The 140,143-nt window shown below is 37.8% G+C and overlaps 15 protein-coding genes, 2 long non-coding RNA genes and 1 pseudogene across 20 annotated transcripts; 8 read left to right on the plus strand and 10 right to left on the minus strand.

The window, feature by feature from the left end:
- The first annotated feature begins 3,182 nt into the window (after positions 1–3,182).
- On the plus strand, positions 3,183–12,441 carry LOC137713007 (THO complex subunit 1). The gene is made up of 22 exons (XM_068452235.1): positions 3,183–3,331; positions 3,785–3,900; positions 3,993–4,076; positions 4,459–4,533; positions 5,410–5,503; positions 6,033–6,178; positions 6,297–6,368; positions 6,922–6,994; positions 7,103–7,168; positions 7,320–7,366; positions 7,597–7,668; positions 7,775–7,900; positions 8,002–8,067; positions 8,224–8,265; positions 8,948–9,064; positions 9,153–9,235; positions 10,272–10,338; positions 10,804–10,875; positions 11,014–11,064; positions 11,315–11,374; positions 11,460–11,609; positions 12,021–12,441. Exons 2-22 carry the CDS (start codon positions 3,898–3,900, stop codon positions 12,264–12,266), a joined length of 1,812 nt encoding a protein of 603 aa, XP_068308336.1. The 5' UTR covers positions 3,183–3,331; positions 3,785–3,897; the 3' UTR covers positions 12,267–12,441.
- A 1,146-nt stretch (positions 12,442–13,587) lies between these two features.
- LOC137713609 (protein EMBRYO SAC DEVELOPMENT ARREST 30-like) lies at positions 13,588–19,639 on the plus strand. The gene is made up of 11 exons (XM_068452930.1): positions 13,588–13,857; positions 14,043–14,295; positions 14,394–14,478; positions 14,781–14,851; positions 14,930–15,018; positions 15,112–15,355; positions 15,707–15,819; positions 16,661–16,751; positions 17,229–17,357; positions 18,255–18,808; positions 18,896–19,639. The coding sequence occupies exons 2-11, from the start codon at positions 14,128–14,130 to the stop codon at positions 19,338–19,340; spliced, it is 1,989 nt and encodes a 662-aa protein (XP_068309031.1). The 5' UTR covers positions 13,588–13,857; positions 14,043–14,127; the 3' UTR covers positions 19,341–19,639.
- Positions 19,640–19,947: 308 nt separating this feature from the next.
- On the minus strand, positions 19,948–23,285 carry LOC137713610 (uncharacterized). Its single transcript, XM_068452931.1, has 2 exons — positions 21,394–23,285; positions 19,948–21,291 (listed from the first exon to the last, which is right to left on the minus strand). The coding sequence occupies exons 1-2, from the start codon at positions 22,090–22,092 to the stop codon at positions 20,338–20,340; spliced, it is 1,653 nt and encodes a 550-aa protein (XP_068309032.1). The 5' UTR covers positions 22,093–23,285; the 3' UTR covers positions 19,948–20,337.
- A 1,824-nt stretch (positions 23,286–25,109) lies between these two features.
- On the plus strand, positions 25,110–29,779 carry LOC137712550 (syntaxin-132-like). The gene is made up of 13 exons (XM_068451631.1): positions 25,110–25,346; positions 26,214–26,324; positions 26,496–26,552; positions 27,226–27,274; positions 27,599–27,687; positions 27,777–27,850; positions 28,045–28,087; positions 28,180–28,240; positions 28,352–28,377; positions 28,456–28,533; positions 28,750–28,830; positions 29,216–29,281; positions 29,440–29,779. The coding sequence occupies exons 1-13, from the start codon at positions 25,329–25,331 to the stop codon at positions 29,611–29,613; spliced, it is 927 nt and encodes a 308-aa protein (XP_068307732.1). The 5' UTR covers positions 25,110–25,328; the 3' UTR covers positions 29,614–29,779.
- Positions 29,780–30,104: 325 nt separating this feature from the next.
- LOC137712549 (uncharacterized) lies at positions 30,105–34,890 on the minus strand. Of its 4 annotated transcripts, XM_068451629.1 has the most exons (12): positions 34,843–34,890; positions 34,378–34,442; positions 34,086–34,175; positions 33,235–33,457; positions 32,890–33,094; positions 32,613–32,703; positions 32,380–32,525; positions 31,588–31,831; positions 31,385–31,489; positions 31,110–31,292; positions 30,826–31,030; positions 30,105–30,684 (listed from the first exon to the last, which is right to left on the minus strand). In XM_068451629.1, the coding sequence occupies exons 4-12, from the start codon at positions 33,452–33,454 to the stop codon at positions 30,197–30,199; spliced, it is 1,887 nt and encodes a 628-aa protein (XP_068307730.1). In that variant the 5' UTR covers positions 33,455–33,457; positions 34,086–34,175; positions 34,378–34,442; positions 34,843–34,890; the 3' UTR covers positions 30,105–30,196. The 4 variants fall into 4 exon arrangements, with proteins under 4 accessions (XP_068307730.1, XP_068307729.1, XP_068307728.1 ...); XM_068451628.1 differs by lacking the exon at positions 34,843–34,890 and having other exon boundaries at positions 34,086–34,249; positions 34,347–34,494; XM_068451627.1 differs by lacking the exon at positions 34,843–34,890 and having other exon boundaries at positions 34,086–34,498.
- A 9,110-nt stretch (positions 34,891–44,000) lies between these two features.
- On the minus strand, positions 44,001–44,680 carry LOC137713270 (uncharacterized). Its single transcript, XM_068452558.1, has 2 exons — positions 44,641–44,680; positions 44,001–44,365 (listed from the first exon to the last, which is right to left on the minus strand). The coding sequence occupies exons 1-2, from the start codon at positions 44,678–44,680 to the stop codon at positions 44,001–44,003; spliced, it is 405 nt and encodes a 134-aa protein (XP_068308659.1).
- Positions 44,681–45,498: 818 nt separating this feature from the next.
- Positions 45,499–48,899, minus strand: LOC137713561 (uncharacterized). Its single transcript, XM_068452872.1, has 9 exons — positions 48,680–48,899; positions 48,320–48,538; positions 47,851–47,957; positions 47,618–47,763; positions 46,930–47,173; positions 46,726–46,830; positions 46,451–46,633; positions 46,167–46,371; positions 45,499–46,025 (listed from the first exon to the last, which is right to left on the minus strand). Exons 1-9 carry the CDS (start codon positions 48,897–48,899, stop codon positions 45,538–45,540), a joined length of 1,917 nt encoding a protein of 638 aa, XP_068308973.1. The 3' UTR covers positions 45,499–45,537.
- Positions 48,900–53,400: 4,501 nt separating this feature from the next.
- LOC137713272 (uncharacterized) lies at positions 53,401–53,736 on the minus strand. Its single transcript, XM_068452560.1, has one exon. It carries the CDS (start codon positions 53,734–53,736, stop codon positions 53,401–53,403), a length of 336 nt encoding a protein of 111 aa, XP_068308661.1.
- Positions 53,737–57,160: 3,424 nt separating this feature from the next.
- LOC137713775 (uncharacterized) lies at positions 57,161–68,001 on the minus strand (annotated as a pseudogene).
- Positions 61,921–65,574, minus strand: LOC137713134 (multiple C2 domain and transmembrane region protein 16). Its single transcript, XM_068452393.1, has one exon. The coding sequence runs from the start codon at positions 65,295–65,297 to the stop codon at positions 62,127–62,129; it is 3,171 nt and encodes a 1,056-aa protein (XP_068308494.1). The 5' UTR covers positions 65,298–65,574; the 3' UTR covers positions 61,921–62,126.
- A 1,170-nt stretch (positions 68,002–69,171) lies between the features above and the next one.
- LOC137713194 (uncharacterized) lies at positions 69,172–77,008 on the minus strand. Its single transcript, XM_068452466.1, has 11 exons — positions 76,720–77,008; positions 75,340–75,892; positions 74,135–74,312; positions 73,803–74,031; positions 73,209–73,348; positions 72,675–72,964; positions 72,297–72,509; positions 71,712–72,194; positions 70,749–71,414; positions 69,728–70,252; positions 69,172–69,641 (listed from the first exon to the last, which is right to left on the minus strand). The coding sequence occupies exons 2-11, from the start codon at positions 75,592–75,594 to the stop codon at positions 69,408–69,410; spliced, it is 3,213 nt and encodes a 1,070-aa protein (XP_068308567.1). The 5' UTR covers positions 75,595–75,892; positions 76,720–77,008; the 3' UTR covers positions 69,172–69,407.
- A 524-nt stretch (positions 77,009–77,532) lies between these two features.
- Positions 77,533–80,458, plus strand: LOC137713210 (GPN-loop GTPase QQT2-like). Its single transcript, XM_068452487.1, has 6 exons — positions 77,533–77,825; positions 77,974–78,115; positions 78,235–78,461; positions 78,843–79,133; positions 79,674–79,879; positions 80,017–80,458. Exons 1-6 carry the CDS (start codon positions 77,796–77,798, stop codon positions 80,285–80,287), a joined length of 1,167 nt encoding a protein of 388 aa, XP_068308588.1. The 5' UTR covers positions 77,533–77,795; the 3' UTR covers positions 80,288–80,458.
- Positions 80,459–81,392: 934 nt separating this feature from the next.
- On the plus strand, positions 81,393–82,211 carry LOC137713273 (15.7 kDa heat shock protein, peroxisomal-like). Its single transcript, XM_068452561.1, has 2 exons — positions 81,393–81,501; positions 81,829–82,211. Exons 1-2 carry the CDS (start codon positions 81,393–81,395, stop codon positions 82,209–82,211), a joined length of 492 nt encoding a protein of 163 aa, XP_068308662.1.
- A 3,618-nt stretch (positions 82,212–85,829) lies between these two features.
- On the plus strand, positions 85,830–87,103 carry LOC137711948 (uncharacterized). Its single transcript, XM_068451100.1, has 2 exons — positions 85,830–86,091; positions 86,175–87,103. Exons 1-2 carry the CDS (start codon positions 85,924–85,926, stop codon positions 87,018–87,020), a joined length of 1,014 nt encoding a protein of 337 aa, XP_068307201.1. The 5' UTR covers positions 85,830–85,923; the 3' UTR covers positions 87,021–87,103.
- A 5,973-nt stretch (positions 87,104–93,076) lies between these two features.
- On the plus strand, positions 93,077–94,422 carry LOC137711947 (uncharacterized). Its single transcript, XM_068451099.1, has 2 exons — positions 93,077–93,337; positions 93,421–94,422. The coding sequence occupies exons 1-2, from the start codon at positions 93,170–93,172 to the stop codon at positions 94,144–94,146; spliced, it is 894 nt and encodes a 297-aa protein (XP_068307200.1). The 5' UTR covers positions 93,077–93,169; the 3' UTR covers positions 94,147–94,422.
- A 14,250-nt stretch (positions 94,423–108,672) lies between these two features.
- Positions 108,673–110,056, plus strand: LOC137712014 (uncharacterized). The gene is made up of 2 exons (XM_068451166.1): positions 108,673–108,947; positions 109,031–110,056. Exons 1-2 carry the CDS (start codon positions 108,765–108,767, stop codon positions 109,874–109,876), a joined length of 1,029 nt encoding a protein of 342 aa, XP_068307267.1. The 5' UTR covers positions 108,673–108,764; the 3' UTR covers positions 109,877–110,056.
- Positions 110,057–112,130: 2,074 nt separating this feature from the next.
- LOC137713840 (uncharacterized) lies at positions 112,131–114,725 on the minus strand. The gene is made up of 2 exons (XR_011065338.1): positions 113,364–114,725; positions 112,131–112,363 (listed from the first exon to the last, which is right to left on the minus strand). It is a non-coding gene; the product is annotated as an uncharacterized lncRNA (long non-coding RNA).
- A 267-nt stretch (positions 114,726–114,992) lies between these two features.
- LOC137711911 (uncharacterized) lies at positions 114,993–117,477 on the minus strand. Its single transcript, XR_011065165.1, has 4 exons — positions 117,373–117,477; positions 117,178–117,232; positions 116,498–116,530; positions 114,993–116,359 (listed from the first exon to the last, which is right to left on the minus strand). It is a non-coding gene; the product is annotated as an uncharacterized lncRNA (long non-coding RNA).
- Between the last annotated feature and the right edge of the window lie 22,666 nt (positions 117,478–140,143).

Consider the following 140,143-nt stretch of genomic DNA (forward strand, 5'->3'; position numbering starts at 1 on the left):
GGAGGACTATTAAGGAACTGAAATCCTTTGTTCGAGTCCAAATTAATAAAACTTAAATCCAGTCCACCTTATTTATAAGGTTTCTGGAGACCTTTTTCTCATTTCTTTCTTATATGTTTTAGAGCATTATCAACTAATAATATATAAGTTACTTTCACATGATGCATTATGTGTGACATCCCACATCGCTCAGGGGAGTGATCCTTAAATGTATATTCTCATCCCTACCTAGCACGAGGCCTTTTAGGAGGTCACTGGCTTCGGGTTCTGTAGGAACTCCGAAGTTAAGCGAGAAGGAGGCTAGAGCAATCTCATGATGGGTAACCTACTGGGAAGTTGCTCGTGAGTTCCCAAAAACAAAATCGTGAGGGAATGGTAAGCCCAAAGCAGACAATATCGTGCTACGGTGGTGGAGCGGGCTCGGGAAGTGATCCGCCCCGGGCGGGGATGTGACAAATTGGTATCAGAGCCTAACCCTGGCCGTGGTGTGCCGACAAGGACGTCGGGCCCCTAAGTGGGGTGGATTGTGACATCCCACATCGCCCAGGGGAGTAATCCTTAAATGTATATTCTCATCCCTACCTAGCACGAGGTTTTTTGGGAGCTCACTGGCTTCGGGTTCCGTAGGAACTCCGAAGTTAAGCGAGAAGAAGGCTAGAGCAATCCCATGATGGGTGAACCACTGGGAAGTTGCTCGTGAGTTCCCAAAAACAAAATCGTGAGGGAATGGTAAGCCCAAAGCGGACAATATCGTGCTACGGTGGTGGAGCGGGCCCGGGAAGTGATCCGTCCCCGGCTGGGATGTGACATTATGAGTTCGATTTTTTGTGCGTGTTAATCACACGATGGTGGCTAAAGAGAAGTTGAAATACCTCTGTAAGTCTTCCCGACTTCTGAAAGGAATGATTGCCGTGGTGAAGCTACCAACTAGTCCTTTTTTTTATAATAAGAAAAAACAACATAATACAAACACAGTTTGAAAACAACTGAATTTCATTACTTTTCTCAGATTCTCCTTGACTCACTCTTTTTTCGTTTAATAGCAAATAATTTTCTCATTTGTGAAATAACCAATAAAACGATATAAGAACAGGAAGAAATTAAACTCATTAACAACCTCTAAAAAATTAGATTTTTTTTGGGGTAAAGATCGTGAAGTGTCCGCACACTGGAAAAGTGGGACTTATCTCCACTCAAGGTTTGGCTTGCCTCTGGCCACAGAGTACTTTCGTAAAAATTTTGGCAAATATAAAAAACGACATGTAGCTTTCTTTTTGTTCAGGTTTGTTGTGTCCATATAATTTGGTGAAGCATGTGACGTCTAAAAAGGGAAGGGCTGAATTTTAGTAGATGATACAGAGAAGGATAGTGACATTGATCCATAAGAAGTTCAACAAACTCTTGAAACATCGGAAGCTAATTTGAGGAAAGCTAAAGGCAAGAGACAAACAATTGAAGTTTATTTGTTAAACCCTCCATGTCTTTCCTTTTTAGTCATTAAAACCCACAAAACAAAAGAAATAATATCTTTTTTTAAATATGTGAAAGAAATAAAAGTCACTATATACGTTGCCCAATTGATCCGTATCGAATGTACTCAACAATGCAATTAATCAAAGAACATGATTTTAAGCAACTAATTAGTATATCATTATTATTTGAAATTGATTTTTGATATTGGCTTAATTTACTGAATCTTTATAAATGATGGAGAGAAGGGGTACGGCAGCAATAGAGCGAGAAGAGAGTGATGTGTAATTGTGAGATGTGTGTTATGTTACCTATTGTGCCTTTATTTATAGTAGTAGGGAAGGTAAATTCCTTACCCTAATAAGATTACAACACTAATATAATAATATCAAGTCTAAGAGATATCCCATATATAATAGGATTTACATAATCACATTCCTAATCTAATAGGACTGCAACAATTTTCATTTTTTTGGTCATTTTTTTTGTCATTCTCTTAATTATGGTGTAGTGTTTATTTTCCTTATATTTTTCATATAACAAAACAGGGACTCCTTTTTGCCCTCCAATTTAATTGTTATTCATTATAAACGTAGTTTACATTCCAAGTTAATGCGGCATTTGTTTCTCTCTCACTTTTCTATTTTTTCTCGAGACAAACACGAAACTAACGATAAGCATGTATCACATGTATTGCCTCCTCCTACTCCTCACCGTCTTGTTGTATCTTTCCGTTGCTGCCACCGCGTATGGAGTAGGAGGAGGAGAAGAGCACAATTACCCTCCCTAGTACCGTTCACAAAGGGGTGGGTACTTCTCCATTGACAACTTGAGCGACCCACATTTGAGGAAGATCGCGGAGTTTGCTATCTCCAAGTACAACAAGATTTATAACAAAAAACTGGTGTTGCAAAAGTTAGTTGGGGGACAGTTCTAAATAGTGGAGGGAACCAATTTAAAGCTTGTCATTGCGGTTGTCAATTCTTCTTCGATCTATAGTGGCCCCATCAACTATGAGATCATTGTGTTCGAGAATCTTTGGAAGACTATTAAGGAACTGGAGTCCTTTGTTCGAGTCCAAACTAATAAAAATTAAATCCCGTCCATCTTATTTATAGTCTATGCGGTCGTTTCTCACTTTTTATATATTTTAGAGCATAAGAAATTAATCATCTACTAATAATATACAAGTTATTTTTATTTTACATGACATGTTATGAGTTCTATTTTTAGCGCTAGTGAATCACAAGATGGTGGTCAGAAAAAACCTGAAATACCTGCCTGACTCTTTCCGGCTCCAAAAAAAGTGGATTGCCGTCAAAGCCACAAACTGGTTTTTTTTTTTTTTTTTTTTTTTTTTTTCTAATAATAATAAAAAAAACAACTCAATTCATCACTTTTCTCATTTTCTCCTTGAACCACTCTTTTTTTATCCATAGCAAACAATATTCTCCTTTTGTGAAATAACCAACAAATGATATATAAGAGGGAGAAATTAAACTAATCAACAAACTCGAATGTAAAAAGTAATTTTTTTTCTTTTTGGTAAAGGCCGCGAAGTGTCACCACATCCTGCAAAGTGGGATTAATCACCACTCGAGAGTCGAGACGAGTGGATCGGCTTGCCACTGCCACATGGCGCCCTCGAAAAATTTCCGTCAAAAATAAAAAACGACATGTAGCTTTCTTTTTGTTCAGGTGTTTTTACCCATATAATTTGGCGAAGCCCGTGACGGCAAAAAGAGCAGGGACTGGATTTTACAGTAGTAGACAACATCAACTTCTTCTTCCCCGGGTCGCCGCCGTACGTAAAGCACGACTCTCTCCTCATAACTCGCCCCGCCGCCGTGACCTCTGCCGGGTAAGAGATTTATTGCCTCTTCTATTTTTAATTCCGCTTCGTTCTCTAATTTAGGAATTTGCGTATTGAGGATTTAGGGATGTTGCCATTACAAACAGATGAATTCGAAATTTTCAACTGTAATCAATTTGTAATAGCTTCTAAAAAGTGAAAACAAAGTGAGATTAGTACTCACTGAAGATTCAAATGGACAACGAAACGATGGAGTTCTGTTTTTGAATAACTTCTTTCTCAGTGTAAAGTCTGTTGATTCGTTGATCTATAAAATTGGGGAAATCTCATATTAATAAAGGGCACTGTATAATTTTTAACCGAGGAAAATTGGCTTGGAATTTCATCCCTCCACATTTTCCATTCCTGGGTCTCTGCCTGTTCTACATTCTGCCATGCAGTTCCAAATGTCACTGCCGGTTTAATTTCTTTAGACGATACTTTTCATTTTTGCTGCTGCAGAATATTTTTGAAATCATTTTAATTGAGCTTTTGGGAAGGCTTTGTTTGACAGAGCGGAAAGCGGACTGTTTGTCATTGGCTTCAGTGTCAGCACTCTGGTTGAAGTCTTTAACATGGTTAGTCTTATTTTCATTACAGTTATAATTTTGATTGTTATTTGTCTTCTCTGTCAAGTATGGTTAAATTTTCTTTCTGTTTTTATTCTCAGGAAGTGTTCAGGACGGCCATATTGCAGCCCGGTCCACCTGAAAGGTTTGCCCTTCAGACAGTTCAACAAGTTATACAACCTCAGGTAACAACTATAGATCCTTCATGTTCAGGGTTCTTCTTATTTATATTTTTTGCTTCCCAAAGATTAAGTCTTGTGTAAATGCATGCTTAGCTATTTATGGCTTTGCTTCTCAAGGCTGAAATACGGTTGGGATTTCATTCTCTTTCTGTTTGCTACATTTGGATACACTTTTTTTTGCTACTTTTGTCTGATAAAGACTCCAATTTCTAATTTTCCAATGAGTCCTTTACTTGATTCTAGGCTTTATCCTTGGTGTTCAAGGGAGCATTGCTTTCTTCACATATATCCTGATTGTACATTAATCACATATTTAAATCTTTATTTTTTCTGGATTTTGTTGTTTGGTCAATAAGAATTGGGCCAATTGATTTCATCATGACAGAAACAAACAAAGTTAGTCCAAGATGAGAATCAATTGCTAGAAAATATCCTTCGGACATTGCTTCAGGAACTGGTGGTATGTATCTCTTTCTTGTACTTGTGAACAGAATATTTTGATTATTTGATTATACTTCTGAAGTATACTGCATTTCTAGTTTTTTTCTGCATATGTTAGCATGGTGGTCATCCACAGGAAATTAATGTTTGTAGCACGCTAAAAAAAGACCTTATGCTTATTTGACGTCACAGCAATGTATTAAAAGTGTGAGGCGTGGGCGAGGCGTCCAAGGGATAGCCCAGCCTAGGCGTGACCTAAATTTTTTAATATATACATTGAGCGTACACATATATTATATTAAAAAAAGAAGAAGATTATTAATCAATAATCACCCTCAGCACTCACATATATTATAAATACATATACACATATATATACATATATTATATTATATATATAAAATAGAGGATGAAAAGCACAATGAGCACACATATAACAATGCATGCAGACAACACACACATCCATTATATAAAAAAAATAAAAATCAGAAAAAAAGGCAGAGAGATGATAGTGCAAGGAAGAGGTATGAGGCAGTTAAATTCCTACCCAAAATTTGGGTTTGGGAGTAAAAAAAAAAAAAAAAAAAAAAAATTCCCCCTGATGAGCGCCTAGGCGGCTCCCAGGACGCCTTCTGCCCACTCCCTCAAAACAAATGCAGCAACCATCAAGCCCAGCCTCACAGGGCGCCTAGGCACGCCCTGAGGCGAGCCTTTTAAAACATTGCATCACAGTCATGTATTCTATCTAAATCTGAAGTAAAGTAGACCCTGTTATATACCTGATTCCCCATCAACCTGAACCCTCTTTACATATTTGACATCAATACAGAATTTTCTCTCTCTTATGCATTTGGTTTTATTTGTAATTTTATGTCGCGTAACTTGAGATTCTCAGTCTTCTGCAGTACAGTCTGGTGAGCAGATAATGCAGTATGGTCAACCAATTGATGCTGGAGAAACTGCCCAAGGACATATTCCACGTCTTCTTGGTCTGTACATGTTTCTGTTAAACTATTGCAAGCACTTAGTTGTACGTATCTAATGTTCTTGACTTGCTTTTTAGAAGAAGCTTATACACTTTCTAATATAAAAATTCCTACATGTTGTGTTGGTATTTCGATATGTTTCTTGTTGTGCACTCAGCCAGCATAAATCTTTAAACTCTGAGAATAATTTATACATTGATGTTTTTCTGATAAGAATTCGTATTGCTATTAATTTTTGTGGTTTATCTTTTGACATTTAAATCGCACCTAACTACTTTTTGACAAAATTCAGAATTGACTTTTGATTCTCAATTGTAGACCTGTATATCCTCTAATGTAAACAATAAGCTTTTTTAGGTCAGTTCTTTGCCTTACAAGGGCTACTCTATGGAAAATGGCTTGTAATATTGGTTTTAGTGAAGAAGAAAATTGACGAGTCTTATAGAATGCGTCTCTCTCTTGCTCTATCTCCACATATATACTATTCTCTCCCTCTGCCTTATACAGCTCCTTTTATCTTCTGATGCACCAGACGTTGTGTTGTATCTTTGTGAGAAAGAGCACGTCGAAGGCGGCATGATCTTTCAGCTGTTAGAAGACTTAACAGAAATGTCAACTATGAGAAATTGCAAAGACGTTTTCGGTTATATTGAGAGTAAACAAGATATATTAGGAAAGGTTTGTGCTTTTTATATGTCAATGGATTATTTTTCCGTGTTTTGTTTTTTTATTCTAAGTTTCCCATTTTCCTTCTCTTTTACATCCTGCTATACTTTATATGGTACTCCTCATGCAGCCTGAGCTTTTTGCTCGAGGAAAACTTGTGATGTTGAGAACATGCAATCAACTTCTTCGTCGTCTGTCAAAGGTGGTGTTACTAATCATAGTAGTCATCTTTGCTTTTACAGCCAACTTTCATTTTTGAAACTTTCCCCTATATTGTGATATTTGTTTGTTTTTCAAAAACCAAAAATTGGTATGCCATTCAGAAGTCACATTTAAAGCTGGTTTTATAATGTTTATAGAAAATAACAGGTGCTCAGGTTAATATGTGTTGTACTCCTAATTATGTAATGGTGGTTACATATTTGACATTATAGACTTGAGGATGGGGCATTGCATATTTGTGCTAGGGAGGTTCTTATGTGTTTCTCACATTGCTCCATTGTGTTCCTCACATTGCTTCACTGTGATAAACAAAATTTAAAATGTGGTATACAATCATTTTGATATTGTTTTTCTCTCTTTTGATTTATGAACTAATTTTTTGTTTTTTGAAATTAAGTGTTTTGGCTATTGTTGTACCACTTCAAGAAGTCCTTATTTGATGAAACTATATCCACTTTGATGATTAAATTTTACTTGAAAAACTTATTGTTATAGTCATGTTGCGTACTAATTTCTTTGAACCTGACTCATAGGCAAATGACGTGGTATTTTGTGGACGAATTCTAATGTTTTTGGCACACTTTTTCCCATTATCTGAGCGTTCAGGTACCTTTTTGTCCTCAATCCTTGTCTTCACTTGTAATTTAATTGCTCTCGACCCTGGTGTTCAGTTGGACTATATATTCATGTTGCTCTTATGGTTACTGTGTGCAGCTGTTAATATAAAAGGAGTTTTTAACACATCAAACGAGACAAAATATGAGAAAGACCCCCCTGATGGTACATCCTTGCTAATGACAGTTGCTTGGTTTCTCAATGTTGATGTCAACATATTATTACACGTATATCTGTATAATATATCTAATGTGTATAACTTTTTGGTGAGTATAGGTCTCTTGAGCATATATGTTATCTGTTTTATAATTTTCAGGAATTTCCATCGATTTCAACTTTTACAAAACCTTTTGGAGTTTACAGGTAAACTATGCAACTTTGAAGTAATACGGAGCTAAGCTTTTTAGTTATGGTTTCCTCTTCTCCATTTTGATTTGAGTTTTGAGCTTAGGGAGTGTCTATATATAATGCTAAAAGGTTATATAGTTTGAAATGTTGTTAAATATTCATACTTTGTTTCTGTAATTCTTCTTGTAAACTGATATCATTGATATCATTCATTATGCTAAAAACTTGTCTGGATGGATTTTCAGGAAAGCTTCTGTAACCCTCCTTCCTTAACTCTTGGTCCTACCAAGTGGAAGAAATTTACGTCTGGTTTAATGGTAATAACAGTCTTCTGACATCTTCGTTTTATTTATCTTTATGGTATGCCAGTTTCTCTTTATTTTATTATTCACTCAAATATTCTTTTCTTGAATGTCTTGTTAGGTTGTTTTGAATACCTTTGAAGCTCAACCATTAAGTGATGAAGAGGGAGATGCCAATAACTTGGAGGAGGAAGCAACAAATTTTAGCATAAAATATCTTACAAGCAGTAAACTGATGGGTTTGGAGGTTAGTAATGCTGGAGTGTTGACTTAGAGTTTAATTGTAGCAGACCATTATTTTGATTAGGAATCAAATCCTTGAATTTTGATGTTTTCTGGTGAGCACAGTTGAAGGATCCCAGTTTCCGACGTCACATTCTTGTGCAGTGCCTCATATTGTTCGATTATCTGAAGGTAGAGTTAAACAGGTCTTAATATTGATTTTGGGGAAATATCATTACACCTTCCTAATCTTTGGGCTTGTTATAATGGCCCTTTTCAACTTTCTAATTGATCTATTTTTCCCTATAGTACTCTAATATGGTAAAACTAACTCTTCTTTTCTTGTAGGCCCCGGGAAAAAGTGAAAAAGATTTACCTTCCGAAAGCATGGTCAGTGTTGTAGTTATATCTTGTTGACTTTTGTAACTTTCTTCCTTCTTCTTTTGCTTTCATTAGAAAAGAAGACAACTTTCCTCAGGTGGTGCTATCTTTAGAAAGAGAATTTACCTCGGCGGTGTTGGTTATAACAAAAGATGTTGACAAAAAATGGAATAAATTGAGATGCCTTAGATATGTTATGATTTTGTTATTGTTTATCTCCAAAGTTAGGAATTTGGAACAAGGGTGGATTAGAGTACTACATTCAGATCTCACCTGTAACTTTATATCAATGTTCTGTGCTTGTGTTCGCTTATGAGTGCAGCATTATCCCAGTCATTTGCATCAGTTTTGTTATTGTTTCTTCTCAAAAAAAAAAAAAAAAAAAAAAAAAATTGCTAATTTACTCTAAGTTTATTGTATTAAAAAGCAACTGATGGTCCCTGGGTAATTGAGTTGTACTTGGGACTATATCTTATCTTTATTAAGATGCGAATGGACACTGCTTACATTTTCTTTAAGCTTGAAAAATTAATGAATTTGTGTAGTATACCTTTCATTGTGAACTGGTAAAGAGGATTTACTTTCATTTGGACATGGTTATGGCAAAAGGTTTTGTATGATACTATAAAGTCAGCTTTAGAATATCTGTGCAATTTATGATGTCTGCTAAAGATTTCCTTGTTGATTTCAGAAAGAGGAAATAAAATCTTGTGAGGAGCGTGTCAAAAAGCTGCTTGAGATGACTCCGCCCAAAGGGAAGGAATTTCTTAATAAAATTGAGCATATATTGGAACGTGAAAGGAATTGGGTGAGTGTGTTATCTGGCTTCAGCCACGCTATTCTCAGAAAATGTTATTGTTGTTCTTGAGCATAATATGCATTTAATCTATTATTAGGTATGGTGGAAATGTGACGGTTGTCCCCCATTTGAGAAGCAGCCAATGGAGAAAAAGGTGATCCAAGAAGGAGCCAAAAAGCGGTATGCAATTCAGTGGCCTGCTTGTCTGGGTCCTGCTATTCCTTTTAATGTGTTTTTTAATAAGAAAAAATTGAACAATTTTATTTTTTCCTTATGTATAAGGTCTTAATAAGAATAACTGAAGCAGATAGAAGTAAATTCATCCTTTGTTTGCTAGCCCTGCTGGGCAATTCTACTTTAGTTATTCATGGCCTTGGGAATAGGTTTATCTTTTATGTATGTTTTATATCTCTTTATTCTAAACAGTGATGCATATTTTGACTCGTCGTTTTGATGTTTCGATTTTTTTTGTTTCTGAAGTTTTGCGTTACTGGTATAGACACGGGTGTATATTGTTTCAACTTTTGATGTGTAGTATTAAAGACATTTCCTTCAGATCTCAACTTTATCTCTGGAAATACTAAAGACATTGCTGTAGAAAACTTCCATGGGAATATTAACAACTTCAGAGATTCCAGTGATACTACCATTTTACATAACAGAGCAAGAACTTGGAAATTGGTCAAAATTGCGGTGACATCTCTGGAAATATTAAAGACATTCCACTGGTCCTCAATGATATTGTACGAAGGAATAAGATTTACACATTTTTTTGGCAGAACCCTGCTACCCAAATGCTGCCCTGATACGAGCTGATACTTCTGCACTCACTTTCACCAAGAAAAAAGGAAACAAAACTAGACTGTTTTTGAGATGAGGTCTTCTGACCAAGTGCTGATGTTTTGCCTTGTGGTGGAGATTGTTTCCTCTTACTTGAATGTACGAAATGATTTGGATTGAGAGAAAGACAACCCTACCTTCATAATGGTATATTTTAAAATAAGCTACGATCTACGCAGAAAAATAAACAAATTCACATGCTAGATGAACTCATGGATTTTTGCTGGCATATATACCCATGCCTACGAATTAAAATTTTTGAATTGTTCACCAACTTTTGTCAGCCTTCTGTTTGTTGCGACCTGTGAAGATATTTAATAAGTTTGCAGTGCTCATTATATTAACTTTTGGTTTTTTTTTGTCCTAAATTCAACAGTAGGCCGAGATGGAGAATGGGAAATAAAGAACTATCTCAGTTGTGGAAGTGGGCAGATCAGAATCCGGTATGCTAGATTGCTATTTATGACAAGATTGTTGAAATAAATCTGGCTTCAAACATGACAAACATTCACAAGGTTTTGAATATATGCAATTATTTTTTGCAACCTCCAATGTTTCACAAGCTTCACCGATTCTGTATTTAAATATTGAGACAAAGTTTGATTTATTTTCAAGAGTGGCGGTGATCATCACGAGGAAATGTACACCCCCACACTCACACAGTATATATAAATAATTATATTATCAGCTGTTAACAAAAAAAGTTAATAGCATCTTGCTGATTCTTCATGGTTCATACCTACTGTCCTTTCTGAATTAGTACTTTTATACTCATAGAATATCAGTTCAGTTCTTACTATAAAGAAGACAAAGATTACAAATCAAGTTGTTGAGGAAGAAACATGTAAATATGTAGCAATATGTTCCTTTCAGTATTGTTGTTTGATAGTTCTTTTTTACTTCTCCAGATTGCTTTAACTGATCCTCAACGTGTTCGAACACCTTCCATCACTGAGTACTGGAAGCCCTTGGTTGAAGATGTAAGTACTATTTACTTCTCAATGCCCAAAGTAGCATGTTGTGTGTGTGTACTCGCGCTCACTCTTGTCCCTTCTCATGCTATGGATTTTTTATTTTCTCATTAACTGTTTAGTAAGATGAATTTCTTTGAGTTACAGATGGATCCAGCAGCTGGAATAGAACCTGAGTATCACCACAAAAATAGCCGAGTGAGTTTTCTTCCAGAATTTTGGGTCAATATCAGAAGACAATCATATAGATAAAAGCTGGGTTGCATTTTGACTAGGGTTCATTGGTAATATAGAGTGCTATTTTATTTAATAGCTGTTCAACTGTTTCACAATGTGATTCAATGTGCATTACCTCTTGCTGTTGAATATTAGAATTGTTGAAACTCAAACTAGTGTTCCACTTAAAATTTGATTTTGTTTTATCCAATAGTAAAATTTCAACATGCAGGTTTATTGCTGGAAAGGTCTTCGATTTTCAGCTAGACAAGACTTGGAAGGATTTTCTCGAGTATGAATATAACTATGTTTGCATAGTTAATGTATTATTTCATTTTTCACTGAGCTTTACACCACTTGTGTGGATGTCATTGCAGTTTACTGAACATGGTATTGAAGGAGTTGTACCGCTGGAACTTTTGACTCCTGAGGAGCGGTCTAAATACCAAGCTAAACCAAATGACAGGTCTAAACGTGCTAAAAAGGAGGAATCAAAAGGTGCTGCACATCGATTAGAAGAAAATCAGGTATATAATTGGCAGTGTGTTGAATTTGTAGCGTTTTATTGTAGACATCTTTGATTCCTGTAGAAAGTTGAATATGCAAATGAGGAAATAATATGAATAATGTGTATGTGTTTGTTTGTGCGTGTATATTGCCGATGAGATTTAGAAACAAACATCTTTATTATTTAGACATAACGTTACATGGCTGCATAACACCTGATCTGTGCTATGCATCTTCAGCCTAAAGATTGAAAAAATGAGATGAAAAATGTTATAAACTTTTGTCCCTGTATTGTTGTATATTTTGTGTTCCCTTTTGTCTTGGGGTAGGTTGTTTTCAAATTTGAGATCAAGTAAATGCATGTGTACGTATATGGAAGTATCAGCATTAATTGTACCCCAAGAATTTTGACAATATTTTTTTCCCTGAAGAATGCTACACCTGCAAGTGAATTAGATGGTGAAGCCTCAGGGACGCCAATGGACGCTGATACCATTGCTGCAGCTGGCAACATGTCCCAAGGTGGAAGTCCAATCCCCGATGAACATCAGAAGCAAAGCTCCGATGCGGATGTGGGTCAAGAGGGAGGTCAGTTGGAAGCAGATGCTGAGGTCGAGGTTGGGGCAGGGATGCTTGATGGTGAGGATGCGGAGGCTGATTTGGATCCAGTTGGTTAGCCCGTTCAAAGTTGGGAGTTTGCATATGTAAGAATGAATATTTGATTGAAAGTAGATGATGTGTTTGGAAATCGTAGATTAGCAACAAAAATTCCGACTAATTTTTGTTATGAGATTGTATGATCGCCGGCCAATGAACCACTCGAAGTTCCGTTTCTTCCGTTAAAAAGGGATTCATGAAAAAAATGGAATATAAAGACGTGTTCCAAGAACAAAAAAGACGCGGCGGAGGGCATCATTGATACGTTGCTTGCGAGTCCTTTGGGCGGTCACAGTCAGCCATGGGAAAAGCAAGCAAATGAAGGCAAATTAAATGCCATTCGGGTTGTTTGATCTTCAAGCTACTTCCTACCGGGTTACATACCACACAAGGATGCATTTCTGCCACAAATTTGTCTTAAACCCCCCGTGACCTTGGTTCATTAATGATCCTTCCATTTTCGGCGCCCTCTCATGTTTTTCTGTTTGTGTGGTTACGGTTACGTCATGTTAACATTTTATATTATTATTTATTTTTGTCTTATTATCTCTATAAAAAAATAATATAAAATGTTGATGGAGTTTAACTGTGATCATACAAAACAGGAGGGCACCGGAAGTGGGAGGGCAGACAATCCTTATCCGGAATCAAGTCCCCACTCCCTAGTACGAGAAAAGCTTCTTCAAGTCTGGAGAAATAACTTTGAAATGAAACTTGCTTTTTATTTTTTCGAGTACTAATAACAATTCCATTCGCATCTCTTACTAAAGAATGCTATCCGCTAGTAATTTGAAGAAAAAGGAAGAGAGAGAATGCAAATGTGTCTTTTAAGGAAAAAAATTAATATTTTTAACAAGCTTTAATACAATGGTATCATTTACACATCATTAGACTCGACCGTACAACTTATTAGCTAAGAGAAATATCAACAAACAGTATTATTTTGTAACATAGTTGGTAACAAGTTTAAGAAGAAAGAAACAATATTAAAGTGTCAAAGATTCGTAACTCAGCTGATTAAGAATATTTTTATGAGAATTTTAACGAAAAGCATATGGTATTATTCATTTTAACGAAAAATCATATTTTTATACTAAAAAATCAATCATGGTACTATTTATTTTATCCTTTATTTTGTTAATTTCTTTAAAATTTAAAATTTTCAAACTCTTTTAATTAATTTTTTCTATTTTTATACCCGACTTTTGAATTAGTTTTTTTCACTCGTATTTATTAATTGTGCAGTAAAAGTAAGACAAACAAAACTCGAGATCTTGAACATAAAAAAAAGGTTCGATCGAAAAAATTAAAACAAGGAGTACGAATCCGGGTGAGAAGAAACACACACTCCGACACCCACGACAAAACACAAATTTCCTTCCTTTCTTCCAAATTTCCAATTCCATTTTACATTTTACATTTTACAAATTTACCGCACAAAATCTAAAACCCTTTTCCCTTTCGGATTTTCTTTCATCCAAAGCTTCACTCCACACCACCAGATTCGTTGATACCCCCCCGTCTGCTCTCCGTTTGTTTCCCGAGAAAGTTTTTCCATGTTCAATTTTATATTGTTCAGATTTGGATTAACTAATGGCCCCTGCTTCCGAGGTTCGTTGACTTAACTTACGATTTTTTCAATCTTTGATCTTTGATTATCTGGTGGTACAATAGTTCAGATCATTTGATTCGAAATTTGACATCTTTTTTTTTTATTATTGATTCATTGTTTTAGCTCAAATGGGTTGTCTTTGTTTTCTTGGTTAATTGAATTATGATTGTTGATTTTTGAGTAGGAAAATCATGGAGTTGAAATTGGATTTGGAATGTGATGTTTGATTGGGGAAAGTGGAATTCTTGTTGTGTGCTTGATGAGCCAAGATGCTGTTCAAATCTAAGATAAAATGGGTTGCTCTCTTTGTCCTCATTTTATCTTTTGCATCATTGCTTCGGCACATCTCTATAGCAAGATTTTCGACTGTCGATTTAGTCCAGTATAGCGCATTGACCGCATTCCATAACGATTTCGATTCTATCTCTGGGAGGCAGGTGGGATTTTGATTCATTTCTCTGTCCATTATACATGTATTTCGAGTGTATGTTCTTGGTTGTCTTGATGGCTTCTTTTGTTTTTTACAATCATGCAGAGTGTTCCTAATAGGAAGCTATGGGGGCCTGTGAAGACCCTACAGTCTTTTCAGCCTTATGCCAACCCCCGAGGCAACTATCCTGGTGATGATCTTGCCCTTTTTCTTGCATTTGTGAATTTTCTTAGTTTGTTCGTTTCTGGGTTTATCATATTCTTGCATGATATAGTTTATGAATTTGACAATTTGAACCCATTGGTGAATCCGTTCCCTCGCATGCATGACCAAACACATTTTGTAGTCTCGAAGCTAATGGTAACTGTTATCTTTGTTATACTGAATTTGAATTGAGTTCCCTCATTCTATGTTCTTTTTTGTCACTGGAGTATTTGATAACCTTGAACCATTCATATTTTAGTTGATTGAATACTTTTATCTTTTTTACAGTTCCAAATGAACAGAGCAATGGCTTCATTTATGCGAAAATATTTGGTGGATTTGGAAAGATAAGATCTACGGTACGATTTGTCAAATATGTGAAAGTGATTCCGTGATAATTTGTATGTGGTGTTCATAAATCTTTGTTAATTTTCTAGATCTGTGATCTGGTCACCATATCCAGGCTTCTAAATGCTACTCTTGTCATTCCAGACATTCAAGAAAGTACTCGCTCAAAAGGCATCAGGTTCTTTTCTAGTTTGCTACTTCTTTTATGCCAGTTTGCTGCGATCATATGATTCATTGCTTCTTATCTCTTTTGTTTTTATGACTTTGCCAGCTCTCGTTTCAAGAGTTTTACATATCTCTACGATGAGGTGCACTTTATAGCATCTCTAAAAAATGACATAGTCATTGTGAAGAGTCTGCCAGATAATCTGAAGGCAGCAAGGAAAAGAAATGAATTCCCTTCTTTTAGACCCAAGAATTCAGCTTCTCCAAATTTTTATATCAAAGAAGTCCTACCAAAGTTCAAGAAAACCAAAGTTATCGGCTTCATCATTGCTGATGGTGGATGTCTGCAGGTAGCTGATTTTCTACTAGTTTAACAGTATAGCCTATTTCAAAATGTCATCTGCTTGAAAAAATATGCATATTCTGTTAACATTTATAACCACATATTGTCGTACTCGTTTTTGCGCTAGAACCGTCACCTATGAACCATTGTTTATGAAAATAAATAAATGTTATCTAAGAACCACTCAAACATTCATTCTCTGTCGCTTTCCTATTGGTTCATAGGGATCATTCATTCATATATGATTATGTCAGTAGTGAGTCTGTTTTGTTTCTTTTCACTTAGTGATTTTTGTGTTCCAAGCATGCATGCTTGACAATTAAGTTTAAGTGTTGATGCAATATAATCCTATTTTCAGTCAATCCTTCCACCAAACATGGCCGAGTTTCAAAGACTTAGATGCAGGGTTGCCTTCCATGCACTTCAATTCAGGCCAGAAATTCAAATGCTTGGACACAAGATGGTGGAGAGGTATGAATCTAGCAACGCACCTTTTTTCCTGAAGATTTGAATCAATAGAGCGATATTGGTGTTTAGAGAACTTGATTAGTACAGACTGCTCTTAGACCATCTGATGCAAGATGTTTTTAATTAAATAGATTTTATTTGAAGGTTACGGTTGAGTTGGAAAGATTAGGCAATAGATAGAGTTAACCAGAAGGATGGAGTCAACAGGAGGGGTCGAGTTATGGAGTATGGAAATTTTATCTTTGAAAGTCTTAGGTCTGGCTTTCTACAAATTGGATAGAAGTTTGTATAAGGAAAATGGAAACTATAAGCCTAATGTATATGCCTAGGTTTTCCAAGCAGTCAAAGTGAACACATCCTCTTAAAGAGCTTCAAAGGCCATGTGAAGTTTCCTATAATATCCGCTAGTGTGGTCATATTCTTCTGGGAAGGGGTGAGGTTTTGGTTTTTGCTTAGGGATTCTATCTCATCAGAGTTTAGGGATTATTACTTTCGTATATATTACTAGATTAGAAGGCAGTTATGTGATTATTTTGTATCACAGCTTTTATTTATGTAGCTTCTGTAGATGATGGATCTTTATTGGTTTCCTTATCTTGTTTTTTTGAGAAGAAATGATAACACTTTATCAAAACAAAAACAAGAATTAAAAAATAGTGCATAAGAAATCCACCATGTAGCAAAGCTAGCTAAGACCTCTCAAATAGATCTGATTACAAGTAACATAACCTCAACCAAAATCATTTTACCTGGCTTCTGGTGGACCCTGTTCACTTCTTCTAATAATTTACTTCTAATAACTATTTTCCTTCAGTTGATCAATGTGGCTTTTATACTCCAATAGGTTACGTGCATGGGGTCAACCTTTCCTAGCGTATCATCCTGGTTTAGTGAGAGAAACCTTGGCATATCATGGCTGTGCTGAACTTTTTCAGGTAAGATGTTTAAGCCGGTTTTATCTTTGGTAGTTGTGAAAATATAAATTGTTGATCTACATGCTTATAGTTTGTGATAGTATTAGAGTAATAGAACCTAATTTTGAACCACCTCCAATTACGAAATTCCAATATTAAGTTGAGTTCCACATGTTGGTCCTTAGTGATGGAAAGAGGTTCACATGTGACGGGTGTTACAACTTAACATAATTCTGTCCAACACATACACACAGCTTAAACTTTCGGTTTACAATATTTTTCATATCTATAGCTGTTAAGTCTAAGTTAGTGTTAAAACGATTGTTCTCCTTTGTTCCTTGGTTAAATCTGAGTCTGATAAAAATTCAGTTTTGGAGTTCTCTTCCTCCTCTTGAGTACAGGTGGTTTCTACCTTAAACAACTGCAAAATATTAACAGTGTGTCCATTCACTTTCATGGTTATCAAAGTTATCTTGTTAACTTGCTACTTTTCTGTAGGATGTTCACACTGAACTCATACAATATCGAAGGAAACAAATGATTAAAAAGGGCATTGTTCATGAGGAACTAAGCATAGATTCACACTCGCGTAGAGAAAATGGTTCATGCCCGCTGATGCCTGAAGAGGTAAGCTCAGTACTAATTTCAGATCCAGCTTATGTATTTGTAAATTGTCAGTACTGTTGTGTGGCTTCTAGTCCACTCTGATGCTTCTTTCTCGTGGTCCATTTTTTACCGTTTTTGAAAATTTCACTTTTCAGTGCCATAAGAATGTCTAGAAGATTAGTAGTGAATTTAAGTGCTGGTTGTGAAATTAAGTTTCCTTGGCACTCACTCAACGCTGAATTGATTTGAGCAGTTCAGAAAAAGCAGAACCTCAAGCATACTTCTTTCAATTTCACTTTTAAATATTAAATATTTACATTACAATGGGAGTGGAATTTGTGTTTCCAAAAATTTAAGCTCAAGTGATAGGTTTAAGAAACAAGGATGCAGACCAAAAAAAAACAGTAGAGGATGGAATGACACTGAGAATTTAATTAATCCAACACCATCTAATTCATTAAAACAACTTTCGTATTTTAATTACTTCGAAATTTTTTATTTCAAAATAGACAAAGAATAAGTAAGGACTGATCCTTTGTAAAGGTATCCACTCAAAATAAGGATATGTGTCACTGTGATTTCTACATTACCTCGTTGATTGGCCTTGACCAAAAGCATAAGATAAGGGAGGGGAGGGAGTAGAAAGAAAGACCCTGGGCTTGAAAACCTTGTATATTATCTCAAGCTTGAGTCCTTATTCCGGGGCTTGACTCAAGCATGTTAATACGTTTGTGAACAAGCTTGTTACTAAGAACCATGGTATAAATTTGATCTTCTACTTATTGCGTCATTTTACAATGTAAAATTTCAGTTTTGGTGGTGCATTGATGTATGGGGTCATCGATGCTAATTAATAAATCAATCTATCTACATTTTCGTGGTTCATTAGCTCATTTATTCTTCTTGAGACTTTCACAGGTTGGAATTCTTCTTCGTTCAATGGGGTATCCTCCTAAAACAATTATATACCTGGCTGGTTCAGAAACATTTGGGGGTCAACGTGTTCTGGTCCCTTTGCGTGCTATGTTTCCCAACTTAGTGGATCGCACTTCCTTGTGCAGCAATAAAGAATTGTCTGATATACTTGGACCTGAAACACCTCTTCCGCAAAATCCATTTCAACCACCTCCAGCAAAAAGCGAGGAACAACTTAAAGAAGAATGGAAGAAGGCCGGTCCTAGGCCTCGGCCTCTTCCTCCACCTCCCGGTAGACCTATCTATCAACATGAAAAAGAAGGCTGGTATGGTTGGATTACTGAGACTGACATCGAACCAGAACTTTCTGCTTTGGATCTGAGAATGCAAGCACATAGACTAATTTGGGATGCTCTTGATTATATTGTCTCTGTGGAAGCAGACACATTCTTTCCTGGTTTTAACAATGATGGCAGTGGATGGCCAGATTTTTCAAGCTTGGTCATGGGACACCGTTTGTATGAGGTTGCTTCTTCTAGAACATACCGACCAGACAGGCAAGAGAAAAACAAAAAGAATCTAATTCGACTTTTTATATATGATTGGTGATCTTGTTTAACTTTGTGTGTCCTCTTTTCGAACAGGAAAGTTGTAGCACAACTGTTCAACATGACGAGGGACAATGTCTACCATCCCAAGCATAATTGGACACTCTCAGTGCAGGAACATCTTAAGAAAAGCTTAAGTGAGGAAGGCCTAATAGGGCAATCCGTTGTGTCGAAGCCAGCCTTGTTCATTTCACACCCACTCCCCGAATGCTCTTGTAGAATGTCTTCTGCCGATGCTCCAGTTCATGTAAAAGGTCATGATGGCCGAACTGTATATGGAGGCGAAGAAGAGTGCCCGAAGTGGATGAAGCATGGTCAAGAAGTTCCTTTGGATTCAGCTGGGGAAGATGGTAAAGTGGAGGACAATGAATTTTCAGAGTACGGAAGTACCCTGGACGAACAACCAGAATCAAATGACAGTGACAGAACTAATGCTACTCTCTACTCTGATCAGGATGAGGAAATGGACCCGAATGACTAAAGTTGGATCTACATACGATCCAGTTCCTATCTTTGTACTATAACGCGGCATTCAGTTTCCATCGTTTTCTACTAAAATGGAAAGTTTTTGAGGTAGAGATGACATTAACTTCACACAAGACGAGGATCGAGGACAAATCGATGCGCACGCTTGGAGTAAGCCAATCAGAGTTTGTACACCGTTTTACTGATATGTAAGGTTTCTATTCATAGAGAAAGTATTACTTGTTAGATAAGCCACATGTAATTTTCTTGTAGAGAACAAATGACGAGTACACGAAATGATTCATTGCGGTCTCTCAGATAAGTTTTTGTGGATACATTTCATTTCGAAAACAGTTCGCCTTCCGTTTTGGAATCATGCACTTGCTCATTTGTTGGCCAGAATTCGAGCAAAAATATAGCGGATCAAAACACATGTAGCTCACACTGCCGCCTATTTGTTCAAATTTTGAACTGCAATGTTACGTAGGAGAGGCTCCTCTCCGGTGCACAGAGATAGAAATCTAGTAGCCTCAACAGCTCCAAATCTAAAGCTGGTTAGATCTAACAGAAGGAAATTCAGGCGGCAGCTGCATGCTTTCTCAGAAGAAAACAAGACTTGAATACAGAGAAAATATCACGTACATACTACTGTAATTTGTATTTCATATAAAAAGTTACACAGCCTCTTTGTTTACGTGCAAAACAAAATTTCAAAGTAATTTACATCCTACCGAAACCTCCCATCATAATCCTGTAAGTTGATACACATACCAACCCACTCCAGCTTACTGGGTTTCCTCTAGTACTTATTCCGCTGCCCTAACACTCACCGAAATGTGAGAGGTTTACACAAAACATCAGTTTACACATGGATCACTTCTAAATTGCACAACACAAGAAAACCACACTAACAGATTACGTTTATTCGTTACCAGGAACACCTTTATTCATGTAGAATTAAACACAAAGTATGGACCATAGTATAGAGAGGTGAAATGCGCTACCAAAGATTGCTATGCTGCTGCTTCTGTGGGCTTCTCAGCAACAGTGAGGCTTGCACTTTCGGCTTCTGTTATCTGCCTCATGATGTCTGACTTTTTCTCAAGTAGGCCTTGTATTTTGACATTGATCTTCTCTAGCTTCTGTTTCAGCGTACCAACATCACTGCCTTTGTCCTTTTTATCGACTTTCCTTTTCTTCTCGCCCTTCTCCCCCTTCTCACCCTTCTCCCCCTTCACTTTTTTCTCTTTATCTTTCTTCTCTTTACCCTCCTTTCCTTCATCTCTCTGCGTCTCCTCCTCTACTTCACCCTTTGATTCCTTTACATTTTCTTCAGCGTCAATCTCCCTGGAAGTAACTTCAGCCTTGACCTCCTCCTCATCCTCTTCATTTTTGTGTTTCTTCTTTTTGTCCTCCTTGTCTTTCTTCTTCTTCCCTTCTTTTTTGTCATCTTTTTGCTCATCGCTCTTCTTCTCTTTTTCATCATCACCGTCCTTGTGTTTCTTCTTTTTATCGCCCTTGTCTTTCTTCTTCTCCCCTTCTTTTTTATTGCCGTCACCTTTTACCTCATCACTCTTCTCTTTTTCGCCGTCACCACCCTTGTGTTTCTTCTTTTTATCGTCCTTGTCTTTCTTCTTCTCCCCTTCCTTTTTATCATTCTTTTTATCGTCCTTGTCCTTCTTCTTCTCCCCTTCCTTTTTATCATCGTCACCCTTTACCTCATCACTCTTCTTCTCTTTTTCATCATCACCACCCTTGTGTTTCTTCTTTTTATCGTCCTTTCCTTCATCTTTATGCGTCTCCTCCTCTACTTCCCCCTTAGATTCCTTTACATTTTCTTCAATGTCGATCTCCCTGGAAGTAACTTCAGCAGCCTTGACCTCCTCATCATCCTCTTCATTTTTGTGTTTCTTCTTTTTGTCCTCCTTGTCTTTCTTATTCTTCCCTTCTTTTTTGTTATCGTTTTGCTCATCGCTCTTCTCTTTTTCATCATCACCGTCCTTGTGTTTCTTCATTTTATCGTCCTTCTCTTTCTTCTTCTCTCCTTTTTTATTGTCGTCACCTTTCACCTCATCGCTCTTCTTCTCTTTTTCATCATCACCACCCTTGTGTTTCTTCTTTTTATCATCCTTGTGTTTCTTCTTCTCCCCTTCTTTTTTTTCGTAGTCACCCTTTACCTCATCACTCTTCTTCTCTTTTTCATCATCACCCTTGTGTTTCTTCTTTTTCTCATCCTCGTCTTTATTCTTCTTTCCTTCTTTCTTATCATCACCGTCGTTTTCCTCATCCTTGTCTTTCTTCTCCTTCTTCTTCCCTTCTTTTTCATCATCCACCTTTTCCCCTTCCTCTAAATCTTTACCCTTGTCCTTTTTATCTTTCTTCTTTTTCTCTTTTTCTCCCCCTTCTATATCATCTTCTTTATCTTCGTTCTTCCCCTTGTTCTTTTTCTTCTTCTCTACCTTGTCCTTCTTTTTATCTTCTTCACTCTCTCCCGCTTCAGTGTCCTTCTCTTTCTTCTTTTCCTTCTTCGTTATGTCTTTATCCTTCTTCTTCGATTTCTCCTCATCTGCATCCTTATGTTTATCCTCATCCTTTTCATGTTTCGACTTTTCTTTTACCACTGACTTGGTCTTTAATTCAAGTTCCGCTTCAGTCTTCTCCTCCTTCAGGTTGCCTGGTTCTACATCCTTGGTCTTCATCACCATAAACCGTTGTTCCTTTTGAACCTTTTCAATTTCTTCTCCTTTATATTCAGTTTTGTCTTCCATCTCCAGACAATTTGCCAAAACTCAAAACGTAAAACACTTTCCTCCGAACCCGAGATTCCTAAAACAAATGAACGGTGCGATCAGTAATCTGGAAACAAATTCAGTGGATTAAAAAAAAAAAAAAAACAGAAAAGCTAAACTTGGTGATGTACAAAACGAAGTAACTAAACAAAAAGTATAAATCCCTTCTGCTTGCTAATACTCGGCACATTGCAGACCATGCTTAAACAATTGGACACTTATAGGTACTTAATCTACACGTTTGACTAATAACGAAAGCCAACAAAACTTACTTTCAGTTCACCATCACAAAACACAGAGTAGAGATTCGGGACAAGGTTATGCATATCTTTGGCAGCAAGCAACAGCCGATAAAGGGCGAAAGAGTGTTCCAAAAGAATCTAGCTCTAGTTAACATTTTGTTGTCATTTTTCGAAATACACAGCCGATACACATGGGCTAAAGATTTCCCCAAACTTGCAAAGGTTCGGAGGATGGAACTCAAACTCTGAGTTCTCTAATTTTAGCCACTTCAATCGACCCCTATTTTGTCCTACACTTAATGGAAAACCTATCACTTTCATCCAACAGAGAGATTTCCACATAAACAGTCAGGATTCTCAAGACACGAACACGATTCCGTTGTAAGGGAAAGCATATCAAATCGATTTATCAAGGGTGATTTGACCACAATTCGATAACGTTTTTCTCCAAATTCCCACGAAGTAATTAAATTGATACAATTGAACGCAAATGAGTAAATCAAGCAGTACACAAACCAACATAATAATATCAAATACAAGCAACAAGAAAGAATCACAATTTCATAACACGCATTCACGATCGATCACAAAAACTACATCTTTACTAATCCGTAACCGGAATTGATTGGAGTAACGAATCATCAGTACCTAAAGGAAGCTCTGGTCTGACAGCCGCCTTCTTCAGCAACGTAAGGTGTTTCTTGAGAGAGAAAGTGAGAGAGAGTGTTAGCTTCGATTCGAGTCGATGTGCAAATTGATCGATATATAAATATAATTGGATATACGGAAAGCTGTTGGGCATTGGATTTATTGTGCCACGGGCAGCCACCTGTCGGTATTTTCGTCGACACGCAAAGGACCGACACCTTCTTGATTCTTCTGCGTACCGTGCGTACCCAATACGCGGCTTTTTGTTTTGTGTGTTTTCTCCGAAACTCCAACGTCGACTACTTGGATCAGAAAATTTACTTAGCTCTTAAGTCTTCTTCCAAGTCTTGAACCCCTCACCCCTCCCTACCTTCCGGTCACTTTCACATCGCAACCTCCCTCCTTGTTTCAATAGTAATTTTTGGTCTATATTTTTTTTTAGGGTGCCAAACTTTTAATCAATTTTGTACTTTCCTTCATGCCCTTCATTAAGAGAACATTTTTTGAATCACGGAGTGTTATGTGCGATATACACGTTTTAAATTTATTTGTATGCGTAAATTGACAAAAGGAAAGTCAAATATTTGAAGTAAATGAATAATCTTAGATCATGCTAGAAAAAACCCTTCATAAACCAATCAAAATAGCTGAATTCACGTAATAAAATCTATCTCTATTGAATTTACATTAAGAATAGAGAAAATAATATTTAATAAACAACTGATTGAATCATATTATTGCTAGCTCAATGAGGCTAAGCCCACCCACTCCCACTTAGTGTAGATAATATCGTTTGTTAAAAAAAACAATCATTTGACAACTAATTTAATCACATTATTATGCACGTGCGAAAAACCTTTTTTATAACCGGCATTACATGCCTCTTAAGATGTTTTGAACGTGTTTAAAAATAGAAAAAATAATATTTAACGAATAACTTGTGAATCAAATTATTGCTAGCCTATTGTGAGGTACTAATTATAAAAAAAAAAAAAATTACTGTAAAAAAAAAATATTAAAAAAATACTTTTAAAATGACGAAAATACCCCTGCCACATTTGATACATTATTTTGGGCTGCTTTTGAAGTTTTTTGTTTGATGGGCATTTCTGTCCATGCATTTTTTGGTGAAGTTTGTGACCCCAAAAAGAGTTTTTGGCTTTATATATAAAGATAAGCGAATTAAAAACAAAATAAAATTATAGATTTTAGATGCTGATCGAGTGAACTTCTTTCACCGTTCAATATTATTTATTGAACAACCATGATTGAATTTTGTTTTTTCTCTACATAACTATAGTCCAAGATTTGAGGTTGAATGCACAAGGATGGGTGCAATCCGACTGAACCTTAGTCCATGATTCATATCTTTTTTATCGAGAATTTTTTACATTTATTTTGAAGTTATGAGTTTCGATGATGTATAATAAAGTTACAAGTTAAGTTATCCAAAATAAATCAAATCGGGTTTGATAAGGAACAATTTAAATGTTTATAGGTGTACTAATAGATTTTTAACCTTCTAAAAAAAACTATCAAAGAAGAAACTAAAAACGTGAATTTAGAAAACAATTGAGCACCTTAGTTTAATATACAAGTACTCGTGGAACCTCGTAGGTCCACCGCCATGACCGACATAACACATGCTGCATAGTTTTTCAATGGCTGTCATGTAATGTAAGTAGAGAAAAACAGCCGAAATCAATGGGCCGCTTTCGTCATTTAAAAATAGGAAGTGCAACTTCTTTCTTTTTCAAATATTCTAGGTTGAGGTGATTTCGTATTAATAATATTTTTCTTCATTTTCATTTGTAAGTGATAAATTTTAAGTTTGATTCTCATAAAAAATAAATTTATATAATATTATTGTTAGTTTATTGTGAGACTTGACTCACTCTTTTTACGAATGTTGATAATATCGTTTTTGGAAAATTCCCAGCTTGAGTAATAAATCAATAATGGTTTAAAAATAAAAAAGTAACAAGCGAATTTCAAAACTGAAAACAAAGTGAGAAATTTAAAACAGAAAAGAAAATCACGTTCCGTCTCTCTGATCTCTCTCTCCCCCCCCCTCTCTCTGCTGCAACATCTCCAGCGCAAAAAGCAAAATCTTTCTTTCTTTCTTTCTTTCTTTCTTTCTTTCCCTTTCATTTTGTTTCGCTCTCCCTCTCCTCTAGAAACCCTAACAGTGGCCTGGTTTTTTTAATTAACCAGGTCCCTCACGGGGGAAAAGCCTTCAATTTTTTTCCTTAAATTTTTGGTTTTTGTTAAATTTCTTCGCAAGCTGTAGTTTTTCTTTGTTGCATTTGTCAGCTGCCCTCGACAATGAACGACCTGCTAACGGTAATGTATTTGATTTTCTTTCATTAATTTATGCCATGGTTTGTTTGTTTGGGCATGCTTCGAGTTTTTGATGCTCTGTTTTTGTCATGATCCGGCTGCGTTTGATGTTATTGGATCTGCTTTTTTAATGAGTTTTTTTTGAATTTTTGGCTTATGGGATGTTGGTTCTCTTTACTTTCCGTTTGGTTAGTGAGAAAAAGGAGGGAAATTGATGGAAAAATTGAAAGTTTTTGAATCATGGGATTTTGCATTGTGCTTGAGGGAATGGGAGTGGTTGGTTTTACTTCATTGCATCTCAATCCACACGAGCTACTGCAGCTTTCGAACAGTTTGGTGTTACCCTAAACTGAGAAAATTGAACAATTTGGTTTCTTTTCCTTTTATTTTCCTTTGTTGTTTTTGGTTTCTCAGCTTTTGAACAGAGTTCATCGGCATTGGTGTTTGAATCGCTTAAGATCTTTATAAACGAAACTTGTTTTAATTTGTGGAAAGTACTTCCCTTTTTCTATTTTTTGGAATTGAAATGATTAACGATAAGGACAATGATGGAAGTTGCAACGCAAGTATTGTGCTTTTACATAATGCAGAACTGCGAAATAGCACTTGACATATGCACAAGCCATTTAATCTGCGATTGAGACTTGGTTTTTCTTTCTATGTATGGTGTTTGCTTGTCTGTACTAATTATATACCAAAATGTGTGCTTAGAAATTTAGTAGTGTCATGTCATTACGTAAGTTCAAGTCATAGTTATCGTCCCTTTTCTTTCCTTTTATCTTTCTTTCCTAAACCCCATTGAACTCAAGCATCCGGATTTGGGATTAAGGTTTTGTTCAAGTACATTTATGACCTAATTACTGCTTGCAGGATTCTTTTGAGATCCCACGGGGTCAAGCTTCGAGAGATGGGGATATTGAACTAGGAGCACATGCTTCAATGAATTCTGGAGAACTTGGTTTGGAGAATTTCTTCAAAAAGGTGCTTTAACTTCCTTGACTTACTTTTCTTTAATATCCCTTAAATGCATGAAACTCAATTATTTCTTTTTCCGTTACTTTTTCCATAGATAATTATTCTGTATATGGAGTATGTGTTATGTTTACTTTCTGTTGATTCTGAATGCTTTCATGATTTTTTTTTCATCTCCAGGTTCAAGAGATCGAGAAGCAAAATGAGAAGCTTGATAAGCTTTTGAAAAAGCTCCAGGTATTATGCTTTCCAATATGTTTTCCTTACCTTGCCAGCACTGTGAAGGTTTTTTTGTTAGCCTCAGCTGTCATAATTCCTAATTGGTTGGGCTCGCTTGTCCAAAATGTATAGACTTACTACTCTTAACTTGGTCTCATTTCATGTTGCGCTGATGAAATCAGCCGTTAAACTTAATTGAGAGTGAATTTACTTATCCACGAAGCTCAAAGATTTGAGTCCTTCCGTTTTGGTTTGATAATGTTGTCGTCTTTGTAATTGTATGCATGATGCCAATATGTGGTGATATCATTGACGGATTTCTAGTTACATATCGTTTTCATCAAATTGGGAATTTAGTGATAAGCTTATGAACAAGTATAACTGTAACTAAACCGAACATATAAACGTCATGCTGCAGTGTAGGTAACGTAGAATTGTATAGCAACTGGACTGAGTATTGTTTATTTGCAAAATAATGCGTCATCCAGATTGGTAAATTTACTGTGTTTGTACCCACTAATTTAAATATTGTGAAACTGTTATTTTGGAAAATTCCTGTGTTTACATTTTTGTGCCTTATACAATAGCTTAAAAAATTAGACAGCATTATAGTTGTAATGATTCTTTGAGATATAAAAAATTAAAAATTAAATGCACTTTTTTTATCACTTTTAATGGCTTTTGTCTGCAGGGTGCACATGAGGAGTCCAAGGCTATTACTAAGGCTCCCTCAATGAAATGTAATCTCAAACTTGTTTAATTAATTCGATAATCACGTGAATCTTTCATGCTTATATTCGTATTTTTCTATTATGTTCTGTATGCTTGTTCCTTTCATAGTTCTGTAATGATGTCTATGGATTAAAATGAAGGGAGGAAACGATATGCATACAGGACAGGAGATGTCAGAAATTATTCTAGCTTGTTTTCTCATAATTTTTGAAAAATAACGCCTGTAATCAGTTTCCCTCTGCTGGTGTTCTCTCTTCTGTTTGCATCCATCAACTTATTTTTTCCTTCCTCATTAACCCAACAGAGATGATGGATCCTTTCACTATGTGCAGCAATCAAGCAACGGATGGAAAAAGATGTCGATGAAGTTGGAAAAGTTGCTCGTTGGATAAAGTCAAAAATTGAAGAACTGGACAAAGAGGTAAAACCTGACACAACAGAAAGCTTGCTTTTATTTCTGTGGTTCACTGTAACTTTACTTGTCGGACTAACCTTTCTTTCTGGGTCCAGAATTTAGCAAATAGACAGAAGGCTGGTTGTGGAAAAGGAACAGGTGTAGATAGATCCCGAACAGCAACAACCCTGTACGTTCGTACTTCAACAATTGCCTTTGAAATGCCTTATGCCTATTTCCCCTCATTTCCTTTTGGCATCTACGAAGTTGTGGGATCACCAATGATTTTCCCTCACACATGCTTGTTTGAGAAATCTTTTTATTAATTTGTCAACTCAACTGAATCCAACATTGTCAAGTGTCCACTGTTATCTATTGTTGCAGTGCCTTGAAAAAGAAATTAAAGGACAAGATGGCTGAATTTCAGGTAGGCCACACGCACCCACACATTCATTTTGTTTTAATGTCTGTTTCTTTATTTCTTTCATCACTAAATTTTTTGAATTCCAAAATATGCAGACTCTAAGGGAAACCATCCATCAAGAGTATCGTGATGTTGTCGAGAGGCGAGTTTTTACAGGTTTGAACCCCTCACTTGCCACTCATGAATCGCTGCTATTTTTAGAACCTCTACTTGATTTTCCATAATCTGATTTTATATTTTATTTTTCTTGCTTTTTGTTATCGTCAGTGACGGGCGCAAGAGCTGATGAAGAGGTAAAAATGCACTGTTGAAATTATGGTATATCTATACCATTGTGAAAGCTCGTTTTCTAATCATTTAACATTGTACAGACAATTGAAAGATTAATCGAGACAGGGGACAGTGAACAAATTTTCCAAAAGGCTATCCAGGAACAAGGGCGAGGCCAGGTTTGTCAGTTTTCCTTTTTTATTCTCTGCCCCCAAATAAGCACTTTTTATGATCAAAATTCTGAATTCTCTCACAAACTTGACAAACTTTTTGGCACTTTGAACAATTAATTCCAAGCTCTTAACTCCTCTCGTAAATTTGTTAGCTTGGGTTGTTGAAACATTGAATTTTCTGATTAAGATTGATCGCATCCAAAATTGTGTATCAAATTGTAGATAATGGACACTCTGGCCGAAATTCAAGAGCGACATGATGCTGTTAGAGATCTTGAGAAGAAACTTCTCGATTTACAACAGGTATCTTCTTAGTTTGTGCAATGATGCGTACTCTCTGATGAAGACATGAAGTTGCTATACAATACAGATGTCTAGCATAGGCCTTTTAATTTAGAGTTTACTTTGGTATTGCCTTATTGAATATGATAACATTAATCTGTTAAATCTTTCTGCGTGGAATTCTGTAAGAAAGTGAAGGATCGGTAGATTATTAAGTTGTGTCATGACGTGGTAAGTCTCTGTTTAGTCATGTAGCTCATAAGAAAACCAAGTTATTGTCCAGTTTTAATTGCCATGATTTATTGAGACCGACCGTGAGAATAGCTGCAAAACTAAAAGGAAAATTTTCTGTTTGTGTTTCGCCATGAGTATATATTACATGTTAAACACCAACTCGTATGCACAGATATTTATGGATATGGCGGTGCTGGTCGATGCACAAGGGGAATTGCTTGACAACATAGAAACCCAGGTAATTACAACAATCTCAAAGCATGATGACCCCCTAAATTTCGTAAAGTTTCAAACCTGAAAGAAAACAGAAGTTGATTTGTAAAAGCATGACGCGGAATGCAACTCTTGTATCACACTTGGGTAGACGATCATGTATGTTGTGCTTTCATTCCGCAGGTATCAAGTGCAGTAGATCATGTACAGCAGGGGAATACCTCTCTTCAGAAGGCCAAGAAGCTACAAAAGAATTCGAGGAAATGGATGTGCATTGCGATACTCATCCTTCTTATCATCGTTGCAATCATTGTGGTGGCAGTGTTCAAGCCGTGGCAGAGCAACAAGGGTGCTTAAATTAGCTCCTATGATAATTTGTAACTGATAAGTATAGGGGATTACAACTGACACCTCTGGGACTCGAGCAACTCTTGTGAATCTTGTCTGCATGTAACACTATTAATTGAAACAAACTGTCATTATATTCTTTAAGGGATTCTTTAATACATAAAAGAAAACTCTTGTTGAATGTCTCATGGTTACTGGTTATAAAATCGTACTGTCACGGAGATAGTCCCGTTGATATGTTGTACGGATTTAACGGACTCTCCGAGAAGGGTGTAAGAGAGTTAATCGAGCGTTGTCAGCTAAGATGTATAGGGCCAAGTTAGGGTGCGCATTGGCACGCTTTGGAGAGATTTTTCAATGTGGTCGAAACATGGAGTGTTACATCATAAGTTATTATACAAGTAGAGGGAAGTGTATTTTCCAAGTGTCCCTCCACTTATATAATGACACTAAATAATCTCTCCACGCTTTGATGCTCGGTTGCCAAAGTGTAGCTGACATACTTATTGAAGATTAGTTAAATGATTTCTATTAATTATTGAAGAGTAGCTGACATGAGCAAATTACTGACGACGAGTCGCTAAATAGTTTCCTAGTTGGAATTGGCGGGTGTCGTAGTGAGGCCATATCCAAAGGGGAAGAGAGGGTCATAATGTGCGTCTCCTACATTCATCGGCAGCTGATCAACGTTTTTGAACCAGGTTCGAGAAAGCTTGCCCGTGAAGCCATGGTCACCAAACAAAACATCAGCTACGCCCTGCCCTTCCGTTCCTGGAAGCCAAGCTGCAACAAGAGCATCCATCAAGGGAACATATGGTTGGATCACAACAGGACGGCCAGAGATGACGATAACAACACATTTCACAGAACCGCAAACATTTGTGATGGTGCTCGGGCCAGGATCAGGTATTGTCAAGTTTAGGCTGTCACCAAATGTCTCTACATACGGGTGTTCCCCTACCACAACGACGGCATATGAGAAATCATTCGACTTCACAAAGTCAGCATCAGGATTCTCCTTGTACACGACTTTGGTTTTAGGATCCACTGTGTTCTTTATGGCACTAAGAATTGTGGTACCTGTTAAAGAGTTAGAAAAATAAGTTTCATACAGAGTTTAATAGGTCAGTTTTTTCAGAGTCCCGACAGATTTCATAGGCAAACATGTATCAAGAGGATATTATGTTTTATAACAGCAAAAATAGAAGGATCTTTGTTTACCTTCGGTGAGATTGTTGCCACTTAAGCCCTGCCACTCAATGGTCCACCCACCACACTGATAACCAAGGTTATCTGCATGACTACCAGCTACAAGTATTTTTGATGCCTTCTTCGGAAGGGGTAGCAACGGTTCATCAGCAGATTTTTCGTTCTTTAGAAGCACTAGAGATCTCCTCACAGCTTCCCTAGCTAATTCTCTGTGTTCCTGTGAAAATAGTGATACAAAAAACCAGATTAAGTTTCCTGCATTGTTGTAGAATGGTGTTAAATTTACCAACGTCTACCTTACTGCCAAGTTGGTCGACCAGGCTGCGATCAGCCAACGGTTCCTCAAATAAGCCCATGACGAACTTAACCCGCAAAATTCTCTTTACAGCATCATCAATTCTGCTCATGGGAATGATTCCATTTTTCACCAGGGAGGTTAGACCGTCAATAAATTCCGTATAGTTGTATGGAACCATGACCTGTAACAGGCAATTAAGTAGGGATTAGAAAACCAAACACATCATCAAGTTTATGGAACTTAAGAAAGGAAAGCAACAGAGATGTTAATTACCATGTCAATTCCAGCATTGATGCCTGCTTGAATTGAATTTGAGTAGTTGGCATGAGGTGGAGACGTGATCCTGTCAATACCCTCCCAATCTGAGATGACAAAACCCTGATATAGTCCACAAGGTTTTACAGTGCTTTTAGCTTCTAATTAGACTTTGTAAAATGGACAAAACGCTGAAAAGAATAGCAGAGAGTCGATTTTACCCTGAAATGAAGAGTGTTCTTAAGGAAGCCGGAAACAAGATCATGATTAGCATGCATCTTTACTCCATTCCAGCTCGAGTAAGATACCATAATAGTTGCAACCCCTTTGATAATTGAGTCATAGTAGCCTGGCATGTGGATACTGAGCAAGCCGTGTCTGTTTATCACAGTGTTATTCTCATTGATGCCCTTGGTTGTTCCTCCATCACCGACATAATGCTTTGCACACGCTGCAACCTTTTTACTGCCAACAGAAATGGTGGAACATTATGAACAAAACACCTTCTTAAATTGGATCACAATCGTGTTGTTTGGAATTTGACAATGATTGATGATCTTTCAGTAAATTAACGTGCCACAGGAATTGCAGTTGTAAATATGTCCCTCTTGGACAAATCAAAATGCAACAATATAGGGGTTATAGGTGGCCTTTGTGACCACCGTAAATAGCCTAGTGCCAAAGTATGGTTGGACAACCACTTTCCCTCTTTTTTCCTGCAATAAGCTACCAATTTTTCAATGAAAGTGCTTAAACACACTCAAAGAGCCAACATCACTGCATGCGAAAGAGAAGAATAAAACGACTAGTACTTGCATTACATGTTGTTGGATTTATGTGGACCAATAGAACTAAAACCAAGTTAAACTTCAAGATATTCCAAAACTGTAACTTTCACAGGACCATTATGAAAAGAGTACCAAAATTTTTTGAGGACGCCGACAATCACATTACGCAAAATGAGAATAAGACCTTTTAAACTCTGATAATGTGGTAGAAATGTTGGGCCTTACTTTCCACCTACGAAAGGAATGCCCTTTCTAGAGTTAGCTGGTAACTCCCCTTGTAATCCAGGTATGATCTCAGTCATTGCTTGAACAATTTTGTGATCTTCACTGTAGCTTTCATAACATCGACCCCATCTTGGATCTCTGCAAACCTGCAAAGACAAAATTAAGAGGAAGTACTACTTAGCTTAAAGTAACTTCTGTCGGTACTAATCAGTTGTACAGTTTATTTTAGTTACCGCTATACAAGGTGCGAAGACATATGGAATGCCTGTAGCTCTAGCTTCAAGTGCGGTTGCAACTCCGATCCTCTTAACAAGTACGGGATCCCTGGTTGATTTTAAATACGAGGAAGTTGACATTAATACACATAAGACAATTAACACATCGTAGAACTCTTCATTTAATTGTAGAGAAAGGAAAGGTTGTTTTTTTAGCTCCCAAATTCAAAACGCTGAGACTAGGTTGACAAAAGAGACCAAGCGAAATGTTAGTATTCAAGGAAAATCTACTTGCCTGGTAGCTCCAAGGCCAATATTGTGCGGAAAGATTGTTGCTTTGTAGACGTTGTTGTGGCCATGAACTGCATCGATACCATAAATCATTGGAATTCCAAGCCGGGTTGATAAAGAACCTTCTTGAAAATCATTCACCATGTTAATCCAAGCTTCTGGAGAAGCCTTTTGTGCTGGAACGCTCCCACCCCCGCTTAATATACTCCCTGCCCAATACAGATTAATTTCTTCTTCCTTAAATCTAACTGATCTGTATATGCATATGTGATATATTCCATTCTTTCTGTAGTTACACATGTATATATAATTTATACACAGGCAGGACAGAAAGAAGAGTGATGATTACCAATGAAGTATTTCTTCATCACCTCAGACGAAGCAACACTGCGTTCTATCTGCACCATTTGGCCAATCTTTTCCTCCAACGTCATCCGGCTCAATAGATCCTTGATTCGAGTATTCAGCGGCTGTTTGGGGTCTTTATATCTTATGTGCTCTGCTTCTGCTATAGCTATGTAGAAACATGAGAGAAGAAGCCCCATCAAGAAGATGGGAGTTCCAGCCATTTTCTGTTCCCAAAAAAATTTACAGAAGAATGTAATGCACAATTAGAAAGCCAGTTTGAGTATGAGCTATGGAAACATTGTGAACCGAAATTCGAAAACATAAAAAAGGCCTAAAATTAGAACATCTAACAGTTAAAAGATGAACAAAATTTGAAGAAAAGTATAAGACAACAATGGAAAGGAATCACAATATTATGAACCTCAAGCATTCAAGCACCAATGGAAGATTAGTTGCATGGTGGAAATTATACAAAGTTACCACTTCTATTAACAAAAAATGCTGCACCCTAAGTTAATCCCAGAGAAAGGAATCAGAAGGACCTTGTAGCAAAATGCAGAATCAAAGAGAACCCTTTTTCAAGCAATAAAAAAAAAACAGTAAAAAAAGTTTAGTTTTCTTCAAGTGACAATCACAACACATGCATGTTGCTCCTTATTACCCGCCCAAACACTAAATAAATTTCACTGACCTTTTTCTTTTGTGACTGAATGGAACTAAAATCTGAAACCCAACAACTGAGAGAGAGGTAACTGAATCACTACTAAGTGAAGTATTTCATTTCATCTTTCTGGAAACTAATAAATTGCCATTTGTCAAAAGAAACTAGTTGCATGTGGAAGTGGAACTTACAGAGAAGCAATGGAGACCCGATACTCCAATAGGCAATGAGCTCTGCTGGTCTGTGGAAGAGAGGGAGAGGGAGGTTGGCAATGAACTCTGCTGCTTTGTGGAAGAGAGAGAGAAGTTGGGTTGGGACCTGGGATTTGGAAAGCAATGCGTGGCAGAAAGTGGAACTTTATAGAAAAAAAAAGGTAAATGATAAAAAACTACGTCAACTATGGATCTCACAACACTATTATACCTCATCTTTTAAAATTGACAATACCATACCTTATCTTTAGAATTTGGTCCAATGTTATACCTTCTGTTAGCTTGACATGAATTTCTCAGTTAAATGTTGACGTTGCTTGATCCGAGACCCACTTTCTATTAAGAAATAAAAAAATACTATTAAAAAATAAAAAAAATCATTTAATATTTTTTTAATATTAAAATAATAAAGAAAAGTTGACAAAAAAAAAAAAAAAAAACCCTCAGTTCGTCCCCTTCCCCCACCCTTCTCTTTCTTCTCCCCACCCACCCTCAGTTTGTCTTCCCCCCCGCCCCCCCCCCCCAAAACCCCCTCTTCTCCCCCACCTGAGCCCAACCTGCAACCAAAAAAAGAGAAAAAAGAAAAAAAAAACCCATTTTCATCTTCCCCGACCCCCCTTCCTTTCTTCCCCCCTCTTGTCTTCCCTAAACCCTTCGCACCCACTACCTGCAACCCAAAAAAAAAAAAAAAAACACAGAAAAAAACCCAGATCCCGTTGAGGTGGAATCGGGAAACCTTCGCCAAGCCGATTCCGTGGGTTGAGAACCTGGGCACGGAGAAATGGGGGTGGAGGGAAGAGGATGGGTGTGAGGTTGGGTGCGGAGGGTGGATGCGAGGGTGGGTGCGGGGAGAAGAGGGGATGGGGGGGAGGGTGGGGAAGGGGGAAGACAAACTGAGGGTGGGTGAGGCAAATTGGTTTTTTTTCTTCTTTTTTTTTTCTTCTTTTTTTTTTCTGGGTTGCAGGAAGTGGGGAACAAGATGAAGATGGGGAGAAGAGAGGGGAGGGGGGGGGGGCAAGGGAACGAACTGAGGCTTTTTTTTGTTTTTAATTTTTAACTTTTCTTTATTATTTTAATATTTAAAAAATATTAAATGATTTTTTTTAGTTTTTAATAATATTTTAGTAATTTTTTTAATAGAAAATGGGTCTTGGATCAAGTCACGTCATCATTTAACTGAGAAATTTACGCCAAGCTAACGGAAGGTATAACATTAGATCAAATTCTAAAGATGAGGTATGACATTGTCAATTTTAAAAGATGAGGTATGATAATATTGTGAGACCAATAGTTGAGGTAGTTTTGTGTAATTTATCCAAAAAAAAATTAGGTGCAGGTTGACTGAAAATTTGGATGTGATGATATATTTGTCAATTCGATAGCGGGCGGAGAAACGTGACGCAGAGAGTTTTACTGGAATCCAAATTTGTTCATTTGCTTTTCATTTCGCTTTCATGGATGGACTCGTAATTCATCATGCTTATCTTTACTTAATCGGTGAGATTAGCATCCGCAGTAGTGATGCAGCTGGTGTAGGTGTATTAAGAAGACTCCACTGGCAATAAAACTGGTGGTTTTGTTTGTTGACTATTATTCCAACTTCTTCCCTTCACCTCCAAAAAGAAAGAAACAATTGTTCCAACTTTTGACTTTTGTTTTTTGCTTCCTGCCTCATCCACAAATTAGAACCTTACACTACACACGCATGTATTGCTTTACAGAGATCGATATCGCTTGAAAACGGCTAGTGGGGTTTTAGAAATTGAGGGAAAGCGATGAGATTGAGGGAGGCCGCACGAGAGAGAGAGAGAGAGAATACCCTTTTGAATTAGAGTCTTCTCTCCTCTTGCTGGGTATTCCCAAATCCCTACTCGATTTCAATATAAAATTATAAATTTACATGAAAATAGCAAAAACAATTATTTTCTCTTTAAATTTGTGTACTCTAAAAACCCATCAATCATCAAGAACTGAGAAAATTATTCCATTCTACGTAACATTAAATGATACGATCATTTAATAGTGTGTCTTAATTTGGATTTGGAACTTTTTCATTTCCTTACCAATTTCTAATGAATGAAAAAACATAAAAGAGAAAGAGATAAAAAAATAAAAAATCTTGTTTGGAAGTGCTTTTAAAGTGACTGGAAGAACTTTTGGTGAAATTATTTTTGGGTTTCAAAAACACTATTTTTGTGATTCTTCCAGGAAACACTTCAAGTGCATGCTTTTCCTTCATTATACCTAAATTTGTATGGAAGACAATAAATATTACGTATTGGATGACTTGAATTGGTTTGGATTATTGCTTTTTTCGGTAGCCGAATCATCTCTCCTGATGTTGCACTTGTATATAAACAACTAATTAACACACTTAATCAAGGAAATACATAGCATCCAGAAAAGAAACACAACCAATTCAATTTTTTTTTTTCCAGAAGAAAAAAACAAAAAACAAAAAACAAAAAAACAACAATGGTTTGTTTGATTTTCCTTTAAACAAGCAGCTAGCAAAGTGATCGACCAATTGGAAATTTTCATATATATTATTTGTCACGATCGAATTCGTTGTGATTATAGCTTCTTCATTCGTCACGCATTGTACGTATCTTGAGGCCAAACTGCATGCACATTTTAGCTATGCAAATCAAGCACTTTCATACTGACACGAAACCCAACCTAGCTGGCTATATAAACACTACTCTACATAACGATGCAAAGTGCAAACTAGTCATGGCCTTCTTCGCAAGAAATGCACTGCTGCTAATGCTGCTTATGTTGATTCTAATTATGTCTGATGCAGTAACTGTTGTGATCGAAAATTATTTGTGGGATCAATGGGGCGACTCGCCGCTGAAAGTTCACTGCAAATCCAAAGACGATGACCTTGGTGTCCATGCCGTCCCCCTTGCCGACTCCTACGAATTTAAGTTCCATCCAAACATATGGCGGACCACGCTATTTTATTGCAGCTTTGAGTGGCCGAGCCAATTTCACCATTTCGATATATACGACCAAGGAAGGGATGGAGGTTGTGTACTAGACGACGGCGTTTGTTTATGGCGGATACAAGTGAACGGACCGTGCAGGTTCAACGGCTATACTGGCTCATATGATCTTCTGTATGCATGGAAGGACTAGTTGTTTCGAAATCAAACATTCTGGGGACAACTCTGTTGCAAGAAACCCCAAGTGGAAATGTGGATCTTTACCGTTTCGAGATATATAAGGAAAAAGGAGGGAAACTATTGGAAGAAGCACATGGGTGTACAGATAGCACAGCACAGTAAGCATACAGCAAGGGTGTGCACTCAAAGCACATGGGTGTACAGACAGCACAGCACAGCAAGACAGCAAGGGTGTAAAGGACAGCAAGGGTGTAAAGCTTTCAGCTTTCTTTGTTGCTGACTCATGGACAGCAGGAAAGGAATTGCATGTGCATGTGTGCTGTTGCATCCGAAGCTTTCTTTGTATTATGTATAAATATGCCTTCCCATAAGGCTTTCTAGATATGAGAAGTATTACAATTCAAATCAGAAAAATCAACATGGTATCAGAGCAGGAAAAATAACCTGTCTCTGCAAAGCTTCTTGTTGCTGCCTCTGCACAGCTTGCTGCTTCTGCAGAGAAAGCTCCAATAGCAACAGTGTCTCTGTAATACTCAGACTGTGGTATCCGACGTTTGCGACCCGGTATCGGCGCTGTACCGAATCGGGTTTTCCGGCGATGCACCGGAGATACCAAGCTCTCTCTCGCAGCAAGGCAGGGACTTTGTCGCCAAGTGTTTGATTGGAGACCCACTGGAGAGGTGGTCGGCGGCTGCGAATCAAGACAACTAAACAAAATTCGAAACAAAAATCCAAACAGGTTTGAGTTCAGTGGGCTCAGAAAACTTATGAGGAAGCAGCAACAGCTCCCTTGCTCCTTGGAGCAGCCTGTGTACCTTCAAGGAAGCCGCTCTTGAACCTCCTCGGCACATTCCTCAGCAGGGTAGGCGCAGGCGGAGCAGCGACTCTTCTGGAGGTGGAAGCTGCGGCGGCCGCACTGCACACAGAGTGTGGGTCTTGTTCCTCCTCTTTCTGAAAGCAACAGGATAGAGCAGAAGAAGAAATTGAAGCAATAAAGTCTTTTGATTGGGTTTGCTGGTGGATTGGTGAATTTGTTTTTTTATATATATATATATATAAATAAAAAAATAAAAAAATAAAAGAGGAAAAAAATTCTTTCTTTATTCTTATAGGTCTTTATATGGCGGAAGAGAATTCTTATTCGTTTGGAGATTCCCAGATACCTTCCTCCTCAACCGTGTCTGAGGTGGATGTCAATCCAAATCAAAGATTAAGCTCGGTCTTGTTAAATGAGTTTAATTACTTACCTTGGTCAAGAGCAGTGAGTCTTGCCCTAGGTGGAAGGTCCAAGCTAGGGTTCATAAATGGAAGCATCGAAGTTCCTGATGTTTCTTCACCAACTTATGAAATCTGGCTTTGCAAGGATCAGCTAGTTATGTCATGGCTCCTAAATTCCATGGAACGTAAACTAGCTGAAATATTCAGTTATTCTGAATCATCATTCAAACTATGGCAGACAGTCAAGGAAATGTATGGCAGCCAGAACAATGCTGCACGTGTGTTTCAATTGAAGAAGAACATTTCCAACATACAACAAGAAGGAAAGCCCTTTGTTCAACTTCTAGGCAGCATGAAGAGCATGTGGAATGAGCTGGAAATGTATCGGCCTCACACAACTGAGGCGTCTTTACTACTAAAAAGGGCAGAAGAAGACAAGATATTCCAACTCTTGTCAAGTCTCGATCCAGGATACGAAGACCTACGAAGCCACATACTCATGAACCCCGAACTACCTTCCTTCACCATCGTATGTGCAACAATCCAACGTGAAGAAGTACGAAGGAAAGTCATGAACACTGGCACAAAGACCAGTGTAACTGAAGCAAGGGCTTATCTAGCCAACGAAAGAAAATACAAAGTGAAGAATCCACACTTAAAGTGCCAACACTGCAACTATACTGGTCACGTTAAGGAGACATGCTGGATTTTACATCCAGAATTAAAGCCAGAGTTCATGAAGGATAACAAGGGCTCACAAAGACTGAACCGTGCACCACATAGAGCCAACAATGCAACTACCTCAACCTCTCATAGGTCTGATGCACTCAAGAGCTTCACTGCAAATCCAGCTGCACTCATAAATGAGTTTGCAGTGTATCTTCAAAGCAAGAAAGAAAGGATTAAGAGTGACCAAACGGTCGGCTTTGAAGATGGAAGTTCAATAGCTTTGCTAGGCAAGTTTGCTGGATTTCTGACAGAAACACAACACATGGCCCAATATGACATGCAAGGTATCATGACTGCTTTTAAAACTGCTCTTAATGTAAATATGATGCATGATTTGTGGATTGTTGATTCGGGTGCCACAGATCATATGACCAACCATGTTTCTAAGTTTCACAAGTTTGAAAAATTTTCAAAACCGTCTCAAGTCTCAACTGCCAATGGTGAGAGTTATAAGGTTTTAGGGAAGGGAAATATCAACTTAATATCGGACAAAATTGAGTCAGTAGCCTTATTTGTTCCTTCTTTTCCATTTCAACTTTTATCTGTGGGAAAAATCACCAATACCTTAAATTGTTTGGCCATTTTCTCTCCTCACAATGTCATTTTTCAGGATTGCCTCACCAAGAAGACGATTGGTGAAGGGTTTTACCTTGATGGCCTCTATTACATATCAAAAAACAGTCCCAGAGGATTTCAAGCCAAGTCCAGTCCATCCCAAGATAGTCAATTGTGGCATCAACGTTTAGCTCATCCTTCCCAACCTGTTTTGTCTTCCTTGTTTCCAAACTTAGGTAATGATTTAATTTCGTGTGAAACATGTCATTTGTCTAAAGCCACCAGATTGCCTTTTACCTCATCCTTATCTAGGACTAGTAAAGTTTTCTAACTAGTTCACTCAGATGTATGGGGACCAACGTTTGAATCTTTTGATGGTTATAAGTATTATGTAACTTTTGTCGATGATTTCTCTAGAGCCACATGGTTGTACCTTTTAAAGTCTAAGAGTGAAGTGATTGAAGTTTTTAAGGATTTTCACAATCTTGTTAAGAACCATTTTTCCTCTCAAATTCAAACCTTAAGATCTGACAATGGCACCGAATATATGTCCCATATCATGTCATTATATTTGAGCAAGCATGGTATCATGCATCAAACAAGTTGTGTCGGCACACCTCAACAAAATGGTGTAGCTGAAAGGAAAAATCGTGACATTCTAGAAAAAACGAGAGCATTAATGTTACAAATGAACGTACCAAAGAGATTTTGGTCACAAGGAGTCATGGCGGTTGTGTACATCATCAATAGACTTCCTAACCGAGTCTTAGGGTTTAAATCTCCACTTAAAGTCATGAAAGGAAGAAAAATCGACCTTTCACATCTTAGAGTCTTTGGCTGTGTCTGTTTTGTTCATATACAGTCACACCATCGAGATAAGTTGGACCCTAGAGCTCTCAAATGTATTTTTCTTGGTTATTCATCAACACAAAAAGGATATAAGTGCTATGATCCTCAACTAAGAAAAATAATTGTATCTAAAGATGTACGATTCCATGAAGCTAACCTCTTTTTCAGCAAATCACATGAAGCCACAAGTCAGGGGGAGTGCATCTTAGACCTAATTCCTCTACCAAGAATCTGTACTTCTACACCTCCCATTGAAGTCAATAATGAAGGTACTCATCCTGATAATTCTGTGCATGATGATGACTCGGTGCATGATGATGACAACGGCAACATAGAAAATCCTCAAGGTGTGGATGACAATTTGAACGAGGATGAGACAAACCTCCTAGTACCTCGACGCAATCCTCGGCGTGATAGACAACCTCCCACAAGGTTTCAAGATTTTGTCACATATAAACCGAGGCATCCAATTTCAAATTGCGTGTCGTATCAAAAGGTAACTCCATCTCATGCTGCCTTTCTTAACAACATTTCAAGTCACAGTGAGCCTCAAAACTTTTATGAGGCTAATAATCAAGTTGTGTGGAAAGAAGCAATGAGAGATGAACTCAAAGCATTAGACCAACACAAAACCTGGAGCATCACCAAACTTCCACAAGGAAAAAAAGCAGTGGGCTGTAAGTGGATCTATAAGATCAAGTTTAATTCTGATGGTTCGATTGAGAGGCATAAAGCCAGGCTGGTGGCTCGAGGATTCACTCAAACATTTGAGGTGGATTACAAGGAAACATTTGCTCCTGTTGCAAAAATGAACTCAGTAAGGGTTCTATTGTCTGTTGCCGTCAATAAAGGTTGGTCTATGTATCAAATGGACGTGAATAACGCTTTTCTACATGGTGATCTTGAAGAAGAAGTCTATATGAGATTGCCACCAGGACACCCACAAAGCCAAGAGCCTAATTTGGTGTGTAAGTTACATAAGTCAATTTATGGACTGAAGCAATCACCACGTGCTTGGTATGCAAAACTAAGTACCGTTCTTCATAACATTGGTTTCAAAAGGAGTAATGCAGATTCATCATTATTTGTTCGCACAAGAGCTGCAAGCAAATTAGTTGTGTTGATATATGTGGATGACTTAATAATAACAGGTGATAATGCTGCTGAAATCACCACACTCAAACAGTCACTTCAACAACAATTTGCGGTTAAAGATCTTGGGGTGTTGAAGTATTTTCTTGGAATCGAAATGGCATCTTCTGACAAGGGACTATTTCTTAATCAACGAAAGCACGTCATGGACCTACTTAAAGATGCCAATATGAGTGATGCCAAGCCTGCACTTACCCCTCTTGATAGCAAGCTCAAGCTTGACTTGGGAGGCACGCCACTCTCGGATATCAGCTTATATCAGAGGCTTGTCGGCAAGCTGATCTACCTAATGATCACTAGACCAGACATCTCACATTCAGTAAGTATTGCCAGTCAGTTCATGCACTCTCCCACAATCGAGCATCTGAACCTTGTCAAAAGAATCTTACGGTACTTAAAAGGGTCTGTTGGTCGTGGCATCCTCATGGCAAAGAATGACAACACTCAAATCATGGGGTACTGTGATGCTGATTGGGCAGGAAATGCAATCGATCGCAAGTCCACCACTGGTTATTGTACCTTTGTTGGTGGAAACTTGGTCACGTGGAAGAGCAAGAAACAAACTGTCATCGCAAGATCAAGTGCCGAAGCTGAATATCGTGCAATGGCCTCAACTGCGTGTGAGCTGATATGGCTAAAAGGACTTTTATGTGACTTAGGTGTGTTCACAGCTCAACCAATGACCTTATTTTGTGACAACCAGGCTGCCATGCACATAGCATCAAACCCCGTCTTTCACGAGAGGACGAAGCATATTGAAGTTGACTGTCACTATGTCCGTGAACAAGTACAGTCGCAGGTGATTCAGACACATTATGTAAAAAGCTTCGATCAGCTGGCTGATATATTCACCAAACCTCTGGCTTCTCATCAGTTTCAAAGACTCCTCTCCAAGCTTGGATCCATCAACCTACTGGATCCAGCTTGAGGGGGAGTATTGGAAGAAACACATGGGTGTACAGACAGCACAGCACAGCAAGCATACAGCAAGGGTGTGCACTCAAAGCACATGGGTGTACAGACAGCACAACACAGCAAGACAGCAAGGGTGTAAAGGACAGCAAGGGTGTAAAGCTTTCAGCTTTCTTTGTTGCTGACTCATGGACAGCAGGAAAGGAATTGCATGTGCATGTGTGTTGTTGCATCCGAAGCTTTCTTTGTATTATGTATAAATATGCCTTCCCATAAGGCTTTCTAGATATGAGAAGTATTACAATTCAAATCAGAAAAATCAACAGAAACATAAAAAGCAATTCAAACGTTGTGCTCTTTCTTGCATGTGCAGTTGAATTGGCTACAAACTGTGCTCATTTTTCTGTATAACCTAAATTTGAATCCTTATAACACAACAGTGGAGAAGAGTGTTGCCCTTACACCATGGCGTGAGTTCCAACCCGTCGACATCCTAATCTAATATCTAATTTAACAAATTTATCGTTTGATAAAAAAAAAAATTAATTAATTATGATTGTGCCACTACTAGCAATGAGAAATCCTAATAGATTGTAGAAAGACATATATAACTTGCACCTCAAGCAATAACTTCGAATGAAGTCTCTTAATAAAGGATGATGTCAGGCGCGCAGAGCGTCCATAGAAAAAAAGTTAGATCCTACAGTATATTTTGATTGTACATAAATATATCGTCTTCAAGATTGATTTAATGAACAAAAAAAGTTAATAAGGAAATGAAATAGCATTTCCAATGTGAAAAGGAAACAAACAGCATAAAAATATTTTAAAAAAAAATTAGAAGGACATAGAGAAAAATGGGTAAGAGAGTTACCTTGTTCAACAGGGTAAAATATCCAATCTCAAAGGGTTTGTGGTGTGTATATATTGGGGGGCGGCCGCCTAATCTGAGCCAAAAGAATTGTCCTCTCCCTCAATAGCTCTGATCTGAGCACCAGAGAAGAAACTGAACACACGTACGAGCAATTACTGGTAATGTCGAAGCCAGCGCTACAGAAGACGATGTGGATGGTATAGATTGGGATTAAGGTTGAAGAGCTAATCTTTTGCAACACATTATGTAGTGTCATTGACTAGTTATCTTTTGAAGGATTAGCATAGAGTGAAATTTTATTAAACAAACGTTTGTCAAGAAACGCTTCGAGCCTCTTATCTTATTAAATAAACGGTTGTCAGTTCCAATCCTTCATTGGCAAGCAATACAACAGGATAACGAAGTGAAGGGAAAAATCCACATTAAAAGCAAAATAAACTACCAAAACCGAAAAGGAAGAGTAGCTACATGATTTTTTCAGTTGGATTTTTTGGGTGATGTAGTGAGCCCAAATCCAAAGGGGAAGAGAGGGTCATAGTGTGCATCCCCAACATTCATAGGTAGTTGATCAACCGTTTTGAACCAGGTTCTAGAAAGCTTGCCAGTAAAGCCGTAGTCACCAAATAAAACATCAGCCACCCCTTGACCTTCAGTTCCTGGAAGCCAAGCTGCGACAAGAGTGTCAATCAGCGGAACAAATGGTTGAATCACAACAGGACGACCAGAGAGGATGATGACAACGCATTTCACAGCCCCGCAAACATTTGTGATGGTGCTCAGGCCAGGATCAGGTATCGTCAAATTTAAGCTGTCACCAACTGTCTCGGCATAAGGGTGTTCTCCTACCACAACAATGGCGTACGAGAAAGCATTCAACTTCACAAAGCATCATGATTCTCCTTGTAGACAACTTCAGTCTTAGGATTCACTGTGTTCTTTATGGCAGTAAGAATTGTGGTACCTGTTGAAGAAAAATTAGCTCCATACGGAGCTTAGTAGGTAAATATTTTGTAATATGACAGATCTCATAGGCAAACATGTCTGCAAATATATTATGTTTTATCCAGATTTTATAAAATTGGTTTTGATCATATTATGAAACCTCCTCTAAATGTACCTTCAGTGAAATTGTTGCCACTCACTCCCTGCCACTCCATGGTCCACCCACCACACTGATAACCAAGATTGTCTGCATGACTGCCAGCTACAAGTATTTTTTATGCCATGAGTATATATTATATGTTAAACACCAACTCTTATGCACAGATATTTATGGATATGGCGGTGCTGGTCGATGCACAAGAGGAGTTGCTTGACAACATAGAAACCCAGGTAATTCCCACAATCTCAAAGCATGATGACCCCCTGAATTTCGTAAAGTTTCAAACCCGAAAGAAAACAGAAGTTGATTTGTAAAAACATGATGTGGATTGCAACTCTTGTATCACACGTGGGTAGATGATCATGTATGTTGTGCCTTCATTCCGCAGGTATCAAGTGCAGTAGATCATGTACAGCAGGGGAATACCGCTCTTCAGAAGGCCAAGAAGCTACAAAAGAATTCGAGGAAATGGATGTGCATTGCGATACTCATCCTTCTTATCATCGTTGCAATCATTGTGGTGGCGGTGTTGAAGCCGTGGCAGAGCAACAAGGGTGCTTAAATTAGCTCCTATGATAATTTGTAGCTGATAAGTATAAGGGATTACAACCGACAACTCTGGGACTCGAGCAACTCTGTGATAATGTCTGCATGTAACACTATTAATTGAAACAAACTGTCGCCATATTCTTTAAGGGATTCTTTAATATATATAAAAGAAAACTCTCTTTTTTCTTCTTGAATGTCTCATGTTACTGGTTGTAAAACTGTACCGTCACAAAGATATTCCCATTGATATTTCGTACAGATTTAACTGACATACTTATTGAAGATTAGTTAAATGATTTCTATTAATTATTGAAGAGTAGCTGACATGAGCAAATTACTGACGACGAGTCGCTAAATAGTTTCCTAGTTGGAATTGGCCGGTGTTGTAGAGAGGCCATATCCAAAGGGGAAGAGAGGGTCATAATGTGTGTCTCCTACATTCATCGGCAGCTGATCAACGGTTTTGAACCAGGTTCGAGAAAGCTTTCCCGTGAAGCCATAGTCACCAAATAAAACATCAGCTACGCCCTGCCCTTCCGTTCCTGGAAGCCAAGCTGCAACAAGAGCATCCATCAAGGGAACATATGGTTGGATCACAACAGGACGGCCAGAGATGATGATAACAACACATTTCACAGAACCGCAAACATTTGTGATGGTGCTCGGGCCAGGATCAGGTATTGTCAAGTTTAGGCTGTCACCAAATGTCTCTGCATACGGGTGTTCCCCTACCACAACGATGGCATATGAGAAATCATTCGACTTCACAAAGTCAGCATCAGGATTCTCCTTGTACACAACTTCGGTTTTAGGATCCAATGTGTTCTTTATGGCACTAAGAATTGTGGTACCTGTTAAGGAGTTAGAAAAATAAGTTTCATGCAGAGTTTAATAGGTCAGTTTTTTCAGAGTCCCGACAGATTTCATAGGCAAACATGTATCAAGAGGATATTATGTTTTATAACAGCAAAAATAGAAGGATCTTTGTTTACCTTCGGTGAGATTGTTGCCACTTAAGCCCTGCCACTCAATGGTCCACCCACCACACTGATAACCAAGGTTATCCGCATGACTACCGGCTACAAGTATTTTTGATGCCTTCTTCGGAAGGGGTAGCAATGGCTCATCAGCAGATTCACCGTTCTTTAGAAGCACTAGAGATCTCCTCACAGCTTCCCTAGCTAATTCTCTGTGTTCCTGTGAAAATAGTAATACAAAAAACCAGATTAAGTTTCCTGCATTGTTGTAGAATGGTGTTAAATTTACCAACGTCTACCTTACTGCCAAGTTGGTCGACCAGGCTGCGATCAGCCAACGGTTCCTCAAATAAGCCCATGATGAACTTAACCCGCAAAATTCTTTTTACAGCATCATCAATTCTGCTCATGGGAATGATTCCATTTTTCACCAGGGAGGTTAGACCGTCAATAAATTCCGTATAGTTGTATGGAACCATGACCTGTAACAGGCAATTAAGTAGGGATTAGAAGACCAAACACATCATCAAGTTTATGGAACTTAAGAAAGGAAAGCAACAGAGATGTTAATTACCATGTCAATTCCGGCATTGACGCCTGCTTGAATTGAATATGAGTAGTTGGCATGAGGTGGAGACGTGATGCTGTCAATACCCGCCCAATCTGAGATGACAAAACCCTGATATAGTCCACAAGGTTTTGCAGTGCTTTTAGCTTCTAATTAGACTTTTGTAAAATGGACAAAAGGCCGAAAAGAATATCAGAGAGTCGATTTTACCCTGAAATGAAGAGTGTTCTTAAGGAAGCCAGTAACAAGATCACGATTAGCATGCATCTTTACTCCATTCCAGCTCGAGTAAGATACCATAATAGTTGCAACCCCTTTGATAATTGAGTCATAGTAGCCAGGCATGTGGATACTGAGCAAGCCGTGTCTGTTTATCACAGTGTTATTCGCGTTGATGCCCCTGGTTGTTCCTCCATCACCGACATAATGCTTTGCACACGCTGCAACCTTTTTACTGCCAACAGAAATGGTGGAACATTATGAACAAAGCACTTTGGTAAATTGGATCACAATCATATTGTTTGGAATTTGACAATGATTGATGATCTTTCAGTAAATTAGCATGCCACGAGAATTGCAGTTGTAAATATGTCCCTTTTGGACAAATCAAAATGCAACAATATAGGGATTATAGGTGGCCTTGTGACCACCGTAAATACCCTAGTGCCAAAGTATGCTTGTACTTGCATTGCATGTTGTTGGATTTATGATGAGTATCAATCATTTTTGAGAACACAGACCATCACATTATGCAAAGGAGAATAAGACCTTTCAAACTGTGATAATGTGGTAGAAATGTTGGACCGTTTTATCTTTGATAGTACAAATGGAACCAAAAAAAACAGGCATAAATTAAGCACAAGGCTATGACAAAAAACTGAGGGATTAAAACTCTTACTTTCCACCTACGAAGGGAATGCCCTTTCTAGAGTTGGCTGGTAACTCCCCTTGTAATCCAGGTATGATCTCAGTCATTGCTTGAACAATTTTGTGATCTTCACTGTAGCTTTCATAACATCGACCCCATCTTGGATCTCTGCAAACCTGCAAAGACAAAATTAAGAGATAGTACAACTTAGCTTAAAGTAACTTCTGTCGGTACTAATCAGATGTACAGTTTATTTTAGTTACCGCTATACAAGGTGCGAAGACATATGGAATGCCTGTAGCTCTAGCTTCAAGTGCGGTTGCAACTCCGATCCTCTTAACAAGTACGGGATCCCTGGTTGATTTTAAATACGAGGAAGTTGACATTAATACATTCACTCTTATGGTTTAAAGTTTGAACTACTAAGAGGACTAAAATTTTACAGTTGAAGAAACAAATTTCTCAATTGATTCCATTTAGTTAAAGTATCATCATATACTCGAACATATTTACACAACTTTATTTGTATTTGGAATTTTAATTTTTTAGCACCAACGAAAAATGAAAGCTTCAGTCAAATCTTGATCAAATGCCGGACACATAAGACAATTATCACATCGTAGAACTCTTCATTTAATTGTAGAGAAAGGAAAGGTTGCTTTTTTCTCTCCCAAATTCAAAACGCTGAGACTAGGTTGACAAAAGAGACTAAGTGAAATGTTAGAATTCAAGGCAAATCTACTTGCCTGGTAGCTCCAAGTCCAATATTGTGCGGAAAGATTGTTGCTTTGTAGACATTGTTGTGGCCATGAACTGCATCGATACCATAAATCATTGGAATTCCAAGCCGGGTTGATAAAGAACCTTCTTGAAAATCATTCACCATGTTAATCCAAGCTTCTGGAGAAGCCTTTTGTGCTGGAACGCTCCCACCCCCGCTTAATATACTCCCTGCCCAAAACAGATTAATTTCTTCTTCCTTAAAATCTAACTGATCTGTATATGCATATGTGATACATTCCATTCTTTCTATAGTTACACATGTATATATAATTTATACACAGGCAGGACAGAAAGAAGAGTGATGATTACCAATGAAGTATTTCTTCATCACCTCAGACGCAGCAACACTGCGGTCTATCTGCACCATTTGGCCAATCTTTTCCTCCAACGTCATCCGGCTCAATAGATCCTTGATTCGAGTGTTCAGCGGCTGTTTGGGGTCTTTATATCTTATGTGTTCTGCTTCTGCTATAGCTATGCAGAAACATGAGAGAAGAAGCCCCATCAAGAAGATGGGAGTTCCAGCCATTTTCTGTTCCCAAAAAATTTTACAGAAGAATGTAATGCACAATTAGAAAGCCAGTTTGAGGATGAGCTATGGAAACATCAGACAGTTAAAGGATGAACAAAATTTGAAGAAAAGTATAAGGCAACAATGGAAAGGAATCAGAAGGACCTTGTACCAAAATGCAGAATCAAAGAGAACCCTTTTTCAAGCAATAAAAAAAAAAGTAAAAAAAGTTTAGTTTTCTTCAAGTGACAATCACAACACATGCATGTTGTTCCTTATTACCCGCCAAAACACTAAATAAATTTCAGTGACCTTTTTCTTTTGTGACTAAATGGAACTAAAATCTGAAACCCAACAACTGAGAGAGAGGTAACTGAATCATAACTGAGTGAAGTATTTCATTTCATCTTTCTGGAAACTGATAAATTGCCATTTGTCAAAAGAAACTAGTTGCATGTGGAAGTGGAACTTACAGAGAAGCAATGGAGACCCGATACTCCAATAGGCAATGAGCTCTGCTGTTCTGTGGAACAGAGAGAGAGGTTGGCAATGAGCTCTGCTGCTTTGTGGAAGAGAGAGAGAGAAGTTGGGTTGGGACTTGGGATTTGGAAAGCAATGTGTGGCAGAAAGTGGAACTTTATAGAAGACAAAAATTAGGTGCAAGTTGACTGAAAATTTGGATGTGATGATATATTTGTCAATTCGATAGCGGGCAGAGAAAGGTGACGCAGAGAGTTTTACTGGAATCCAAATTTGTTTATTTGCTTTTCATTTCGTTTTCATGGATGGACTCATAATTCATCATGTTTATCTTTACATCGGTGAGATTAGCACCCGCAGTAGTGATGCTGCTGGTGTCGGTGTATTAAGAAGGTCCCACTGGCAATAAAACTGGTTGTTTTGTTTGTTGACTATTTTTCCAACTTCTTCTTCCTATCAAACCTCTAAAAAGAAAGAAACAATTGTTCCAACTTTTAACTTTTGTTTTTTGCTTCCAGCCTCATCCACAAATTACAACCTTACACTACACACGCATGCATTGCGTTACAGAGATCGATATCGCTTGAAAACGGCTAGTGGGGTTTTAGAAATTGAGGCCATCTCCAACCGAACGGTTCAGCGGGCCAGAGGGCTGAAAATAGCCTGAAAATCGTCTTCAACCGAGGGTTAGGTCAGAGGGCTTGTGGAATTTGAGAGGGCCCCACGGAATTTGAAAGGGCTGGAGGGCTGGCTGGATGTAGCCAGCCAGCCAGCTGGTCCGGAGCTGGCCAGAAAAATCATTATTCCTATCGGTTATACAGGAATCCTTAAGATAAAATTTAATTGAAATGGTTAGATGACGTCCGCTAGCCGTTGCATTTGATTTTTATTTTATTTTTTATTTTTTTATTATTATTATGTTTTTTTATTTACAAAATTTATATATACTAAAACCCAAACCGGGTGGTACTATTCTATAACAGTGTTTTGACGTAATTACCCTTCGCTGCTGCTGAGTCTGAGGCTTTTTTCCCTATTTAGAACAGTGAATTTACAACTTTGCCCTCATTTGGTGCTATCTGCTGCTTATGCTTGGCTTGGACTTTGTTTCGCTTTTTTTTTTATTGGTTGTGTTTGTTTTCGCTACAGTTGCAGCACAGTTTTGTCAAGCCCACGTGTTGGTCATTGCGGTACTTTGATGTTGCTATTCCATTTGGTTTAGCTTTTTGTACAGTAAAATTACACCAGTGCCCTTTGTTTGGTTGTCTTTGACGGAATTGGACTTCGTTTCACTTTTTTTTTTTTTTTTGATTGTATTTGTTTTTGCTACAATTGCAACACAGTTTTGTCAGGCCCACAAGTTGGTCATCGCATGGTACTTCCTCTCATTTTCTACTTTGCTTCACTGTGGCTTTCACCCGTTTTGTTTCCTCTCATTTCCATCTTTGTTTCGCTGTCGTTCTCACAGCTTAAATCCTTTTTGCCTAAAAAATTCTTGCTTCGGTTCATCTCAAATTTTTTTGCTGTTACTTTCAGTCGGTGTTTTGTGCAATTCTGCAGCCTGCGGTTGCTGGAAAAATATGAAATCAATGTAAGGTTTTTACTTTCACCCTGCGAAGACATTTGTGTTTAAGGTGAGGAGTTTTGAAATTATGTGCTTTTAATTCGAAGGATAGTGTGCTTGCTTATTGTTAATTATTTTTATCTCGTTTTGAATTTGTTAGTTTATCTTTAGTGCATCTGAGTATATGATTCGATGTTTTAGACTGGATTTTTGTGGTTTTGAGTTTTTTTGGGTGCGCAAGAAAATGTTATCTAATGGTTTGATTCAACATTTTCCCTCAATCTGTTGCAACTTTGCTGTCCCTGTGCCCCTTTATCAAACTTTGTTTTTTGTTTTTTTTATTTTTTTCTGTGTTGCTTTTGTAAAATTGAAGTAAGAGTTTGACGTACGGATGTTGATGAATCCCGCAGTTTATTGGCAAAGAGAACAACACCTTTTGTAACGTTTGTAGTCATTTACCCACATATTCATAAAGTGGTGTTATTTTTATGGAGGATGGTTGTTAATCTTTTGTATTGTTAATTTCGCAGCGTGTGGGTTGCTCGGAGATCACCGGGTTATGCTTTTGTTCACTTGGATCACAGTAGAGATGCAGATGATGCAATTGGTGAATTAGATGGTATGTTTAGTATTTGGCTGTTCATTTTTAATATGGGATTTTCTTAGTTTATATCATTCGAATCCAGCATAGGGAAGAAGCATAAGTTCATCGGCAGCATTGTTTGTGAAGCAGCATAATTAGATGGTATCCGTTTTGAGATGCATATTTCAAAATCTTTCTTATGCAACCTGTGATTTTTCACAAATTATACATGTTCAAGTAGGTCTAGGTTTCTTCTTTATATAATGTGGTTGTCATCTTCGTTAGAATTTCTTCACGTTTTGACATGTGAGATATCTCAATCAAAATAATGCTCATCATATAACGTATAATTTAGTAGAACAATATTGATACCGTTGCTTGAGTTGTGAGCATTCTGTTTTCCTCTTCTAGAATTGTGACTCGCGGTCTTGCTTTTTATGATTCATTGTTTTATTTTTTATGTTAATCCTTTACTTATGCATTGATGGGTAAGTCTTTGGTTCTATCTTTTGTTGAGCTTTTTAATTAGCCCAGGCTAGCTGTCCATTCCTAAGGATGGGTTTGGTTTCTGAATTAAAAAGGTAGTTTCTAACTATGACATCTAAGAAAAGTATAGTCTTTTTTTCTCCTTTTCAGCTTATTAAACACGATTTCCTAAGTGTTTATGTTTTTAATTTGTCTGTTTGCAATGTGGGAAAATTCTTATTATCTTCTTGACTCTACAATTTACTGCCTGCACACGTGTTTGACGTTTTGTTCTGCTTTCGGTAAGTGATGTTTCTGTCTTTGTAATATGTGGTTTCTTTTTGAGTCTTCCCTTTTAAATCATTGCTTTGTTGCTTTTATCAAACATTCCCTATTTAATAATAATCTGGGAGAGCAATTTAGGTTTCTCTTTCAACGGCAAAAATACCTTTGGGACAGATACTTGGATTCCAGTTTTGTATCCTTATTTCCATATTAAATCCTGCTTTCCAATTTTGTATGCTTAATTAAAATTACTTTTTTATTTTTTAGTTTTTTAGATAGGTTGTATAGTTTGTTAATTCAGGTTTAACATCTTATATTATTTTTGAACTTAAATAAGTTCACAGTATTAGATTGTTAGTGGGGGTTCAATTCAAGATCACAATGCAATGTGCTTTGTTCTACAAATGTGTTCAAACGTTTTGGATTTCTTTCTTTATCTATAGATTTGCATTAATATTGTTTGTTGTCAACTTAGTTATTTTCCTGCACATCGATATATATAAAGCTTGAGATTTAGGTTTTCAATCATGTGATGCTCAAATGCTTTATTAATTAGTTGGTTAAATGTCTGGTGATCATTTGGGGCTATAGAATATTAAATTTGTTGTCAATGCTTTGAAATTTAGTTGAGTACCATGGATACCTGATTGTTTCAAATTTGTGTTTATTTCCACTTCACATTAATGTAAAGTTATATTTATGGAAGGAAAAAAAAAAAAACAATTTACACCCGTTCCACCGTGCTTGTAGAATACTGAAAGCTCTCTCAACATCTTTCTGATATGCTTCTTGATGTAAGGTAAACAACTTTTCTGCGTCATTCCTAGGGTTTGGAATTGCTTGGACAAATGTCGCCCACTTTGGGCAGAGGCCATCTGCCAAGTAATACCCCATATTGTATTGACGGTTGTTGATGTGGTAGTCAAGTTGAGGTGCTTTACTTTCCGTTAAGTTATTGAAGAGGGGTGAACACTCAAGAACTGTAATGTCATTTTGGGATCCAGGGACTCCAAAGAAAGCATGCCAGATTTATGTGTCATATGAGACAACCGCCTCTAACACAACAATTGACTTTCTCGACCTTCCGCTAAAGCCTTATTGCCATCCGGTGGGATAGTTCTTCCAATCCCAATGCATGCAGTCTAATGACCATATATGCTCGGAAACCCACAGTTTTCAGCTTTGTGAAGGAGCTGATTCAAATCTTCTTGACTTGGCTCGTGGAGGTACTTGTTTTTGTAAACCTGAACAATTGTGTCACATAATTGTACAAGAGTATGAAGGCATGTAGACTCAGACATACTATGGATTTCATCCATCGAATTAGTTGGGGAGCCATAGGCCATCATTCGGAGTGCAACAGTAACCTTCTGATGAGGTGAGAAACCATGGCGGCCTGCTTTGTCCTGCTTCTGTCGAAAGTATGGATTGACCTGCTGGACATCACGAAGTAAACGCTCGAAGACATGACACCTCATTCAGAAGCGACGTCTGAAATCCTCTTTTGTGTACACCGAGTTGGGGTTAAAGTAGTTGTTCATCAGATTGACATGCGACATCGCTCTGTTTCATGGTTTGTACGAGCAACCAGCAATAGAGCCACCCCATTGAGGTTGTTCCTTAGTTGGCTGACACACCATGGCCGCAGCCATGGCTGCTGCTCTGTTTTGTTTGTTGCGCCTTACTTGAACTTCTTTATCAGACTCTTCATCTTCTCGTCTCATTTGCACCCATTTTGCTTCCAATTTGGAATTGGATAAGGACCCCTAGTTGGAATCCGAAGAGGATCCAAAGTTGGAATTATTGCAAACTTGAATTGAAAAAGATTGAATTGAAAGAGATTGAATTGAAATAGATTGAATTCAAAGTTGTGTGAATTATAGCCCAATATCCACCCCATTTATAGCAAAAGAAAAATTCAAATCCAACGGCTAGCTGACGTCAGCATGATGTCAAGTACCAACGGCTAGCTGACGTCACTTAGCCGTTGGATTTGAATTTAAGTTGTAGTTTTTAAATAATAAATTATGTTTGGCCCTCGATTGGAGATGATTTTTTGTGACATGGCTAAAATGAGCCCTATGACACTTTGACCCTCGATTGGAGACAGAGGCAAATATAGCCTTGTGCTTTTCATTAAAATATTAATTTCTTGGAGGACCCGATGGCTAAAACGAGCCCTCTGGCCAGCCTTCGGTTGGAGATGGCCTGAGGGAAGTCGATGAGATTGAGGGAGGCGACACAAGAGAGAGAGAGAGTACCCTTTTGAATTAGAGTCTTCTCTCCTCTTACTGGGTATTCCCAAATCCCTACTCGATTTCAATATAAAATTATAAACTTACATGAAAATAGCAAAAACAATTATTTTCTTTTTAAATTTGTGTACTCCAAAAACCCATCAATCATTAAGAACTGAGAAAATTATTCCATTCTACATAACATTAAATGCTACGAGCATTAGATAGCGTGTCTTAATTTGGATCTGGAACTTTTTCATTTCCTTACCAATTTCTAATGAATGAAAAAACATAAAAGAGAAAGAGATAAAAAAAAAAAAAAAAAACTCATTTGGAAGTGCTTTTAAAGTGACTGGAAGAACTTTTGGTGAAATTATTTTTGGATGCCAAAAACACTAGTTATGTGCTTCTTCCAAGAAACACTTCAAGTGCATGTTTTTCCTTCATTATACCTAAATTTGTATGGAAGACAAGAAATATTACAAGTATTGGATGACTTGAATTGGTTTGGATTATTGCTTTTTTCGGTAGCCGAATCATCTCTCCTGATGTTGCACTTGTATATAAACAACTAATTGAACACACTTAATCAAGGAAATACATAGCATCCAGAAAAGAAACACAACCAATTCAATTTTATTTATTTTTATTTTCCGGAAGAAAAAAACAAAAAACGAAAAAACAACTATGGTTTGTTTGATTTTCCTTTAAACAAGCAGCTAGCAAAGTGATCGACCAATTGGAAATTTTCGTATATATTATTTGTCACGAATTCGTTGTGATTATAGCTTCTTCATTCGTCACGCATTGTACGTATCTTGAGGCCAAACTGCATGCACATTTTAGCCATGGAAATCAAGCACTTTCATACGAGACACGACACCCAACCTAGCTCGCTATATAAACACTAGTCTACATAACGATGCAAAGTGCAAAATAGTCATGGCCTTCTTCGTAAGAAATGCACTGCTGCTAATGCTTCTTATGTTGATTCTAATTATGTCTGATGCAGTAACTGTTGTGATCGAAAATTATTTGTGGGATCAATCGGGCGACTCGCCGCTGAAAGTTCACTGCAAATCCAAAGACGATGACCTTGGTGTCCATGCCGTCCCCCTTGCCGACTCCTACGAATTTAAGTTCCATCCAAACATATGGCGGACTACGCTATTTTATTGCAGCTTTGAGTGGCCGGGCCAATTTCACCATTTCGATATATACGACCAAGGAAGGGATGGAGGTTGTGTACTAGACGACAGCGTTTGTTTATGGCGGATACAAGTGAACGGACCGTGCAGGTTCAGCGGCTATACTGGCTCATATGATCTTCTGTACGCATGGAAGGACTAGTTGTTTCAAAATCAAACATTCTGGGGACAACTCTGTTGCAAGATACCCCAAGTGGAAATGTGGATCTTTACCGTTTCGAGATATGTAAGGAAAAAGGAGGGAAAAATAAAAGGCAATTCTAACATTGTGCTCTTTCTTGCATGTGCAGTTAAGTTGGCTAAAACACTGTGCTCATTTTTCTGTATAACCTAAATTTGAATCCTCATATCGTAATTTGTATTAGATTAAATTGAATTTCGATTGAATAAATAAAGTGGGATATATTAGTCACCAATTTTGTTGTGATCAATAACAAGTAAAAACTTCTTTCCGAGCTTCTACTGCAACTAGAATTTCTTAATTTGTCACGCTAATATATTAATATTGTGAAAGGAAATTATATTAGCAAAGCCAAAGTATTTAATTAATTAACAAGTGGCCCTCTAACACAATAGTGGAGAGGAGTGTTGCCCTTGCACCATGGCGTGAGTTCCAACCCTGTCGACATTCTAATTTAACATCTAATCTAACAAATTTATCGTTTGACAAAAAAATTAATTAATTATGATTGTGTCACTACTAGGAATGAGAAATCCTAATAGATTGTAAAAAGACATATATAACTTGCACCTCAAGCAATAACTTCGAATCAAGTCTCTTAATAAAGGATGATGTAAGACGCGCAGAGCGTCCATAGAAAAAAGGTTAGATCCTACAGTATATTTTGATTGTACATAAATATATCGTCTTCAAGATTGATTTAATGAAAAAAAGAAGTTAATAAGGAAATGAAATAGCATTTCCTATGTGAAAAGGAAATAAACAGCATAAAAATATTTTAAAAAAAAATTCGAAGGACAGAGCGAAAAATGGGTAAGAGAGTTACCTTGTTCAACAGGGTAAAATATCCAATCTCAAAGGGTTTGTGGTGTGTATATATTGGGGGGCAGCCGCCTAATCTGAGCCAAAAGAATTGTCCTCTCCCTCACTCGCTCTGATATGAGCAGCAGAGAAGGAACTGAACACACGTACAAGCAATTACTGGTAATGTCGAAGCCAGTGCTACGGAAGACGACGTGGATGGTATAGATTGGGACTAAGGTTGAAGAGCAAATCTTTTGCAACAACATTATGTAGTGTCATTGACTAGTTATCCTTTGAAGGATTAGCATAGAGTGAAATTTTATTAAACAAACGTTTGTCAAGAAACGCTTCGAGCCTCTTATCTTATTAAATAAACGGTTGTCAGTTCCAATCCTTCATTGGCAAGCAATACAACAGGACAACGAAATGAAGGGAAAAATCCATATTAAAAGCAAAATAAACTACCAAAACCGAAAAGGAAGAGTAGCTGCATGATTTTTTTAGTTGGATTTTTTGGGTGATGTAGTGAGCCCAAATCCAAAGGGGAAGAGAGGGTCATAATGTGCATCCCCAACATTCATAGGTAGTTGATCAACCGTTTTGAACCAAGTTCTAGAAAGCTTGCCAGTGAAGCCGTAGTCACCAAATAAAACATCAGCCACCCCTTGACCTTCAGTTCCTGGAAGCCAAGCTGCAACAAGAGCGTCAATCAGCAGAACAAATGGTTGAATCACATCAGGACGACCAGAGAGGATGATGACAACGCATTTCACAACCCCGCAAACATTTGTGATGGTGCTCGGGCCAGGTTCAGGTATCGTCAAATTTAAGCTCTCACCAATGGTCTCGGCATAAGGGTGTTCTCCTACCACAATGATGGCGTATGAGAAAGCATTCAACTTCACAAAGTCAGCATCAGGATTCTCCTTGTAGACAACTTCAGCTTTAGGATTCACTGTGTTCTTTATGGCAGTAAGAATTGTGGTACCTGTTGAAGAAAAATTAGCTTCATACGGAGCTTAGTAGGTAAATATTTTATAATATGACAGATCTCATAGGCAAACATGTCTGCAAATACATTATGTTTTATCCAGATTTTATAAAATTGGTTTTGATCGTATTATGAAACCTCCTCTAAATGTACCTTCAGTGAAATTGTTGCCACTTATTCCCTGCCACTCCATGGTCCACCCACCACACTGATAACCAAGATTGTCTGCATGACTGCCACCTACAAATATTTTTTATGCCTTCTTCGGAAGGGGTAGCAACAGCTTTTCAGCAGATTCACCGTTCTTTAGAAGCACTAGAATCTCCTCCCAGCTTCCCTAGCCAGTTCTCTGTGTTCCTGTGAAAGTAGTAATGCAAAAAATTACATTAAAGCCAATGGTTCCTCAAATAGGCCCATGACAAACTTAATGAGCAAAATTCTCTTTACTGCATCATCAATTCTGCTTACAGGAATGACTCCATTTTTTACCAGGAAGGTTAGATCGTTAATGAATTCTGTATACTTGTATGGAACCATGCACAGCATATACAAAAATAGGTGTTAGAAAGACAAATAACATCATCAATTATATGCAATTTAAAGAAGAAAACCAACATGTTTGTCAAACCATGCCAATGCCAGCACTGATTCCTGCTTGAATCGAATATGAGTAGTTGGCATGTGGTGGAGAGGTGATCCTATCAATACCCTCCCAATCTGGGATGACAAAACCCTGAAACAATGCACAAGGTTTTGAAATGGTTTTAGTTTTGAAATTGATTTTAGTGGAATCAAGAAAAGGCCGAAAGAAAAAGAACATCATAAAGATGACTTTACCCTGAATCGAAGAGCGTTCTTAAGGAAGCCAGTGATAAGATCACGATTAGCGTGCATCTTTACTCTGTTCCAGCTTGAGTAGGATACCATAATGGTTGCCACACCCTTGATAATTGAGTCATAGTAGCCTGGCATGTGAATACTGAGCAATCCGTGTTTGTTTATCACAGTATTATTCTCATTGATTCCCTTCATTGTTCCACCATCACCAACAAAATGCTTTGCACACGCTGCAACCCTTTTGCTACCAACAGAAAAGACCAAACATCATGAACAAAATACCTTCGGTGAAGTTGAAACTTTAGCTATTAAGGATAAAAATTTTGCTATGGAGGAGACTTGTTAGTACTAGAAATTAGTAAGTCAAAAGCCGAGGAATTAAAATTCTTACTTTCCTGCTACGAAGGGAACACCCTTTTCAGACTTGGCTGATATCTCCCCTTGTAAGCCAGGTATGATCTCATACATTGCTTGCACAATCTTGGGATCTTCACTGTAGCTTTCATAACATCGACCCCATCTCGGATCTCTGCAGACCTGCACGGACAAAATCAATATGGAGTTCAGTGCCAGCATAAATTGACTTGTGTTCATATCAATCATCAGATATGTACAGTTTATTTTAGTTACCGCTGTACAAGGTGCAAAGATGTAAGGAATGCCTGTAGCTCTAACTTCAAGCGCAGTTGCAGCTCCGATCCTTTCAACAAGTTCAGGATCCCTAGTTGATTTTAAGTTCGAGCAAGTTGATATCAGTATATTTACTCCTTGAATTTCATATGGGTTGATCTCTTCATACGACTAAAAGTTAATAGTCGAAAAAACGAATTTCCCTATTGCTACTAAATTCTAGCACAGTATCTACTTTAAATTCAATCAATTAGGATTACAAAATAAGTTATAGCTCAGCGATATGTTAGCAATGGAGAGATATCTACTTGCCTGGTAGCTCCAAGGCCAACATTGTGAGGAAAGATTGTTGCTTTGTAAACATTATTGTGGCCATGAACAGCATCGATACCAAAAATCAACAGAATTCCATGCCGAGTTGATAAAGAACCCTTCCGAAGATCATTCACCATGTTAATCCAAGTTTCTGCAGAATCCTTTTGTGGCGGAACATTCACAACCCCTCTTAATATACTTCCTGAACAAAACAAATTTCCTCTACCCTTAAAATCCAACTAATCTTCATATATATGCAGAAGGGCTGCTTCCATTCTTTCTATGTATATTTTATACAGAGACGAGAGAAAGAATAGTAATGGGTGCCAATGAAGTGCTTCTTCGTCACCTCAGGCGAAGCAACGCTGCAGTCTATCTGCACCATTTGGCCAATCTTTTCCTCCAACGTCATCCGGCTCAGTAGATCCTTGATTCGAGAATTCAATGGTTGTTTGGGATCTTTATATCTAATGTATTCTGCTTCTGCAATAGCTATGCAGAAAACTAAAAGAAACCCAACAAGAAGAGATTCCTAGCCATTTCCTGTTCCAAATATTTACACAAGAATGTAACGCAGCGCCCAATTAGAAAGCCACTTTTGAGGATGAATGTATAACAACAACATCACAAATTTACAACCAATACTAGAAAAGAAAACAGGTCTAAAACTAGAACATGAAAAGTAGAAAGCAACCACCGTATAATTTTCAAGAATTCAGGCAGCAAGGGAATAATAGTTGCGCGGTCGCGGTGCGACAGAAAAAAAATGAAAAACTGCGGCAAAAATTAGACTCGGAGAAAGGAATCAGAAGCACCCTTTGATCAAAATAGAAACAGAAGAGAATCCATTTTTCAAGCAACTAAAGACAATAAAACAACTGAGAAGCACAAGACACGAATAGTTTTGAGCTCCTCAACATTGCTCCTTAATCCTTCTTCCCCACCAAAACTCGAAATAAAGTTCGTTTATCCCCTTTAGCATCTGATAGTAAACTACCCGTAACGAAAATCTGAAACCGAACAAGAGACCAACTAAAAGTTTCCCTTTTCCAGAAACAAAAAATGGGAGTGATTAAAGAAGTTGCATGTACTAAAAAGTGAGAAGTGGGAACTTACAGAGAAGCAATGGAGTGGAGAGGCAATGAGCTCTATGTGTTCTGTGTAGAACTTGAAGGAATAGTGAGTGAGTGAGTGAGTGAAAGGCCTAAGAGAGTTGCGTGAAAAACGTGAAGTTTTGTTTTAACATATCAATATTTTTACACTAAAGAAAATGGGCGTTCGGTTAAGTTATATAATTAGTAGCCTAATTTGGTATCAAATTCGTTATTCACGATATTCGAATCTAAAACCTCTCACTTCACTTTTTCAAGTGAAGAGGAATATCACCAAACCATAGTACTAATTGACAATTTGATTGTCTCTTTCACTTTATTGAAATAGGACACGAACTTTTCCTGAAACGTAACTTTTTGTTTTTTTGTTTTGAGCAAAGGTAACATACATTACCAACAAACAGAACAAACACTACAACACAGAGGCCCTAAATGAACAACACAAAGGCCTAAGAACGAAAACACAAACAACCAACAGTGGCCCAACCAAAACTTGAGCCCAAAACACAAAACACACAGAAACAACCACAGCCGCTGCCACATCCGCCAAAATCGACGCTGCAACCACCAAAATAGCAGCCATGCATGTCGATCCAGTCAAATTCGATCCCCAAACAAAGCCACGCCTCACTGACACCGGCATCCAAGTCCAAGCTTCACGCCCAACACAGCTACAGACCCCAGAGAACCTGCAGCCAAGTGAAAGAAGCTCGTGGCAGTCCACGAGCAACACTGACAACAAGGGTAGATAGCAAAGAGAAGGTGGGGGGGGGGGGGGTGCAAGGAACGCTAGCACCAAATCAAAGCACACCAACTCGAAACACCGCAACCGATCGCGATAAAGGTTGACAGAAGCTGGGAAATTGGATGAAAATGGATGAGAGACAGCAGAGGGGAGAGAAAATGGCAGATCGACCAAGAAACCCAAGGAAGAAAACAGCAAAGAGAAGAGGAAAAAGAGAGGGAGAAAGGAACAAAAGAAAACCCACCGATCCTAGCTGGAGCTAGGATTAGCAGCACCGGAAATGAACTCGATCGGGAACCACTCACACAGATCGATGAGATTAACCTTCACACAGAGGGAAGGTCTCTCACGGAGAGAGAAAGGATTACGAATTGGAGTCTACTACAATCTTGAAACGTAACTTGCTTGCTTCTTCAATGTATTAGGATTAGAATCCACTAGAACAATGAACTGACTTGATGGATAATATTCACTATTTGCAATTTCTACTCAAGATATAGCGTATTGGAGTTAACGAAAGACGTCGTGCAAAAATGAGTGGAGTCATGTTTTTAAATTTATGTAGCCGACGTTATTTAGTTTGAGATAAAGCTTGTCTGTTATTGGAGTAAATTCTACACATGTATCAAAAAGCATTACATATGTAGATCTTACAAGAATTATAGATACACATGCTTATTAATGTTACTTCACTTTGCCTAACCAAAAGCAATTGATTATCCAAACATTACAAAACAGAAGCTTAAATTATCGACTCAAAACAAAAGCTTAAGCTTTATTAATTAAAAACGTGATGAAATAATCAATCTCACAAAAGGCGATCAGACAACGACGGAAGCCGTCGAATGAAGTTCAAGGCCGGCGACGGCATCCGATCACGGAATATCGGATGACGGAGATAATAGAACCCAAACGCCATCGCCACCATCTTGGACGGCACCACGTACAGTATCATCGCCACCACCAAACACAACACCACAAAGATCCCCGTCGCCCGCGGATCCCGCCACGTCACCAGCGCCTGAACTCGTTCCCCTTGCGCTGCAAAATCTCCCAGCACGGTCTGCACGCGTGCCCCCAACATCCTAAGCTTGTCGTACCTCGCCCGCACCACCTCATACGGCCTGTTGCTCGGCACCGCATCAAACTCCTCGTCCAGCTCGTCCCGGTCAACGTTGTCCGCCAGCGAGAGCTTCGGGTCAAAGTGCTGGAGTGGGGCCCGAGAGCGAAACCTGTAGTTCCACGCACCAATCACAAACACGTAAAACAACAGGGTGGGCACGATCAGATCCGGGAACCAAACAAGCAGCACCAGTAGCGCGTGCACCAGAATCGTTGCCATTGGTTTCTTCCAAGAACGCGTGTCGTTTATCCACGCTACGACATCCACAACCCCTGCTACGACATTGATGATCCGGAAATAATTGGCGCGCACTTTCCGCATGCTGAATCCCTGCGAGTCCGCGTCCAGCATATAAATCACAACCTCGCGCCCGAGCGGCGGTTCGGAGCGAGACAGGTGTGCGGCGACGATCTTAACCGCCGCCCTCCGCAGCAAGTCCTGTTGCATCACACCTAGCGGCTTTATGTGGTGCATCAATGGCAGTGAAGGCTGCGAGTACGCGTGGATCAAATCCAACGTCGGACACACTCGAACAAACCGTATGGCCACCTGCACCTCCCCCATTTTTTTCAAACCGGCGGGAGACAAAACCAACAGCGGATACGTATTTCCGTATACTCTACCCGTAGCCAGCGTCGAAATACGCACGCGGATCTTCCCGATACGAAAGTCGGGACGCGTGGCATCTGTCGAGCGGTCGATTTCGAATCCCGGTCCAGAGCTATCAAAAACGCCGATGCTCAACACCGTACACGGATCGTATACTTTAAACGTATACTGCTCGTTCCATTTGGGCTCCAAGCTATCGCACACGGTCCGTGTCCGTACCCATTTGGATCCATATTTTGCCACGCAATACGCATCCGTACATCCCTTACCGCTCACCGTCTTGACAGGTATCAAGTTCTTGCACCCGATGACGCCGAGCTCGACGGTGCCCAGCGGCGGCTTCCAGAGCTGCCTCGCGGTGGGCCGGTAGTCGCTGCACACGTAGGCCGCCTCGTCCATCACGTGATACCCGCCGTCGAAACAGAGGCGCAGGTGCATTCTGCCTCTGTAGGCCGTCCTCTTCTTCTGGTCTTCCTCGCCTGGGCTCTCCAATGTGAACCATCTCGAAGCCACTTTGCGGTCGTCGACGCGTCGTTCGATGGCGGTAAGGGGTATTGTCGCCACCCCCAATGTGACCGGTCCTTTCGCTAGCCGATTCTCTACAGTGAAAATTAAACGATCGCTGAACGGCTCCGCGGCTACGAACATCAAGTCTTGGTTCCACGACACCGTGCCGTTTCGGGTGACGGCGGGGTCGGTCTTGAGGGACTGGAATCCGAGCTGGGTTTTGACTTGGACAGATGACTCTGTCAACGACGGCGTCATGGGGAGAACGTCTTGGGCTTCGAGGACTGTTGCTCGGAGATACCACAGCTTCGGCGATTGATAGACTTTGGCTCGCGCGTTTGGGTTACCGGCTGTATCGGTCTTCCACGCGTCGGGAAACGAATCGTCCGCCTGGGTTCCCATCCACGTGGCGAGCATCAGGTCGCCGTTCATGCGGGCCCCGCCGCCCTCCAGCCTGTACCACTGCGGAGCCAAGGGGCTGTCGGGCGGGTCTCTCAGGGGAATTTCCGTCACGTCGAAACAGATTCCACCGAGGAAGTGATGCCCGGAGGCAACCTCGGAGGCGGTCGCGGGGTCAAACATGGGCGGGTCCCACACAGAAATTTCTAGGATGGAGGCGTCGGATTGGTCGGGGGATTGGCGGGCGAAGGCAAAGGTCTGGTCCCACTCGAAGCATTGGGTTTTTCTGGCGGGTTTGGACGTGATGTGGTGGTTGGCAGTGGAGATTTTAACGATCGGACTGCCGCTGGCGGGAAGGAAGCGCGCCTTCACCACTCGGACGAAGAGGTAGTGCATCTTCTCCACCAGATCAAACGACGGCCGATCCATCGACATGCTTTCTGTTGGCTCCAGCTGCGACGTATAGTTCATTACTGGTGGCCTTGGCATTGGCTGTGGGCCGCTGATTCCGTGGAATTTGAAATCTGGAACTGATTTCGATACGGCGGCTGCCATCATCTCTATTTCAGGTTGACGTTGCATGGCTGCTTCAGGTGGTGGCGGCGGGTCCCCTTGATCATGATTTGCATCATCAGTGGGTGGTGGTGGTGTTGACGTCGGCCCCGGTGGAGGATCAGATTGTACATCTTCAGGAGCTGCAGTTTCTGGTGGTGGCACCACCTCAGTCGGTGGTTCTTCGGCGGACTTCTCACCTTCCGGTGTCGGTGCTTGTTCTGCTTCGGGTGGTGGGTCCGCCTTAGTTTCCTTCTCGCCTGGTGGTGGGGTTGAGTCAGATTCTGGTGGCGGCGGCGCCTCGGACGACGGAGGCGGTGCAGTTTCAGCCTTTGGCTCCTCCACTTGAGGCGGCGGTGTTGGCGGTGCAGGCGGCGGGACAACCTCATCGACGTAATAAATCTTCAAGCCAATTTCACCTTGAATCCAACTAAAGAGGCTCTTCTTCTCCAATGGGAAATAAATCAAAGCCTCCTCGCCTTTCTTGACAAACTGAGTGGAACTCAGTCGGATCCTCCCGAGGAAGTTGTTCCTCCGGGTGGGTCCGTAGTTCTTGTCGTGGTGGACATCGAGCTCCAGCACATCCCCAAAAACATCGGAAGGCTTGCTAACGTTGAACTCGAGCAACTCGTTCCACACGGGGTTTAGGTCTCGTATCTTTGTCTGCGTCCTCTTCCGCTGCCCGTAGTAGTCCATCACCACGTACGGGCTCGACGTGCCGTGCCCATCTTTCGGCGACAGATTTCGAGCATCGACAACCTCAACTATCAGTTTCCGTATGGTAGCCATAACGTTGGTTCTTGAGTGATCAAAATGTCACAGAAAATGTGTAGCTAGCTTTGGTACTGTAGACTTTCTTAGCTAGCTACTATTATACTTCATTCGAGTAAGAGAGAAGAGGCATCATGGTTATGGAGAGAAGCTATAAATCATGTTAAGTAAAGTATGAGGGGAGAGATTCTATCCTGTGACCGATTGCATATCTCGAATTCTCTACTTCTCTCATCACTTCATATATCGAGAGATAAAAAATACAATTGATTACACTTGAGATTTTACCATATAAAATTGACGTTTTTTACTTTATTTTTGGTGTAGCAAAAATATTAAGTAATGCATGAGAGCAAGGATTTTATCATATCAATTGTATATTTTCATCACTTTACTTCTCTCATCACATTACATGAGAGAGATACAACTGGTTAGCCGCATGACAGAGAAGTTTCTTAACTTCTTCATCTTTTACCTATTTAATTCACTACTTTTTGTTATATATACATATATACATGTCTTTTAATTCTTTTGGTGCAGAAAAAATGGAAAAGAGAACGATAAATGGGAAACAGAGGTAGTGGGATTCCAGTTGGGTGGGCAAGTAAAGGATAAAAGATAGGAAGGAGGAGGAGATAGGGAGATAAGAAATCTAAAGGTGCTTAACTTCATCCCCAAGAAGCTTTTATTTTTATTTTTTCTTGATGTGTAAGGAGCTTTAGACTATCTAATTTCTTTTGCTTGTTATTAGGAAATACTTTTCTTTATTAAACTCAAGATTCTGTCTCTCAAATATAAACCTTTTCCTTTTGGCCAATACCACAGACATACAAATTATACCATATCGTATATATCTGTAGCCAAATGATATATATATACACACACACGCTTTTGACACATATTTACACTTATGTTGTAGGTCGCACTTCGCAATATCTTTCAACAATTCATACCGTCTATTATGAACATCTTAATGGTTTTAATTTAATTTTATTTTATTTTTGCAAGAATCATTTATGAATGATGTAGTAAGATAAAATATAAACAACTTTAACTGTTGAAATACATTACAAAATGAATTCTACAAAATAAGTGTCAAAATGTGTGAGAGAGGATCCTCGTCGGATCCTCTAATCACATTCATTTATCATACATCGTACTGTCAGTTTTTGTCAGGTACTGTTTATATTTAATTTTAAATAAAAAAAAATTACAATAATTTCTGACTGCACAATATACGATGAACAAATATAATTGAAGAATTCTCAAATCCTCACAAAAAGAATCCTCCTAGAAAATATGTTTCCGGATCTAACCCCTATATATATAATATATATATATATATATATATATATATATATATATATAAAGTAATGGGCAAGCTTTTTTTTCAAAGATGAATAGCTTTTGTGTCACCGACCGCGGATTTTGTCACCCCCAACTACATTGCCTTTTAATGATAACTGGAAATTTGACAAAGATGACTCGTTCACACATAGGCTATATGGCTACAAGCCAATCACCCAAACCTTTCCCACACTTCGATAAATCTAAAAGTTTGATTCCATCGAAGAGTGATTGGTGCTCCTGACACAGGACAACACACAGATTCAATCTAATTTGGAAGAGTAATATTGAAGAGGATAAATTTTTAAAGTAAAATTTGTAAATTAAATAATGTGGTTAAAATTTGTAAATTAAATAATGTGGTTCTTTGTGAATGAATTATTAATTAAGTATTGATTCACATGTTTATTTTTTATTTACAAATTTGGTTAAAATTTTGGTCTCCCTAACATTATCCTAATTGAAATTATGTAAATTGTAAGATAGGCAAATCATGAGTTTTTTTTTTTCTTAAATTTTTTGGAGAACATCATGAGTATTTTTTTAGTTGCGTATATCTTGTAAAAACTCAAGGGTTCTAATTTTTACACACCCAATAGTTAATCAACAATGCTCAACTATCGCATTTTTCACAAAAATTGTGAGTTAATTCACTGGCTTTTGTTCAAATATGTGAAGTTTTATGAAACCATCATAAAACCTTTTATCATATTTTACGTGTAGAGAATGAATTCCACATGAATATAAGTATTAGACCTTGTTAGACTCCATGTTAGAACTGAATGCAAAAAGTAACAAATTTTTGGTAAAGTGATAAATTTTGCCTCAATATTTAAAAGATAAAGCGGAGTAAAGTCTAGACATTAACTATGTCCTCCGTTGCCCATGACAATTCCTTTATCTTGAAGGACATACTTATCTCAAAACGGGTGCTTCTATCAAATAGGGTGCATTTCTTCAATCGGAACACCTTTAGTTTAACTTGTAGATGAAGAGATTCATGATGAGGACCCAGATCGCAAAGAAGAAAAACGTCCCAAACTTTAAGTAACAAAGCATTTTGATGAAACTTGAGCTAAGGAAAATGTGAAGATCATGTTGGTGGTGATCTCGATGGATTCAGCAGCTGAATTTACTTCAAGAGGGAAAATTTAACTTCGCACCATCCAGATCCAAGATCATGGAAATCCACCAACCTAGAGTCCCCAAAACCATGCAAATCCACCAACATATGCAGAGATGTCGTTCATCAAGACATACAACAAACCCCTTTGACAATACACCAAGGTTGCTACTAACCCTAAATTGAATAGCAATTGCAATCCTAATAATCACCTATTAATGCCAAGAAAAAGAAAGTAAAAGAAAAAGCCATCTTAAATTGAGTTTGTTCTTTATGAAAATTATGAAGAAAAAAGAAAAGAACAAAACCTAAGAAATAAAAGTAACTAAACGTGAGTTTGCAAGATACTCATTTTCAACATTCGACGGAGCTAATGAAGATGAGATTGAAAGAATGGAATTAAGAGTAGAAAGATAAGTGCATTATGCGAGACATGATATTTATAGGGAAGCCTTTGGAGATTTACTAATCATACTTGAATAATTAGTAATCTCATCCAGATTTTAGATGTAAAAACCCAAATTGCCTTATAGTTTGATTTTTTGTTGAACACGATTTTTTGTTGAAGACACTATCTCATCTCTATAGGTTTTACTTGTCGAGTTTGACGTTATATTTGACTCTCTATGTCTCTGTAAGTTTTGCAAGTTAGAGAGCATAGTTAATTTCTAGTTTTCTCCAATATCTCAAACTAATTAAAGTCTATTTTTCATTTCTAATTCAGTCTTCTGTTTGACATATGAATGTGCATCTATCAACTTAGTACGCAACTGCATAAAGTTTGCTATCATGAAAATATGATTACTTTTTTAAGCGAAAAAAAATATGATTACTTTAAAAGACATATATGTTGCATGATATATCAACAAAATTTGCATAATTACGTTTCTTTACATTCCAACAAATTTTGTTATTTTTATTTCATTTATTTTGCACTATTAGTTCATGAAATGACCAAAACGTAAATAAAATCTAATTTTCATGCAATTTAGTGTAGTCATAGCCTCCTAGAACCTTGAGTGCTAAGGTAAATGAAAATGTTAAATGCAAGAAGAACCAAAAAGACTCGGACTTGTTTCATCATGCCCCTGATGCTTGGACACCACTAAACCACAATATTAAGTGGGCACTTGTTTTGTCATGAATTTTCCTAATTATTTTTTTTCGTTCTTTTTCTAATTTTGATATTTGTTTTTTTAAATATCTCATTAACCATTTTGTGAAAACTATTTGTGTATGAACTTTGTATTCTGTTTTAATGTCATATTTCTAAGGGGAAGCAATACAATTTCATTATTCTAAATCCTTGCAAAAACACATAAAAATTGAAAGAATGAACAAGTATTTCAACAATAAAACTTATATTAAATGGGCGAACCGCAAAACTACCGTAAATAAAATCACGGAAAAAATAATTTGAACTAAATTTTCCAATCGGAAAAATAAACTTTTACGGATTTATTGACATTATATAGTTTTATTATGAACAAAACTCCCTGAATTTAAAGTCTCAAGGGAGCATGAGAAGAAAACAACGGCTACTTTACGGATTTGAAGGGATGATGTATGTGCAAAGCTAAATCTATACAGTCAAACTTACAGCATTGTGTTAACCCAAAATGTAAATCAAAGGAACAGGGAGATGCCTAGATTTCTACCTAATTTACGATCGGCTTCTTGACAATCTTAACACTGTCGTAGAAGCGCCTAAGCTCCTTCATAGCCTTTTCCTCGATCTGAATTGACCGAATTGGTGATGGTTGATCTACCTCCGGTTTGAACCAGCGGTTCACTCCGGAAGTATCCAGTGGCGATCCCTGACCACTTGTGACTGAGAATCCGGCGGTTTTTGTCTTTGGACTGTGGGAAACACTCTGGTGTTGCTTTCCTTGCTTTGAGACGTAAAAAGACAGGTAAGAGTTCTGTAAGCTATATGCAGGAAAACATGATATATGAGAAAGAGGTGCAAGTCATATACCTGCTGCATTTGGATGTCCCTAAGAGATGGCCGGGAAACAAGGGGAGGAGTTCCTGACGCAGACCAAGGAGGTGTACCTCTTTCTCCATCAGATGCCAGTGAAGTATGGGCTGAGACCAATGGTATTGGCTTGGAAGGTAAAAACGAACTCAGTCGAATCTTCCCATCGCTTCTCGCATCAGAAGGATCTTCCACGTGATTTTTGTTCCTAGTTGACCGAGTCTCCTTGGTTTTGCCTTGCTCATCCTGAATCTCACGAAGGGATGCAAAACCTTTGGAAAATTTAGCCCCACCCCATGCAGGGCCTTCACTTTTCGGAGATGGTGGAGGTGGTGCAACAAACTTGGGGGCATCATCAAGAGCGCCACTCAAGAACATAGAAAGCCCACCCTTTTTATTCTTCTTCTTGGAAACTACTGGTGAAGAACACTTGTTATTTGTTAGGTTGAAATTGTCCTTCTGAACACACAAAGCTGACTCCTGATTGGTTTGGCTTGTTGCAATCTCTTCAATCATGACATCCTCCTATCACACGTAAAATTTCAAACAACTTAGAAAATGAGATGAAATGCTCAACACATAATTCAAAACTTCTGTTCGCACTAAGTTGTATAAAATATTCAAAAAAAAGGCAAGGATCACAAATATTTAAGAAACGCAAGTTCTAATATTGAGTGAATAGCATTGCAAGATCAAGCTAAAGGAATGTGCTAGGGTGTGCTCCTTGACGTTTAATTTATATACATTTTCCCATCTAGGTGGGGTGAAGTGATAGGAAGTAATAAAGGGAAAGGTCAAATTCAAAACCTCCATCTAGAAAACGATTAATTATGAACATGTTAAACCCGTGAATCCTTATTATCAATAAACTGAAAAGATTCCCTATCCCATTTGAAGTTTCAAACATCTCAAAAGAAAAAACAAATCATCTCAACATGAGCTGATAAATAGATTTGTAGACAATAACCATAATTTACTCAATCTCGATAAGCAAATTAATTCAAGAAATTGACAAGCTCACCATATTCTTTGAGGTTTGAGAGATTTCGATATTCGAAAAACCATTTTCATGGTCTGGTTCTACTTCATTTCCTAAAAAACACGACCCCATATCCACTTGTGTTGCCATCTTTTTGTTCCTTCTCCTCTGTTTTTTTGATGGCTCAACCTTTTTGTTCCCTTTTCCATCTACCAAACCTGATGATGGTGCCCTCAACAGTGGTGCCTCAACTGGAACACCAAGCTCCGCCAGCGAGCTCTCTAAAGATGACCTTGTTTCAAGCTTTGCAATTTGCTGGTTATCAAGAACTTGCCCCCTAGACTGTTTTGCTTCAAGCATCTCAATCTGCTGCAGCTTTTTCCACAAGGCTCGAACTTGCTTTTCAATATTTGAGTCATCTTTGGGTTGAAGAAAGGATTCTGTCCTTTGATGGATATTACTTTTCCATACGGATTGCTCTGTATGGCCATTGCGTGTCCTTTGAACCTCAGCCTCACTATCTTCCTCTTCAGTACAAATAATAGCAGGCAAAGTAGCTGTAGGAGTTGGGAGACGACGGTAACTCCATGGTTCAGATGACCTAAGGTCCAATACATTTTCAAGGTTAGCCAGAACATATGGTGAAGCACTAGCAATAGCTTGTGATGATACCGTAAAAATATAGTCAAGGTTGCGTATGGCAATTTCCTGCGATTAAAAAAAAGAACAGCTTCAATAACATGTAAAACAGAAAGCTACAATAAATTTCCTCACAAGTTGCAAAACCAGAAGCATAAGGCAATGGTGCAGCCCAAATATCAAATGTTTTTTGGACAAATTTTAGGCAACACAAGACCTATCTGATAATTTTAGCTATCAGTAATACGTCCACCCAACCACACACACAGAGACACACAGGGAGGGAGAGATTCAAATCGGGTACAATTTGAGACAGATTACAAGTTTCATAACTTTTCCTTCATATATCAAGCAGTCAAAGAATACCTCACAGTACTTCCGCAAATCATCCGCCACAAGTGAATCGGCAATTTCAAGCAGTTGAATAGTATTTCGTGGCTCCACTAGATTATCTGCAGCCACTTTTTCACAAAGACTTTTTAAGCTTGGTATGGCCTTTATCCCAGCATCATCATTTTGGATAGTAGGTAAAAGATTATCAGACTCCATGTCATTGAACATAAGATCTTCATCAAGCTCTTCTAGCTCGTCTTTGACATTTGACTTCTGCTTCTGAGGGTTATTGGAAGTAAAGGCAGGGTGATAAAGGGAGCCAATAATCAACAAGTGTGTTTCGCCTACAGAAACTGAACTAGCCCGCTTTGTACCATGTAACCGAGATGCAACCGGTGGCTTATCCTTACCTTTCTTCCCATCCCACATGTAAATATCACCTGTAGCCGTAACTGCAGCAGTCCAGTATTTCCCTGCAGATATGTTCACCATACTTCTTCCACCCAATGAATACAGCTATACAAACAAACAAAAGAACACAGAGGAGATTAGTGCTTTGACATGCATCGCCCAAAGGATAAGACAATCGACAACATCACTAGTTTACTAAAGTAAAACCTGCTGGCATCTGAAGTCCGTATCTGATGACACCCAATAAAATAATGCGCCATCATCTGTCAGGGCTGTGCTATGTACCATCCCTGCAGCTATAGAGACCACATGAAGCCGTTCTTTGCGATGAAACTTCAAAGTGGCAGTTCCACTCTTTTTCAAGTTTCTAGCAATTACAACACGTTTTGGCGTAACAATTCGATGACCCCAAGTGTATACCTGGCACATAAATACATACAGGATTAGGCTCAAATAAAGCAGATGGAGGAAAGTTTTCACAAGATCCCAGATAAAAGCATAGTATCTAAATGTATCGGAACTGAATACCAGAGATAGTTCTAATGTTTGAGAAGAAAATGCAATTTTCAATCAGGTTAAATTTACCTCCCCATCAACTCCCAAAACAATTGTGTGATATTTTGCTGCTGCAACCCCCTTAAAAACCTTGCCTTTCAAGGATTCAACTAATCTTGGAGTGTAGTTTGATGCAGAGTTAGATGTACCATAGCCTAACTGACCCTCCCTATTGCAGCCCCATGTGAAAACTTCACCAGCATCGGAAACAACAGCAGTGTGCTTGTTGGCTGCAGCAACTTCAACAATTTTTGACCTAAGATAATTCACTCTACGAGGAGTAGGTTGGGTATCCACAGAAGTGTAGCCAAGCTGACCCTCTGCACAACATCGTGTGAATAAATCAATTTTAGTCCTCAATCTCAGCAATAAATTGATCACAGATGAACCATTTATTAATGCCCAAATACATTAAAGGAAACAAATCAATTCTCTTACAAGTTGAATTGTGAATGTAGCCATTGACTAAAGAAGACAAAATTTGTGTTTCTTTTATTATGATTAGTAAGTAATTTGAAATATCAAACCCTTTTAGTTGGCAGTTTAAATCCCCATATGATTTACCTCTGTTGGATCCCCAGGTGAACACTTCCCCACCCTCCGTAGCAATAACGGTGTGATGTTTAGCTGCCGCAATTGCCTTCACCCGACGGGACCCTATACCAAAAGTCACCTGACGCGGTGTGATAACTGCAGCTTGACCGCTGAAATGCATATAATAAAATGGATCTGACTGGCGATTCACAAAAGGTATGACCAGATAAAGCAAGGAGATTTCAACTGATTAGCCATTTTTTTAGCGAAAGGTGACAAAATTCGACCACTACTTCATACTGTGAATAAACCTACAGAAATATAGGGCTTTTTTTTCTTGCATCTCGTTTTTTTACAAGTTCAAGATGAAAATTTCCTTCGCCATAGAAACTACATTCCTACTCAAATCATTTCTTATTTTCCATGAGGACAAGCATATTCGTGTACCCAATACCATACATGGATATATAATGGTAGGAGTATTACACACTTAAATTTAGTTATGTTAAAGAATTCAAAATTGTCCAAACAATTAGCACATTAAGAACTGTTGAGTACCTAATTTTATATATTATATGGAAATGCTAAATCAACCAAGGTTAAAAGTATCCTAAATGTTTATACCTGTGTATATCAAAATCAGGGTGACCAAGTCGTCCTCCTCTTCCAAATCCCCAAGTGTAGACTTCTCCTCGAGAAGTGACTGCCACGCTATGGAACTTAGCAGCAGAAACCAATTTGATTAAAGAACCACGAAGAACATCAACCTTGCATGGTAACTTTTGTATGTGCGCATTTCCAGTTCCAAGTTGATAGTTTGTACCACTTCCCCAACTATAAACCTCTGTAGTAACTGAAGACAACGACAGGAATCAGCTAATCTCTAAGCACAAGTAATATCAGTCTGAAAAAACATAAGATCCTCAGAAACCTTGGCAAAACACAGCGGTAGATACCAGAATTATCTCCATTTTGAAGAGCTTGCATGACAGGCCCAGATAGGAGATCGATAGGTGTTCGAAATTTAGAATCCTCTAGTGTGATAGAAGCACCAGACTGGAGAAGTATACTTGCCACTGCAAGATGACCAAAATGCAGAGCTCTGTGAAGGCTACTCCATCCAGATTCCCCATCCTGCAATAAATGATATGAATGGCCATGCAAATCATAAAAACCAGTTTCCATATAAAATGAAAAGTACAAATGAACCCCAACCAAAACACAAAAGTATCACAAAAACTATCAGTTCATTCTGTTATATAAATGAATCATACTTTCCTGGTCAAGGTGTTTGAGATAATTGGGAGTTAGAGCCTTCACCACAACATAGAAGATTAAAAAAAAAAAAAAAAAAAAAAAAGAAAAAAAAAAAAGAAATTCACAAAGTTGTCACATGCTTTGCAGATGAGGCCCTATTGTAAAAATTAATGGCTAATATTTTTGAACTGTAGTTATCTAAAAATCGAGTATTTACTTCTTTGCCTTTTTTACATGGTAAAAACTTACAAACAACAATCAGTCTTATCTCACTAAGTGGGGTCAGCTGTATCTAGGACACCATTGTGCTTGGTTTTGTGCCAAGTCTTCTGTTAGCTCCAAGTACTCCATGTCTTTTCATAAAGTCTCTTTCCAAGTCCGTTTAGATTAGCAATTTACTAGATTATATCATGGTAGTTAGATTATATCCATGGTCTCAGTTGCTTTATTTCTCTAATAATTTGTTATTTCCTATAAAATTTACTTAACTGCAGGTCAGATTAACTGAATTGTACGGAAGTTACAAAGTACATGCAATAAGAACTTTCATATAATATAGCAATAACATTACAACTGAATTGTATGGAAGTTTATCGCTGATAGTTACTTTAACAACAACTTCAGTCCTAAATTTCAGGAAAGGTCACTCCATAGTGTACTTAATCCTTTCTATTTTGAAGGATTTTTCCCTTTCTTTCATTTATTGTCATCGTCGTTCCTCTTCTACAAAGTGAATCGGCATAATTTAAAAGGAAAGTTTAATTTTTCAACTTTTACAGGTGCATGAGTGAAGTAATGATAAATAAATAAATAAATATTAATCATATAAAACAAACAGCTTAACAACCACTAGCAACAACATAAAAAGCATTCATGTCACGAAAAGATCGGTAAAGCAACAAACCCTAGCATCTGGGTCAGCACCAGCTGCAAGAAGTGTCCTGACAATGGGAAGGTGATTTCTCCATGTTGCAATATGAAGAGGAGTGAGACCAAAAATATTTCTTGAATTTATATCACCACCACTCTTCTTCAGTAAACCTAGTGCTGAATCCACATCAGCCAATGATCCTTCACGCACAACAATGCACAGATCTTTCTGGGTTCCAGTCGACAGAAATTTGCGAGCAGGCTTTTGTCCTTGAGGCGAGGCTTCCATTAGTCTAAAAAGCAAGGCTGAATGGCACTATGTAACGATTAATATGTTGTCACTGCCAGTTAATGACCAACCAACGATGGAGGTGTTGAAGTTGGTGTCGTCTAATCCATGTTCCAGTTGATTTCCAATCTAACATCTAGAAATCCAAGTAGCTATATCATCATCAACATCCTTGTGTTGAACACAATCCCCTCACGGACCCCAATCTCCGCTTCTCCGACAAACAGAGATATTCAATAGACAAGAGACTGTATTCACAGTTACTCTGACAGTACAATATACCCTTCACGCCGACCAACTGAAACAAATTTAAAACAACATTAACAACTAAACCAATTGCATGGATTGCCAAAAAAGGTTTTTTTTATCTGTCATACAGCTACACCCTGAATGACTGCCAATTCCATCTTAAAAAATGCTAGAAACGAAAGTAAAATTCTACCCCGAGGTATGTAGATTCTTTTTTTTCACAGATTGGCAATTAATGGTAAGATCACTGTATGAACCACATTGCTAATCTATTTTCAGTATAAAATATAATCCATCTATACAAGACTTGTTCTTTCTATGAACTGAGATCTCAGACAAAACAACTGAGACCTACTTCTCATCAGTTGGCTAATAGTCCAATGACAAACCGAAAGAAATGATTTTCGACTCAAAACGCAAACTTTAACACCCAATCGACTCAAAATTCAAACTTTAACACCCAATCGACCCAAATGCAAACTTCTACACAAAATTGGCTCCCCCAAATGTACGGATCAAGTTATAATTTTCAAAACCCACATAAAAGTTCAAATAAAAGAAAATTCACATGAATTTGAAGAGTACCAATCAAACCAAAACATGCCCACCACCAGAAAAAAGGATTTCATAGAAGAAAATGAGCACGAAACTAACACGACTAGAATGGCAAGAACAGAAACGTGACCCAACTAACCTCCAAAACATACCGAGATACCAGAAAACAATCAATACCCATTTTCCAGAAACTACAATAAATCACAAAAACAGAGATAATAAGCTCAGAAATTAACTCACCAACTCAACTGCATCGCATCAAAATTCCAAAATAAACCGTTAAAATTTACCCAAGAAAATAATAATACGAAAATAAATCACCTGTTTTCCTCTGGGGGAAGAGAGAGAGAGAGAGAATTTAAAAAATCTGTTACTCTGTTGCTGTTGCGTTCTGTTCTGTGAATCGAAACGGAGAATATCCTCAAAGGCATAAACGCATAAACGCTTCAGATCGAGCGGAGATAACCGAGTCTTTAACTAGAAGGGCATTTTGGGGATTAGAATAGTTGGGTGAAGAAAAATGTGGTTGTACTCAGAGTTGACGGAGATGGCGTTGGCTTGCGTGCGTGCGTGCGCGCGCGAGAGGTGGGTGGTCTGATCAGCTCTATTCCGTTCGGTGAGGTCTCTCTCCCCGTTTGACATGGGCTTGCTCTTTAAGCCTTACGTGTCTCTTTTCCTCGCACCCTTTTCATTTTTTGGTAAATCCTTAGGTGATGTTAGTAAGAGAATATTCTTTGTGTATTAGCATACAGCGGTATATCGTATATCATTATTATACATGTAGAAAAGAAAATTTTTATTTCTCAAATGCTTTTTACTTATATAATGACATTAGATATTAAAATATATCATTTCATGTTTTAAGCACATTGCAAAATCGATCAGGAAATCTTCCACTCACGCTTATTATTAATTGATTTGTCGTTCGTCATCCATATGTACTTAACTGGAAAAAATATTTTTGCATTTCAGATGATACATTTTTTAGCTATTTTTTTTTAAATAATGAAATGATACACGCATGGTAAAACATGAGTTTGGGTGGTATATTATCAAAAATTATTGGGTGGTAAATTATCAAAATTTTAATACTTGGGACTTCAGAAGGGCATTTGCGCAACTCCGTCAAATAATTTCGAGCCCCTACGACGTCGTACAGAATGATAAAATGCATAGGGTTTCAGAATTTGCGTGAAATACGGGTGAAATAGTTCCCAAATTACAAGACTTTTACTCCACAGCCGAACCTCCCACAGTTGCGCCGCAGCTCACAGCGTCGCGGCTCTACTTCCGACCATCAGAGAAACCCGGCAACTCTCCTTCACCCAATAGAAATTCATTCCGATTCCCAGAAAATCAATATCAAATTGCGGGAAGGAAGTGGCACGCCAGCTCCCATGGACTCGGAAAACTCATCCGCCGTTAAAGTACTCTCTATGTCTCTCTGTCTCTCTCTCTCTCTCTCTCTCTCACTTTCTCTCATTCGCGCTCTAGGGTTTTGTTTGTCAAGTTCTTAGCTTTATTGAGTTTTTGCTTGAATTTTGATTAAGCTTTGGTGTGTTTGATTTTGCTCAGAAGAATGAGGGGAAAGAAGATGAGGAGCTTACTAACTCAATGAAGAAACTACAATTTGAGGAATCATCATCCGGTTCAGGGCAGGCATCAGTGTCTAACTTCAAGAGAAAACCGGTTATTGTAATCGTTATCGGCATGGCAGGTAACTTCATTGAATTAGGTTGTTTTACTTTATTCATTTTGGTTCCTAGTTTGGTGAATAATTGTGTTATTATGTGACTACTCGATTAAGCGATTGAATGTGTTGTGGGTTTCGATTAGGGAGCGGTAAGACAACCTTTATGCATCGGTTGGTTTCGCACACACATGAATCCAACATTCGTGGATACGTGATGAATCTCGACCCAGCTGTGATGACTCTCCCGTTTGGTGCGAACATTGACATTCGGGATACTGTTCGGTACAAGGAGGTGATGAAACAGTTCAATCTTGGACCAAATGGTGGGATTTTGACTTCACTCAACTTGTTTGCTACCAAGTTTGATGAGGTAAAAACTTGCTTCTGAATCTTTGCCTCAAATCATTTTGTTCACTTGAGCATTTGGAAAGAATCGTGAATGGGATATGGCGCCCTTTTTTTAACTATCAACCCATCTTCATAGGCATTTGGAAGAGTTTTGTATCACATGCATAGTACATCAGATTGTAATTTTGGTGATTTCATTCAGTAACTTTGTATAATGTATTGCATCGTTGGGCTGAGTACTGGTTCTACTTGTTCAATTTGTTTCCAAATACATGGCCATTTTGGTTGGATCCATATGTCTAAGCTCTTAAGTGGTTCTTGTATCTCATGCTTTGTCTTATTTGCTTCATTCTTTTTTCTCATTTATTAAGAATGAAATTGTCATCATGATCTTCAATTTCAGGTTGTCTCAGTCATTGAGAAGCGAGCGGATCAGCTTGATTATGTTCTTGTGGATACTCCTGGTCAGATTGAGATATTCACTTGGTCCGCTTCTGGTGCTATCATCACAGAAGCATTTGCTTCAACGTTTCCCACTGTAATCGCTTATGTGGTAGATACGCCTCGTTCAGCTAGCCCAGTCACTTTTATGAGCAATATGCTGTATGCTTGTAGTATTCTTTACAAGACAAGGCTGCCCCTTGTGTTGGCATTCAACAAAATTGACATTGCTCAACATCAATTTGCTTTGGAGGTATGTTTTACAGTTGTAGTTGTGTGGGAATGCAGGCAGGAGATAGCATGCAGACATAGACTGATTAGACATATACATAAGCACTTTAATGACATACTCACATCGTTTAAGTGCTTGTATATGGTGGGTCTGCAAGCTATTAGGGTAAACCATAAATTAAGCCAGTTGCCCACTATATAAGCAGTAGATGGTTTCAGGAATATATTGCTCAGCCCTAGTGGTAGAATCTGTCACAAACTCGGGTGGTTTATAGTTATTCGAGTTTAAATATTAAACGAATGTATAGATTGTGGAACAATGCTTTTAGGGGGCAGTCTGTCATGCAAAACTCAGTAGTGACAGGGAGCAGAGCATAAAACAATCACCGGTATTATATTATGCCATTTTTTCTAGTAGAATAGCTCTGTTCAACCTTATTATGATTCAAGTGTTGGAATACCATTTGAATATGCCCCCGATTTTAGTAGCTTGATGGAAATAATTGAAAATTTATATTGAAGAATTGTAGTTCTAGTTCTGAAAACTGCTGTGTTCATGCAGTGGATGGAGGATTTTGAGACATTTCAAGCAGCAGTGAGTGCAGATAGTTCATACTCTTCAAATTTGGCTCAGAGCCTCTCCCTTGTGTTGGATGAATTCTATAAGAACTTGCGGTCTGTTGGAGTGTCTGCGGTTACTGGTGCTGGAATGAAGGATTTCTTTAACGCCATTGAAGCAAGTGCTGACGAGTACATGGAAACCTATAAGTAATGCATGAACTTCACGAACCTACCTTCACTTTATGCTACAATGCCACAGTGGGAATATGTTTATGATGTTGGTCAAAATTATGTATATATTTGATTTAGTTTTCATAATTAGGCACTTCTTATTGTTTGTGTAGGGCTGATCTGGACAAGAGACGGGCAGAGAAGCAACGATTAGAGGAGGAACACAGAAAGGAGAACATGGAGAAGTTGAGGAAGGATGTGGAGAAATCCAGGGGAGAAACTGTGGTCTTGAGCACTGGTTTGAAGGACAAAGATGAGAGGGGTAATGCCATGATGGATGAGGATGAAGAAGATGAAGTCGAAGAGGAAGATGAGGTTTTTTCTGAAGATGAGGAAGGTATAGATGAAGATGAAGACGAAGAGGTTGGCAGGTTCTCGTTTTAGTGATGTTTCGTTGCTGGCAGATGTTATTTGGATTGTAAGTATTAACTCACTAGTTGGTAGTTACCAAGGGAATGGATGGTATCACTTGGGGTGGACGTTGGTTGAGTATTTTCATCAATTTGTTTGGATGTAAACTTTGTTGGTGAAAATGCAATGAAGTTGGTTGTACAATGCATGTATAGTCCATCTAATTATTTCGCTACGATAATCATGATTATAATTTTAACGAGTTTAATTTCGTGAAAGAACCACTGATCATTTCCTCTTTTTACCTTAAAAAAAAAAAAAGTTAATTAGCTCCCTTTCCTCGTTCCAATTGTGTAGTGAATTTTCATCGCACACATCACAAATAGTTAATTTCTTAAATCATAATTTAAGGAGTATCTTCTGCAAAAAATTAACTTAATCATTAAGAACCGTTCATTTACTTGATAATGACTTAATGATCTCTAATTTGATTATATTCTTAAATGGTGACGAGAAAATGAACGACTATACAACGAAGATTGTTGATGGCAATTAGACGCTTTGCTTCCCTGTTGCCAAAAGTTCATACAGTTGTGATCGACAGCTAGCAGATATCTAAAGAACCCTTTCCACAGTTCTCTATATATAAAGCCTATAGCTGATGATGTGCTCTGGAAGTATTAGCACATGCTTGATATCCTAGAGAAATTTTTTATTGTGATAGGAATATGAATGGTACACCATATGTTTTTATGTAAGTGGTGGGAAATTTTATTTTTTATGTTATTAATTTTTAACACATATCTCACTATTTATATAGTAACACGTGGTGTACCACCCGTATACCGGTCATATTGAAAAATCTCTCAATATCTTCAGGTTAAAGAAATTATTACCTCAATCCAGGAACAAGAAAACTTCAACTTGGGAAAAGGAAACAAAAAAAAAAAAAATCAAGAGATCGAATCATTCTCTTTAGGAAGGAAACCCAGAAGAGACCTTTTAGGCTAGCTTGTCACCAACCCTTACATCATGTATAAAAATAAGAGAAAGAGAGTCCTTCATATGTTCTTATTACATTGTGTTGAAACTAATCACCGAAAAGAGAAAAAACAAGTAATTAAGCATCTGCTCTACGATGGAAACCAAACCCGTGGCGAAGGATGAGACGAGATATCAGGATTTCGAACCGTTTTGCCAATGGAACAAGGAGGAAGGATATGACATTCTTGAAGTTCATCTACCAGGTACTACTAGATCAAATAGATTATGACTAAATATCGAGTCATTCTATCATACATCAATGTATAGTATATATTATCTTTTAAGTGACTCGGATTCACTTGTTAAATTTTCTGAAATATTTCTTAGCGCACATCTCTCTAGCTAGTAATGTATGCTATACATTGTTGTTCTTTAGAATTTTTGCTAAATGTGTAATCTAGATTTACTGTCTAAATATATTCTCTTGTACAAGAGACAATTGCCTAACAGCATAAGTTTGGCAAAAGATCGACTTACGTTTCATCTTCTCTTCCGTACTCGTTGTTCTACTTGTTGATGCATGCATGTAGGTTTCAAAAGACAAGATATTAGAGTTCAAATCAACAATTGGGGCATCCTAACCATTAGCGGAAAGCAACCTAGGGTTGAAGAAACTACATCTGCTATACCCAGCCGCTTCTGTAAAGAGATCAAAATTTCTAAACATTGTACTGCGAACGGTATCCGCGCTAAGTTTTCCCGTGGAATTCTTTCCATAACCATTCCAAAAGAAGCTCAGCACGGCGGAGTGAATGCTGCGTGGGCGTCAGTTAATGACTACGTAGTTGGTTTAAGAAGCAAAGTTTTGAAGCCAAGGCTGAGCAAGAAGACGGCTGTGATGGTGGTGGTGGTTGTTCTGGTCATGGCTCTGGGAGTTTATGTAGTATGTAGATATCCAAAGTCAGCTAGTTAGCTACTCTTACAGTTCAAAATTGATCAACAATTTTAGCAAAACATTTTTAATTTTCAGACCATATTACATTTCTATTACCTGGTCATTTCACTTAATTTACTTGGTCTCTTTAGTTTTTCTGTTTCAATTGTATCTTAATTTGTAATTATTCAATTTCAATATATAATAAAGGTTACAAAGCAGAACAAGCTCCCAGAATGCCTTTATAGCAAGTACAGTTGAAAATTTTAATTAATTATATTTTATAACACCATATTAATTAACTGAATAAAGTATTAACCAAATACATAAACCACGCACAATGTTAATGTATATGAATTAAAGAGATAAATCAAGAGTGGCACTTAAGGTAGTCATTGTCGGGGCGAAATAGTGAGGCCCAAGACCACCTCCAACCCTTAAAGTAAAACTCAAATTTTAGGTTATAAACTTACCCCAACTTGCTCCAACCCTTGGGGCAAATATGAGTTTTAACCCAAAACTCTTTTGTGAGGCAAATTTAGCCTAGAATTTCCTCTGGTTAGTGGGGGTAGCCCACCATTATATGTGTATTTTTTTTAGTTTAATATTTATAAATTCATTGAATTCAACAGCTAAGATCTAATATGATCAAATCCAACGGTAAAAAAAAGAAAGATATAACGGTCCAAATTTAAATCCAACGGCTGAAGTGATTAAATTTTTTTTTTTATGTGTTTCATATTCTTCCATAGAGTTTCACGAGTCTCATGGTATCGGTTTAGTGATTTTTCAATATTTATTGAAATCTAAATATTTTTACATTAAAATGTTCATAAAATTTAATTAGGATAGTGTACAAATTTCTTTTTTTTTTTAATTTACTTTAAGAAAAAAAAAATTATCCTAAATTGATTCTTTAATAATCTCGGGTTAAAAATTCAACCCAGAAGGGTTGGATGAGAAAATTGTTTCAGGGTTAATACCTCAGTTTTTTGGGTTAAAATTTTTAAGTTTTAACTCAAGAGTTGAAGATGTGGTCTAAGTGTGAAATATAAATAATGAAGATTAAAATATGTAGAAAGAAGTTTTGTTAAATGGTAAAACGAAAAACTAAGCAAATAGAGGCAAAGCACTGCTCCACCAAAATGTGAAAGAATAATCTCACTTGAGCCAAGTCTTAACTATCCGGGCTTCTTGCCTCTTATTCAGCGTTTTTTCGCCTGCTTTTATAGCTTTCTGTCTTTTATTTCATTTCCTTCCTCCTCTCTAGTTGTGATACTTCATCCCCATCCCACCATGTGTTTGGATCGGCGGGCTCTAATAAAAAATTGGATATTAGATCCACTTCCCTCTCTCTCACTTCCCTTCCCCCAACCAGTATGTTGGATCTCCATTGAGGCCAAGTGTTGGGTATTTTACATACCCCTTAGCCTCACCTTCTTCCCATATGTTACTTTGTTTATATATATTTGCAGGGGTTTATGAAGGGGACTTGGATCTAGTGTCTACTTTCTCAGTTCGGAGTTTGGCTTCCTCCGAGGATGTGACTGTGGCGACAATGTGGTCTTTGCTGCAGGAGATTAGTGTTTTTTTATTGTCTGTTTTCTGTTGCCTTCAGGCCTAAACTTGTGTGGGCCTCCCATTATATCTTGGGTTGCTGTTATCATATTGTTTGGGCCTTTTACTTTTCATGTAGTTATTTGCCCAGTCTTTTTTGGGCCCTGTACTAGTTTTTATTGTAATGAAAATTGTCTTCGTGATAAAAATAAAATAAAAATAAATGAAACCATGAACCAGATATGGGTATTAACCAAAACAAAAAGAACCAATAAAGACTAATTGGTTTTGGTTAATGTTGTCGGGATAATAATGTGTTACCAACGAGAAAAAGGTAGTCAATGGTAAAAAAAGTAAGGTAGTCAATGGTAAAAAAAGTATATTTCACTGGTCTTGTTTGGTGAGATTCTCCTTTTGATTTCATATTATCATCGTGATTATGTAAGGTTTCCATACTATCATTTTAGATAAATTATTTTTTGTTGGTCTTATTATATCTTATATTAGTTATTCAAGGGTTTGTTTTGTTATGGTTGCTACCATGGTCATGTTAGGCTTTATGTCCTTCTTGACTGATTGTAATTTTTTTTTTATAAATAAAGCAACTTCATTGTCACTTCTTATGATAGCAATGCTAGAGTTAAATTGACTTTAGGATTTTACCCGGAAAAAAAATGCATTAGTCACTATTATGGTGTGCTATTAGGTACTTTTTAGCTTTTGCCATATATCTTTCATTAATAACATCATTTTTACGCCACCAAAAACAATCAAACAACTACTAATCTTGGTAACTGTTGCTCATTTTTCTTGTAGTGGTATTTGCCCCTTTGTTGTGAAATAAAAACAATATTTTTATCTTGTTCAAATAATTTTATGAGAATTTAGAACCAAGGGGAAAGTATAAAAATAGAATTAGCTATTTCTTTGGCTCCACTATGCTATGCATCACTTGGTGGTGTTGACTCCATTTGTACCCACACTGATTATTTGTTGTAACAAACCGCAACTATCGTTTCATCTATGTATTACCAAGGAGAGCAAGGGGCTTGTAGCTAGCGTTTGAGAGCATATACCTTTGCAGCCAGAGTCTTGTTATACCAAAAAAAGTCTTAAGGAGGAAGTTTAGAAACAGAGCCTGTATTTAACGAACATACATTCTTAGGATTGCAAATACGTACACATTGGAAATAATGATCGATCCAATTGTCAACTCCCTTGAAGCTGAATACACTTCTATTGAACTACAAAAAAGTTAGAAAGGCATCAGCTAGCTAAGATTCTGTGCATGCCTTTTTTTAAAGAAATGCAAAGACAGAAATTAAGCAAGATATAAAGGTTAGGATGTTAGACAAAGTAAAGAACATTCTCGATTTTTGTAGATCGACCAAACCTACAAGAAACCTGTAAATGATCAACACTTCAAGGAATAAGGAAAGGTCATATGAAATTTTGAAAAACTACTCTGTACATTAAAATGCCCGCGCTATATATATATCATTCCTTTGTAACATATTTTCATAAAACTAAATATTATAATTATATGGCTATTAATATATATTAAAAATTAGGTAACTTAATTGTTCAAAACAAAACGGAACGATAAATTTCTTATCATAAATCAAGAGTAAAAGCAGAAAAAGGTGGCAATAATAAGATTGATATGGTAACCAACCAAAACTGAAAATAATGTAAATTAAACCCATTTAACAGTTTGCAAATAACCAATTTAATAATCCTAATTATTGTGGGATAAAAATATTTTAATTTGCAAAACATGTTTCCTACAATCCCCCACATATATTGCAAATTAAAAGCAAACAAAAGATAGACAAATACATCCTTCCAAAAAAAAAAGATAGACAAATACAAGAAACGGCTATATAGCTATTAACAACCATAATTTTTAGGAGGTAAAATGATTTGTAATTTGAATTATTTAAAAAATCTAACAAAAAAAAAGTTAGAAAGGCATCAGCTAGCTAAGATTCTGTGCATGCCTTGTTTTAAAGAAATGCAAAGACAGAAACTGAGCAAGATATAAAGGTTAGGATGTTAGACAAACTAAAGAACATTCTCGATTTCTGTAGATCGACCAAGCCTACAAGAAACCTGTAAATGATCAAGCTATATATTTTATATGCCTATGACAGATCCGAACACCTAGAAAAGCAGCTAGCTGACTGATTTTCACATGGATTCTAATAGTGAATATGAGACAGAAGCAGAGACCATGGCGTTTCGTCGGGCAAGATCTTCTTTTGAAGAATTAGAATCTTCTGATTCTAAGCCCGAGAGGAGGCCCCAAGCTAGACCAGCTGCAGCAACATATCATCCTCCCAAAGCACAAGGCCTTTCTCAGGTACAAACATATTCGCAATCTTGTCTTTTTCTTAATTCGGGTCAAGATTGCTCCAATAATTTGTCTTCTCTGCGTTTTAATAGGCCACCAGTGATGGCTTGGGCAGGTCTCCTCGACTTCCTCAAGCTTCTGGAGCTTTAGGGATTCCAATCCCTTGGCCTCAAAAGGTTGCAGTTGCTGAATCCTTTCCTGTTATTCCTGCTGATGTTGCCCAAGCTGCCCCTGCTGCTCCTGCTTTTGATGGTCCTGGCGTGATGCCTTCTCCTTCGGCTTCTCTTTCAGCCACGGCCTCTTTGCCTGAACTAGTTAGAGAGTTTGGGCAAATTGTAACGAAGCTGAGATCCACAAGGCGCCATTCTGAGCCTCAACATCTTCAAGATCAGCGCAAGATCTTCAGAGAATGGATGCAGAGGGACTTTTCTGCCTTCTTTAGCCTTAAGGCTCTTCAAGATGCTGAGATAGCTCTCACTAAATTATACCAAGCCCACCAAATGACTAAGGTGCAATATGAGTCCTTCCTTTCCTTCTTTGAAAATCTAAGGGCCTTGAGGGATCAACATCTTAAGGCCGAGAGGCAAGCCAACAGGGTGAGGTGCTACAAGGAGAAGCATACTCGGACCTCCACTACTCTGCAACAGCTGGTGGAGGAGGGCTCGTCCATGGAGGATCGGATAATAGTGGTAGTTGCTGAGATCCAAAAACTGGAGGAACAACTTTCTGCTCTGAAAGCTGAGCAGATGACTCTCTCGAGCAAGCTATACAAGAAGATGGAGGAAGTCAAGAAAGTAAACCACGAAGTGGAGGAGTCTGAAGCCCAACTAGCCAACAACAATATAGCTTTAGAAGAGCCGGATCGTATTTTTACCATCATGCAGACTTATCATTCTAGGATAGCTGCCTTGGCTAAAGATGTAAACTTGTTAATTTAGGGCTTATGTACTGATGAGTCGATATGTTACTTTATATTTTACCATAATCTTAGTATCATCTAGAAAATACGCCGGAATGTTGCGACGGGAACTGAATGCATCATGTGTAACTGCATGAATAAGACACAGCTACTTGGTTTTCATATAAATTCAATTCAGCTAACATAAAGAGGCAGTACAATTTACAAGACGAACTTAAACATTTCAGATCACAAAAGTTGTATGTTTTGCACATAAATTAAGGTAACACAAAAAAAACAAAGGTACAATTCCAAGTAATAAATTGTCAGGACCAATTATTTAAGAAAACTTATGACCAGAAGTATCATAAGTTTAACATTATAGATCTAGTTATTGTTCACACCCATTATAACACCTTAAACTCTACTTACACCCAACAAATTATTCTCTTTTTTTTTTTTTTTTTTTTTTTGGCCCCCAACATGTGGTTCAACAACGGGAGAGTTCAAAGTTCGAACCAGGAACCCTTCTCCGCATTGACCAGCCCTGTAACTTCCCATACTTTTGGGCATACATAATAGGACCGGGTGCGAAAAAAAAAAGGGAGTTAAACATGCACACATCGTATTCACTATGACCCTAACTCATGTTACCACTTTTTAGAATTCTAGCCAAAATGTAAAATATGTCGAATCATAATTTCTTTTAAAAATAAAATATTTAATTTTAACATTTTACTTTTGCACGGGGAAGTCACAGTGAACAATAAAATTTGAGATTCAACATCAACAGAATTAAGAAAAAAAATAAAAATCTGAGAATTGGAGAATTTGAAATTGACTCACATCAGCAACATATATGTTGTTAGGAAGCTCTTCCTGTAATTCACTCTGAAATCCTCCCTATATAAAATACAACAAAACATTATAAAATAAAATTACAAAATCAATAATATAATTCATTTTTAAACCAGGATAATTCACACAAAAAAAAAAAGAAAAGAAGGGGGGGTGGTAAATTGCACTCTAAAACTTGACCTGCTTTCTTTGTAATAGAATCCAAGATCTCACGTTTTATTACCAAGAAAAGCCAAATCCCGCATCAAGCAGTGGGTATAGAAAAGCTCTTCTACGTAGCTTCACCTATTAGCCCCGAACTTCGGTGAACGTCTATGAATACCTTTGGTGCTGACTTTCCAAACTTCGGTGAATGTCCATAGATACCTTGAGTATTACCCTTTGAAGATTAGAGATCGCTTCATACCTGCCCTTCCAACTGTTTGATAAAATGTCTAAAAGAAGAGTTAATAAATGGTGATCTTAGTAAATAACAAAGCATCATCATTTTTGGATAAACATATTAATGGGATACAATGATATCAAACATTGTTAGTGTGTTCAAGATAAGTGTGTTTTTTTATTAAGCATTCATATGGGAGCAGCCTTGGAACATGTTAGTTACCCTCGCAAATGAAGTATTAACATATGTGTGCCTTTCCAAATGATTTCAGGCCAACCAAAGCTCGATGAAATAGCGAGATGCATACTATTTCTGGTAAAAAAATTTGTACTGACCCCCTAATATTATTTTCTGGATCCGCCACTGATGTTTGGTGCCCAAATAGCAATCTGTGCAAGTTGATCAAGAGTTCACTAATGGGTTTTAGCCAGTTAACCATTTTGCTAAAAAATATTTTGCAAAAAGTGGACCATCTTTAACTTTAAAGGACCATCTCTATCTTGCCTAGACATATTGCATCACCAATGGCTTGCTTCACATTCACAAAAATGAGCAGTGCCCATTGACACATGGGCAAACCTCAACGGTACCAACCGAATCACAACAATCCTCTAAAGAAAAACAAACAATGAAATGACTTCAAGAAAAATCTCTATCATTTCTTCAGTGAAGTGATGTATTTCTTAGCGCACATCTCTCTAGCTAGTAATGTATGCTATACATTGTTGTTCTTTAGAATTTTTGCTAAATGTGTAATCTAGATTTACTGTCTAAATATATTCTCTTGTACATGAGACAATTGCCTAACAGCATAAGTTTGGCAAAAGACCGACTTACGTTTCATCTTCTCTTCCGTACTCGTTGTTCTACTTGTTGATGCGTGCATGTAGGTTTCAAAAGACAAGATATTAGAGTTCAAATCAACAATTGGGGCATCCTAACCATTAGCGGAAAGCAACCTAGGGTTGGAGAAACTACATCTGCTATACCCAGCCGCTTCTGTAAAGAGATCAAAATTTCTAAACATTGTGCTACGAACGGTATCCGCGCTAAGTTTTCCCGTGGAATTCTTTCCATAACCATTCCAAAAGAAGCTCAGCACGGCGGAGTGAATGCTACGTGGGCGTCAGTTAATGACTACGTAGTTGGTTTAAGAAGCAAAGTTTTGAAGCCAAGGCTGAGCAAGAAGACGGCTGTGATGGTGGTGGTGGTGGTGGTTGTTCTGGTCATGGCTCTGGGAGTTTATGTAGTATGTAGATATCCAAAGTCAGCTAGCTAGCTACTCTTACAGTTCAAAATTGATCAACAATTTTAGCAAAACATTTTTAATTTTCAGACCATATTACATTTCTATTACCTGGTCATTTCACTTAATTTACTTGGTCTCTTTAGTTTTTCTGTTTCAATTGTATCTTAATTTGTAATTATTCAATTTCAATATATAATAAAGGTTACAAAGCAGAACAGGCTCCCAGAATGCCTTTATAGCAAGTACAGTCGAAAATTTTAATTAATTATATTTTATAACACCATATTAATTAACTGAAAAAAGTATTAACCAAGTACATAAACCACGCACAATGTTAATGTATATGAATTAAAAAGATAAATCAAGAGTGGTACTTAAGGTAGTCATTGTCGGGGCGAAATAGTGAAGCCTAAGACCATCTCCAATTCTTGAAGTAAAACTCAAATTTTAGGTTATAAACTGACCCCAACTTACTCCAACCCTTGGGGCAAATATGAGTTTTAACCCAAAACTCTTTTATGAGGCAAATTTAGCCTAGAATTTCCCCCGGTTAGTGGGGGTAGCCCACCATTATATGTGTATTTTTTTTAGTTTAATATTTATAAATTCATTGAATTCAACAGTTAGGATCTAATATGATCAAATCCAACAGTAAAAAAAAGAAAGATATAATGGTCCAAATTTAAATCCAACTGCTAAAGTGATTATTTTTTTTATTTTATGTGTTTCATATTCTTCCATAGAGTTTCACGAGACTCATGGTATCGGTTTAGTGATTTTTCAATATTTATTGGAATCTAAATATTTTTACATTAAAATGTTCATAAAATTTAATTAGGATAGTGTACAAATTTCTTTTTTTTTTTTTTTTTTTAAATTTACTTTAAGAAAAAAAATTATCCTAAATTGATTCTTTAATAATCACCGGCTAAAAATTCAACCCAGAAGGGTTGGATGAGAAAATTGTTTCAGGGTTAATACCTCAATTTTTTGGGTTAAAATTTTTAAGTTTTAACTCAAGAGTTGGAGATGTGGTCTAAGTTGAAAAATAAATAATGAAGATTAAAATATGTAGAAAGAAGTTTTGTTAAATGGTAAAACGAAAAACTAAGCAAATAGAGGCAAAGAACTGCTCCACCAAAATGTGAAACAATAATCTCACTTGAGCCGAGTCTCAACCATCCGGGCTTCTTGCCTCTTATTCAGCGTTTTTTCGCTTACTTTTATAGTTTCTGTCTTTTATTTCCCTTCCTTCCTCCTCCCTAGTTGTGATACTTCATCCCCATCCCACCATGTGTTTGGATCGGCGGGCTCTAATCAGAAATTGGATATTAGATCCACTTCCCTCTCTCCCCCTTCCCTTCCCCCAACCAGTATGTTGGATCTCCATCGAGGCCAAGTGTTGGGTATTTTACATACCCCTTAGCCTCACCTTCTTCCCATATGTTACTTTGTTTGTCTATATTTGCAGGGGTTTGTGAAGGGGACTTGGATCTGGTGTCTACTTTCTCAGTTTAGAGTTTGGCTTCCTCCGAGGATGTGACTGCGGCAGCAATGTGGTCTTTGCTGCAGGAGATTAGTGTTTTTTTATTGTCTATTTTCTGTTGCCTTCAAACCTAAACTTGTGTGGGCCTCCCATTATATCTTGGGTTGCTACTATCATTTTGTTTGGGCCTTTTACTTTTCCTGTAGTTGTTTGCCCCATCTTTTTTGGGCCTTGTACTAGTTTTTATTGTAATAAAAATTGTCTTCGTGATAAAAATAAAATAAAAATAAATGAAACCATGAACCAGATATGGGTATTAACCAAAACAAAAAGAACCAATAAAGACTAATTGGTTTTGGCTGATGTTGTCGGGATAATAATGTGTAACCTACAAGAAAAAGGTAGTCAATGGTAAAAAAAGTATATTTTACTGGTCTTGTTTGGTGAGATTCTCCTTTTGATTTCATATTGTCATATTATCATTGTGATTATGTAAGGTTTCCATACTATCATTTTAGATAAATTATTTTTTGTTGGTCTTATTATATCTTATATTAGTTATTGGAGGGTTTGTTTTGTTATGGTTGCTACCATGGCCAGGTTAGGCTTTATGTCCTCATTGACTGATTGTAAATTTTTTTTATAAATAAAGCAACCTCATTGTCACTTCTTATGATAACAATGCTAGAGTTGGATTGACTTTCGGATTTTACCGGAAAAAAAAAAAAAGCATTAGTCACTATTATGGTGTGCTATTAGGTACTTTTTAGCTTTTGCCATATATCTTTCATTAATAACATCATTTTTACGCCACCAAAAACAATCAAACAACTACTAATCTTGGTAACTGTTGCTCATTTTTCTTGTAGTGGTATTTGCCCATTTGTTGTGAAATAAAAACAATATTTTTATCTTGTTCAAATAATTTTATGAGAATTTAGAACCAAGGGGAAAGTTTAAAAATAGAATTAGCTATTTCTTTGGCTCCACTATGCTATGCATCACTTGGTGGTGTTGACTCCATTTGTACCCACACTGATTATTTGTTGTATCAAACCGCAACTATCGTTTCATCTATGTATTACCAAGGAGAGCAAGGGGTTTGTAGCTAGCGTTTGAGAGCATATACCTTTGCAGCCAGAGTCTTGTAATACCAAAAAAGTCTTAAGGAGGAAGTTTAGAAACAGAGCCTGTATTTAACGGACATACATTCTTAGGATTGCAAATACGTACTCATTGGAAATAATGATCCATCCAATTGTCAACTCCCTTGAAGCTGAACACACTTCTATTGAACTACAAAAAAGTTAGAAAGGCATCAGCTAGCTAAGATTCTGTGCATGCCTTTTTTTAAAGAAATGCAAAGACAGAAATTAAGCAAGATATAAAGGTTAGGATGTTAGACAAAGTAAAGAACATTCTCGATTTTTGTAGATCGACCAAGCCTACAAGAAACCTGTAAATGATCAACACTTCAAGGAATTAAGGAAAGGTCATATGAAATTTTGGAAAACTACTATGTACCATAAAATGCCCGCGCTATATATGTCATTCCTTTGTAACATATTTTCGTAAAACTAAATATTATAATTATATCGCTAGTAATATATATTAAAAATTAGGTAACTTAATTGCTCAAAACAAAACGGAACGATAAATTTCTTATCATAAATCAAGAGTAAAAGCATAAAAAGGCAGCAATAATAAGATTGATATGGTAACCAACCAAAACTGAAAATAATGTAAATTAAACCCATTTAACGGTTTGCAAATAACCAATTTAATAATCCTAATTATTGTGGGATAAAAATATTTTAATTTGCATAACATGTTTCCTACAATCCCCCGTATATATTGCAAATTAAAACAAACAAAAGATAGACAAATACAAGAAACGGCTATATAGCTATTAACAACGATAATTTTTAGGAGGTAAAATGATTTGTAATTTGAATTATTTAAAAAATCTAACAAAAAAAAAAGTTAGAAAGGCATCAGCTAGCTAAGATTCTGTGCTTGCCTTGTTTTAAAGAAATGCAAAGACAGAAATTAAGCAAGATATAAAGGTTAGGATGTTAGACAAACTAAAGAACATTCTCGATTTTTGTAGATCGACCAAGCCTACAAGAAACCTGTAAATGATCAAGCTATATATTTTATATGCCTATGACAGATCCAAACACCTAGAAAAGCAGCTAGCTGACTGATTTTCACATGGATTCTAATGGTGAATATGAGACAGAAGCAGAGACCATGGCTCTTCATCGGGCCAGATCTTCTTTTCAAGAATTAGAATCTTCTGATTCTGAGCCCGAGGGAAGGCCCCAAGCTAGACCAGCTGCAGCAACATATCCTCCTCCCAAAGCACAAGGCCCTTCTCAGGTACAAACATACTCGCAATCTTGTCTTTTTCCTAATTCAGGTCAAGATTGCTCCATTAATTTGTCTTCTCTGCGTTTTAATAGGCCACCAGTGAGGGCTTGGGCAGGTCTCCTCGACTTCCTCAAGCTTCTGGAGTTATAGGGATTCCAATCCCTTGGCCTCTAAAGGTTGCAGCTGCTGAATCCTTTCCTGTTATTCATGCTGATGTTGCCCATGCTACCCCTGCTACTCCTGCTTTTGATGGTCCTGGTGTGATGCCTTCTCCTTTGGCTTCTCTTTCAGCCACGACCCCTTTGCCTGAACTAGTTAAAGAGTTTGGGCAAATTGTAACGAAGCTGAGATCCACAAGGCGCCATTCTGAGCCTCAACATCTTCAAGATCAGCGCAGGATCTTCAGAGAATGGATGCAGAGGGACTTTTCTGCCTTCTTTAGCCTTAAGGCTCTTCAAGATGCTGAGATAGCTCTCACTAAATTATACCAAGCCCACCAAATGACTAAGGTGCAATATGAGTCCTTCCTTTCCTTCTTTGAAAATCTAACGGCCTTGAGGGATCAACATCTTAAGGCCGAGAGGCAAGCCAACAGGGTGAGGTGCTACAAGGAGAAGCACACTCAGACCTCCACTACTCTGCAACAGCTGGTGGAGGAGGGCTCGTCCATGGAGGATCGGATAATAGTGGTAGTTGCTGAGATCCAAAAACTGGAGGAACAACTTTCTGCTTTGAAAGCTGAGCAGATGACTCTCGAGCAAGCTATACAAAAAGATGGAGGAAGTCAAGAAAGTAAACCACGAAGTGGAGGAGTCTGAAGCCCAACTAGCCAACAGCAATATAGCTTTAGAAGAGCCGGGTCGTATTTTTACCATCATGCAGACTTATCATTCTAGGATAGCTGCTTTGGCTAAAGATGTAAACTTGTTAATTTAGGGCTTATGTATTGATGAGTCGATATGTTACTTTATATTTTACCATAATCTTAGTATTATCTAGAAAATACGTCGGAATGTTGCGACGGGAACTGAATGCATCAGGTGTAACTGCATGAATATGACACAACTACTTGGTTTTCATCTAAATTCAATTCAGTTGGCATAAAGAGGCAGTACAATTTACAAGACGAACTTAAACTTTTCAGATCACAAAAGTTGTATGTTTTGTACATAAATTAAGGTAACACAAAAAAAACAAAGGTACAATTCCAAGTAATAAATTGTCAGGACCAATTATTTAAGAAAACTTATGACCAGAAGTATCAGAAGTTTAACATTATAGATCTAGTTATTGTTCACACCCATTATAACACCTTATACTCTACTTACACCCAACAAATTATTCTTTTTTTTTTTTTGCCCCCAGCATGTGGTTCAACAACGAGAGAGTTCAAAGTTCGAACCAGGAACCCTTCTCCGCATTGACCAGCCCTGTAACCTCCCATACTTTTGGGCATACATAACAGGAGGAACGGGTGCGAAAAAAAAAAAAGGGGAGTTAAACATGGACACATCGTATTTACTATGACCCTAACTCATGTTACCACTTTTTAGAATTCTAGCCAAAATGTAAAATATGTCGGATCACAATTTCTTTTAAAAATAAAATATTTAATTTTAACATTTTACTTTTGCACGGGGAAGTCACAGTGAACAATAAAATTTGAGATTCAACATCAACAGAATTAAGGAAAAAAAAAAATCTGAGAATTGGAGAATTTGAAATTGACTCACATCAGCAACATATATGTTGTTAGGAAGCTCTTCCTGTAATTCACTCTAAAATTCTCCCTATATAAAATACAACAAAACATTATAAAATAAAATTACAAAATCAATAATATAATTCATGTTTAAACCAGGATAATTCACACACAAAAAAAGAAAAAAAAAAAAAAAAGGGATAAATTGCACTCTAAAACTTGACCTGCTTTCTTTGTAATAGAATCCAAGATCTCACGTTTTATTACCAAGAAAAGCCAAATCCCGCATCAAGCAGTGGGTATAGAAAAGCTCTTCTACGTAGCTTCACCTATTAGCCCCGAACTTTGGTGAACGTCTATGAATACCTTTGGTGCTGACCTTCCGAACTTCATTGAATGTCCATAGATACCTTGAGTACTGCCCTTTGAATATTAGAGATGGCTTCATACCTGCCCTCCAACTGTTTGATAAAATGTCTAAAAGAAGAGTTAATAAATGGTGATCTTAGTAAATAACAAAGCATCATCATTTTTGGACAAATATATTAATGGGATACAATGATATCAAACATTGTTAGTGTGTTCAAGATAAGTGTGTTTTTTTGTTAAGCATTCATATGGGAGCAGCCTTGGAACATGTTAGTTACCCTCGCAAATGAAGTATTAACATATGTGTGCCTTTCCAAATAACTTCAGGCCAACCAAAATTCGATGAAATAGCGATATGCATACTATTTATGGTAAAAAAATTTGTACTGACCCTCCTAATATTATTTTCTGGATCCGCCACTGATGTTTGGTGCCCAGATAGCAATATGTGCAAGTTGATCAAGAGGTCACTAATGGGTTTTAGCCAGTTAACCATTTTGCTAAAAAATATTTTGCAAAAAGTGGACCATCTTTAACTTTAAAAGACCATCTCTATCTTGCCTAGACATATTGCATCACCAATGGCTTGCTTCACATTCACAAAAATGAGCAGTGCCCATTGACACATGGGCAAACCTCAATGGTACCAACCGAATCACAGCAATCCTCCAAAGAAAAACAAACAACGAAATGACTTCAAGAAAAATCTCTATCATTTCTTCAGTGAAGTGCCCTAAGTTGGAAAAGAGTAAAATTTAAATTGAAAAACAATAATCTAACATAGATAAATTTCAAAAGAGGAAACAAAATCCATCATTATTCCATGTGTGTGATATGAGATGTTTGAATCTTGAGCAATCGGTGAGCAAAACGTGAAAAGGCGAGAGCCGGTTCGAACTAAGCAAGAGAGAGCAAATAAGGCAGTTGGTTTGGCTTAAAAGAAAGAAAATCAACTCTAGAAACCACACGCGCTTGTTCTCCAACCTAACTCAACAGTAAAGAAAAGATCTGAATTGTTTTTTTTTTCCTACCTTTTCCAACTTTGTGTGTGCCTGCTCATGACATCAGGTGTGAAGATCAAACCATATCCATACAGAGAGGTTAAAGTCAAATATTTTCTTTTATTTAAAACCTCAGGATCCTAAAAGCACATCATGACACACCCCGATCGAGATCAGGGTATGCTGGCTGTCACGTGGAAGTGACGTAACCATGTGCACAGTGCGGAAGCTAATAAAATAATAATAAAGGTAGTACAAATAAATAAAAACCAGCTTTACACATAGTAATGACGAACAAGTGCAAGCGTAAGTGTGAATCCTAAGTTCAGAGCATAAAAGCCTAATGCAGTCCGGAAGAAAACGACACAACAAAAGCACACCCGAAGGTGGTCCTACACTGGTGGTGGTCTGTCAGATATGCCGAGGAAAATCCTCAGGGAAGCCACCAAACGTGCTAGCCAACTAGAACCTGGAGGGGCGCAAAACAAAAGCGTGAGTGGGCAAAAACAAAGCTTTTCGAAAACCATTTAATAAATAAGTTCTAACCCCTCGCCGTAAAACCTGTATACTTCCCAGAAAATATAATATGAATATATATATATAAACAAGTTATGCTCAGAAATATGCTATGACAAGACCATTAAGTAAAATGCAAGTGCTCAGGTAATATCGCATCAATATCATATAATCTGTCAGCCGGAGTCACCTAACGTGACCTGTACGGCTGAATCTAGAGCTCAAATCTCCATCTCACTAACTAGACCTGCACACGAGTCGGAACCACCTAAAGTGGTCTGTACGACAGGCCTGGGTGTAATATATATATATACGCTCAAGTGCTACGATCACGTGAAGGCTGGGCGAATAATCGCGGGTCACCTACGAGTCGGAACCACCTAAAGTGGTCTGTACGACAGGACTGTGCACCTAACTTGGATCCAAGATGAGCGTGTGGTGCGGGAGGTGAACATCACGTGAAGGACTGTGCCCAACTATGGGCGGGAGCACTAACACTGGGGGTGCAGGTTATGAGCTCTCTATATGCATCTCAAATCGTTACTGAATGTAAACATAAATCACAACTCACCTGGCACTTACCTGTGCGTCCATAGCACCAACATACACATATATATACAATTAACAATGCATAAACAAACGACAAACTGTAGGCATGGCATATAAACGAATAGACGTTCTAAATCAATTTCTGGGAAAAGTATAAGTATATAGGTATATACGGAAAACCAAAAGCCCACTCACTGGTATGTGGAAGGGTTGTAACCCCCTTACCTCGAGTGACCACGCTCGTCCTCGGGATAGGTATCACCTATATGCGAAACAACTACAAAAACGTTAATTTTAAGGCACATAACCAACCTTATGAAATAACTTCTCAAACAATGCTCAAATGGGGTGTATGAATACAGCAACGTGATCTACTCAACCTCAGGAACATCACCATATTTTTAGAAAAAAATTTCACCGCCGCACGCGCCCCCACGCGCCGGCCACGCGCAGGCACGTGCCTGGCACGCTAACGGTGTCAGTTAACGCCGTCAGGAATATTCCGTTAACTTTAACGGATTCCGTTAACACCGTTAGGAATATTCCGTCCAAACTAACGGAATATTCCGTCGTCTTCTCCAGCGAGGCTCCGGCGCCGTCGCCGGCGCCGGAAAATCGGGAAAATTTCAAATCGCGATATCTTCTTCGTTTTTCAACCAAATTTCACAAAATTGGTACCAAAATGAAGCTTACAATGAGAGGAACAAAATCATACCACTTTCAAGTGCTAAAATCCACGGAATCTCGCCGGGAAAATTCCCCCAACTCCGGCCAACCTCGAAACTCACGATCCCGACGTCCAAAACCTTCAAACGAACCACCCCGAGCCTCCTAAGGACCTCACCAAGCTTCCTACAAGCTTAAAATTCCCAAAAACATAAGAATTTACGTATGCATAAACAGTGCCAAGAATCGGGTATCTCGAGTTCGACGTGAAAACGAAGGTAACCTTACCTGAAATGGGTATGGTTGGACTCCTACGGACCTCACGAGCATGGATATGTACTTTGTTTCTTCGATCTGTGCAAATTACAAGGGTTTTGGGGTGTGTCCGTACACATAGATATGAAAATGGGAAGGGAAATGGCACGGGACAGGTGCAGGGATAGGGGGAAAGGGTGAGGGAAAATATGGGAAAGTGTGTGTGTGGTCCACAACTAGCCACACCAACTCAAAACAACCACACAACGTAAAAATCACACTAGGGGCAAAATCGTCTTTTCACGCGTACGTTTTAAAATTTTCGAAACGGGCTGTCACAACCTACCCACCTTATTAGAATTTCACAAGTAATAACATTAGAATGGAAACCTTATATAGTGATTAAGGCCCTTGAATATACTTGTGAAGCTTGCATTCGGAACTGATACGGCCTAATACCAACTAAGGGCGTGCAATCAAAATTTAGCTTAGCATAAAACTAATTGACAATATGGGGAGTAATTTAACTATTTATAAGAACATGTGAGGTTGAGGTTTATTCTTTTTCTGATGTGTGATTCATACTTGTGGATGCAAATTTCTTCCTCCTTCTTCTTGGACAAAATTGCACCTACAAAACAATTAACACCTTAGGGTCAAGGCCAAGAGCCTCATGCGCTCACGATGAATTTTGGGGTGGGGGGGGGGGTGGGAGGGGGTTTGCTTTGGCCAAAGAACCTCTGATGCCAAAGTTAGAATTTAAAGAGAAAAGTGTTTAAAGAGTTTTTGGAATTTTGCAAGAGTGTGAACCTAGGTTTTTAGAGAAAAATGGGTAGTAATTTAAAGGGCATGGCCAGTCCCCTTTGGAGAAAAGGTGGCCGGCATTTGGGATGCTTTTTGTGTGCATTTTGTGGTTTAATGTGTGAGTTATTTGGCAATTAATGAATTAATTGGGTAATTAATCCATTAATTAGCCAATTAACACATTTTTGGAATGAATATTTTGGAGGTTATTAAATAATTACCTTGTGGAAAATATAGGATGAGGATGGATGAAATAACTTTGAATTTGTTACCTATTTTGGGCACTTTTAACTTGATTGTGGAATGTTTGTTCATTACTCGCGCGTAGGAATTCTGGTGCTCCTCAAGGGTAATTTTGTTCTTTTTGCCCAAAAAACTACGTGTCGCCTCTTGTTGGTGAGGGGATTTCTTGAGGCAGTTAAGGATCATCTTGTTGGATGCTTGGGCTCGCCTATTGCCTTGAGGATATCTCGGCGTGGACATGTGCTGCTTAATGCCATACTTTTGGAAGAACTTCGCCATACATTTGCCCACGAATTGCGGGCCGTTGTCAGTGATAATGGATTGTGGGATGCCAAATCGGCAAATGTTGTTCCTCCATATGAAGTGCTTTATGTCCATTTGAGTCGTGGTCATCTTAGGCTCTGCTTCTACCCATTTGGTGAAGTAGTTGGTTGCCACAATCATCATGCCTCTGCCCCCAGTAGCAGGTGGCATAAGTCCTACCAGGTCCATTGCCCACTGCATGAATGGCCTATGACTCGTATGCGGGTGTAACTCGCTGGCAGGTAGTGTTGGTATCAACTTGTAGCGCTGGGAACGGTTGCACTTTTGTACTAACTTCTTAGCATCTTGGTGCATGGTAGGGTGTTGTGGAGCTGGGGCCATGTTACACGTAGCAAAAGATGCTCAACTGTCGATATTGGACCATTCTAAAGCTAAATTATGGAACAAGGGTCCGCTAGGGCCGTATGACGCGCAGCAGGAGGTAGTGCTCAACTGCCGGTACATGTTGCTCTTATGTAGAATCTTTTGGGGTGACAATGACAGAACTTGCTTCCGAGTGTGTCATTCCAGTGTTCGTCTGCCTTTGGCGTGTCTTTTGGGCGGAGTTGTTGCGTTCGTCAGAAAACTTTGCATCCGCTAAGGTCTATGCCTTTATCGCTGCGCGTTTGGATTAGGTAGAGTAATGCGTCATGAGGATGACTGCGTGCATTTGAAGGTAAAACTTAAGCTTTCGGGTTGCAACAACTATCACCAAAGTAAGCTTTTGAATTTCTGATAGCATCGAGAAGAGCTTTTGAACAGTGGAATACAGGTAGTCGGGCCCTCAGCTTTTCTCGTATGATAGTAGAGCTTATTGCTGTTTCAGATACCGTCAAACATGTGAATCAGTCCTCCTCTGCTTCCGGTTTGGATAGTAAAGAGGTGATGTCGGGTACTTCTTCAAGTCCTTGAATGTGCATTGGCGTGCCTCGTCCCAAAGTGCATGCTTCTTTGCTAGAGCAAAAGAGTCTGCTACAATTAGATCTTCTTTCATGATCAATTTTTTTAATAGCGGGTGGTCTGCTAGAAGTCCTTTTTGGAAGGTTGCTTTAGCTATTGAGTTGTTGTATCCGACTATCCTTGCTTTCTCTGCTTTGAACCTCTTCACATAGTCATGAAGCGACTCTTTTGGGTTCTTCTTGACGTTGAACAAATGGTCGGACTTCTTTTTGATCGAGCAATATGATGTATATTCTTTGGTAAAAACCAAAGAAAGTTCATCAAAACTTCAGATAGATTATGGCGGCAAGGTGTAGAACCAATCTTGTGCCTCCCCTTGTATAGTGATGGCGAATATCTTACACATGAGATCGTCGTTGTTTCGATAGAGGATCATTGCGGTTCGGTAGTGCTTTAAGTGTATCTCCGGGTCTTCATCCCCTTTAAAAGATGTGAAATGTTGCATGCTGAACTCGCGTGAAGGCTCTGCCTGCTAGATCTCGTTCGTGAAGGGTAACCTACTTATGTTGGTTCTGTTCCGTCGTAGTGCCTTGTCGGTGACCTCGTTGCATTGGAAATCACACAATCGCTTGGTCAAGAGTCTCTCTACTTCTTCTTGAATTTTCCTTTGTTAGGGTAGCAAAGCTTTCGGCTGCCCCCAGTCATGACTTGCTGTTCTAGGCTGGTCTTCCATGTGTTTAGCTCGTCTATGCCGTGGATGCGATGCGTGTGGTGCGTTCCTAGCAGGCGAATGAGTTCTTCACAGGTTGCCAGTTGAACTTAAGCCGAATTGAGTGATTGCTTCTCTCCGTCCGTCGTGCTGCCTGCTCCGATGTGAGGTGGATGATGCTCCTTACGAGCTTAGCCGCGAATGAACACTTCGCTTGGAAGGTTGCTCATGTTGACTATTGGAGTGTGACCCCAACCGTGAATGTATGCTTGTCCGTGAACCTAGCCGAGAGTGCACGTTTCTCCACGTGCTAAGACAGGAGTATACGCTACCTCGGGGGCTCAACTAGGAGTGTACACTGCCCAAATGCTCGATTCGTGGCTGGTCGAGTGGTTGGTCGAGTGGCTACTTGCCAGGATGCTGTTGGAGGGGTTCTTTGTTTGCCCTTGACTTGTTTCGGGACACCTCGTTTGGGGCACGTTGCATCTCGGTGCGCTGCAAAGGCTGGTTCACCAAGGTCGTTTGTTGTGCAAGGGCGCTCGTCAACTCTATGACTTGTCGAAACAAGTGTTGTTCTCCATTTGGGTTGGAATAGCTTGGAAGAAATGATTCTCCTTGAGCAATGGAAGTGTGGTGGACTCCGAGCACGAGATTTGAGTTAGGAAATGTTAAATCCACAGAAAAATGTGGTGAAAATGCTCCCAGTTCGATCGTTGGTCCGAAAATTTGGAGCCGAAATGGTTGAACTAATCTTGGATCGATTTGGGCTGCTTAAAAGGTCACGGGAGTAGATTGGGCCACAGGAGTAGGCTGCTCGGCGGGAGCAGGTTGAGCCACGAGAGCAAGTTGTTCAGCGGGAGCAGGTTGGGCCACGGGAGTAAGCTGCTCGGCAATAGCAGGCTGGGCCACAAAAGCAAACTACTCAGCTAGACTAGGCTGGGCCATGAGAGCAGGTTGTTCGGCGGGAGAAGGTTGGGCCATGAGAGCAGGCTGCTCAGCGTATGGCACATGTAGGTGCGAGGCTAGAGCTTCGCTGGGCAACGCGTTAGGCTTGGAGTGCCATGGCTTGGGCCGTGGCTTTGTGCCGTGGGCCTTGGATGGCACGACTTGGGCTTGCTTAGATGGCATGGCTCAGGCCGTGATGGTGGTGCCATGGACCTCTCTGCAAGTGGTGGTTGCCATGGTGGAGCCACGTAACGATGGTGCCGCTATACTTATATCACATTTAGCCTCGTGGATCACCGTGGTCCCATTTCTTGAATATTGGAATTTTCACTTATGGAATTTTCTAAATTTCTAGCCATTATATTTCTCTTTTTACGTTTTATCAAAGAATCTTTGCAAATAAAAAATTCTAATAATAAGAAAGTAAGAAAAATATACAAATGGACAAGAAAAAAAAAATCCTTTTATGCGAGAGTCTTCTACAAGTGTGTGTACTTCAACTCTTAATGAAAGCACCAATTTGTGGATGCAAATTTCTTCCTCTTTCTTCCCTGACAAAATTACACCTGCAAAACAATTAACACCTTAGGGTCAAGGCCAGAGCCTCACGCACCCACGATGAATTGAAAGATGGGCTTTGGCTGAAGAACCTCTGATGCCAAAGTTAGAATTTAAAGAGAAAAGTGTTTAGAAAGTTTTTGGAATTTTGCAAGAGTGTGAACCTAGGTTTTTAGAGAAAAATGGTTAGTATTTATAGGGCATGGCTGGTCCCCTTTGGAGAAAAGGTGGCTGGCCTTTGGGATGCTTTTTGTGTGCATTTTGTGGTTTAATGTGAGTTATTTGGCAATTAATGGATTAATTAGGTAATTCATCCATTAATTGGCCAATTAACACATTTTTGGAATGAATATTTTGGAGTTATGAAATAATTACCTTGTGAAAAATATAGGATGAGGATGGATGAAATAACTTTGAATTTGTTACCTATTTTGGGCACTTTTGACTTGATTGTGGAATGTTTGTCCACTGCTCGCGCGTAGGAATTCTGCTGCTTCTCAAGGGTAATTTTGTTCTTTTTGCCCAAAAATATACGTGTCGCCTCTTGATTATTTTTTGCTCTACAATACTCATAATTGAGTGACGTGGAGTACGTGTATCCATTGAACCTCACACATGGGATAACCTGCTCTTATACCATGAAGAAAATTGATGTTCTACAAAAAACCAATTAGTAATGTGGAAAGTAGCACAACTACTTATAAATAAATGTAAGATATGTTTCTTTCCTAATGTGAGATTCTCACTCTCAAGTCCTAACAATAGGAACGGTATGAATAAAAAGACACTGAAAACCACGAAAATTTGGGGGGGGAGGGTGGTGGGGTGTGTGGAAGCCAAAGACCATCTCCAACCATTTGAGTAAACCTCAAATTTTAGGTTATAAACTTACCCCAACTTGCTCCAACCCTTGGGAGTTGTAATGGTGTCATGGAAACTTAAAGTTTATTAATTTGTAAACGCTTATAAATATTGTTCTAGAAAGCCTTGAATGGCAGACTTGAATGAATTAAAATATATTTTGCTTTGTGCAATTGAAGTGAGTGATTTCTCTTTCCCCAATCAATCATTTGGCTTGGTTGTGTGAGCAAATCCATAATTAGCGACGTGAGCTAGCTCCGTTGACCCTGGTTGAGCGAATCCCAGGTTATCTATTCCCTTCTCCTCGATACCCTTGGTTCTGTCCTACATCATGTGGTATCAGAATGGGTTTTTGGATTTTTATTTGAAATCTTGGTGGTAACACTGCACACATCATCTGTGTTCGTCCTCAAAACCAACTCAGTTCCCGTGACTTTTATCTAGAGAGTCATACATCACTGGAAAGCTGTGGAAGTCTAGTTTTCAACTCAATAAGTCGTGCATCAAACCGAGTTTTGTGTGTGCAAATATCGGCAAACACCACAGAGCATCAGTGTTGTCGCGAAAACAAAATCAATTCTCTTGCGGGTCAGTTTTCAATCTGGTTAAGCACTTCTTGACCTTCATGCCATATATCATTTGAAAGCTCTTCCAGTCTAGTTTCTAAATTTTCAAGCAGTTCCTCAAGTTATTTCTACAAAACAATATCCTCAATTTACTAAAGCATGTTGCTGCCTCCAGTAAATGAGGTTGGATGGGTTCTAGAGACGGCTATCTTCGATTTTTCAGGTGACGATTTTCCAAATCTCAATCATCCTCCAAATTTGGATCGTTGTCCAGATGGTTCATGTGAGATTTGTTGTACATGTATTGAGGTTGAAAAACGCTCCAACATGGAGTTTGGTACGAAATGGGAACATATAGAAAGCAGTGATGTAGTCAATAACTTTGCCGAGTAAGATTCCGCCCCAGTTTATGATTATTACAAAGGCGATGAAGATGTGGTGGACGAGTTCCATGGACAACTATATAATGGAGTACAAGCTCTTAATATCCGTAGCATTCACGATCCTTTTTGGGACAGTTTCATTGCTCAAGATATGGGAGGAGAGCTCTTTGATGGAAGAACTTTTCAACATGATTTGAATTATATTGGCTCATTTGAAGAAGTGATTTGGAAGCACTATTCCAAGGTGATTATTTTCAAGAACAAAGGATTAATGTGTGCATGGTGTATAGGAACTAGGAAAATTTTGGTGCTAAATTGGGTATTGTGGAACATCTTGGTTGGACATCCAAAAGACCGAGGAAAAGAAATTCAATTTAAACTCGAGGATGAGTTTTTTTCGAGAAGTGGAGAATGATGCGGGAGGTAGACTTGGAGAAAACAATTTGAAACCATTAATATTCTTTGGAATAACAAAGGTTTCGTATTTTAATTACTTAGGAATTTGTTAAATTATTTTAGGAGTTGTAAGGGTGTCATGGAAACTTAAAATCTATTAATTTGTAAACACTTATAAATATTGTACTACAAAGCCTTGAATGGTAGACTTGAATGAATTAAAATACATTTTGCTTTGTGCAATTGAAGTGAGTGATTTCTCCTTCCCCAATCAAGTATTTGGCTTGGTTGTGTGAGTGAATCCACGATTAGCAACGTGAGCTAGCTTCGTTGCCCCTGGTTGAGCGTCTATTCCCCTCTCCTCAATACCCTTGGTTCTGTCATGCATCAATAACGGTTCAAATTTAAATCCAACAGCTAAATTAATTAATTTTTTTATGTGTTTCATATTCTTTCATAGTGTTTCACGAGTTTCATGATATCGGTTTAGTGATTTTTCAATATTTATCGAAATCTAAATATTTTTAGGTTAATGTTACATCCCGGCCGGGGGCGGATCACTTCCCGGGCCGACTCCACCACCGTAGCATGATATTGTTTGCTTTGGGCTTACCATTCCCTCACGGTTTTGTTTTTGGGAACTCACGAGCAACTTCCCAGCGGGTCACCCATCATGGGATTGCTCTAGCCCCCTTCTCGCTTAACTTCAGAGTTCCTATGGAATCCGAAGCCAGTGAGCTCCCAAAATGCCTCGTGCTAGGTAGGGATGAGAATATACATTTAAGGATCATTCCCCTGGGCGATGTGGGATGTTACAATCCACCCCCCTTAGGGGCCCGACGTCTTCGTCGGCACACTTCTGGCCAGGGACTGACTCTGATACCAAATTGTCACATCCCGGCCCTGGGCGGATCACTTCCCGGGCCGACTCCACCACCGTAGCACGATATTGTCCGCTTTGGGCTTACCATTCCCTCACGGTTTTGTTTTTGGGAACTCACGAGCAACTTCCCAGTGGGTCGCCCATCATGGGATTGCTCTAGCCCCCTTCTCGCTTAACTTCGGAGTTCCTACGGAACCCGAAGCCAGTGAGCTCCCAAAAGGCCTCGTGCTAGGTAGGGATGAGAATATGCATTTAAGGATCATTCCCCTGGGCGATGTAGGATGTTACAGTTAAAATGTTCATAAAACTTAATTAGGATAGTCTAAATATTTTGAATTTACTTTAAGAAAAAAATTATCCTAAATTCATTCTATAATAATCTCAGCTAAAAATTTAACCCATAAGGGTTTGAGGAGAAAAACTGTTTCTAGGTTAAAACCTAAATTTTTTGGGTTAAAATTTTTAAGTTTTAACTCAAGGGTTGGAGATAGTCTAAGTGTGAAAAAAAAATAATGAAGATTAAAATATGTAGAAAGAAGTTTTGTTAAATTGTAAAATGAAAAACCGAGCAAATAAAGGCCAAGAACTGCTCCACCAAAATGTGAAAGTAAATGGGTCGTAATTGAATTTCTCTTCTCTCTAAAATGTCTCCTCTTTTTTATGTCTCTAAAATTCTCTATGTGAAAGAATCCCAGTAACTTCGATGTCGGCCCTAGCCTTTGGCTTAAGAGGCATCCTCATTTCCTCCATCCCTTCCTTCTTTTCTTCATTTCCTCCCTCTTCTCATTTTCCTCTTGAGTTTTCTCAGATTCTCTTTCCTTTGCACTTTCCCTCTTTTCCTTCCCCTCATCTCCTCTGCTCCCCCCCCTCCCTGCTTCCCTTTTCCTCTTACTTCATCTTTTCCAATTTTCTCCCTTCCTTTTTAATTCTCGGTTCTCCCTTGAGTTTAATCTCAGTTTTCCTTGAGCTGAGTCTCACCTATCTGGGCTTCTTGCCCCTTATTCAGCATTTTTTTGTGTGCTTTTACTGCTTTCTGTCTTTTATTTCCCTTCCACCATCCTCTCTAACTGTAAGACTTCATCCCCATCCCACCATGTGCTTGGATCGGCAGACTCTGATCATAAATTGGATATCAGATCCACTTCCCTCTCTCACTTCCCTTCACCTAACCAGCATGTTGGATCTCCATTGAGGCCAAGTGTTGGGTATTTTACATACCCCTTAGCCTCACCTTCTTCCCATATGTTAATTTGCTTGTACATATTTGTAGGGGTTCGTGAAGGGGACTTGGATCTAGTGTCTACTTTCTCAATTCGGAGTTTGGCTTCCTCCGAGGATGTGATGGCGGCGGCAATGTAGTCTTTTCTATTGGAGATTAGTGTTTTTTATAGTATTTTTTATGTTGCCTTCAGGCCTAAGCTTGTGTGGGCCTCCCATTGTATTTTGGGTTATTGCTCTCATTTTGTTTGGGCCTTTTACTTTTCTTATAGTTGTTTGCCAGGTCCTTTTGGGGCCCTGTACTAGTTTTTATTGTAATGAAAGTTGTCTTCGTGATAGAAAATAAAAAATAAAAAAATGAAACCATGAACCAGATATGGTTATTGACCAAAACAAAAAGAACCAATAAAGACTAATTGGTCGATGTTGTCGGGATAATAATGTGTTATCAATGAGAAAAAGGTAGTCAATGGTAAAAAAAAGTATATTTTACTAGTTTTGTTTGGTGAGATTCTCTTTTTGATTTCATATTGCCATATTATCATCGCCATTAATAAAGTTTCCATACTATCATTTTAGATAAGTTATTTTTCGTTGGTCTTGTTATATCTTATATTAGTTATTGGAAGGTTTGTTTTGTTATGGCTGCTACCATGGCTAGGTTAGGCTTTATGTCCCCCTTGATTGATTCTAATTTTTTTTTTTTTTAAATTAAAGCAACCTCATTGTCACTTCTCATGGTAGCAATGCTAGAGTTGGATTGACTTTAGGATTTTACCCGGAAAAAAAAAAGAAGGCATTAGTCACTATTATGGTGTGCTATTAGGTACTCTTTAGCTTTTGCCACATATCTTTCATTAATAACATCATTTTTACGCCACCAAGAACAGTCAAACAACTACCATTCTTGGTAACTGTTGCTCATTTTTCTTGCAGTGGTATTTGCCCATGTGTTGTGAAATAAAAACGATATTTTTATCTTGTTCAAATAATTATATGAGAATTTAGAACCAAGGGGAAAGTTTAAAAATAGAATTAGCTATTTCTTTGGCTCCGCTATGCTATGCATCACTTGGTGGTGTTGACTCCATTTGTACCCACACTGATTATTTGTTGTAACAAACCGCAACTATCTTTTCATCTATGTATTACTAAGGATAGCGAGGGGTTTGTAGCTAGCGTTTGAGAGCATATATATACCTTTGCAGCCAGAGTCTTGTAATACCAAAAAAGTCTTAAGGAGGAAGTTTAGAAACAGAGCCTGTATTTAACGGGCATACATTCTTAGGATTGGAAATACGTACACATTGGAAATAATGATCGATCCAATTGTCAACTCCCATGAAGCTGAATACACTTCTATTGAACTACAAAAAAGTTAGAAAGGCATCAGCTTGCTAAGATTCTGTGCATGCCTTGTTTTAAAGAAATGCAAAGACAGAAATTAAGCAAGATATAAAGGTTAGGATGTTAGACAAAGTAAAGAACATTCTCGATTTTTGTAGATCGACCAAGCCTACAAGAAACCTGTAAATGATCAAGCTATATATTTTATATGCCTATGGCAGATCCAAAAACCTAGAAAAGCAGCTAGCTGACTGATTTTCACATGGATTCTAATGGTGAATATGAGACAGAAGCAGAGACCATGGCTCTTTGTCGGGCAAGATCTTCTCTTCGTCGGGCAAGATCTTCTGTTGTAGAATCTTCTGATTCTGAGCCCGAGTGGAGGCCCCAAGCTAGACCAGCTAAAGCAACAAATCCTCCTCCCAAAGCACAAGGCCCTTCTCAGGTACAAACATACTCGCAATCTTGTCTTTTTCCTAATTCGGGTCAAGATTGCTCCATTAATTTGTCTTCTCTGCGTTTTAATAGGCCACCAGTGAGGGCTTGGGCAGGTCTCCTCAACTTCCTCAAGCTTCTGGAATTTTAGGGATTCCAATCCCTCAGCCTCCAAAGGTTGTAGCTGCTGAATCCTTTCCTGCTATTCTTGCTGATGTTGCCCATGCTGCCCCTGCTGCTCTTGCTTTTGATGGTCCTAGCGTGATGCGTCCTCCTTTGGCTTCTCTTTCGGCCACGACCTCTTTGTCTGAACTAGTCAAAGAGTTCGGACAAATTGAAACGAAGCTGAGATCCACAAGGCGCCCTTCTGAGCCTCAACATCTTCAAGATCAGCGTAGGATCTTCAGAGAATGGATGCAAAGGGACTTTTCTGCCTTCTTTAGCCTTAAGGCTCTTCAAGATGCTGAGATAGCTCTCACTAAATTATACCAAGCCCACCAGATGACTAAGGTGCAATATGAGTCCTTCCTTTCCTTCTTTGAAAATCTAACGGCCTTAAGGGATCAACATCTTAAGGCCGAGAGGCAAGCCAACAGGGTGAGGTGCTACAAGGAGAAGCACACTCAGACCTCCACTACTCTGCAACAACTGGTGGAGGAGGGCTCGTCCATGGAGGATCGGATAATAGTGGTAGTTGCTGAGATCCAAGAACTGGAGGAACAACTTTCTGCTCTAAAGGCTGAGCAGATGACTCTCTCGAGCAAGCTATACAAGAAGATGGAGGAAGTCAAGAAAGTAAACCACGAAGTGGAGGAGTCTGAAGCCCAACTAGCCAACAGCAATATAGCTTTAGAAGAGCCGGGTTGTATTTTTACCATCATGCAGACTTATCATTCTAGGATAGCTGCCTTGGCTAAAGATGTAAACTTGTTAATTTAGGGCTTATGTATTGATGAGTCAATATGTTACTTTATATTTTACCCTAATCTTAGTATTATCTAGAAAATACGCTGGAATGTTGCGACGAGAACTGAATGCATCAGGTGTAACTACATGAATAAGACACAGCTACTTGGTTTTCATATAAATTCAATTCAGCTGACATAAAGAGGCAGTACAATTTACAAGACGAACTTAAACATTTCAGATCACAAAAGTTGTATGTTTTGCACATAAATTAAGGTAACACAAAAAAGACTAAGATACAATTCCAAGTAATAAATTGTCAGGACCAATTATTTAAGAAAACTTATGACCAGAAGTATCATAAGTTTAACATTATATAGCCAGTTATTGATCACACCCATTATAACACCTTACACTCTACTTAAACCCAACAAATTATTCTTTCTTTTTTTTTTTTTTTTTCTGCCCCCAACATGTGGTTCAACAACGTGAGAGTTCAAAGTTCGAACCAGGAACCCTTCTTTGCATTGACCAGCCCTGTAACCTCCCATACTTTTGGGTATACATAAGAGCAAGTCCACCGTTGTGGATTGCTCAGGGGACAGTGGACCAAATAGGGCTTGAGAGCCCTGTTGAAACCCTCCAGCGTGGAGAGCCTAAGGGACTGGGCAGGCCCGAGCAACAGGCCTGTGAGGAATCGCTAGCCCGCGAACCCGAGGTGGACCTAACGCAGGGCTGACGTTAGCTTGGCGTCAGTCACATTTTTAAATTTTTTTTCTGTTAGGCGCTTGCACCTCCCCCGCTCTTGGGGGCGCGTCAGCCGACAGATTTCAGACCCCAGGGGCCTGGGTCTGCCTCAATTACTGTTGGGAAGCCATGTGGCTTCCCACGGTCCGTTCGATCTCAACAGCTCTTTAAAATGGATCGTCCGATTTGCAACGTTAATAAAAAAAATCCTAATTTAATATCAACCGTTCGATCTGAGATTGACGGTTGATATTAATCTGCTTTATAAATAAATAAATAAAAGAAAAAATAGTTTTAAAATTAAGAAAAGTTACCGTTGTGACACGTGTCACAATCTGGAGTGTTGGAATTCAATTTTTTTTTTTTTTTTATCCAACAGCAGAGATTAATTAGTTGAATAAAAATTTTAAAAAAAATTGTAAAAAATCCGAAAAAAATTGTTTTTACTTTTATATAAATACCTTCTCATTATCATCTACCTTACACCACAATTTCATATTTTCTCAACTACTTTCAATCACATTCCTATCTTTTGGTGAAGAAGGAAGCAGAAACTATGAATAATGATAAAGTTCTTGAGAAAATTGATGTGAGATTTGTGAAGATGGATGATGGATTATATGGAGGATTCAGAAAGGATTAGGTTATAGATAATGCCACGTGGCATGCCGTTATTCGTTAAAAATCTAATGGAAATCTATCCTCAAATATTGTAAACAGATTATGACACGTGGCGCGACGTGATTGGTTAATAATCTTATCAGAAATTCATCATCAATAATTGTATTTTTGGATAATGACACGTAGAGCAACGAGTACGATTAAAAATCTTATCAGAAATCCATCACCAATAATTGTCTTTTCAGATTTTATGACAAGTGGCACAACGAGAACGATTGAAAATCTTATCCGAAATTACAAATAAAATTCTTTTGTATTATTTAATAACTTTTCGAATAATGACTCGTGACGTAACGAGAACGATTAAAAATCTTGTCCAAAATTACAATTAAAATTATTTTGTATTATTTTATAGATAAATAAAATACTAATATTTTATTGCCTATTGCCAGGACTATTAAAGTGCAACGGTGAAGATGCAAAAGGCAATTACTATTCATTAAGGGCAGTTAATATTCATTGGGTGGATAGCATAGTGTATTGCCTAGGGAGAGGTTTCACAGGCTGAAACTGCTCTAACAGGGCTCGATGAAATGGCAATACGCATGCTATTTCTGGTAAAAAAAAAATTTGCACCGACCCCTTAATATTATTTCCTGAATTAGCCATTGATGCTCGGTGCCTTGATAACAATCTGTGCAAGTTGATCACGAGGTCACTAATGGGATTTAGCCAGTTAACCATTTTGCTAAAAAATATTTTGCAAAAAGTGGGCCATCTTTAACTTTAAAAGACCATCTCTATCTTGCCTAGACATTGCATCACCAATGGCTTGCTTCGCATTCACAAAAATGAGTAGTGCCCATTGACACATGGGCAGACCTCAACGGTACCAACTGAATCACAACAATCCTCCAAAGAAAAACAAACAACGAAATGACTTCAAGAAAAATCTCTATCATTTCTTCAGTGAAGCGCTCTAAGTTGGAAAAGAGTAAAATTTAAATTGAAAAACAATAATCTAACATAGATAAATTTCAAAAGAGGAAACAAAATCCATCATTATTCCATGTGTGTGATCTGAGATGTTTGAGAGTTGAAAGTCTTGAGCAATCGGTGAGAAAAACGTGAAAAGGCGAGAGCTGGTTCGAACTGAGCGAGAGAGAGAGCAAATAAGTCAGTCGGTTTGGCATAAAAGAAAGAAAATCAACTCTAGAAACCACAAAAGCCTGTTCTCCAACCTAACTCAACAGTAAAGAAAAGATCTGAATCGTTTTTTTTCTACCTCTTCCAACTTTGTGTGTGCCTGCTCATGACATCAGGTGTGAAGATCAAACCATATCCATACAGAAACGTTGAAGTCAAATATTTTCTTTTATTTAAAACCTCAGGATCCTAAAAGCACATCATATGAACTCAAACGGAAAAAAAAAAAAAAAATTATGAGTACAAAAGAATACTATGTAGAAAGATCTCATGATGCAGACAAACTAAAACTCAACTATTTTTTGTACAGATGCAGAAGCATGAAAAAATTTGCTGGAGAAAGCATATACACTAAACTAAAGATTTATCTGTTCAAACATATATACAAACAAAATAAAATAGGCAATATACTACTTGAATCACCAGTTGAATGACTTTTATACAAATAGACTTGCAGCGTATAATACTGTAATGTAGATACGACATGGTATAAAACATACAATCTATATTTCTGTGTACGATGAATATCCTTTTAAGCAAATACACTTCCAGATTGGCCTATCAACTAATAGCTTGTCATTGAGTCACATCATTACCTTTGTGGCCATTCTGTAATAGGCATACTTCTGTGTCAATTAATGACCCAGTTGGACTAACACCAACAAAACTTATGTTTTCGTTTGAACTTGAAAAAAAAAAAAAGCAAATACAATTTTATTTGATATATGAAAAAGAAAAAATTACAGCAAGGACCGAAAAGAAGGCACAATCAAGTTTAATAATAAATAATTCATCGACCCTAAACCCTAATTCTGAGAAAATACCCATAATACCTCCAAAGACACTTAATTTGCATGATTCACAGCAAAAAGGGTATAAATACACCAATTTTAACTTTTAAATTCCAAAGAGGACAAAATTAGGATTGGAGTTTCACGGTTCTTACCCAAATTTGGCCACATTCAAGCATACTCACAGCCATTCAAGTTCGTACATCCTCAAATGATCATCACCCAGACCAACGTTAAACATGCAACACAAAAATGAATCAAATCCCTAAAATTTCAAAAGTGGGGATATTCCGAATATGGACAAAAAACTAAAATAGCTTACCTTCTTGCGTATAGCTTGTCATCCAGAATTCAAAGCTGAAAATGGAATGAAGTTCAAAGTATGATGAAGAAGCAGAAGAATTAAAGAGCTGCGCGTATAAAAAAAATGAGAGAGCGGGTACCAGAACAATCTATGAAGAAAAAGAATTTAAGGTGAATGAGTGGATAAATTGTTTCCATAAAAAGCTAATTTCAGATCGATGATCCCATTCTCACCCTAATAACATTTAACAATTGCAATCAATAAAATTTTCTTAATAAGGGGAAAGCTAGAAGCGCAAGTAATAAGCATTAGAAATGGAAACCTTATATAGTGATTAAGGTCCTTGAATAAACTTGCGAAGCTTGAATAGTCAGTCTCTTCACGCGGCTGCAAGAACCAGTCCTTAATTTGGAAATTATTCAATACGTGTTAAAACATGAATCAGAAGCAAATTGATGAAAATAAATAGAAGGGAAAATGTAACATGACTTAGTGATTTTATATGTTACAAAAGAGCAATACTCTTATACCTTCAATCTACAAACCTCATGATCATTAAAAGCAAGAAAAAATTGGAAAAAAAAAGTTGCTTATAATCTGTTTGTTTGGTGAAAAACTGCAGGAAGAGAAACAAATGTAAAGAGGTCACAATATATTTTTACACAAACAACTGTACAAAGATGAATAAGTCATGCATATTTTGGTGGTGCAAATTGCAAAAGAAAACCTGATTTTCCTCTCTGCTGTGATGTTTTCTCCACCAGAAAACATCTCCTGATTCAGTACCTTAAACCAAAATGAGGAATACATCCGTATGAAAAAATTTGCACTCTACTACATGTTCAACTCAAATCACCCAAAATTTAAGCATTTGAATTCTCAAATTACACAAAAGTAGTGAAGAAACAAACCCCAAAATTTCTTCAATTCATGAGCGAGCAAGGCCTTGTCTTCAAATTTCTTTGAATGACGCTAATACAGTGTCTCAAATACGAAAACTGATGTTTGCATGGAGAATCAATTGCAGATTAAAGCAAAAATTGAAACCGTAATCGAAACTGATGCTTGTATGGATAATTAATTGCAGATTAAAGCAAAATTTCAACTGTAATCTATCCCAAACATGCTGTCGGAATCAGAATAGAAAGGAAACATGAAATTAGATGTTTTTAAAGAATTAAGCTAGGGATTGAACGCATCCTAAATAGGAAGAACTGAGCATCTCTGCAATTCACAGGACCCCCCCCCCCCCCCCAAAACACCCCCGGCCGCGTGAAACCCCTACACCCTATGCGCACGTTCTATACCCCCTTCCTCTGTAACCCTCCCCATGAGACCCCTAAACCTCGCACCCCACACGTGGGCCCCACATCGCCCCCTCCCTCTGAATCCCTCCCCCGATTGTCAGCAAATCCCTAAGATTAAGAAACAAAACAGAATTGCAAGCAAAGCTTAAAGAAAAACAGTCAGGTGTTGATGCTTAAAGAAAAACAAAGTTTCACATGTGGTTAAGTAATATTTAAATTTGAATAGTGTAAAACGATATTTTTCTTACCAATGCATCAACCAATATGCAGTGCAAACGAAAGAAGTGAATCTGCATAAGATGATCCTGAATAAGCTTATCATAGCTTTTAAAATTAGGGTTTCTTGGTAACTGGTTCATTGTCACCATAAGCCTGGCAAATCCTTATAGTAACTCTCATGTTTATAACCATTGTGTGAAAAAATTAATTTGACTAATTAGCATGATACATTGAAACAGAGAGCATCTTGAATACGATATAAATGTTAAGAGAAACACTGCAGAATACAGGCTGAACTTAATATATGATAATTGATAATTCAATCATATAAGGGACACATAATAATGGAAAACAGCAAATTATCTTTTAGACCTTATGCATGAAAAGACAAAAATTTTAAAACCTATGAATTGCTAAGCAGGTGGATGACTAATTAAAGCTTTTGGATTTTGTATTTCTTATGGCCTGTTTTGGAGGTGATTCTGTGCTTAAAAGTGGGAGGTGTTGTTCTCGGAAGTGATTCTAACCCACGCAAAAAGGGTCCCAACTGAGCCCTTGATTATTGTAAAAAAGCATCATAAATTTTCCAAATTTTCAATATGTTATCCTGCATATAAACGTAGAGCAATTTGTTAGTTCAAAAAGAACTGCTAAGTAAATGTATAAAGCATATTCAAATAGTTAGTAGATTCTGACAGCAAGAGTTGTGGCAAACACCAATTTGATTGCAAACACCAAGTAAAAATTTCACTTATAAGAACAACAATATCATTGAGTAACCACAAAATTTATCGCATATTACGATTTCCATAATATAGAGGGGCAGACTGAGTAACCAGTATGGAAATCCTCCTTTCCTCATTGTCTCACTTCTATTATTGACTAAGGGTTAGATATCATCTGTCATGCCGCATAAAATTACAAAAAGTAAGATCTAAGATTATACAGATAAACTACAGCTATTTCAAACACATCTATTTTCATATTACCCACTAATGTGAAACCATGGGCAGACCATGGTATGCTAAGGCAGCTGACGATCACAGAAATATCTAAGAACACGTAGAAGGTACAGTTTAGTTCAAAGTTTTGCAACCTCGTATGATTCATATTTAAATAACAACAATTTCTCTGCAAAACCTTATCTTTTGCAATCTCAGATGATTCACACTCACCCAAAGGATTCATCTAATGACTCAAAAATCCAGCTATTGCACCTCTGCAACACTCTCTGTCTCTTCAATTAAAGTAGTCCAGGCATTGAAATCCAAGGAATTGGCCCTCACAATGTTCCACAGTCTATCTTCTTCGACAGACATGGCTGCAACAAAAGAAAGGAAATAAATAAATATAGGAAAACATGTAAACTGCTAAATGGAGTAAATCCAGCAGCACAATCCCACAAAAATGAACTAAAAAAAAAACAATGATAAATCATGAATTAAATTAAATTTCTCACCTCCACCTCCAGCAGAGCTTTCACATTCTCAACCTATCACAAATAAAAAAATAAAAAAAAAAATAAAAAAAGAGAACTTGAACTTCCAAATTAATTGAAAGAACTATAAAATAAATCGGGGGTTTCTGCTGAAGTGAAAAGTAAGACAAATAATTAATAAACATCGTCCACATCTAGCGAAATTAAATTATAAATAGAGAAACCAGAAAGATTGAAAGATGAGATCATCATCCATCTTGCAAAGGAATACGTATAAGGTGGAGTGCCTTCATCGAAGACAAATTTATCCTGCAACCTAATCCGTTGTCCTAACAACCATAATGCAGAGAAACTTGTGGTGCTCCATTGCACATATGCAGCAGGCTGTTAAGCATATCAATATTTGCATAAGATGAACCAACATTTGAAAAGTATATGCAGATAGACCAACATAGAGAGAAAACACCTAAATTTACAGCAAGATGAAAGCTTAACGAAAAAAAAAATTTGGTAAAAAATATCTAACTTTTCAGAGATATGCGAAAATAGGGTGCAAACATAATATGCCTCTTTTTTAATGTGGGTCAGTGAGGGTAAGAGAGTGCCCTTGGTGTTCTCACTCTCAGTGCGACCTTGCTTGTTAGGGATATGACCTTACTACCAGAATGGAAAGAAGCCGGTAAAACAGCATGGGCACTTACATTGGATATATGCAACCTGCTCTGGGAGCCATGTGTCCAAAGTGGCAGATCTCACCTACAAAAGCATCCAAATCCTCAGAATAATGCAGGAAAAAATAGAACCGAAACTCATTAGCATAACGCATAAAATATGGAATTGAGTACCATACAAATAATAAAACGAATTTGAAGTTTTTGCATAACCGAAAATTACACCTTTGATATATATACCCGAAGACTCCTGTGGATCCCTGAACATTGCATGCATATGAATATACCAAGATTCACGCTAGCCAATTGTGGAGCTCTGCACCAAAAAATGGAAACACTACAACAAAGTAGAAAAAAAAAATGTTTGACATATCCGTTTGAGGTTACCCACACGACATGCAGTATGAAAATACATAGGATGTTGTTTAAATTGAAAATATATCTAATATTGCTGCAATGACATATCTGCAAATCAAAGTAATATTACAAAAAGAAATAAAAATTATATTTCACCCATCTTACATAAAAATAAAACTCTGTAAAAAATTTTAATTTATAAAAAGCTAAAATTATATTTAAGACCCAATATCAATTGGCAACTGTTAATTGCCTTCTCTCTTTGATGACATGCTTCAACTGAAACAAAGGTTCTAGGCAATTACATCTTTTATATGCATGCCCTTGTTTCTCCAAAGACCAGTGACGAAAAGCTTTCATCATCATTTGTTGATATGTAACAGAAACAAACAATGAGAAACATGTGATTCAATTCTTGATTGTTACTAATACAATTAATGAGGATGGAATTAGAAGTATGTCATTGCATTTCTAGATTGTCATTCCAATGTGGATGTTAATTGGACTCTATTAATATTGAACCCATCGGATGAGAAATTAAACTGAAGAAAAATCAAAAGTTTCTTAACTAAACATGCTTATGAATGTGTAATACGTTGCTGATACAAAGAAAAAAAGACAGATTTTATCTACACCTCACCATAAGAAAGAAAACGATAGCAAAGTACATTTTTTCTTGACGACTTCGTGGAACAGAAAGAAGCAGGATACATAAGGGGCAAAACAATCTTCCTACTTCTACATCAAGGCAACAGAACAACCATTATATTAGTATGCCATTATCATCTGGGGAACAAATCCAATTGGCAGCTTTTACGTACCCACAATTATAAGCAGAGTTTGGAATTCACAAAAAATACTGGGCAAATACTAAGGCAGCCATTTGCAAAAGCTATACAACAACAAACTTTGACAAATTAACTACAACTGAATTGAGATGACATTCGATATATGAAGACAATCTGAGAAATCAAAGGCTCTGAAATCAATACCATATTTCACGTGCCTTTTACTGATAGTGAACCCAGCAGCAGAACCCCTTCCCTCTACCCCTAGCCCCTCACTCGAATCGCCCATCCACCCTCTGTCACTCACTGCCCTCAACCCGCTCTGATTGAGACCGACGGAACACCGTCTCTACGATGGTCGACACGTTCACGGGGGAAGCGGTGGCAATTTCGTAAATAAATCTAAATTCCAATCTGAACTGAAGAAGCGGTGGCAATTTTGTAAATAGAGTGAAATTCGGATCCAAACATTGTTTATTTGAATTACGCAATTGGAATCCCTTATTTAGCCTAAAGTAATTTATTGGTTATTTTGTGTAAGTTTTGATACTTTAAATTATATTTCTAATATAAGATATTCGATTTTCTCTTGAGCATAAAGTAATCAAATAGACGAATTTTGGAGTGATTCCAATTGGAAGAGGTTCGTGAGTCTTTCAAGATGATTTTTTCAAAGTTTCATATTTTTCTACCAAGCTATTTGGCCATGGCAATGAAATAAATGCCCAGCACACAGCTTTTTCAAATTGACATTTTTGAATATTTTGGGTATTTTAGAGGTCAAGATGACATATTTTGAGGAACATTCCTTCTGAGGATTTGTAGGGGATGTCTTTAGCTTTCAAAAGAGTCCTATTGAGGCCAAATCGGAGTTGATTTGGTCGGTCAAAAGTTTGATTTTCTGAGAAGTCCGAATTTCATTTTTAATAGGAAACCTTTTATTTGTTGTTTTATTAATTTATTATGTTTCCTAGTTTTATTCTTAGACCTTTTAGGCTTTATTTTGTAGCAGTATAAATAATGATATTTAACCATTAGAAAGAGGGGAGGAGACGCACTACTTTAGAAAGCCTTTGACAATTCAAGTTTATTTTTAAGGTGTTTTCTTTCCATATTTTTAATAATATTTTTTTTATGGTTGTTCATAGCTAGTTTCTTTTGCTAGGGTAAGGTCATAAGCCTTAGCAAGAATATGTAGTTTCATTTCAATTTACTTATGATATTATGCATGTATGTTTTGAATTATTAATCACCGTGATTAAACTATCAAAGTGTCTTAGTGATTCGCGACCATTATGATATTTAGAAAAGTAATTTGATGCAATTTGTCTGAAGGTTTCCTGAAATTGACCCTAGTTTCTTGTGGTTAATAATTGTAATTTTACTTAAGATGAACACCACGTCTTAAGGGTTGCATGATTTTTCAGAAGGTTTTCATAAAACTTAATGAGTCTTTCATGTTCATATTTGATCCGAACGTCCGGACGGGTTACATGAGATATATGTTCTATGTCGGAGGTTCTAAGTGGGATATATATTAGGAAAACCTAACCTTTAAAATATGCATGGGTAGTTCATAAGTAATTAGAAGAACTACGTAGAATTGTTAAGGTGACAGCGGAACCCTAGTGCTTTTACAAATAGTATCCCTTTGAATTGATTTTATTTAAATTGATTTCTTAATTTGTTTTTTTTTATTAAATTCATTTTTATAATTTTAAATTCTAAAATCAACATTTCCAAACTTTGTTTTATATAATTAATTAAGAGTTTGTTTTAAATACAAATTATTAATTCAATCCATGTGGAAAACGACCTTACTTTAGTTGTTTATACTACAACTACCATGTTCTCTTGCAAGTATTTTTGTGTGATTTTTAACCTTCTTGTAGGTAATAAAAATTCTATCAAGAAATTGGCGCTGTCACCGGAGATTGTTTTAAATAATTTGTGTTTATCATATTCTTAGTTAATTATTTGTGTGTGTGTGTGTGTGTGTCTATCTTTTTATTTACTTGTTGATTTTATTTTCATCTTTGTAGGCTTGTTAATTTAGAGAGCAATTCAATGATGGAGCTACCGCCAGGAGGGTTGCCTTTATGAGTTTCTTTAGCAAACAAAGGTTTTTATGGATTTAAACCTACATTATGTGTCATTTGCTATTTAAAGACTCATGATCTTTTGGAATGCCCTAAAAGAGAATATTTTCCTGAGTTTGTCCAAAAGCATATCAATACGAGAATCAACTCAAAAAAGGCATTGGAACAATTCCTACTCAGAGTTTTACACTTCAAGTTTGAAAAAGCATCTTGAGCACTATTTTGAGCAACCTAATGTGCCACAAGAGCTCTCTGAGTTGTACATTGAAAGAACTAATCAAGGATTTCAAATTTAAGCTTTAAACTGTGAGAAAAGCTGTATGATTAAGAGGAAATTGGTGCAGAAACGGAAAAGCCACCTGCAAGCTATTCACTTCCAAGGGAGGAAACAACATATGCTGATCTGAAATCCTCCCAGAATCTACGGCAACCCAAGTTCATGTGCCGTCAGAATTTTTCCCACAAAGACTGCAGAAAAGTACGGGAATAGATGTGTTGGAGAGGGATGTTCACACAAATTCCGAATCTGGAAAATTAAATGGTCAGCTTTTGGACACACTCAAGAATCTAGATACATGGCAGATGACTACTGATACAATTTTTGTTGCTGAATTGGACATTCTAGCAATGCAGCTCATCAAATTTAAAGAATATCAGGGCTAATCCTACAAGCAGGCTAAGGCATACGAAAAGAAGACGTTTTGTGGCAGCCAATTTCCTCATAGACAAATTCAGCCAGTGCATAAATTGTGGGTATTAAATACAAGATTGAAGTCAATTCGACGGAGATCAAAACATTGTTGGAATGAACCTTATTTCATTACAAAGATTCATTCTCATAGAATGGTGTATATTAAGGACTCAACCACAGCATTTAAATATGCAGTCAATACACATCAAGTTACTCATTACCTAATATTACCCTTTGACGTTGTTAAAGATTGGTTGACTCTAAAAGAATAAGTGATGTGATTACCAATCTTCCGCTTTGTCTAGCTATAGACACTAACTAAAGTGTTTATTGGGAGGCAACCTAATTTTTCTAACTCTTTTATTTTTATTTTCTAGCTTTTATTTCAATTACAAAAATCACAACGAAACAAAATATCAAAAAATAAATAAATAAATAAAATGAAAAAAAAATGCAATTTTTAATTCTTGTTATTTTTATTTACTTATCTAATTAGGTTTTTTATTGCAGGTTGCATTCGGAACTGATTTGGCCTAATACCAACTAAGGGAGTGTAATCAAAATTTAGCCTATACCAACTAATTGATAATATGAGGAGTAATTTAATTATTTATAAGAACATGTGAGGTTTATTATTTTTCTGATGTATGATTCATACTCATAACTGAGTAACGTGGAGTACGTGTGCCTGTTAAGCCTCACATACGAGATAACCTACTCTTATACCATAAAGAAAATTGATGTTCTACCAAAAACCAATCAATAATGTGGGAAATAGCACAGCTACTTATAAACACAAGCAAGATATGTTTCTTTCTTGATGTGAGATTCTCACTCTCAAGTCTCAATAGTAGGAACGGTATGAATAAAAAGACATTGAAACCCTGAAGGGGGGCATGGTTGGGGAGAAATAGTGAAGCCTAAGACCATAGAGTAAAACTCAAATTTTAGGTTCTAAACTTACCCTAACTTGCTCTAACCCATGGGACAAATATGAGTTTTAACCCAAAACTCTTTTGTGGGGCAAATTTAGCCAAGAATTTCCTTGGATTAGTGGGGCTGGCCAACCATTATATGTGTATTTTTTTTTTTTTTTTTTTTTTTTTAGTTTTAAATTTATAAATTCATTGAATTCAATAGCTAAGATCTAATATGATCAAATCTAACGGTAAAAAAAGAAAGATATAACGGTCCAAATTTAAATCCAATGGCTAAAGTAATTAAAAAAAAAATTATGTGTGTTTTATATTCTTTCATAGTGTTTCACGAGTTTCATGGTATCGATTTAGTGATTTTGCAATATTTATCGGAATCTAAATATTTTTAGGTTGAAATGTTCATAAAATTTAATTAGGATAGCCCACACACACACACACACACACACACACACACACACACACACACACACATATATATATATATATATATATATATATATATTTTTTTTTAAATTTACTTTAAGAAAAAAATTATCCTAAATTCAGTCTTTAATAATCTCAGGCTAAAAATTTAACCGAGAAGAGTTGGAGGAGAAAAACTGTTTCTGGGTTAAAACCTAAATTTTTTGGGTTAAAATTTTTAAGTTTTAACTAAAGAATTGGAGACGGTCTAAGTGTGAAAAACAAATAATGAAGATTAAAATATGTAGAAAGAAGTTTTGTTAAATCATAAAACCAAAAACCAAGTAAATTAATAAAGGCCACGAACCGCTCCACTAAAATTCTCTATGTGAAAGAATACCAGCAACTTTGCTACCGGCCCTAGCCTTTGGCTTAGGTGTCGGAGGCATCCTCCCTTCTTTCTTATCTTCTTTTCCTCCCTCTTCTCATTTTCCTCCTGAGTTTTCTTAGATTCTCTTTCCTTTGCACTTTCCCTCTTTTCTTTTCCCTCATCTCCTCTACTCCTCCCCCTCCCTGCTTTCAATTTCCTCTTCCTTCAACTTTTCCAGTTTTCTCCCTTCCTTTTTAATTCTCGATTCTCCCTTGAGTTTAATCTCAGTTTTCCTTGAGCCGAGTCTCAAGTATCCGGGCTTCTTGCCCCATATTTAGTGTTTTTTAGCCTGCTTTTACTTCTTTCTGTCTTTTATTTCCCTTCCTTCATCATCCCTAGCTGTGATACTTCATCCCGATCCCACCATGTGCTTGGATCAGCAGGCTCTGATCAGAAATTGGATATCATATCTACTTCCTTATCTCTCACTTCCCTTCCTCAACCAACATGTTGGATCTCCATCGAGGCCAAGTGTTGGGTATTTTACATACCCCTTAGCCTCACCTTCTTCCCATATGTTACTTTGTTTGTATATATTTGCAGGGGTTCGTGAAGGGAACTTGGATCTAGTGTCTACTTTCTCAGTTCAGAGTTTGTCTTCCTCCCAGGATGTGACGGCAGCGGCAATATGGTCTTTGCTGTTAGAGATTAGTGTTTTTTATTGTCTGTTTTATTTTGCCTTCGGGCCTAAGCTTGTGTGGGCCTCCCATTGTATCTTAGGTTGTTGCTATCATTTTGTTTGGGCCTTTTACTTTTCCTATAGTTGTTTGCCCGATCCTTTTTAGGCCTTGTACTAGTTTTTATTGTAATGAAAATTGTCTTCATGATAAAATAAATAAATGAAACCATGAACCAGATATGGTTATTGACCAAAACAAAAAGAACAAATAAAGACTAATTGGTTGATGTTGTCGGGATAATAATGTGTTACCAACGAGAAAAAGGTCGTCAATGGTAAAAAAAAAAATAAAAAAAAAGTATATTTTACTGGTCTTGTTTGGTGAGATTCTATTTTTGATTTCGTATTGCCATATTATCATCGCGATTATGTAAGGTTTACATACTATCATTTTAGATAAGTTATTTTTTGTTGATCTTGGTATATTTTATATTAGTTATTGGAGGGTTTGCTTTGTTATGGCTACTACCATGGCTAGGTTAGGCTTTATCTCCTCATTGACTGATTGTAATTTTTTTTTAAAATAAAGCTTTCTTATTGTCACTTCTCATGATAGCAATGCTAGAGTTGGATTGACTTTAGAATTTTACCCAAAAAAATGCATTAGTCACTATTGTGGTGTGCCATTACGTACTTTTGCCACATATCTTTCATTAATAACATCATTTTTACGCCACCAAAAAAAATCGAACAACTATTAATCTTGGTAACTGTTGCTCATTTTTCTTGTAGTGATATTTGCTCATTTGTTGTGAAATAAAAACTATATTTTTATCTTGTTCAAATAATTATATGAGAATTTAGAACAACGGGGAAGTTTAAAAATAGAATCGGCTATGTCTTTGGCTCCGCTATGCTATGCATCACTTGGTGGCGTTGACTCCATTTGTACCCACACTGAGAATTTATTGTAACAAACCGCGACTATCTTTTCATCTATGTATTACTAAGGAGAGCAAGGGTCTTGTAGCTAGCGTTTGAGAGCATATACCTTTGCAGCCAGAGTCTTGTACATACCAAAAAAGTCTTAAGAAGAAGTTTAGAAACAGAGCCTGTATTTAACGAACATACATGCTTAGGATTGCAAATACGTAAACATTGAAAATAATGACCGATCAAATCGTCAGCTCCCTTGAAGCTGAATACACTTCTATTGAACTACAAAAAGGTTAGAAAGGCATCAGCTAGCTAAGAATATGTGCATGCCTTGTTTTAAAGAAATGCAAAGACATAAATTAAGCAAGGTATAAAGGTTAGGATGTTAGACAAAGTAAGAACATTCTCGATTTTTGTAGATCGACCAAGCTTACAAGAAACCTGTAAATGATCAAGCTATATATTTTATATGCCTATGATAGAGCCAAAAACCTAGAAAAGCAGCTAGCTAACTGATTTTCACATGGATTCCAATGGTGAATATGAGACAGAAGCTGAGACCATGGCTCTTCGTCGGTCAATATCTTTTGTTTCTGTTCCTGCTGTGGTTGCCACTGCTGCTGCTGCTTCTTGTTGCGCTGGTGTGATGCCTCCTCCTTTGGCTTTTCTTCCAGCCACGACCTATTTGCCTGAACTAGTTAGAGAGTTCAGGCAAATTATGACAAAGCCGAGATCCACAAGGCGCCCTTCTGAGCCTCAACATCTTCAAGATCTGCGCATGATCTTCAGAGAATGGATGCAGAGGGACTTTTCTGCCTTCTTTAGCCTTAAGGCTCTTCAAGACGTTGAGATGGCTCTCACTAAATTATACCAAGCCCAGCAGATGACTAAGGTGCAATATGAGTCCTTCGTTTCCTTTTTTGAAAATCTCAGGGCCTTGAGGGATCAACATCTTAAGGCCGAGAGGCAAGCCAACAGGGTGAGGTGCTACAAGGAGAAGCACACTCGAACCTCCACTGCTCTGCAGCAGTTGGTGGATGAGGGCTCGTCCATGGAGGATCGGATAATAGTGGTAGCTGTCGAGATCCAGAAATTGGAGGAACAACTTTCTGCTCTAAAGGCTGAGCAGATGACTCTCTCGAGCAAGCTATACAATAAGCTCGAGAAAGTGAAGAAAGTAAACCAAGAAGTGGAGGAGTCTGAAGCCCAGCTAGCCAACAACAATATAGCTTTAGAAGAGCCGGGTCGCATTTTTACCATCATGCAGACTTATCATTCTATGATAGCCGCCTTGGCTAAAGATGTAAACTTGTTAATTTAGGGCTTATGTACAGATGAGTCAATATGTTACTATATATTTTACCCTAATCTTAGTATTAACTAGGGATTTAGCCGGCGTGTTGCCGCGGAATGTCAAACGAAATATAAGTATTGTATATAAGTCCTCAATACAGGACTAAATGTATTATAAAAAGTATTTACATAATGTTGTTACAAATCAATAGTTGGACAGAATAACATGATAAACTTTATTTTGATCAAGTACGTGAAAAACTATCTAGCACACAATTTGTCAAGAGATGTAATTTCTCTATATACACATACACATATATATATATATATATATATTTATATCAAATTGTCGTACTTCATAAAACTAAAAGGATGGGCAATTTAGGGAACCTCGGCTGCCATTTGTCATATCCGGCAGCTGCTTCAGCCACCCCCACTGGAATTCATGGTTGAGTGCATTTCGTTCAAAAATCCGTCACTCTGAAAAACGAAAACAAAAACTCAATTCAAACCCAACATATCCAACAACCCAAATATTATAACAATCTTATCAGACAATAAACAATTAGAGACGAAGTTCTATTACCATAAAGAAATCAGGGGTTATCTGGTAAAAGCTAGCTGAAGCTTCATCAAATATATAGAGGATTATCAAACAATCAGAGACTAATCTCAATTACCGGAAAGAATTTGGGGCTTGTTTGGTAGAACTAATTGAAGCTTCTTCCAATATATAAAGGATGACCCAAGAAGTTAAAGAAGTGGTAATATGTTGTTATAATTGAATCACAATTCAAGTCTTACTCCAAGATGGATGGCGTGGCAAGTTTAATTCATGAAATTAGGAATATATAGAAGTCAAATAAAATTGGATAAACTAAAATTCTTGATAGATCAACTATGAGGGCTATATATAGTCATGTCAAGGTTTGGATTTACATGTAGAGCAGTGAGAACCAAAATTTATGAATTCAACAGTTAAAATCTAATATGATCAAATCTAACGGTAAAAAATAGAAAGATATAACGATCCAAATTTAAATACAATGGCTAAAGTAATAAATTTTTTTTATGTGTGTTTCATATTATTTCATAGTGTTTCACGAGTTTCATAAAATCGGCTTAGTGATTTTTCAATATTTATCGGAATCAAAATATTTTTAGGTTAAAATGTTCATAAAATTTAGGGAACTTTAACGAAAAACTTCTGGTATTGTTCATTTTAACGGAAAACCATATTTTTGCACTAAAAAGTCAATCATGGTACTATTCACTTTACCCTTTATTCTGTCCTTATTGTTAAAACTAAAAGTTTTCAAACCATTTTCATTAGCTTTCCTTAAAATTTAATTAGGATAGTCTACATATTTTTTTTTTAAATTTACTTTAAGAAAAAAATTATTCTAAATTCGTTCTTTAATAATTTCGGGCTAAAAATTTAACTTATAAAGGTTGGAGGAGAAAAACTGTTTCTAGGTTAAAACCTAAATTTTTAAAAAATTTTAAGTTTTAACTCAAGTGTTGGAGATGATATAAGTGTGAAAATCAAATAATGAAGATTAAAATATGTAGAAATACGTTTTGTTAAATCGTAAAACGATAAACCGAGCAAATAGAGATCAAGAACCACTCCACCAAAATGTGAAAGTAAATGGGTAGTAATTGAATTTCTCCTCTCTAAAAAGTCTCCCCTTTTCTGTCCCTAAAATTCTCCATGTGAAAGAACCCCAGCAACTTCGTTGCCGGCCCTAGCCTTTGGCTTAAGAGGCATCCTCCCTTCATTCTTTTCTTCTTTTCCTCCTTCTCATTTTCCTCCTGATTTTTCTTAGGTTCTCTTTCCTTCGCACTTTCCCTCTTTTCCTTCCCCTCATCTCCTCTATCTTCCCCTTCCCTGCTTCCCTCCTCCTCTTCCTTCATCTTTTCTAGTTTTCTCCATTCCTTTTTAATTCTCGGTTCTCCCTTGAGTTTAATCTCAGTTTTTCTTGAGCTGAGTCTCAACTATCCGGGCGTTTTTTCACCTGTTTTTACTGCTTTCTGTCTTTGATTTCCCTTCCTCCATCCTCCCTAGCTATGATACTTCATCTCCATCCCACCATGTGCTTGGATCGGCAGGTTCTGATCAGAAATTGGATATCAGATTTACTTCCCCCTCTCTCACTTCCCTTCCCCCAACTAGCATGTTGGATCTCCATTGAGGCCAAGTGTTGGTTATTTTACATACCCCTTAACCTCACCTTCTTCCCATATGGTACTTTCTTTGTATATATTTGTAGGGGTTTGTGAAGGGGACTTGGATCTGGTGTCTACTTTCTCAATTCGAAGTTTGGCTTCCTCCGAGGATGTGACAGTCACGGCAATGTGGTCTTTGCTGCTGGAGATTAGCGTTTTTTATTGTCTGCTTTCTGTTGCCTTCAAGCCTAAGCTTGTGTGAGCCTCCCATTGTATCTTGGGTTGATGCTCTCATTTTGTTTGGGCCTTATACTTTTCCTATAGTTGTTTGCCCGGTCCTTTTTGGGCCATGTACTATTTTTTATTGTAATGAAAGTTGTCTTCGTGATAAAAAAAATAAAAAATAAAAAAATAAATGAAACCGTGAACCAGATATGGTTATTAACCAAAGCAAAAGGAACAAATAAAGACTAATTAGTCAATGTTGTCGGGATAATAATGTGTTACCAACGAGAAAAAGGTAGTCAATGGTAAAAAAAAGTATATTTTATTGGTCTTGTTTGGTGAGATTCTCTTTTTGCTTTCGTATTGCCATATTATCATCGCGATTATGTAAGGCTTCCATATTATCATTTAGATAAGTTATTTTTTGTTGGTCTTGTTATATCTTATATTAGTTATTGGAGGGTTTGTTTTGTTATGGCTGGTACCATGGCCAAGTTAGGCTTTATGTCCTCCTTGATTGATTGTAATTTTTTTTTTTAAAATAAAGCTCCCTCATTGTCACTTCTCATGATAACAATGCTAGAGTTGGATTGACTTTAAGATTTTACCCGAAAAAATGCATCACTATTGTGGTGTGCTATTACGTACTTTTTAGCTTTTGCCACATATCTTTCATTAATAACATCATTTTTACGCCACCAAAAACAATCAAACAACTACTAATATTGGTAACTGTTGCTCATTTTTCTTGTAGTGGTATTTGGTCATTTGTTGTGAAATAAAAACTATACTTTTATCTTGTTCAAATAATTATATGAGAATTTAGAACAAAGGGGGAAGTTTAAAAATAGAATTAGCTAGGTCTTTGGCTCCCCTATGCTATGCATCACTTGGTGGTGTTGACTCCATTTGTACCCACACTGAGAATTTATGGTAACAAACCGCGACTATCTTTTCATCTATGTATTACTAAGGGCTGGTTTGGTATTGCTGTGCTTTGAAAAAAAGTTGATTCTGCTGTGCTGTGAGAATAAGCGGCTGTGAAATAAAGCAGCAGAGTGTTTGGTAAACTTTTTTGTAAAAGTGCTTTTGAAAAAAGAAAAAAAAAACAGTATTATAGTGTTTGGTAAACTTTTATGTAAAATAGATGTGAAAAAAAAACCGATTTTTCAAAGCTGGGTTTTGCAGCTTCTTATTTTTGGCTTTTTTTCACCCAAAACTGTGAAAAAAAACTGAAGTTGAATGTTTACCAAACACAAAAACAGCTCCCAGCTTTTTTTTATACCAGCTTTTTTCAGAATCACCTCAGTACCAAACCAGGTCTAAGGAGAGCAAGGGGCATGTAGCTAGCGTTTGAGAGCATATACCTTTGCAGCCAAAGTCTTGTATATACCAAAAAAGTCTTAAGGAGGAATTTTATAAATAGAGCCTGTAGTGAACGGACATACATGCTTAGGATTGCAAATACGTACACATTGGAAATAATGATCGATCCAAATGTCAGCTCCCTTGAAGCTGAATACACTTCTATTGAACTACAAAAAAGTTAGAAAGGCATCAGCTGGCTAAGATTCTGTGCATGCCTTGTTTTAAAGAAATGCAAAGACAGAAATTAAGCAAGATATAAAGGTTAGGATGTTAGACAAAGTGAAGAACATTCTTGATTTTTGTAGATCGACCAAGCCTACAAGAAACCTGTAACTGATCAAGCTATATATTTTGTATGCCTATGACAGAGCCAAAAACCTAGAAAAGCAGCTAGCTGACTGATTATCACATGGATTCCAACGGTGAAATGGTTAACATTATACGTTCTTACGAGGATTTTATGCCTTATTGCAAGTTCCTAAAAGAGGAACGATTCGACATTTACCAGATTCCTCTCCATGGTATTCTCCTTTTTCATGTTCTTTGTTTTGTGATTTTTTTTACATATTTTCTTTTCCTTTTTTTTTTTTGTTGGTAGGTTTCAAGATGGAACAATTCAAGCTATTTGTGAACGACAACAAAGGAACAATAAATATTGAAGGCCAACGTCCTAAGGGTGGAAGTAGATGGAGCCGCTTCCGCCAAAAATTCAAACTTCCTTGCAATGTTTATAACACTAAGGATATTCATGCAAGTTTTGGCAATGGTGTCCTTACCATAAGACTGCCAAAAAGGGAACCATTGATGATTTCGAATTCCGACGACAAGTCTGATCTATTGGTCTACAACGGCAAGCTTTTCAGCCTGAAAATCAGCAAAAGAGGAATCCTCGGATCAATTGCACTTGTTGCTGTGAGCTTGGCTGTTGGAGGTTATGTAATCCTAAAACACTTGCCATCTACGCATGTTGCTGAGAAGCATTAATTAAAAGTCAGTTGTAATTTGAATTTGTTCTAGGGTTTGTTAAGATTGAACTTACTCATGTGTATACAAATGCGCTTATTCCTATTCTTCTCTTTTATTTGTGCCCATATTCAATTAACCTATGGGACTGCTAATGTTACGAGAAATTCTAAAGTCCGACAACCAGATCATGTGTCCGTGTAGATCCAGACACAAAAAACACAACTTACTCTAGTCTCTCTGATTTGTCATGCTACACCGACCCATTTTTTGTCTCTCCCCCTTTCACAATCCTCTAACCCAGTTTCCTTACCCAAGAACCTCTCGAATGTTAGGTATAAAGCAGAATAAGTCGGCTATATGTTTTTATACTCATCATTGCTACTTTCCGTAAAAAATAATCACAATGTGTGTATCTCCGACGACGAACTCTTTTGCCATGGACAGTGTAGGAAGAAGAAGCACAAGAATGGAAATTAGGGTGTCAAATTTCGAACCCATTGGCTCTTTGACAATATATCTTGTCAACAAATCTTTGTTATATTAAGCTTTCAGTGGGTATACTGATGATACCACTGCGGTATGCTGAGGGTCTATTTATAATATAGTTTTTGTTGTAAGGTTCATCCAAAGCCTCGAAGTCGAGGCAAATTTGAAGAACGACTACGGTCGGCTTACCATACTGTGTTAACATTAAAAGTATATTTGGTCGGCTTATTATAATTTATGCTTTCATATGTATAGTCTTAGAGAAGGAAACGAATGAGCTTGGGAAATGATGTTTTGGTTTATTCTTGACTTGATCAACTTCTAACAACGACCTTTGGGTATTAGAGGTCATGTTTTTCTCAGTTGCTCCCTCTTCCAACCCATAATACTTTCTTGGTTAGAGGCGTTGAATTTAATTGTGGTTGCTTCAAGTGATATGTCAATGAATAGTTCTCATGATTAAGGTTTGTGGTTGCTTTACGCGGGGTAAGAACTTAGCCTCAACATAGTCTTGTCGGCATAAACATGTGCAAGAATTTTAAGATGCTTACAATGCGGGGCAAAAATGTCACAAAAATAAGCTTCTTATGAGGAAAATATTAGAGAGACCATATTAATGTACCATTTGATGTGGCAATGATGGGTATATGTACCATTTTAACGGACATAGATGCTTAGGATTGTAAATACGTACACATTGGAAATAATGATCGATCCAATCGTCAGCTCCCTTGAAGCTGAATACACTTTTATTGAACTACAAAAAAGTTAGAAGGGCATCAACTAGCTAAGATTCTGTGCATGCCTTGTTTTAAAGAAATGCAAAGACAGAAATTAAGCAAGATATAAGGGTTAGGATGTTAGACAAACTAAAGAAAATTCTAGATTTTTGTAGATTGACCAAGCCTACAAGAAACCTGTAAATGATCAAGCTATATATTTTATATGCCTATGACAGAGCCAAAAACCTAGAAAAGCAGCTAGCTGACTGATTATCACATGGATTCCAACGGTGAATATGAGTCAGAAGCAAAGACCATGTCGGGCAAGATCTTTTCTTCGTCGGCCAAGATCTTTTGTTGTAGAATCTTTTGATTCTGAGCCCGAGGGGAGGCCCCAAGCTACACCAGCTACATCAACACATCCTTCTCCCAAAGTACAAGGCCCTTCTTAGGTACAAATATACTCGCAATCTTGTCTTTTTCTAATTCGGGTCAATATTGCTACATCAATTCGTCTTCTCTGCGATTTAACAGGCCACTGGTGAGGGCTCGGGCAGGTTTTCTCAGCCTGTTGCTGAATCCTCTCATTCTGTTCCTACTGAGGTTGCCACTGCTGCTGCTGCTTCTGGTGGCACTGGCGTGATGCCTTCTCTTATGGCTTCTCTTCCAACCACGACCTCTTTGCCTGAACTAGTTAGAGAGTTCGGGCAAATTAGGATGAAGTTACAATCCCCAAGGCGTCCTTCTGAGCCTCAACATCTTCAAGATCAGCGCAGGATCTTCAGAGAATTTATGCAGAAGGACTTTTCTGCCTCCTTTAGCCTTAAGGCTCTTCAAGTTGCTGAGAGAGCTCTCACTGAATTATACCAAACCCAGCAGATGACTAAGGTGCAATATGAGTCCTTCATTTCCTTCTTTGAAAATCTAAGGGCCTTGAGGGATCAACATCTTAAAGCCGAAAGGCAAGCCAACAGGGTGAGATGCTACAAGGAGAAGCACACTCAGACCTCCACTAATCTGCAGCAGCTGGTGGAGGAGGGCTTGGCCATGAAGGATTGGATAATAGTGGTAGCTGCCGAGATCCAGAAACTGGAGGAAGAACTTTATGATCTGAAGGCTGAGCAGATTACTCTCTCAAGCAAGCTATACAAGAAGATCGAGAAAGTGAACATTATACGTTCTTACGAGGATTTTATGCCTTATTGCAAGTTCCTAAAAGAGGAACGATTCGACATTTACCAGATCCCTCTCCATGGTATTCTTCTTTTTCATGTTCTTTGCTTTGTGATTTTTTTTTTTTTTACATATTTTCTTTTCCTTTTTGTTTTGTTGGTAGGTTTCAAGATGGAACAATTCAAGCTATTCTTGAACGACAACAAAGGAACAATAAAGATTGAAGGCCAACGTCCTAAGGGTGGAAGTAGATGGAGCCGCTTCCGCCAAAAATTCAAACTTCCTTGCAATGTTTATAACACTAAGGATATTCATGCAAGTTTTGGCAACGGTGTCCTTACCATAAGACTGCCAAAAAGGGAACCATTGATGATTTCGAATTCTGACGACAAGTCTGAGCTATTTGTATACAACGGTAAGCTTGTCAGGCTGAAAATCAGCAAAAGAGGAATCCTTGGATCAATTGCACTTGTTGCTGTGGGCGTGGCTGTTGGAGGTTATGTAATCCTGTAACACTTGCCATCTACGCATGTTGCTGAGAAGCATTAATTAAAAGTCACTTGTAATTTGAATTTGTTCTAGGGTGTGTTAAGATTGAACTTACTCATGTGTATACAAATGAGCTCATTCGTATTCTTCTCTTTTATTTGCGTCCATATTCACTTAACCTATGGGACTGCTAATGTTACGAGAAATTCTGGAATCAGACAACTAGATTATGTGTCCGTGCAGATCTAGACACAAAAAACACAACTTACTCTAATCTCTCTAATTTGTCATGCTACACTGACCCATTTTTGGTTTCTCCTCCTTTCACAATCCTCTAACCCAGTTTCCTTACCCAAGAACCTTTCGAATGTTAGGTATAAAGCAGAATTAGTTGGATATATGTTTTTATACTCATCATTGCCACTTTCCGTAAAAAATAATCACAATGTACTTTCACAATGTGTGTATCTCCGACGACGAACTCTTTTGCCATGGACAGTGTAGGAAGAAGAAGCACAAGAATGGAAATTAGGGTGACAAATTTCGAACCCATTGGATCTTTGACAATATATCTTTTCAACAAATCTTTGTTATATTAGCTTTCAGTGGGTATACTGTGTTGGATTTAGTGGCAAATGCCTTTCGGCTAGAAAGAAATATTAAAAATAAAATACAAACATAATGATGATGTTTGTTGAAAAGATAAAAAGGGTAATGATGATGTTTGCAGAAAAAAGGGAACGGTGGTTTTGTTGTTGGCAGAGAATTCGGTTTTGGCTCCCACACTTGTTGCCTTTGGTGGAAATGGATACCGAGGGAGAGTTGAGAGAGCACCAGAAAAGAGAGAGCATTTTCTGATTGCAGATGCAGAGAGCAGCAGAGCAGTAGAGCATCAGAGAAGAAGGGGTGCCGCATCCCCCATTTGAAAAGAGCTCCTCTCTTTGGTTAGTAATCATCCATCAAAGTAGTAGTTGCTGTAATAGCTTTAAGTTATACGTATAAAGAAGAAATTATTCATTATATTTCCTTCTTTATTTGTGAGGTTGATTTCTGCAAGCATTATGTCTTAAGGAAGCAAATTAAAGTGAAGTTTGGTATTGCAGGACATCAGACAAAGGCCATTCTTGATTATGTGCATTCGGATGTTTGGGATCCTACAAAGACTCCCTCTTTGAGTGATAGACATTGGTTTGTGACCCTTTTATTGTTATCGCCCTCTTTATTATTATCGCTCCCTCTTTATTATTATCGCCCTCCCTATTTAAGTCCCCTTAAAGTATATTTAAGAGAGACTCCAATCATCCACACTCCGGATCAGATCAGGAGACACAATAAATGTCAATTAAAATTGACTTCCTAATTTAAATGGGCAAACAGAACGTGCCCTGCCTCCATACATTTAGTAGACCAAATGTCCTTAGATTTCAATGAATGGGATGTCCTTAGAAAGCTTGAAACGTCTGCTTTAAAAGCTAAGAAAGAAGTTTCCTGAATTTAGGCTTTAATTATGTACTTATCTCTCGTGCAACCTTCAGAAGTCCAAACTGTCCCGGCAGCACGTTGACCTATCTTCGTTGTTAAACTGGGAACAATTGGCTGGGAATTTTGAGCCGAAAATTTGACACAATCATCTTCAATCTCTTATGAATCAGCTCCGACTGGAATCACTCAAAAATTCCACCGTTTGCATACTTTTCCATCAAACTCAATCATGCTACTCCTAGAAACACAATATGACAAAAGTATCACAAATACTTAAAACTTCCAACTAAACTAGACAAGAAAAGAAATATAAAAGGCAAAATATATAGTATAGATATTGGTCCATCAAAATACCCCCAAACTTAAATTTTTGTTGGTCCTCTAGCAAAACAAAACACAGAACAAAACAAAACAAAACTACTCAACTAAGACTTGACTCAACAACTTAGTAGCTGACTTCTCGATTTCGATCTCAGAGATAAGTGCCAACCATGAAATAAACAGCCAAGAACTAAGCAACAAGAGCTCAAAGCATCATCAAATAGTTAACCAAATTTCCTTCAAACAAAACTTGAAATGTCATGTGTGAGCTAATCATGTCAATGCAATTCCAAGCTCCCTTAAATCATCATATGCAAACATGTGAGCTTCTCACAAGACATACGCTCATTCACTCATATGTTTTGGTTAATGTGTTTCACTCAAGTGTTCTCATTGTACATGCCGCCATATGCATGCTTGTCCTCCTAGCTCGATATCAATAACAAGTAACTACTCAGATCAAAGGTCTTTAACAAGGTTGTAATGAGGTTGAGGGTTATGTGGCTAAACAATGAAGGGCATGGAAAACAAAGTCCAAATAACTTGTAGAGCTTTACAATCATATTCGAGAGATTAATAACTTTAAACCCATGAAGCACATCAAAATTTGAATTTTATTTCACTCGATTGATCTTGGAAACCTCTCATTTTTTTTTTCTTCTGTTTACAGTAAACAACCACCTTTTTTTTTTCACTTTTTTTTTAATCTTTTTCTACAATATTTGGCTCTAACAACTTTGAACTCTCTCCTTTTATTGAATTACTCTACAAGCTCTTTAGAAAAGAAAAGAAAAGGGTAGGAATATTTAATATAAGGCTAGGTAGAGAAAATTTAGGTTGAAGAACAAGAAGGCTTATATAGAGGCTCAAAAGGCTAACTAAGGGACAAATAATAGAAAGGATGGCTTGAAAGGCTCAAACGAAAGAAAGAAATGCCTATATCACTTCCAAGTCAGTTGCATGAATTGATAAATGATCAAGAGATATAAAACATGTTCTAGAGATACATGTACAATGAGATCACAAGAACAAATGAGATTGATGCATAATGGTTCAATCATGTATAGGCTCAAAAACTTACAAGGTTTACATAAGCTCACATGATTCACATATAAAACGTTAAATAATGCTCAAGTTTCACATTGACAAGACTAGGCACATTTATTTTTCAAGGATGATTGCTGGAAAGTACAGTTAACAAAAAGACAATGAAAAGAACTATTGTTATGCTTAGACTTCTCGAAAGTAAGAACGAAATTAAGATCAATTCTCATCATTGAATTGAGAAGTAGCTACAAACAACAAAAAATGCAAGAAAAAATGAGGGTTTTTTTTTTTTTTTTCCCTTCAAAATAATTAAGAGGTAAACTAACGAAATATGTAATTCCACCCCAAAACTTAATTCTAGCATTGTCCCCAATGATAATGAAAATTATTTCGAACAATGAGAAATAAAAATGGAAAGACAGAAATATAAAACGAAATAAAGGTAAATAAAGAAAAGGAAAGAACACACAAGTTCGTGTGGGCAAGGTAGCAGCAGCAAAAATTGCATTTTGGTTCCATGGGGTACCGTTTGGTACGTGGGATGGGACGGAACAAAGTGGGACAAGGCGTTCCGTCCCACGTTTGGTGCGCCTAAAACGGGTGGAACGAGCTGTTCCACGGGACGAGTTTTGGGTGAATTTTTGTTCCACCTCACCCCCCTGGAACGACTCGTTCCACATCTGTGGAACACAAAATTATAACTTATCCGTCTCCTTCTTCTTCCTCCTTGTTTCCATTCGAGGGCATCTTTGCTCCCGCTCCGTTCCGTTCCGTCATGTCCCATCCCATTCCGTTTCGTCCCGTCTGCATACCAAACGATACCTGGTATAATCCCAAATCACCCCAAAATACATTTCAAAAACCGTGAGACCCCCAAACTTTCTTCAACACGTCTCATTATCCATAACAATCGTGTGAGTGACCCGTGGGATTAAGATACTTTGCTGGAAGTTGTGGTAGATCGACTTCAAAAGTATTACCCACATCAGGGGATCAAAAGTAGGACTTAAACACACAAACCATAAAACAAGAGAAAAACAGAACAAGAAGTTGAAAATTCTTCAAACTAAAAAGGAAAGATAGAAAACTTGGGTTGCCTCCCCAAAAGCACTTTAGTTAACATCTAGAGCTGGACATCATGTTGGCAATTTAACTCAAATAACAGGTTCCTTCAAAGTGATGGAATCCTTAGCAAGATCATATGGAGACTCCTTGTATAACTTCAAGCGATGTCCATTAACCTTGAAAACAAACCTAGTTTGCATATTTTGGATATCCACAGCCCCATCAAGATGGACCGGTATGACATGATATGGACCATTCCAATGCGATTTGAGCTTTCCTGGGAATAGTTTCAATCTCGAATTAAAAAGCAAAACCTTCTGACCCAGATGGAACTCTTTCCGAAATGTGAGCATCATGAAATTTCTTGGTCTTATCCTTGTAAATCTTTGCATTCTCGTAAGCATCATTCCTTATTTCTTCCAGTTCATTCAACTACAGCTTCCGCTTCTCTCGTGCTGCTTGGTAGTCAAAATTAAGGTGCTTAATAGCCCAATATGCCTTGTGCTCAAGTTCCATAGGCAGATGGCAAGCTTTCCCATACACCAAACGAAAGGAGACATCACAATTGATGTCTTATAAGCTGTTCTATATGCCCACAAAGCATCAGTAAGCTTTAAACTCCAATCTTTTCGAGATGAACTTACAATTTTCTCAAGAATTCTCTTGAGCTCACAATTAGATACTTCAACTTGTCCAGATGTCTGTGGATGGTATGGAGTGGCTATGGGATAGTGAATATGATACTTGGTAAAAAGGGCAACTATGGTGCGGTTTAAGAAATGCGCCATTTGGTCACTGATAATAGCACGAGGTACTCCAAAGCGGGGAAAAATAGTATTTTGCAAGAAACTTAACACCACAGAACCTTTGCACGTGGGAGAAGCTATTGCCTCCACCCACATAGAGACATAATCAACTACCACCAAGATGTAAAGATTGCCATGTGAAGAAGGGAAAGGTCCCATGAAGTTTATACCCCAGACATCAAATAGTTCAATTACCAAAATACTTTGTTAAGGCATCTCATTTCTCTAAGAAAGATTGCCAACTCTTTGACACTTATCACAAGCCTAGCACCATAGATATGCATATTTGAATAAAGATGGCCAAAAGAAACCACTCTGTAAGATCTTGGCCGCTGTTCTTCTTGGTCCAAAATGACTACCACATGCACAGCGGTGAGCAAACTTCAAAATGCTTTCTTGTTCTCCTGAGGGAACACACCGACAAAAGATTTGATCTTGGCAATGCTTGAAAAAGTATGGCTCATCCCAAAAGTAGTGTTTTATAGTGGAAAGGAACTTTTTCCTTTGTTGGTAATTGAACTCTGACGGTATTTCTCCAAATGCCAAATAATTTGCGATGTCAGCATACCATGGTACTTGATGAGTAACTGTTAGAAGTTGTTCGTCTGAAAAACTCTCTTGTAGAGGCAATGAATCTGCCTCATCAGTGCTCACGTTTACTAATCTTGAGAGATGATCCACCACAACATTCTCATGTCCTTTTTTTATCTCGGATCTCCAAATCAAACTCTTGCAAGAGAATGACCATCGAATCAATCGTGGTTTAGCCTCTTTTTTAGACAATAAGTACTTGAGAGCAGAATGATCAGAATACACAATGACCTTAGCACCAATTAAGTACGATCGAAACTTTTCAAGAGCAAATACCATTGCAAGTAATTCTTTTTCCGTAGTGGCATAATTCAGTTGAGCATCGTTCAAATTGCAGCTGGCATAATATATAACATGAGGAAGCTTGTCTCGTCCCTGACCAAGGACAACACCCACAACGTAATTAGAAGCATTGCACATGAGCTCAAAAGGAAGGGTCCAATCCGGAGCTGTTATAATAGAGGCTGATGTGAGAAGATCCTTCAATTTGTTGAAAGTTTCATGACAAGCTGCATCAAAATCAAAACTAGCATCTTTAGCAAGTAAATTACAAAAAAGACGACTAATTTTAGAAAAATCCTTGATGAACCTTTGATAGAAACCAGCATGTTACAAGAAAGATCTCACACTTTTCACAGAAGTGGGTGGTGGCAAATTGGCTATCACATCAATCTTTGTCAACTTCTATTCCTTTGCTTGAAATTAGATGTCCTAGTACAATGCGATGCTTAGTCTCCCTGCACCTTTCCAAAACCAAGGACAAGTTATCTAAACATATATCAAAAGAATCACTACAAACAGAAAAATCATCCATAAAAAACTCAACAATCTTTTTAACTATTCCAAAAAAAATACTCATCATGTATCGTTGGAAAGTGGCAGAGGCATTGCACAATCCAAATGGCATCCGTCTATATGCAAACTTACCAAAGGGGCATGTAAACCTTGTCTTTTCTTGATTTTCAGGGGCAATTGGAATTTGACTGTACCCTGAATAACCATCGAGGAAACAATAGAAAGAATGACCGACTAGTTTCTCGAGCATCTGATCAATGAATGGCAGCAAAAAATAATCCTTTCTAGTGCTATGATTGGGCTTTCCATAGTCAACACACATTCGCCATCTGGTGGTCATCCTTGTAGGCACAAGCTCATTGTTATCATTCTTGATCACAGTAATACCAATTTTCTTTGGAACCAGCTGAGTCGGGCTCACCCATTTGCTATCCAAGATTGGATAAATGATACCTGCAACAAGTAACTTCATCACCTCAACTCTTATAACCTCCTTCATGATAGGATTAAGATGTCTTTGAGCTACAACAATTGGTTTAGTCCCAGCCTCCATAAAAATTCTATGCATACATAAAGCTAGACTAATGCCCTTAATGTCAGCAAGTGTCCACCCTAGAGCATCTTGATACTTGCAAAGAAGTCTTAGTAATTTGTCTTCCTCTGTATCACTAAGATCAACAGCAACAATAACAGGCAAGGTCCCGTTCACCCCGAGATGAGCATACTTGAGGTGGCTCG

This window comes from Pyrus communis, chromosome 13 (assembly GCF_963583255.1).
Source record: "Pyrus communis chromosome 13, drPyrComm1.1, whole genome shotgun sequence".
Taxonomy (NCBI): domain Eukaryota; kingdom Viridiplantae; phylum Streptophyta; class Magnoliopsida; order Rosales; family Rosaceae; genus Pyrus; species Pyrus communis.

Bases quoted from the DNA above. Each gene is read 5' to 3' on its own strand.
- LOC137713270 (XM_068452558.1), bottom strand. From the start codon at position 44,680: ATGGAGTGGCAGGGAGTGAGTGGCAACAATTTCACTGAAG. The intron at 44,366-44,640 runs GTACATTTAGAG...TTGTTGTGGTAG, and splicing joins TGGCAACAATTTCACTGAAG to GAGAACACCCTTATGCCGAG.
- LOC137713134 (XM_068452393.1), bottom strand. From the start codon at position 65,297: ATGGCTACCATACGGAAACTGATAGTTGAGGTTGTCGATGCTCGAAAT.
- LOC137713610 (XM_068452931.1), bottom strand. From the start codon at position 22,092: ATGGAAGACAAAACTGAATATAAAGGAGAAGAAATTGAAAAGGTTCAA. The intron at 21,292-21,393 runs GTGAAAGGTGAC...AAGAGCGATGAG, and splicing joins AAGAGAAGAAGAGCGATGAG to CAAAACGATAACAAAAAAGA.
- LOC137713273 (XM_068452561.1), top strand. From the start codon at position 81,393: ATGGAAACCAAACCCGTGGCGAAGGATGAGACGAGATATCAGGATTTC. The intron at 81,502-81,828 runs GTACTACTAGAT...GCATGCATGTAG, and splicing joins TCTTGAAGTTCATCTACCAG to GTTTCAAAAGACAAGATATT.
- LOC137713272 (XM_068452560.1), bottom strand. From the start codon at position 53,736: ATGAGGTGTCATGTCTTCGAGCGTTTACTTCGTGATGTCCAGCAGGTC.
- LOC137713007 (XM_068452235.1), top strand. The intron at 4,077-4,458 runs GTAACAACTATA...TCATCATGACAG, and splicing joins AACAAGTTATACAACCTCAG to AAACAAACAAAGTTAGTCCA. The intron at 6,995-7,102 runs GTACCTTTTTGT...TACTGTGTGCAG, and splicing joins CCCATTATCTGAGCGTTCAG to CTGTTAATATAAAAGGAGTT.
- LOC137712550 (XM_068451631.1), top strand. The intron at 27,275-27,598 runs GTAATCTCAAAC...CACTATGTGCAG, and splicing joins TAAGGCTCCCTCAATGAAAT to CAATCAAGCAACGGATGGAA. The intron at 27,851-28,044 runs GTACGTTCGTAC...CTATTGTTGCAG, and splicing joins TCCCGAACAGCAACAACCCT to TGCCTTGAAAAAGAAATTAA.
- LOC137713561 (XM_068452872.1), bottom strand. From the start codon at position 48,899: ATGGCTGGAACTCCCATCTTCTTGATGGGGCTTCTTCTCTCATGTTTC. The intron at 47,764-47,850 runs GTAACTAAAATA...TTGTCTTTGCAG, and splicing joins TCTTCGCACCTTGTATAGCG to GTTTGCAGAGATCCAAGATG. The intron at 46,634-46,725 runs GTAATTAACATC...TGCCTGTTACAG, and splicing joins TCAATGCCGGAATTGACATG to GTCATGGTTCCATACAACTA.
- LOC137712014 (XM_068451166.1), top strand. From the start codon at position 108,765: ATGGATTCTAATGGTGAATATGAGACAGAAGCAGAGACCATGGCTCTT. The intron at 108,948-109,030 runs GTACAAACATAC...GCGTTTTAATAG, and splicing joins AAGCACAAGGCCCTTCTCAG to GCCACCAGTGAGGGCTTGGG.
- LOC137711948 (XM_068451100.1), top strand. From the start codon at position 85,924: ATGGATTCTAATAGTGAATATGAGACAGAAGCAGAGACCATGGCGTTT. The intron at 86,092-86,174 runs GTACAAACATAT...GCGTTTTAATAG, and splicing joins AAGCACAAGGCCTTTCTCAG to GCCACCAGTGATGGCTTGGG.
- LOC137713210 (XM_068452487.1), top strand. From the start codon at position 77,796: ATGGACTCGGAAAACTCATCCGCCGTTAAA. The intron at 77,826-77,973 runs GTACTCTCTATG...GATTTTGCTCAG, and splicing joins AAAACTCATCCGCCGTTAAA to AAGAATGAGGGGAAAGAAGA. The intron at 78,116-78,234 runs GTAACTTCATTG...GGTTTCGATTAG, and splicing joins AATCGTTATCGGCATGGCAG to GGAGCGGTAAGACAACCTTT.
- LOC137713194 (XM_068452466.1), bottom strand. From the start codon at position 75,594: ATGGAAGCCTCGCCTCAAGGACAAAAGCCTGCTCGCAAATTTCTGTCG. The intron at 74,032-74,134 runs GTATCTACCGCT...CGTTGTCTTCAG, and splicing joins TCAAAATGGAGATAATTCTG to TTACTACAGAGGTTTATAGT. The intron at 71,415-71,711 runs GTATTCTTTGAC...TTTTAATCGCAG, and splicing joins ATTTGCGGAAGTACTGTGAG to GAAATTGCCATACGCAACCT.
- LOC137712549 (XM_068451627.1), bottom strand. From the start codon at position 34,322: ATGAGGTATAATAGTGTTGTGAGATCCATAGTTGACGTAGTTTTTTAT. The intron at 31,832-32,379 runs GTAAGGCCCAAC...TTCTGTTGGCAG, and splicing joins ATTCCTTTCGTAGGTGGAAA to TAAAAAGGTTGCAGCGTGTG. The intron at 30,685-30,825 runs GTAAACAAAGAT...ACTCTTTAACAG, and splicing joins TGGCAACAATCTCACCGAAG to GTACCACAATTCTTAGTGCC.
- LOC137711947 (XM_068451099.1), top strand. From the start codon at position 93,170: ATGGATTCTAATGGTGAATATGAGACAGAAGCAGAGACCATGGCTCTT. The intron at 93,338-93,420 runs GTACAAACATAC...GCGTTTTAATAG, and splicing joins AAGCACAAGGCCCTTCTCAG to GCCACCAGTGAGGGCTTGGG.
- LOC137713609 (XM_068452930.1), top strand. From the start codon at position 14,128: ATGCTGTTCAAATCTAAGATAAAATGGGTTGCTCTCTTTGTCCTCATT. The intron at 14,296-14,393 runs GTGGGATTTTGA...ACAATCATGCAG, and splicing joins ATTCTATCTCTGGGAGGCAG to AGTGTTCCTAATAGGAAGCT. The intron at 14,852-14,929 runs GTACGATTTGTC...TTAATTTTCTAG, and splicing joins TTGGAAAGATAAGATCTACG to ATCTGTGATCTGGTCACCAT.